At 41.4% G+C, this 123,030-nt stretch overlaps 2 protein-coding genes and 1 long non-coding RNA gene across 4 annotated transcripts; 1 reads left to right on the forward strand and 2 right to left on the reverse strand.

Annotated features, from left to right (window-relative positions):
- Positions 1–38,795: 38,795 nt before the first annotated feature.
- Positions 38,796–44,644, reverse strand: KCNJ8 (potassium inwardly rectifying channel subfamily J member 8). Of its 2 annotated transcripts, none has more exons than XM_057370539.1 (3): positions 44,229–44,644; positions 43,461–43,907; positions 38,796–39,912 (listed from the first exon to the last, which is right to left on the reverse strand). In XM_057370539.1, exons 2-3 carry the CDS (start codon positions 43,823–43,825, stop codon positions 39,012–39,014), a joined length of 1,266 nt encoding a protein of 421 aa, XP_057226522.1. In that variant the 5' UTR covers positions 43,826–43,907; positions 44,229–44,644; the 3' UTR covers positions 38,796–39,011. The 2 variants fall into 2 exon arrangements, with proteins under 2 accessions (XP_057226522.1, XP_057226521.1); XM_057370538.1 differs by having other exon boundaries at positions 44,144–44,644.
- Positions 44,645–50,658: 6,014 nt separating this feature from the next.
- On the reverse strand, positions 50,659–121,340 carry ABCC9 (ATP binding cassette subfamily C member 9). Its single transcript, XM_057370540.1, has 42 exons — positions 121,121–121,340; positions 119,678–119,721; positions 114,389–114,492; positions 112,704–112,869; positions 111,387–111,528; positions 110,898–111,019; positions 109,830–109,996; positions 108,902–109,144; positions 104,589–104,783; positions 101,933–102,097; positions 100,192–100,347; positions 98,239–98,373; positions 96,763–96,925; positions 96,099–96,139; positions 95,022–95,164; positions 91,980–92,088; positions 90,775–90,885; positions 89,307–89,379; positions 87,282–87,387; positions 85,670–85,708; positions 82,421–82,459; positions 80,472–80,573; positions 78,962–79,046; positions 78,412–78,492; positions 77,337–77,474; positions 76,728–76,853; positions 75,196–75,292; positions 74,019–74,266; positions 72,990–73,138; positions 72,147–72,216; positions 71,164–71,321; positions 69,041–69,133; positions 66,264–66,366; positions 63,913–64,014; positions 61,021–61,141; positions 59,949–60,079; positions 59,309–59,387; positions 56,303–56,411; positions 55,972–56,075; positions 55,092–55,225; positions 54,760–54,822; positions 50,659–52,690 (listed from the first exon to the last, which is right to left on the reverse strand). Exons 4-42 carry the CDS (start codon positions 112,846–112,848, stop codon positions 52,553–52,555), a joined length of 4,725 nt encoding a protein of 1,574 aa, XP_057226523.1. The 5' UTR covers positions 112,849–112,869; positions 114,389–114,492; positions 119,678–119,721; positions 121,121–121,340; the 3' UTR covers positions 50,659–52,552.
- LOC130576132 (uncharacterized) lies at positions 63,948–65,847 on the forward strand. Its single transcript, XR_008965640.1, has 3 exons — positions 63,948–64,008; positions 65,342–65,472; positions 65,577–65,847. It is a non-coding gene; the product is annotated as an uncharacterized LOC130576132 (long non-coding RNA).
- Positions 121,341–123,030: the final 1,690 nt, after the last annotated feature.

The raw sequence follows: 123,030 nt of genomic DNA on the forward strand, positions 1-123,030 counted from the left end.
TTTTCCCAGGAGCCTTATCTCAGCACATAAAATCTGAAGAGCCTTTGTGTTTCCCCAAAGTCCRTAGGGAGTTTGCTTAGCTATTCCTCTCTGTGAATATGGGCTACCCAGAAACATCAGCATTCTTTATACTGGAGATAACCTTTATCTCCAGCACTTAAGAGGATGGCTGTAATTGCTGTGCTTGCTGGAGTGAACAGCAAGAAAAACAGAGCTGAAGTTGTTTTCCTCAAGCCTTCTCTCCTCCAGCAAACAGAGCAGGGTACCAGCCTCCTCTTTCAGCGCTCTGGACTAGAGCTGGGGAGACAAGGAGTTCCAGTACTTTCCTCCCCCGTCCAAGGCTGCTTGCTATATTTTCCACCCTGCCTCCTCAAAGGTATCACAACTCCAAATCTGATCATTTTTACAGGCCCTGCCTCTGCATGTGACTGTCACTGTGTTATGTCTTGAGAACTGCCAGTAACTCCTGGGCACTTCAGTAGCACATGAGGTTCTCAAAACCCTGGCTGCTTACAAACTCAGTGAAAAAGTACCAGAAGAGAAGAGAATTTTTCATGTTTTCTTCCTATGTGGAAAGTTATGAGCTTGCTTTCTTCACAGCCATTGAAGGGTTCATATAACAGAGACATTTCATAAAAAAGACCCCATTCCTTCTATGGCCTGTAGCATTTCTGAACTTGCATGGTGGAATGAAAGAATAGGCAGGATTTGTCACTCCTGTCACCATAGGACAGCAATGGAGCCATTGCAGGAATGGAACAGAGAAGGTTTGGACTGGCACACAGACACACAGGCAGAAACATGTGGTGCAAACTGGGTGTCTGGGAAGTACAAAGGAGACCATGGAAAAAAAAATTACTAGTTTGTTGATTAGTAAAACAATATTGCCCACACAGCGTGTCCCTTTGTTCTTTAATGGGGCCAGGGCTCTGGTGACACAGGACAGGCTGTGTGCACTGTCAGGGTGGTCGGGGCAGAGGTGAAACAAACCCTGGAGGATGAGAGCAGGAGGTGTGGCTGATGTGTGAGGATGTATTGCCAATTGCTGCAGCAGTGGTGCGTGGAGACCAAGAGAGTCTGAAAGAGAAGTACAAGTGCTCTGTGAGAAGTGATGCTGAAAGAGATGGGGACAGAGGCTGTGCCTTCACTGCTGGCACACATGCCAGGACAGCCCATGCTCCAAGACCGCCCATTGCTCCCTGGCATTGATCCCTGCTGAATTTAGGGCCCCCTCCAAGGCACATTCCTCTTGGCTGCTCTCTCTGCCAGCAGCTCCACTGGYTGAACCAGCACCTCTCTTTTTCAGACCAAGCCAAATCTTTAATCTCTGTCTGCCAAACCCTTTCCCATTTTTTCCTCATCTACTGGATGTGATGAATCCACWCAAGCACAGCCTGGAAAAGGTAAAAAAAGCTTCTAAGGATAGCAAAATGGTTTTCTGTGAAATCAGCTCTGCATCTGATGGTTTTGTATGCAAGAGCAGAAGCAGCACAGCACAGACAGCTGAAGAGATGAATTACTTCAGCTAAGAAGGAACATGGGAAGATGGTAATTACTCAATTTGCTTGGGACATCTTGGGATCGCTTTGGAGGGGTTTCTCTTTGCATATWTTCTACTCTTATTAAGTCTTGATAGACTTTTTCTTCTCCTGTGTATTTTTTTTTCTCCCGTGTATTTAAAGCCTGCAAGGACAAAAAATGTAAAGAATGTCGTGCGGTGGAAAACATGGAGGATGATTTAACTCACATGGTTTCTCAGGGCCAATCTAGAATAGGTTTGCTACCAGTTACTCTCCTTCTACTTTTACAAAATTATCACCCCAAGGGGGGTTTTGATCTTCCTGAGAAAGAAAATTTCCTCTTTGCATTTCAATGAAAGGCATTCAGCCTCCTTTCACYGCCCCCTGGCTGTTTCCTGTGCAAACCCTCTGAATTTCATTTTCTTTTTGAACCAGTGTCATTTGCATTTCACTGAGCCCTCTGAGGCATCTTCTTTGCCAGGGTGTAGAGGGGGCWGTGCCGGGGACATGCTGGGGTGCACATCTGGAGCTGTCTGAGGGARCCAGGACCAAGTCCCTTGCAGTGCGAGCACAGTGACAGCAGTAATGTCACTTTTCTCCCAGCCTGTGGCTCCTGTGGCATCTGTATTTTTTCCATGCAGGCCATGTATGTGCACCTATGGAAGCAGACAGGTGATCCTATAGTGCAGTGTGGGCTGTGGGAGGGGTGGAGAGCTAGAGTTTGCAGTGTCTTGCAGTTCCTGCATGGACAAGAAAGCACCTGGAGCACTTTTTAATGTTAAACCTCCCAATCCCATTTAGGAAGTGAGTTGCCAGAACAACTGGACTGCCTGATGGACCCAGGCCTGAATGTGATGGCCTCCAGCATGAACATGTATTTAACAAGGTGACTTCTGACCAGCATCCTTGACTCAAGATTTCACKCTGATGTGCCATCTGTCTGCGTGCAGTGGATAAGCAGATTTTCTATCCCTCATTCAGCTCTAAGATGGAYTGTCTTCCAGAAGTAAATTGGAAAAAAATAGCTTCTGCCCTTGGGCATAGGGAGGTTTTGTGAGGTGAAATCATATCCATGATTATCTATGGCTGGAGGAAACACCTAAGTGGCACAGGGGAGGAAGGAACAGAAGCAACCTGAGCTTTTTCGTTAATATGTCTGGCTGGCACACACTGGCATTGAGAAAAGCTTATTAGTAATTTATATTTGTCCTCTAAAGGCTTTATCTTTACTCCATTTGGTTTTGATGGTTACTGTGCCAGCTCCAGGTGGATGGTTAGGCCTGCCAAGTGTACAAAAATAATTGGGAGGATCAGCACCATAGCAACCAGGTTTGCATCACAGCAGCCACAKGAGAGCATTCCATTTAACACCATTAGGAATCATTCTTCCACGAGGGAAGGTGATTTTAGACACTGGYCTGGAGGCAGCAGCTGTGTTGGGGGGAATGAGGGAGAGTCTGTTTCAGAGGCAGASGTGGCAGTGCTGTAGGGAGTGAGGAGTTGGGATTCTGTGTGTAGGATTCTCATGTGGCCAGCCAGAGGCACATTTGGCTTGGTCTGTGCACTGAGGACACGTGTGAGGTCTGGATGATGTTGATGTCCTCCCTTCAGTGATCTGAAKTTGGTTGGCTCTGCAGTGATAACTGGGGTTGTTCTGGGAATTGGTGTTGTGTTAGGCAGGGCTGTGCACCTRGCAGAGTCCAGGGTTAATGGAGATGAACTCAGCAAAGCCTTTGTGCCCTCTTGGCTCTGCAAACCTCCTGAGCTGCCCCGGGGCACAGCCACACCTCTGCTCTGACCCACATGTAGAGCAGCTGATGAGCCAGGGCCAAAAACTTCCTGGCAGGAAAAATCCCGGCATTATCTGTGTGACAGCCACCTTTAACTCAGGAGAAATCTGTTGGGAGCTGCTTTTGTCCAAAGAAGGGGACCCTAAACAAGATGATGCAAGACAAGCCCTGGGGATRCAACTGTACCTGGGGATGGATGAAAAGTTCCCTTATGAGGTGGCCATTATTGATGACCTGCTGCTGCAGCTTGAGTCTGCCTTTGTATTGTGTATCTGGGCTCTCCCTSTCCCCAGCATCTGTTTCCCTGTGGGCTCCATTTGCTCATGCCAAAGTGCAGGAATCTTTCTTCTCTGAGACTGCAGAAGGATATGACCATTTAAATTATGGTGTTCCAGCCAGGTTGTTGTTCAGCATTCCTTAGTAGAAAATGTTTGATATTACGGAGAAAAAAAAACAAACCAAACAACAAAATCGGGAAGGAAACTACCTAGTATCCAATATTATTGAGGCCAGATCTTTTGGAGAGGAATAATTTTTTCTAGTCCCTGGCAGGCAGTGGGCTGGTACTCAGCCTGAAGTCAGAGCTGGGCTGGAAACAGCATGGGATATGAATGCCAGATGGAGCAATGCTGGGTATTGCCCAGACCTTGTTTGCATTTGGCCACTGAGCCTGATTTAGCTCTTTTCAATACATTCGTTATACACTCTGCAAGTAGTGTCCTTTGATTTCACACCAAGCATGAAAGATTTCATATCCTAGCCTTTTGAATGACTTTTGACTTAAAACATACTCCATGAAAATTTTTGTTAGTTTTAATACAGAACAGGAAAGGGGGGAAAAAAGAAAAGTGGAAAGTACACCTAGTACTGTTAGTAGGTAAAATATTTTCTGTGCTCACGGGTGTAGTAATCTTTGCTCATTTTAACTCAAACAAACTTAAATTAAAGACTCCAGCCTCTCCAGCCTTACCAGAAGCATCACTGGTGAGGAACCGCCTGAGCTGAGCAGTGTAAAACTCGGGATGTAAAGCTCCTTATCCCTGGAGAGGCTGCTGGATTCTCTTGCAGATGCTAATAGCAGCTTCTCCTCTTACAGAGATCCTCTCCCAGGGGGGAATTAGGGTTTCCATAGCGTGCAGAACAAAGCCAAACTGCTTAATAGTCTCATTGTCCTGCTCAATTCAGACAAAGGGCAACTCAGGCCAAGCAAAGCTGYGGTAGAAATACCAGAGGAAAGATTAATTTTGGCAGCTTCCCCTTCAGCCTTGTTGCTGTGTGAGGCATGGCTATTTCAAATTACAGAGCTAACTCCAGGCTGAACCTTGGGAAATTAGCCACAAATTTTAATTCTGCCTTGTAAGGGTGTGCAACGGTACAGCAGAAGCTGGAATGACAACAGCTCCACAAGTTATATTCCTGGCTTTGAAAAAATGTTCCACTGAAACAGCYGTGGATACCCATTTTACCACGTGTTTTTGTGCTCTGATGCTTTGCTGAGTAAATKAACAGCAGAGTCTTTGGTAGTATATCTGAGGATTTCTGGTCTCACCTGYTGGTATCAAGAATCTGAGCTAAAAAAAGTGATGCTGTTATTTTGTAGCAGAACAGGCTATTGGAGAGGCAAAAGCAGAGCTTGTGTTTTGCAAACTTCTGCAAAAAAAGATAACATTTCCATACGGAGACACACACCAGGCGAGTAAACTGGATAAAAACCCCAGTCATATTTTTGTGATGGAATTGTATAATTGTAACAGCCAAAATATATGATATTTGGAAATCTGTAATTTTAAGGSAGAAGGTTGGAAAGCACCCATTTGAGTTTCCTGTGCAATTATTATATGGTCTTTCCTGTCAATAACCTGAATTATCATCGTACATGTAATTAACAGAGTGAAAGACCTATTTTGCAAATAATTGGTATACATATATGTTAAATAGGAAAAGAGCCTTGTTTCAGATAGCATGGTTCTTTTTTTTTTCTCTATGCAGAATTAGTTCAGCACTTCAATCTCCTATTCATGCATGATAAAGGATGGAATCACAGAAGTACAAAAAGGAATTGTAGGCRAATGAATGGTTCTTACTCTCTACTCAAAATATTCAATGTACTTCATTATTTCAGGGGGAGAAATGTATATGAGAGCATGGTGTAGAGTGCGAATTTTTTTCTCAATGAGTTTTGAAGCTTTTTGGAAGCTTTCAGKTTCCAAAGGCAGGGATTCTATTTTGTCACATCTGTTTATTTTTTATTTAGTCTTAATGAAGTCTTGCATCCCCATAGCCTTAATTTAAAATTTAACTCTCATCCTTATTCCAGTTCATACCTTATTGTACCTCACAGCCAAGACCTTGAGAAATTACCACTTAAGTCATGGATATTGAGTTCATCAGATTTTGGTCTAAGTTYCTGGAATATTTGCATTCTAGATAGACAGTAGAGAAGTAGTTTCTAATCAAAAGAATGGATTAGCACAGCCGTTCCCATTTTCCAATTGGGAAGATGCAGATGGGGTGGTTTGAGGAGTAAACAGTTAAGGCAGTCCTTGCCTACAGCGCCAATATGTCTGGACTGCYTCTTGCTGAAGTTTCTTATAGATCATTTGTGTTCATGTTGCTGCAGTTTTCTAATTGTGCCATCATAAATAAAGAGGTTTTAGTGCATCTTAGAAAACCTTCCTGAAAATTCTCCTTGTGACTGTAACTACTTGACAGAGRTTGAAGCTTGCTCTGATCACAGACTGCACAGAAACCTTTCTTCTAGTGCAGGCAATGAAATGTGGACAAAGTCATTGCTCTGGTGGTTTTAATACTTGGTATTTGTTGGATGGAAGTAAAAGAAACTCTGAGTTGGGAGAAAATCCATGGGATATCTGTCTATAAGAACTGTGTGGATAAAGAATCCCAGGAGTTCCTTACTCTCTTGGACAATGTTTTTTGTTTTGTTCCTAGTTTAGGAAGGGGTTTGTATGTAACTTATAAACTGGAATTTAAATCCTATCTTATGCRCACATGAAACAATGTGGATTTTAAAGAACATACAGTTCTATCTCATATAAGCTGTCTGATGCCACACAAACAAAGCAGTTCAATGTTGATCATGGCTTGCATTAAAGCCTGTTAACCCCAGATCTTTTGTAAAACACTGATGGTGAAGCTACCTTTCCTGCTTTGGAATTGAAAAGGGGATGAGCAAAGCAATAGGGAGCACATCAGGGAAWGAAGCCTTTGCAAAACCAGCCTGTTTTCCTATTAATGCCCAAACACAGTCCTAGCATCATTCTGCATGTCCTCCTGTGAAGGTTAGAGGAAAGGGSAACGGGCTGTTTGTAAAATGCTCTCCTATCTGCTGTGCTGTATTGCTTTGCTCTTCAGAAACTGATCATTAAAGCGCCACTAACCTGAGGCTGTTCAGTCCCCTGGACCACCCAGGAGGTGGGAGGGATTTTGTTAAGGAAGACACAGGAATGCATCCATCACACAGTGCCAAAGCAGCTTTAGAGATAAGAGAGGCCTTGGAGAGACAGACASCTGCTAATGATTGCCTCAGCAAATAAACCCCTCTACCAGTCGCATGGCTTTGTTGGTGCAGTGGTTGAATATTATCTAAACTACAGATAGGAGAGGCTGACTGGCTAGACCAGCAATCTTTGGTCCAGATTCTTGTCTCCCTTGARCCTTCCCTCTGCCCCAGTCAGCCAAGAAAATCCCAGTTTCTTAACAGAGGACATATCAATCAACTTAACTTTAATTAAGTGAAGGAGTTGTGGAAGGAGAGGACTGAATGCTCCAGAATACAGAGAACATTTTTCCTCCTATTATTTTTTTGCTGGTAATTACAAACCCTTTACATTGAAGGACTTTCCAGCCCTTCAATCACCTGGATGATTTGCATTMATTAAAACAGTGTTTCCTGCTGGCAGTGACCTTTCCATTCTCCACGAGTGGCTGCCTTTCTGCTATTTTCTTCACTCATATGAACAGTCTATGAGGTATCCCAGGTGACCTAAGGAAAAAACAAACAAACAAAAAAAAGAAGACCAAAAAACAAAGAAACCAGGAGAAATCTATTTCTGATTTCCTTATATGTTTTAAATTGCACTGCTGCTGTGTCACTGAGAGCTGAGTTAGAAATAAAGGAGTTAGAGGGGCTCACTAAAAACACACATCTGTTCCCTTTTAACTTCAAAGGGATTTGCACCAGCGTTTGACCTCCTCCTGAGGGCAGGGGAGGAGGGGGTACCCCTTTCCCTGTCTCTGGCTCTGCTTCTTTTATTTACTGCAGATTTACTGCTGYTGCATGATTTATTTCAGTTGTGGGTTTGTGTATGCATAAAAATCACTCTTGATTTTCACTTCACCTGCTCAGGCAGAAACCATAGGTCATGCTGAGCATATAAGGCTCTGTCATGGATGAAGTATAGCAGGAAATCCTTCATTCAGAGCCTCTCAAATCTCTCCAGAGGTCTGGGCTCTCTGCAGTTGTAGCATTCATGGCTGTGGAGCCTGAAAASTGGCTGATTCTCATTGCAGCCTGTCACTTCCCGTGCCTGAAATAGCACCACGTGAGTCACTTTTCTAAAATTTCCCTTCTTTCAGATTTTTCTTTCACATTGATGCTGGTTTCCCAGGTGTGATCAATTCTGCCCAAGCTCTTGTTTCACTCATGGTTAAACTTGAAATTTCATTGTATTTTTCTGAAGACTTTGTTCCATGTTATCTCCACTTTATATCCCAGTAGCTGCTGTCTTTTAATTGTCATAGGTTTTTTGGGTTTTTTTTGGTTTTTTTCCCAGCAGTGTCCTAATGACACTCATAAAATAAAATTAATCATAATAATTATGGTGTTGGGACAGAAGGGAGTGTTCTTTCTATTTCTGCCTTTGACACTGTCAGGTACAGTGACCTTGTCCTTGGAAGCTTCTCTGTGCATTTCCTCCTCTGTGACGTCCCGATCTTGATGGGATAAATTGCAAGGAAGTAATTCCAGTGGCCTGTYAGAGCCAAACCCAGCCCAGGCTTCCTGCCAGGGCGTTGTGTTTTTCCTTACATCATGGTTTAACCTCAGATGGCAGCGCAGCACTGCACACCTGCTCCCTAATTCCTCCCCAATGCTGGGGTGAGGAGGAGAATCAGGGAGAAAAAGAGGTAAAACCTGTGTGTTGATGTAATCACAGTTTAATAATTGGAATAAAGCAAAGTGTAATAATAATAGTAATATTTATGAAAAGGGAGAAAGTAAAGAGAGAGGGAGGAATCAAAGGCAAGAAAAACAAGGAATGCACAGTACATGGTGACTGATGCCCAGCCTGTTCCTGAGCAGGGATTGCCAGCTCCCAGCCAGCCCCCCAGATTTTTGTCCACCTGATTGCTGACAGAGCCTGGGAAGCTGAAAAGTCCTTGATTTAGAGTAAGCACTGCTCAGCAGCAACTAAAAYATCCGTGTGTTATCAGCATCATTCTCATCCTAAATCCAAAACACAGCACTGTACCAGCTCCTAACTAGAAAATCAACTCTATCTCAGCCAAAACCAGGACTCCTTGTCAGTGCTTTCCACACAGATTCAGGAGATGTGTCAGCTGAGGGATGCTCCTGACTGCTGTGAGGATTCCTTCCTCTCTTCCTGGGAGCTGCTGGAACAGGGCAGGTGCAARTTTTGCCTTTCTGGCTCAATAAGAACCATTTGGGTGTGATCATCATCAGTTTTGCAGGATTTTTAACAGTGCTCAGCAGAGCATTTTCCCTTCCATCAAGTGTTTTAGCTGCAGCCACGGCCTATGGAATCAGCTCCAGAAGAGATTTGCTCCAAGAGTCACTATCAAACTATAAGAACAGCGTTATCCACGCCAGCAAAGTTCAAGGGGACAAGTAGCAGGAATTATAAAGGTTGAAAAGAGGAACACTTATTTTAACCAGTTGGTTTATGCTGATTTTATCTCCCTCTGTCATTATCTAATATGTCAAACACTGGCAGACATCAGACATCCTCTGGTGGGATTTCCTTATAGAAACACATAATTCCAGATAGCTCTAAATGGAGAGCAGAGGTTGCTGAGTAGCTAAGTCTGTAAAGTGCATGGAAGGCTGAAGCACCTCTCTACAGGAGTGACTGCAAAGACTTTGAGTGGTATTTCCAAAATACATCAACTGGGGCCTTCTGGGAAGTTCGCATACTGAAAATGCAAATACAAAGAATGTATCCCTRCAAGGATGTTGGTTCATCCCATCTGCATTGTCATTTTTTCCGCAGATGAGCTTCTTTTCCTTTGCCTGGGCCCCTAATTCATATCTTGGTTGTGTGGGCACAGCTCTGTGTCTTTTTGCCCTCAATTGCTACCTGTCTTCTAATCCTTGATGTACCTTGATAATCTGCTGCCAACAAGGAACTTGCTGATTCTCCTAAGGGAACAGTAGCACTTTTAGCTCTTAATCAAGTGATTTTCTGSATAGCTCTCTCTCACAGTCCTTTCTCTTTAGCTGTTTAGTGACTCACGTGGGCTATTGCTATTTAGGTTGTTATCAAAGGYTCTGTTCTGATGCTCCTAATGGCATTTGTGACAGAAAATGCATGCTGCGATCCAAAGGATGATGAGATCTGACAGCTGGTGTCCAGATATAACCAGAGCAGAGGTCTCTAGTCTTTCCCACTATATTCCTCTTGGCACGGACTGCATTTAAGCTTTTGGTGAATTGATTGTAAGAGCCAAGATCTCATTTGTGAATGGACTCTGCCCTGAAAATGAAAATAAAGGATGTGTTGGACTCTATGGAGCTGTGGTTATTCAATTCTGTGACCAACAAGGGAGGAATTGTGTTTGGAGTAAAATCAAAAATGATGTCCATAAAGCTTTGTCCTCACATGAAAGAGTCCAGGTACTCCAAATGACAATGATGCCAACACAAGTTTCAGGATATGTGTAGAGATAGATCTATAGACAGACAGACAGATAAAATTTTTCTAAAAGTCTATGGCATCTCGGATTGTGTGTCTGCATGGGAAAATACAGAGTTTAGCGAAAGCAAATGTTCCTGCTGTGCTCTGAAAAAGCCAAGCTAAAAGGCAAACAGTGGTTTAACATTTAAAATTAAAAAACCAAAGACTTCCTGACTTTTTTTCATGGTAGAATGAGAAACCCACCCAACTTTAATCCTGGGTCACAGTGGTGGAAATAGCTGCTATTCCTGTAATTGAGTGACTGATTTTGYTATTGCTGTTTGCTGTAGCCCCAGGTACATCCCAGGCTGGCAAGAGGCACCCTGCACCTTGCAGTGGTTCTTCCCCACTTTCAAGCTGGGACCTTYATCCTCCTCATAAACAGAGAAGATTTAAGACAGAAGAAACACTTCAGAAGTTTGTTCTTGGTCCTCAAGGAATTCAGTGTACATAGGAGGGGATTTCCAGCATCTTCAGTTTATGAAGTGAATTCAGCTCTGATCCTTTTCCCTCTCTCCTCCCTCTTTTCCTCTGAAACACTGGGGAACACAGTGGGGCTCAAATTTCATTTTAACTCATGTAATGTAACACATGCACACACTACTTTAAATATTTTGGTAAATATGTAGCTGGAATTTGTACCAAACTGAAAGCAGAGCTGCAGTTAGTATAGACATCTTCCTGCCTGAGGCATGGGAAGCTTCAATATAAACTGGAACACTGCTTTTTTTAACATGCTGTCTGTAGCAGAACAGTTCAGACTATCCAAGTTGCAAAGTTTTCGTGGTAATTAATCAATTCATGAGGCAGAATTATGTTTCTTTGTCTTCTTAATTGGCATGTTCTAACCCACCACAGATGAACTGGTCTGTTACGAAACCAGCCTAATAAAAAGTGAGTGGTTTTATATAATTACCCAAAAAGACTGTTTTGTGACATTGCAAGTTTACTTCCCCATCCACCCACAGATATAAATATATGTGCATGTGAAGTGTACACACATACAAGTTTAAAGAGCACAGAAAAGAGTGGATGCACAGACAGGTAGCACCTTGGCTCCTATCGGTCATGTTTTAGTCTGATGCAGAAATTCATCTCAGTACTACTGGGTTTTATCATATGGAGAAAGACTAATTCTGATCTTCCATGTGCAGCAGGCCAGGGGCAGTGAGTTTGCTTTCTTGAAAGGGTCTTGATGTGGATTTGGATTGGTTTTGTGCCTACTTCTAAGTCTCCTATGTGGAGGATTAAAAATAGAAGGAGGAGGCACAAAGCACTGGGGCAAACATGAAAAGCTTTCATGAGCTGTTCTTGTGCAAGATGTGTGGTACTTTTTGAAAGATGCTGCTGCTCTCAGGGGTTGTGCTCAATGGGACACAAAGACATGTTTTCACTCAAAATCCAAGCAAACTTCATTTTGCCTCTACTTCCAAAAATGCCCAGAATCAGACAGAGAAAGCAGAAAAAATAATTTGTGGTGTTTTATTTATATATCTAGTCATCACAGCAAGTGCCAAATATCTAAGGAAAGGTTAATGATATCACCTCTACCTGGCTGGGGTTGAAGAGCATCCCTTGTGCACTCTGCCTCTACCTGAGCATGCTGTGGTTCAAGGAGGCAGCCAGTATTCAGCAACATCAAGCTGAATTACAGAAATACAGAATCTTCCGGGCTGGAAGGGACACACTGTTCCCTTATGAGGGAGAAACAGATGAGAGTCAAATATTTATTTGATACTGTTCCTTTACAGAGACTGTATAGCAAAGGTCTGTTTACCTGGGCACAGCAGCAGCTGGGGAGAAAGGCACATTTTTCCCCTCATTCTTTTGAAACTTGGTTTAAAAGTTTCCCAGGTCCATCCAGCAAGTGTCAGTCTAGTAATTTTCCTATGTCCTGTGGCTTTTCTATTGTTTCCCCTCAGTCTTGTAACTACTTGTAATTTTCTTCAGCCGGAGCAGCACCATGTGCTTTGCCCCACAGTCTCCATGTGAGATGCCACTGAGGAACATCCAGAGAAACTATAATTCCCCTCTTCCCATTCCCATGTCTCATCTGACCTTTCTTGCAGGGATGCCAGCAAAGGCTTGGAATATGTTTCAGGCCACAGGGTGACATGATTTGTATTGTCTGATCCCATCTTCTTGTTTCCTTCTATTTTCCATTCACCCTGCCCCCACCTGTTGCCTCCTGTCGATGGCACTTGGGGACATGGTTTAGTGGTCACATGGCAGTGCTAGATTAATGGTTGGACTCTAAGATCTTAGCGGTTTTTCCTAGCCTTAGCATTTCTATGATTCTAAGCTCCTGCTTTGTTCTGCCTCTGGATGGTTCCTGGTGCACCAGGGTCCTGATTCAAGTAGGGGCTTAATAGGTGCTCTGGGCATACATGGAAATAATGGTGGGGATATTTTAGATCCATTTCAGGCCAGGTGAGACATCAGGGTGGCCACTTCTCACATTTTCAGAGTGGAAGGTTTTTCTCTCATTCTCAGGCATTGGCTGCTCTGTACAGCCCGTGATAACTGATGGAGCCTTAATGAGGATGTCAGGTTGCCACTCCAAAGAGGGCACATGCCTCACAGAGATGGCAGCCCTGACATGTAATATGTGACTCCTGGAATGTCATCATGCAGAAATTGCTGCTTCCAGAGCCAGGCTGCTGTGGAGATCCTGSCCTTACTGGTAGCCAGGGGTGACACTTTTCTGCCTGCTTTCAGTCAAGTGCCTTGGAGTGCTTTACAAACACACATTACTTGTGCCTCACAGCACCTCCTGAGCCACTTCATATCACCTATTGCAAGATAASCAATGACACAAACAGAAAGAAAAAAATCAGCTGGTGCTGCCAGCAAAATTAGCTGTCCAACACAGAGTAGGAGAAGCCTGGTTTTCAGTGCTGTGTTGAATTTTTTTGGGTTGGACACCTGCTGTGTCCCCAAACAGAGGCACCACAAATGAGCAGCTGTTTCTGCAAGAGCTGGGGGTCTTGCCTCGTTTTACCTGAAGTGAAATAGCTGCCAAAAATAGAGCCCCAAACCCKTGCTCAGYTCCCAGCCTCCACCAAGCCTCTGGWCTGTGCRTGGATGTGATCMTCTCATAGCTCTATGTGGGTGCTGAGACATCTGTTACAATTTGCTTTTGTGGCAACAAGCTTGGGCAATTTTCAGCAAACAAGTAAAAGGAAAAAAGAACCCCAAACCATCTCTTTGTAAAGCTTTTAAGATGGCTGTCAAAAGAGAGTAAGATGACTATCATTTACATTCTTTTACAGGATATTTTGTTAAGATTTCAGGTGACAGCAATTGATAATGAAAAATGATAAAGGCTGAAAGCTTGTCTGGAAATGGAATGGGCAATGAAGTGAGTGAAAAAAAGATAATTTCTATAGTTACATAAAGAATTATGGATAAAGAAAAGCTGGACAACTTTCCTCTCATACTTGGAGTAGGATCTGAAGTTTCCTTCGACCTTGACTTGGTGCCATTTTGTGTCTGGGTTGGCATCTGGGACAGCCTTGTTTAGAGCAGATTTTGTGATGGGGAATGGAGCAGGACAACTTTCACAGCCTCACCTGTGGCCATGCCAGAGGCTCCTGTCCTTTCACATCCTCCTGTCCTATCCCAGTGGGACACTGGAGTATGGAGAGMTGTATTGGATAAGTACAGCTCCAACTGCTGGCTGCCCAATCTCCTTTGTAGGGAACACAAGGAAAATCTTATCTAGAGCCAGCCAGCAGTGTCACTGGCTGCTACTCACTCTGACTTCAGAGAAGCAGGTTTGGAAGATGGCATAAGGCTCTGCAAGACAAYATTCAGATGAGAATGTGGCAAAGTGTCATTCTTCTCCCTTTCACAATCTATCCATACCCCAGATGGCAAGACAAACCTACTAAAGAAAGAGAGAACCTGCAGGTTTTTTTTTTTTTTTCCTTGCTGCTTGTTCTTTTTTTCCTGTTTTTTTCCTTTCTTAGTGGGATAAACAAAACAAAACAAAACAAAACAAAAAAGCACCACAGAAGATAACATAACATTTCTAAACTGCTTTGGATTGACCTCTGCTCAATCCATCAGCCCTTCACACAACCCGGTACTAGTTCCTGTGAATCAGAAGTGCTCCACCTTACTGGTCTGTGCTATAGTTAGAAACAAGGTTTTAGGGAGGCCAGTTCTTAAAAATAGGCAGGAGAGTGGGCTGAACAGTGACAGCACAGCTCTGCAGAGAGCCTGCAGCATGAGACTTCCAAATGCACTTCCTTATTCCTCATCCCTGTATATTCCTTTCTCAGTTTAACAGGTTTGTTTTCTCTGTCCTCAAGGAAGCATTTCCAAGGTGCTTCCAAATAAAGTGCACAAACAAAGAAGGAGACAAATGAAWACCCACAGCAAGGCCTCCTGTTAGGCCTGTGCTCAGTCAGCCCATGGGGTGCTGCATTTTGATACTGCAATGTCTAAAAAACAATGCCAGGATGCAAGATTGAAGACTAGACAAATACTTATACTTGACTAATATCTACATTTTCTCTAGCAGATACAGGGATGTGAGAAATAAATGTTCTTATTAGTAAGAATTAGTCATTTTCTAATTGCCTCAAATTAGTAAGAAGCTTCCTTGATAGATATGTGTCATCAAAGTCATGGGGTTTTTTATACTTCTGAAATATTTGGCAATGACTGCCTTCAGAGAAAGCCTTCAGGAAAATCTGTGTTYAAACTGGGATCTCTGGCACTACACCTGGTTGTACACATTTGTGTGTGGTATATCAAGAACTAAGAAAAGCAAGCACAGGGAGGTTGTTTTGTTTGCTAATTTATGGAAAATTCTGAACTTCCACTGACTCTTCATGCTGGTTTGCATATTGAAGAAGTTTGAAAGTTGCAARGGCTCTAAGCCAATCTGAGCTTATTTTAGTGCTCCCAGGTGCGCCAGGATTTTAGAAAAAATAATTGGCAAGGCAATTAATTTGTGGAATGCTTCCTTAGGGATAAAGTCAGGGCAGGAAGAGCTAATTGAGATGTACAAAGATAACTGCCAACAAAGTGGCTTCGTGTTCTGCCTGTCAGATGTACAGTGCTGAGCTCCAGGGGTCTAAAGCACCTTTTGTTCCAAGCCARGCATCCAAGGTGTGCACRGTGCCAAACCAACATCATGTTTTCYCTCTGATGCCAATTTCTCCCATGGTCCCAATCCATAAACACACACACTTCCTCTGAGGGGAACTCAGGCTGTTGAAGAATTTTGGGAAAAGAGTGAAATGTGTGTGAAAGACGAAACAAAAAGCAAAAAAAAACAACAAACCAGGTATGGCATTTATATGGCAAGTTTGAATAAACTCTTTGTTTTGATTTGAGAGCTTGGAAGTATTCAGTGCAAAGGAATCAATAGTGATCCCCTCCATATCATGGAAAKCTTCGTGCTGATACCAGAACCAGGCTTGCAGTAAGTGCTACTCTCTTTTACTAAATTCTTGGGGGAAAAAAAGAAGGAAAGTTTTCAGGTATCAGGACTTCAACAACAGTTGCTGAGATAAATGAATATGAGGAACTCTCTCTCTGGGGTTTGTGTTCCTTATATAATGAAGAGATGGAGTTATCTCAAATACATGCAGCCAAGGTAGTCATGCAGTAAAGATGTGAAACAATTCCTAAAAGCAAATGTATCAATGATCACAATAAAATACTCACTTCTGCCACTTAGTAGTGACTGCCAATGAGGAGTAGCTGGTATTAGGAGCATTTCCCCTCTTCAGCTTAGTCTCTTTGCCTAAGGGGGGCATGAGCAARAAAAGCAAGTGAGAAATAATAATCAAGCAATACTAAATCTCCCTTATTTATTCATCCATACTCATGTGTGAATTTTGGTGGTTATAGGGAAAAGAACAGTCATTCCTCAAATATTTGTGAAAGGAATGCAAACCTGGCCTAGGTCTGGGTCAATTAGGGCAGGTGTGTGAAGTTTTGTAGTCAGGAGAGCATTAACCTGCCTGTGGGTACTTCAAGTTCCCTCATTTGAGGTGTTACAGGTGCTGTACTCAGCTGACTGCCTTCAGACAGCCCTGCTAAACCTGTATGGCCACACCAGGGCATTCACAGGATCTAAACTGCTTTTAATCTGYGCCTCTGCTGTGAATATTGCATGACAAAATTGTGATTCGAGTTGTAGCAYTCATGTACCCAGCTAAACTTGGAGTGGGACCTGCAATAGAGTTCCAGACCAAAGATAGTTTGAATAGTGATTATCTGAAAAACTTCCTTTGCATTGAGCAAATTAGAAAACACCAACACCTTCTAATCATTCCCTCTTTGATTTATGTGCATTAATCTTTTATTCCAAATACGTAAGTTCCCATTTATTGTCTTCATTGCTGGAAAACTTTGACCAGCCTTGAGCCTGGATCTCTCCGAGGCACCAAAGGGAATATCCTAAGACTTTCTGGGCTGGCTTACTGATTCTTGGAAAGTTTTGCAGCTCTTTATAGCAATTCAACAAGCTGTGAAGCTGTGCAGGTTCTGGAGGGTTAAAAAGTTGCATGGAATTTATTCTTGAATGACATGTTCAGTTTTGCCTTGCTCAATTTACTACACTGCAAAATAAACCTTACTATTATAAGCTCTTCTAAACTGGGCTGAAATGTACTTAATCAGTCCTTAATTTGTTTTCTGTAGATAAAGCTTTATTGATTAGCCTATCAATTTAAACATTCAATACTTTTAAACTGTGTAGCTGGGGAGGAGGCACTAGTCTGAAAAGTGAAGGTGAGAATGCATGTTTTCCTCAAAAAACGAATGAAAGCTTTCCAAAATTCAGACTGAAATTATGTATGTTGGTCCCAAATCTGTTACTACCAAATTTTGCTGTTACACATACGTAGGACACAGGAATCTCCACCTTTTCTAGGGAACATTTTCCCTTTGAGGTACATTCACTTCTCACCTTTTCCACCAGCTGCATCTTGATACCAAGGAGAAAAAGGACGTGTTGCCGGTTTGGGTTTTTTAGAGGTGTTCTGGTTTCACACTTTGTCCATGTGTGTTTTTGAGTGTGTGTCACTGACATCTGCTGACCGAGCTGAAAAACACAGCCTTAGCACGTGGGARCTGCTTCAGCTCTGCCTCTATTTTAATGGTAATAGCAAAATTTGGAGCTTCCTCTCATTCAGTGAGCCTGAACCCCACCCAAAGTTTGACATTTGGGGCATTTCCCCCAAGAAAGCCGAGCAGAAATTCCACTGGCAGCACCACCCAGGCATTACTGCCTAGTTCACATCTGTACTTTATTTTCTAGACCTTCGGAGCTGCAGATCACTTTAGATGAGCTGTGCTCACCACAGGGGTAAAAAGGCATGCAAGGGACAACATGGAAAGCCATGTTTTATGAAATTTGCATGAGCAATATTTACATGAGCTGATACAAGCAGGTTAAAGATCTATCCAGTTTTTAGCAAATATTCATCTCATTCTTATGTTTGGAAATAAATARAAGGAAATAAATGAARGAAGTGAAAATGCAGGCAGAAAAAACTCTCTCCYAGGTTCTCTGGTTAAAGATTCAGGWGMAGAGTTAAGAGAATATGCAGAAAACCAGACGATCTGCAATGTACCTGTCTGTTAATGAATCTCACCTCTTCCAAAGCACATCTGCATCAATTTTTGCTTTTAAAGCCTCTCAGGAAGTTGTGAATATCCATACAGATGTCTCATATCTTGTTTAATTATCTACTGAGAATATAATCATTAAACAAGATATGAGACACCTGTAGGAACATTGTTTTAAAAATAAATTTTCTTYTCACTTAATTGCTTTATAAGAAACAAGAAAAATGAGCACCAAAGCCACCTTTTCTATATAATCTATTATTTTGTATAGCTTGAATCCATTGTGAAATGAACAAGCAAAGTACCAAAGCATGGTACTTTGTCTTCGACTCCTCTTAATATTTAGAGAGAAGCTCACCCCATCAAAAATATCTGGAAGGATGAGGAAAAGGTCTGTGCCACTACAAGTGGTCATATTTTTAAAACTATTTCTAYCCTCACTTGGTATAATTTAGTTTGCATTTTACATCTGTTATTACCTAGTGCTTTGAGGTTGGTYTGGGATWTTCTGGGGACAGAGAAYGTTTGGACAATGCTCACRTGGTGGGATTYTTGGGGTGTCCTGCACAGGGCCAGSAGTTSGACTCAATGATCCTGACTGGTACCGAAGTGCTCTCTGAAAGCCTAACAAGGCCACCAGTAGATGGTGGTAACAACGCAGTTTCTCAGTTCGTTGGGATTTTCTTTTTGATGTTGCTGTTTGAGGAAAGAATTGACAATTTTATTTGCTCCCCATCGGGCTTCAGACGTGATAATGAACCACAGTTTCATAGCCCAGCAGTGGGAAAGAACGTGGCTTCCCCTGAAACAGCAACAAAGGACTGGGTTACAGACCCTGGAGATGTAATTCTAATTTCAGAGCAGCTGGCTGCAAAGGGAAGGGGTTGTTTTCCTTGCTAAAGATTTTCTTTGTTTTTCTTCTGTATTTAAAGGCTGGAAGGTTTAGAYTCATGGTTCAGTTCCCACTTTGGCAGTAGCACCCAGGTATTGCAAGGGTGATGCTGCAGCAGCTTTGGTTGGTGTAAGATTTAAAACCTGAAGGCCCAACTAAATTCATTTTTTTTTTCTTTTTAAAAATTAAATTAAAGAAAAAAAAATTAAATTGAGGATAAGGTAAAGTCTTTCTTACTGTTGCTTGAATATTTCTTTGTCTGCAGCTTTGACCTGTAAAATTCCTGCTAGGCATTGGTTTGGTTCCAGTGGAACAAATTTTAAGCTCATAAATATTCAAGTATATCTTGACCAGGTGCCTGTTCCTGCATTCCCGAAACAGTAACTTCAAACTAAAAACTCACCAAATCAACTAACTGAATCTGTGTTCATTAGACCAGKGTCCAAACACTGTGCTGCACAAGTATTTTCTTCACCTTTGCAGCAAAGTTCTTGCACAGGCAGCACACTACTAACCAATGTTTACCCCCACAAAAATCATMCTGGAATGTAAAATTTTAATTCCCTCTGTGTCTAAATCAGCAGATACATCTTTTGGTACAAGCATTTCAGCTGGTGTAGCTACTTAATGTGGTTTTTCCACTTAACAGTGAATTTGATGGTGTAGCTAAAAGCATAAGGATGTGAAGCAAATGACACTGATGAATGATTAGCTGCAGTCTGAGATGAAGACTTACTGGATTATTGCACTCACCTTAAAGAACCATATTCTACAATATTTACTATTCCAGTTGGTAAATTTATGAAGCCTTCTGAGACTCAGTTGGTAAAGTGAGTGCATTTCTGCCACAATTAAAAGGTACTTTATATGAAATACAGAATACTATTTTATGGTATCAGATAAAATATCTGATGAAGAAATAACCTTATGTAACACATACAGTTTTGAAAAATAGAAGGCTTTTACTCCTGGTTTGAGGCAAATTGTTCAGTGCATTTCATATTTTTGGAATTGCAGGATGTGTTACATTAGCATTCAATAGTTTTATTATCAGGAATCTTACACCACTGTGTGTGCAATGATTAGTCCATGCTGGGATTTGTTGGAGCCAGGCCTGCCACCACAGCTAATCACCACCTAGGGAGAAGTTATACACTAGGAAAACAACTCTTTTCTCAGGTGTTCCCTTCATGCCTTTTTTCCACCAGCCTGGTTCCAGTGAAACCGAGTATAAATCAGGGCTGAGTTTGAGACCCAGAGAATCGGAACCACAGGACAGAGACTGAGTTGAAACAGCAATGAGTCAGGTTCTCTTTGTGTGCCTCTCAGCAAATCCTGARCAGCCACACTGCTCAGAGACATGACTGAGAGCAGCTGTGCACACTGGTCACTGAGGCTCCGGGATATTCCCTGTAATCCTCCCCATTAGTAAAATAATCCAGCCAGAGGAGGTCGAGAAGCTGTAAAAGACTCAAAGCCTCTCGTCTGCGATGCATTCTTTGTGGTCTATTTTTACAGAAATCGCTCTTGGTTCAAGCTGTCCCAAGATTAATGGCTCAGGGAGGGTTAGTCAGCCTTCCCAGCCATGGAAAAGTAATCACGGCACTCAGGCAGTGCAAGGAACTRAAAAGGTGCTGTGGGAAGTGCTCGTTCATATTCTGGCAGCCTGGGCCCCCAGCCTGTGTCAAGTGTRCTCAGAGGATGCCACAGCCACTCAGCCCAGTGTAAATATCTGCCACAAAACCTCTCCCAATAACGTCAAAGCAAACTCACTCGAGGGAAACGAGCCCTTCCTGTAAATAGCAGGGAAAGAGCYGCTTTGTTGGCTGATGGGGGTATTAAACATTGTTTTCCTGGAACATTTACACCACGGCTAATAACAAATAAGCCAAAGTACACTGAAGCTTTACCATTTGTCATTGCATTTGGCAGGTAAATGAGGGTTTWGCTCAACAACAGCAGCTCTACAAGCTGAGGGAGACTTTGCAGGTTCAACAACCAGCAAGGACCATCCATATGCTTCAAGACCATGGGAAATAAGAGGCTGTGAGGGCACGAGCCCTGGGTATGGGTGGGCAGTGTGGGACCCCTTAGCAGTGTCTCCACASCCCTCTGGGGATGAAGGCAGGTGGCACACGTGGACTGGTGCCTGCTTGCATGTGCTGATCCTGCTCCGATGTGCTGATCCCTGATGAGCTCAGGCTGTGCTCAGGCTGATAAACTGGGCAGAAAAGTCCCTCTTTTTCCAGCCCTTTTAGAGAAAGTCCTCCTTTCTCATTTACCTCACCGTGCTGTCAGAGGAGCTAATGCAGAAAGCAATTTATTCAGCTCAAACCTCTGTGTGGTACTTTGTCCTGACTCCAAGTAGGATGGGAAGTGGAAATTGTGGTTTTAATTACCTTTTCTCTGGAGATTTTATTCAAAACTATCAGATCCARGATTTAACTCCTTGAGTACCTAAGGATGTTGGTTGGCAAGTAGTGATGATTTGAAAACCCCTAAATCTGTCTCACTGCTCTACAAGGGAACCTGAGGCTGAACTTGTGTTTTCAAACTCTGTCAGGCCTGGTGCTGTGATGTCTTCCCTGGAAAGCCTGTTCTAGTGCCCAACCAGCCTCTGGGTGAAGAACCTTCTCCTGATGTTCAGCCTAAACCTCCCCTGACACAGCTTCATACCATTCCCTCAGGTACTGTCCCTGGTCATCAAGGAGAAGAATGGGACATTTGAAACATACCACAAAAATTCTTTGTATCAGATTGAGTTGCCTTTTTTTTTTTTTTTTTTTTTTTTTTTTTTTTTTTTTTNAGTCTCTCTCCTTCCCTGGACTGCTCCACTGCAAATTGCTCACCAATTTCTGTTCAGGAAGGTTTTCTTAGTCTCTCTCCTTCCCTGGACTGCTCCACTGCAAATTGCTCACCAATTTCTGTTCAGGAAGGTTTTAATCTGCTGGTTTACCCTTTCTAGGGCAACACATGAGAAGTCTGCTCTTTTTATTTCTGTTGGAACCAGATGGAGCCTCTATTACCAGCGGCCTTCGTACCTCCAGTACCAGGACTATGAGTAGCCATAAAAAATAATACAGATTTGGGCTGATCAGTTTTAGGGCAGGTACAAGGAAGCTGCTTAATTCTCACCCATATTTTTCCATTTTCTGCTTATTTTTAAAAAGTTTACTGGTTTCCATCTAAGACAAATAACCAACAGACCTGATTTAGCTCGACAAGTCATCCAAACAACAGATTTTAGACATGACACAATTAATCTGTCCTTATTAAGGCAAGTTCTCATTATTTCTATACAGGGAATGAAAAGAAACAGAGTGTTTATTTGATTGTTATTTTGATGCCATACTGAACAAAGACAAATATTTTGCTTGTTCACTTCAGTCAGTGGYTTTGGGGTGCAGACAATAATTTTCATTCATAGATCAAAAAAACCCTTGAAGCTTTAGCGGTGCAACAGAAACGGAGATGTGGCAAGAAGCTGAGGTTAGAGGGTTCAGCTCTAAATACTCTTAAATATAGGGACGCTCTATTGTTGTGGTATTTCTGTACCTTGATTTAAAAGCCTCAGTCTGACCATGCACTACCATGAGTATGAGCTCTGGGACTCAGGCCCGACATTATAACCAACTCTTTATGATCAGTGGCTCCAGCTCTAATTTGCTAGAAACCAGGACTACTGGGGCCTTTATCTCTTTCTCTTGCCCTTCCTCTTCCCTTTCTCCTCCTGTTTCCCCTTCCCATTTCCCTTTGCTTTTTAACTTTCCTTTGTCATCTCCTTCTCCATCTCATTCTTCTCCTCTGCCTCCTTTGCCTTCTCCTTTTTCTTTTCCTTCTAGATGCAACAACTTTTTTATTAAAAATACAAGATTAGCATTTCATAGAATCACAGAATCCCCACAGGATTGGGAGGGATTTTACAGGTCRTGTTGTTCCAAATCCCCTGCCACAGGTAAGGACACCTTTCACTAGACCAAGTTGCTCAGAGCCCCATCCAGCCTTGCCCAGGAAACTCCCAGGGATGACCAATCCACAGCTTTTTGGAGCAAACACACTTTATATTATCATTATGTGCTTTGTGAAATTTTTGCACATGAATTTACCTCACCRCACTACAAGAAAAACAAGCTTCAGCATCTCTCAGGTTATGATTTTTCTTTCTTCTAGTCCTATTTCCTGCTAATGGTTTAGCCTACTCCTAGATAAGTTTTAAAACTCTCAGGGATCCAGCTGTTAAAATGCATGCTAGCTTAATCAAAAAACAAATAAACAGCCAAGATGTGTGGGAAAGGAACCAACTGTACTCACTGCGAACACAGCAGTGTGCAGGATGGACATCTTTTCCCTCTAGCTCCTCTTGTGATTCAAAGTTGTTTTCTTTTTACCCATGAACCAGAGAGTAACATTTGATCTCAGTTTGACTTYTGAAATAGGTCACTGTCTGGTTGGGGAGCAGAGATACGCACAGATGATGCGTCTGCTTGGAGATCAGTTTCTTGTGGCTAAGGGAGAGCAGATAGGAAAGCATAAATCAAAATAAATATCTTTGTCCCTACTGTGGTTGAAATGGGCTCCTGTGGTATCCAGGGACAGCGGAGGATTTGGAAAGAAAGGTTGTATTGTGACAGTATTTTTCCTTGTGGGTTCCTCAGAATCTTGCATGGGAAGATGGGGAGCAGYTCTGAGCACAGATAATTGGGATGAATCAGTGTTTCTAATTCCACCCAGGATARCCTCTGTCTGTGAGAACTGGAGAGGTTAGCATCAAAACACACAGCRCTGGTTTGGAAACATTGCTGCCTGTTTCAAGGGGAGCCAGAGTAAATAATGCACACAAACACGACTCTTATAACAGAGAACAACATTAAAATTATTTAATCTCCTATTCTTTATGTTTTATAAACTACAATACCTTGAGGGATGAAGCAGAGAGTAAAAACTCCAGTGTGGGAGAAGTCTCTAACTTCTGACTCTGTTAATGGGATGATGAGTGGACTTAAAGWCTTGCTGACTGGAGATGACAAGTTCAGCACCACTGTTTCTAGAAGAGGAGAAATGAGTCAAAAAAATTATTARAACAAATAAGTAAATGCCAAAACAAACAAACTGGACATTTACAAGTCCATAGGTTCTGATGGGTTGCTCTCACAAGGGTTGACCAATGTCAGTGCAAGGCCACTCTCAATTATTTTTGAAAAGTTGTGGCAATCAGCAGATTCCTCAAGACTGAAAGAAGGAAATGTCACCTTTATTTTGGAGAAGGGCAAGAAGAACCTTCTGGGGAACTACAGGCCAGCCAGCCTCACCTTAATCCCTGAGAAGGTGATGAAGCAACTAATCCTGAAAATTATTTCCAAGCACAWAAAGGAGAGGAAGATGAATAGGAATAGTCATGCACCGTTGTACAAATCATGCCTGACCAAGCTTATAACCTCCTGTGATGAGCTGACCAGTTCAGCAGATGAGGGAAAATCAGTGGCTCCCCTGTGGCTTCACTTCAGCAAAGCATTCAAGTCGTCTCCCACAATGTTCTCATAGACAAACTGGTAAAGTGGAGYTTATATAGGTTGGCAGTGAGGTGACCTGAAAACTGTCTGACCTTCAGGATCAAACTTGTCATCTGTGACATGAAGTCCAATCACCAATAGTGTACACCAGAAATTCATACTGGGGCCAATCTGTTTAAAAATTCTTTAAATGGTCTGTGAAAGTCATGAAWTTTTTTTTCTCTTTTTTTTATTGCAAAGACTAAATGACCATGAATCCTGTTTTATTTCCAATTGCAAAAGTCCCCATAAAGTTTCCCTGGATCAAAGACTGAACTAAACATATCCAACTAAATCTCTAYTCAGTAATTATTACACTCCAGATGAAAATCTTCACCTTAGCATTGAAAAGTACAGGGAATTTTTGCATTTTCATAAACCAGAGAAGGTTATATGTGCTTCAAGTGTTTTGTTCCTTCTTAATGAAAAAAAAAAAAAAAAAAAAAAAGCCTAATTTGTGTATTGTTTGCTTATTTTCCAGTACAACAGATTAAATATTAATGCAAGTAAAAAAAAAAAAAACCAACCCAAAAACCACTAGAAAAGTTGAAACAAAATGAATGTAAGGAAAATTACTCTGTAAAACAATGCCGTGAGATTTTTTTTTCTCTCAATGTAAACTATACCAAGCTCACAGGAAAAGAAAAGAAATCTTCAGTAATTGTAAACCCAGCCTGAACTGCAGTGATATTTTATATCTCTCCTACCATGGGAAACAATACCAGATAATGTTGAATTGCAGTGTGGTTTGTTTGGGGTTTTAGCAGTAATTTCAGATCTTTAGTAGGTGCTCCAGTTTTGGGGTATGCATAGTCGCCTGCTCCTCCATGGTCTCACCAGCTGTAGGGTGACTGCCCCTGGCTCAGGCATTCCACCCTCAGGAAGGTCCAAGCTGGTGTGTCCCAGGAGAATGGGAGGAYGTCAGCCTGACACCGTATGTCTGGGATATCCAGAGAATATCCTGCCTTCTCCATACCTGGAGAAAGCTGGGTACATCTGTAATACAGTGAGCTGAAATGTCATCTGTGAGATCAGGCGCTTAGGGAAGAACAGAAAGTGAGGCAAACTGAGACTGGAAGTGCAGCYAGACTTTTGTGCTTGTGTGAGTGCCTGCCTGGCCTTATGAAGTCAGGGACAGGTGGAAATCTCCTGCAGCACCACAAGGGTGTAGAAGAACTTGGACTTCAGCTGCCTGACGGTGGTCAGTCAGTCCCTCACACATCTGTGGTGCTCTGACAGCTGTAGTGTTTTTCATTGGGAAACTGTGAAGGGAAGGTGTCTCACCCCCAGCAAGTGTTCGGTGAGCTCACTCCTCTTCCTGAGCATTAATGGGGCTTCTTTCTGTCCCAGAGGAAACAAGGATTTCTTTTCCTGGTTTCTGCTGTGTCAGTGAGTGTCCTGGCACACCTGAACACAAGAAAGCTGTTTGAATGGTGGGAAAAATCAGTACTTCTTGTTGGATAGCTCTCAGAAGGCTCTCGGGGAAGGCATCCCTCTGGCACATGAGGGGACCCGAGGAGCCAGAGTGTGACAGAAAAGCCCCTGGCTCTGCAGATGGGTGAGGAGATGCTGCTGTGAAGCTCCATCACATCTGCTGGAGGGAGCAGCCACTGAGGTGCAGGCAGTGGCTGTGAACCAGGCTGCAGGTGCTCTGGGAGCCTGCAGCTGTGCAAACAGCATCACCTGTGCTCCCCAGCTCCCACACCATGAGCAGGTACACAAACCCTTGCATTCAAGGCTTCAGGCCAGGCAGGATGTTGAATTGTTTGCACTGGGCTGGGGATGAATTCAGAGCTGCTGTGAGCAGGGAGGATCCGTGGGTTTAGACAGGACAGCTCGCATGAGGTCAGCTCAGTTGGTCAAAGCCTGCTGCTGGTAAYACCAAACTTGTGGGTTTGATCCCCATATATATGAGCCATGCACTGAAGAGTTGGACTTGATGGTCCTTATGGGTCCCTTCCAGCTCAGAGTGTTCCCTCATGCTATGATCTGAAGGACTAGGGATTGGTAAATGAAAACTGAATTTAGTTTTGTGATGCTTCTTAGTAGCTTTTTCTGGCTTTCCATCTTAAAATAGATGTGCTAACAAGCTCCGTGATTTAGGTTGTGCAGCTGAAGCTGAGTCCTCACAAGTTTATCTGACAAGGACAGAGATTTTTCCCATACCTGCAAGAGAAAGTGGCACATACTTCCAAAGCACAGTTCTTCCCTGGGCCTTTCCTGGCACTAACCATGTGAATCCCATTGCCAAGGGGTTGTTTGCCTGTGTGACAGACCAGCCATCTGCCCAGCTCTGCTCTAGTGCAAATCCAGAATAACTCTGGTACCTTCAGCTGAGCTGCTCAGAAGAGACACAGGCAGCTGAGGTCAGGATCTGCTCCCCTTAATTAAATAAGTAATGGTTAAGTATCCTGGAAGATCCATTTTCCATTGTCCTTAACCTTGTCTTTGCTGGTGACCTCCTTATTTATTTATTTATTTGCTTACTTTCCAACTGAGCTTTTCATGGCCATTGACATAAATTTTCCATCTTTTTTAATACAGAACATCTGTGGTCCCTATGCAGTGTCCTCTATAGGTCGTGGGAAAGCTTTMTCTTACTAATAAGCTCCATTCCTCTATATATTCAAACCCAGCTGATGGGGCCAAGTGTGTTTATAAATAAATATTGTCTTGCAATAGCCATTTCCATAGGTCCCAGAGGAATAGAGATTTTGTCTTTTTGAGCTGGCCAGCTGCCTCCTTTGTAACAGTGAGAACAGTTTTCCCCTGTCTGGTTAACGTTTGATTTATGTGGAAATGAACTCCCCAAGGTGACAGGCCAGTGATACTGAAGAATGCAATGCTCCCAACTACAATTTAATAGTCAAGGAACTCTGTTCATCCACCCATCATTTTTCTCTTCATCAAATGAAATTATGGTTCTATTTATTGAATCTCTCCATTTTTCCCTGACCAGCTCTGTCTGCCTCAGCCAAAACAGGGACAAAAGCATGAGGAAGGCAAGCAAGTTTCATTGRAGTTCTGTCACATATCTGCCACTAAGAGAAATGACCACTGACGTAGGACATGGTTAAATTATGGAAAAATATGTTTGCTGGGAAATTCAGAGCATGGATTGCCAAATATGTGGCAAATTATTGGCCCTTCTTTGCTGGTGAGTGCAACAAGAAATATGCTGCAACATGGCTTCTCCCCTGCATGAAGTGTGATCCAATAGTTCCTTATCACTGAAGGGTGATACTGTGCCCMCAGCTTATTTTTTAACTGTTCCACCAGAAAGAATATGTATTTCTTCCACAAGCCTCGATCTTCTCTGCATCCTCTCCAACCAGGSAGCAGGGCACAAGAGGTCAGGATCCATCTTTCTGAAGGCCTTCAGAAGAAATCCATTGGAGACTTTAGAAGATCATCACATAAGACTACTGTAGGATATCTGTTAATCCACTCCTGAAGTAGTTCCTTGAACTACATGTGCACATGTGTTTATGTGGAGATACATACACAGAGTAAAGAATGTTAATTCTAGTTTTCCACTGTCCCAAAACATTGTACTGTGTGGAAGGGGATGGATTCCTGGGGATTTCTTTGCCTTGGTTTCTTATAAAGTCAGTCTGATAAACAGCCTCCAGGCTTGATCAATAGAGAACAGACACCTATGGCTGTAATTTCATTCTACCCTGTAGTCTATCAAAAACAGACTGAGGGAAGAAAGGTAATTTTCCAGAACTTCATTTTATTATGMAGAAAAATAATCARAGTATTATCCTTCATCATGCTGGGATTTAGCACTGAGTAAAGAAAGGTTATATCAAAATAGGACATGTATTTTGGGTATTCAGGTGTTTCTCCATTTTTGTGATAAATCCAGTTTTGACTGGTGCACAAAGGACTAGACAGAGTACTTTCCTGTACTCTGGGACATGTTCCAGYGAGAGAATTCAGCAATAAACCAATCCAGTGAATTAAGTTATTAGATACTTACCATGTCTTCCAACTCCTCTCATATAGCACAGTACTGTATGTCAAAAGAGCACTTTGATACCAGTGAGACTTTGCAGTGCAATCCTGGCTCTTCTGTTMTGAATGGCAAAGGAAAAGCCCTATCACCAGGAAAATGATATAAAATACTGTTTGTGGTTATTTAATTTCAGGTTTATGAACTAGGAAAAAACCCAAACCAAAATAATCACATGCCAAACCAGCACAATTGATCTATTACTGCTGGGATCTGTTCTTTTTTTTGTTGTTGTTATGTAAACTGCATGACAGCCTTGTTTTCTGACGATGGGAAAATCTCCTGAGAAGAAACGTGTCCTTCATTTCCTCTGGGAATGCTCAGTACCCTGGAGATTCTTCTTGCTTGACATTTTGTTTCTCAAGCGACTACTAGACCTTTGCTCAGATGAGATAAGTAATTTTTCTTTCCCTGACTACAAGTAGTACATGTAATCATGTAATTGTAAGGCTTGAGGCTAAATTRGCTTGTGGCAGTGGATATGCAGGGGTTTGTCCTCCCAGAGCTTTTCTGAGTAAGGCTGAGCTGGGCTGGGTTACTCTGGACATGTTTTGGKGGCAGGTAGTACAACAAACTCAGGAAATCCTTGTTCAGTACAGGGCCATTGCCCATCCCTGCTCTCATACATTCCCCCACAGCAAATTTGGGGGCCAACACACTTGAATGCAAACTATGGTATACTTCTTACATTCTTGAACCAGAAACAAACTCTGTTTTACAAAATTAAACAGGTATTTCTTCTATTTTCTGGGGATACGGCAAAGTTAGTGTGAATAAAGGTTGTAAATTATGATGAGGTTGCAGAACAATAGATTCAGATTGTGCTCAGATTATGTCAGAACAAATCACAAATTTTAGCTACTCTGAACCTCTTCATTGCACCTGATAGTGTTTTCAGATAGGAGCTGGTCACATTCACAGCATTTGGAAGGCACTTTGCAGGCTGACCAGAAGGACAGATCTAATAAATGCACACAAGTGATCCAAACAGTCTACATAAATTTATTTTCATTGTACAGTTTTTACATCTGGTGCTTCAAACAGCCAGTTCACCCTGCAGTGTCTGGAATTCTGTCTCTGTCCAAAAGGAGACAATTCTTTCAAAACCAGTATTGAACCATGAGATACTATATCAGGGGAGACAAAATCTTGTTCCCTTACTAGATTGATGTACATTTTCTCATTAATTGTGGTTCTGTGGCTACATAATCTTCCACTTCTTTCTTACCAGAAACATATGGAACAAAAGGTTCCATATGGAAAGGGCAGCTAGAACCTCACTGCTGTTTCCTTTTACATCAGAGGTTGCACTGAAATGTTTAAACAAAGATATTTGTGGTTGTATTAATTTTAGGGTTAAAGAGCTCTCTGGGGCTGGAAGGCACACACCCATACTGCCTGGGAAGGGCTGCTTTAGGATTAGGAAACCTTCCCTGCTAGAGAGATTTATGCTCTGGAGATCTTGCCACTTTTCCATTTGAATGGTCTTCCTGCCTGGACTCTGAATCATATATTTAACTGTAGAATCCTTAAGAATTCTCCAAATTTGGAGTGGCTTAAGGCAAGTAYACAGGGATTGCTGAACTGTTTAGGATTTCAGAGGTGCTCGGGTGTTTTATAGGATCACAGAATGGTTTGGGTTAGAAATCACCTCAAAGCTCATCAAGTTCAAACTCCCTGTCATGGCCAGGGACACCTTCCAATATCCCAGATTGCTGAGATTCCCATCCAGCCTGGCCTTGAACACTTTTTCTCTCAGTGAGTAACAGCATCCCCAATAGTTTCATTTTGTTATATTATAGAGTGTTAGCAGACAATACTCTACAGTTCACACTTTATTAGGTACCTATGTCTTAGCAAGTCATTCCCAGCACAGCAGCTGTAATCCAGCACTTGCAGATCTCCCTTTCAAAAGCCTTTGAACCAAAATAAACCMAAACCACTTTTACTTCAGCATAAAGAATAGTACACCTAGTAAAAAAATGTTTTTAAAACCATGGCCTGCTGACATTCACTTCTGCTTTCCTTAAAAACCAGCTATCCCMTGACATCTTGAGAGCATTCCCCCATTACCCTGGTTCCCTAGAAGAGCTGTCTTCTCTTCCTTTGGATGATGCATTCCTTTGAGTCTGCTGCYTCTGATATCCCTGTTTTCCACCTTGCCTGGTCATTGTCTCATTACAATACCCCACATGATCTGGAGATGGCTTGTCCTACCATTCTTGGGTTTTATTTTTCCTTTTGCCCAGCAGCTCTTTGTTGAGCTGATTWACTGGAGAGGCCCAGCTGAAATGTTTCAGCATTCACTCTGTTCTGTAAATCACAGAGAATCCATGTTGTCAATGCTCAGTGTGTGCAAGACCCTCACATGCCGTAAAAAATTGTTCAGCAGGAGGAAAAGCAAAAGCCACAGAAGGGAAGCAGGAATCTGCTTTGCCTTTTACAGCCCCTTGAACTGTGCTCTGGCAGCTCCCAGCGAGTCTTCCCTGGGGGCACATCAGGCACATGTGCTTTGGAGAGCAAGAGGATCCAAGGTTTATCCTCACTGCTGCTGCTGGGAGTTCGCAGGGCCACGGCGTGTGACCCAGCTGGGAGCGAGTCCCTGCCTGGCTGAAGGGGCTGCACGTAGCTGTGTGCTCACTGCTGATCTCCATGACAAAATTCCATGTCCTGCAGCTCCCATGTGGCACCATTCATGGCTGTAGAGCTCCCCAGGAACACAAATGAGCACTGAGAATAAGTGCTACCCTTTAAAAACTCACATCTCTGAGTGAAAGCATTTGGCAAGCCCTCTGTGTCTTTGCTAATGAACATTTCACCTCTTGGAAGGTATTTTTACCCTCTTATGTGTGCATGGGGCTGATGGATCGATCCATATGTGTGGCAATTTTACCAAGCTGAAATGACAGTCTCTTGATAATTTCAGGCACCAAATTATTACGAGCAGGTTTTTCAAGGGGAGATCTGGAATATGTTTCTACTAAGAAAACCCTTCCCTTTTCAYAACAGGAACAAAACCTTTGGCTGTGTATTTACACACATACACACTTGTACATGCACATATTTTTCCTCTGYAGTTTATTTCCCTTGTGTCTTATTCCAAATTATATTCCCAAAGTACCCATATGAAATGCCTGGAAATCCTAATGGGGAGAAGAGTTCCCAGCCTTTCTCCACCACCACATGCAAGTTGAAAACTTCCCAGAGGAAGGGGACCATGTGAAACTCACTGAGACATTTGACAGAAATCTAAACCAACACATTGTAAAGAGTTGCAAACAAAAATCGGTCTCAAAACCAGCGCTMCTCCTGTGACATCACGTCACATTAATCACTGCTGGGTTGACCTAATAAGGATGAAAATTCCCACTTCACAGCCTGCTCTCCCAAACAAAAAAATGCATCTTCTGCTGTGTTGGAYCTTCCTTAGTGATTGCCAGAACAAGTGAAGCTGGTAGTCAGTGTAGTTGGTGGGGGCAGCTACAGAGAGAAGGGAGAAAAGTGGAAGAGAAGTCGATCTTAGTGAGGGTCTTTTGATCTCTAAAGCACATCATGGAGTCTCTGAGAATGAGGATTCATTACATGTGTGTATATATATATATATATATATATGGATAAAAATATAAAATAAAAATGTAATTTGTGTGTGTGTATGTCACCGGAGACTACACTTTAAGAGGAATTTTTTGGCTGGAAAACCAAAGTAAAAATAACTTGGAGAATCCCTACTGTCAAATCTGGCAGTGCAAGCACTGGTTCTTTATACATATATGTGTGTGTGTATATATATATATATATATATATATATATATGGATACCAAGTAAACAAGCTTTTCTCCTTTGATTTCATAACATGCACAAGGAGAATTTAAGTTGAAGGATTTTACCAATGAATTAATAGCTCTGTGCTTGAAGTAGAATAGGAAAGAATGTATTGATATGCACAGATGCATGGTGTTGGAAAGACATCCAGTCTTCCATTCCATTTTTCATGGGGATGTAGACAGCATAAAGGAGCTGACTATAAGGAGAGCTTGAGTTCAGAAAATTTATTACTCTCCTAATTTAACACAAAATATTTAAAGAATGCAGTGAGATTTTGTATATGGAAAAAATAGCACATCCCAAACAATTTAATCTGATCATCCAAGAATAGTAGCTGTTTATAACATGATTTAAAACACCAGCTAAGGCTGAGCAGACAACATTTATTAGTATTTGAGGTATTTTTGAAAAGCTGTGAGATGAAAAGCTGACCACCCAAGGGGCAAACAATTGCCACTTGCTCTCACTCAAACTCAGCAATTTCTTTCACAACCCTTCAGTTTTGCTTCGTGTTCTGCCCTTTACTGAGTTGGAAAACTTTGGCAGTCAACAGAAGCAGCCCCTTTCTGACAGACCAACCCAGATCACCCAGAATCAAAGACTTAACATCAAAAAATACACCCTGAAGGATAATGAGGCTGGGCCATGGGAGGATGCAATCAATTTTCATGGCTATTATGGTTACAAAAGATAAAAGCACTTGTGGAAAGCAGTGATGTCCCCCGGATGAGGAAGATGCTGAGCCCCAAACCGCAATAGCCCTTTGCAGTTACTCCAGTGCCATTCCTCAGTTTTATGGTCTTTGTAGCAGACTTCAGACCATAAAACCAAGAAATATAATTTCACTTTGGCACTCACAGAAGTTGGCTCTCTCATCCTTGCTACTAAGCCAAAATTTAACAACARTAGGAAGCCAAGCAAATTCCTGTAACAATGAGATACCTTAACTTTTCCAAATTATCCCCAGGGACATTTGCCAATGCCATTTGAAGAATCCATAATTAGCATTGAAATGCATTTGTCAAAATAAATGAACCATTTGGGGATGCCTAACTCTGCTGGGTTTTTTGATCCCCCATGTTTGTTTGTTTCCTCAGTGGGAGATTAATTTAAGACTCAGAGGAAAGCTTTCTCTTGACCAAAACTCATTAACTCTCCCTAGCCATAAATTTGGATTGCAGCAGGGACCATTAGATCATCCTGTCTGACATGTTGAGCAAAACAGGCCATGACATCATGCACAGCTACKCCTGCACTGGGCCCAGAAAAGATTAACACTTACACTCCGGAAAATTATACCTTGTTTATGGTAGGAGTGATTTCTTCAGACAGATCAACTCTTCTTTATAGTACAAAAAAAATGTTTAACCTGTGTTAAAGCTGAAGAAAGAATCTGAAAAAATACTTTTTCTGTTTGCCTCTTTGATTTTTTAATAATTTAAATGTTAAAGTTATTAGTAGCAATAACTAAATTATGGACAATATTTTCCTTAAATGCATGGATTTTGTCTTTCTTACACTGTGGTGTGTCTTGATGATCCTAGAATATTCCCTTCACTGCTAGCCAATAACTCATCAGTGTTCTGAGAGTCCTCATCCAGAAACCCTGAATACTTAGTRTTTTAAAATATTTCTTTTAATCCAAGCCCCTCGGTGATGTATCCTGATGGTGAGTATCTCAATCCCAATGGCTTTTTCTCTCGGACAGCACTGATCTTGTCTCTGTAGGCTAAATCTCTCTTCACTGTCCAATAAGGGAATGTGGGAACATATTTTATATTTACTGTCCGATTATCACTTGAGAATTTTTTTTTCCCAAGTTCAGAAAATTCTTAAGGGAAAGTAGGAAGCATAATTCAGGGAGAAAGGGCTTAGAAGTATTATTAATATTCTAGGGGTATTAGAAATTCCTGCATATCAACTTAGATTAGCCTGGCTGTGATGTAAACACAACTATAGCAAAAAGATATTTTACTATAAGCATTTGAGGGAGAAAAATTAACTCTCACCTGGCCATTCAAGGAACCCCCACCACTTTTGAAAACACCAGGTCTCACAGAGAATATATTTTGTCAAAATAATGAAAACTTTGTTCCTTTCATCACATTATATTTAATGTTCTTTTCTCCAGTAGAAGTTCCTCTCTGGTCTTGGACTAACTACTTCTGCAGCTTGCAGAAAAAAACATTTGCTAATAATAACCACTGGAGTGCTTGGAAATTGTTTTTACAAAATGTCCTCAGTCTCTAGTTTGTGAAGGAAGAAAAGATGTGGAGAATGAACCATCTTTTCTTCTTTTTTTAGTCAGAAAAAATGGTGCATCCATGCAGCTTTCCAGATGGAAGAGCAAAAGCATGATTCCTGGCCTGAACTTTATAAAGTGTAGATAAAGGCTCAGACTTTTATGAAATTCATTCTCGATGGCTCCTAGGCAAGGCCTCTGAAATGACCCTTTGTCCTAGAATGACCCACATCTTTAGGGCAAAGGCCTATGGCATACATGAGGTGTTAAGTACATCTGAATATTCCTYTGGTTCTCACTTTACAATGTCTGGAGCACCCCAGAAAGCTTRGAAAGGAGGGTAATCCTTCTGTGAAAGGAGCCAGGCTGTTGTATGAGCCAGGGCCGATTGCTGCGGTGTAATGTGCTCGTGAGGAAACACTCAAGGGGCAGAACTGTTTTACAAGGCCAGAGTTGTCTGACAAGGCCAGAATTATTTCACAAGGCTAGAATTATTTGACAAGGCCAAAATTGCTTTACAAGGCCAGAATTGCTTTACAAGGCCACAGTGATGCCAGGGGTAATGGAGARGCTCAAAGTGTGGCTTGCAGCAGGTTTTAGAGGGGGTTACAATGCAGGGCAGGATGTGTTTGTGTGCCCAAAGGGGTGCTCTGAGCAGACAGGAGTGTCAGAGTACCACAGGATAGTTTGGGTTGGAAGGAACCTTTAAAGGCCACTCAGTCCAAACCCCCTGCAATGATCAGGGACATCTTCAATGAGATCAGGTTGTTCAGAGCCTCGTCCAGCCTGGCCTGGAATGTTTCCAGGGATGGGGCATCCACCACCTCTCTGGGCAGCCATGCCAGTGTCCCTAACAGGAGAGCAGTGGCTGTCTGAGCAGCTCTGGGGGATATCCTGACAGCATATCCCATGGCACCCAAAACACACCCAGTTATTGCTCATTGAGCYATGATTCCCACTCCATTAACTTGTAATGGTTATGTGCCTATCCTGCTTGTGTGTTCCCCAGCCCTGCTGCGGCCGAGGCTCAAAGGGATGCCCCGCTGCCTTTCCAGTGGCACAGAGCATCCCAGCAGCCCTGCTCAGCCAGCTCACCCCATCCTGTGGCAGCCTCGAGCCCCACATCAAGCCAGGCCTGGTTCGGCAGTGCTCTTCTCCATGTCACAGACACTAAGGGCTCTCTCCTGGAGCCAGAGTTTTCAGGCTCCAGGCAGCACCCAGCAATTGTTTGTTGCATAGCCCGGCAAGGCTTGGCTGTGGGTGGGGGCCTCCAGCGGTCTGCAGGGTTTAGTGGAATTGCTCTGGCTGGGAGGAAAAGAAGAGYCCTTGTGTTTGTGGTCTGCCAGCCCTCCTGCAGAGATCTGATCTTCCTAACCTGCTCCGTGTGGAGCTCCAGCTTCTGTCCCTGRCTCACACCAGATGTYGCAAAAGAGAGTGCAAGAAATMCTAAAGGTGACAGTCACAGAACAAYCCRCCAACAGGGAAAGTYTCCTCCAAATCCTACTACTCAGAGATTGGCTTCAACCCTGGAGCGATAATCTTTAWATCCCCTGAAAGCACTCTCTGTGTTTGCTCTGTGTCCCCACCATGGTAACTCGTTATATTCTGGGAGTCCAAAAAGAGGACAAAGGGTGTCACCACCATTTTTTTCCTTAAAACAGAGACGTTCTTTAAGTGAAAGCTATAAAATAAAGTGCAATGCCAGACATTATGCCYGTCCTGGAAGGACTTCATAATTACTTTTCTAAGCTTAGAAAATAGTTTTGCTCTTCTGGTAGGCTGCACAAAGAGCCAAAGCATATTAAATCAACAGAATWAGTGATGTCAAGTGATGCATTTCCAGTTACACCATGTTGCAGAGGGATGGGAATGGTAGTGACACAAAAACGTGTGAAGCGATGATACTTCATTGCATCTTATTTACTAAATTACTATCCGTGAGATGGATGGTTAATTGCTAATTAATTGCCAATGCACTGTCAGCACTATTTGGTAGAAAACTCACCTGGCATTATTAACTTGGCAGTCTGCGTTAAACACAGAAAGCTTCAAATTCAAAATAAAGCCCCTTTCTGATAARGTGGCCAGGGAGAATAAATAATTAAACAAACTGAGCTGTGGTGCTGCCAGCTGATCCCCTCTCAGCAGGCAGAGGTGGGTTTGAAATGATAGGCGAAGTCTGAAATGATAAAAGCAAAGCTGAAAGCTGTCCTTTTGGGGAGGAACACAGCTCCCAGGCCCAAAACCTCTCCCTTGCTCTCCACTGCTGATTCTGTCTCTGACCTCTTCCAGAACTGCAAAACTTGCTCAAGAAAGGGGCTTTGCAAAGAAGGATTTTCTGTATGGAGAAGGAGCACAGCACATACGAACACAACATTCATGGAACCAGGTTCTGCCATGTGTATCTGTTCAATATCCTGCTATATGGCTGAGGTGTCTTAATGCTATCTCAAAATACCAATATCCCTGCAGTAGTCTTCCAAGAAATAGGGTCTATTAGGTGTGAAGCAGAGAGAGACATGGAGATGAAATAAAAGCTGGAAGGAGAAAACGAGAAAATGGTTGTGGGGAAGAAAAGCTCCTATGAAATACTGAGAGAACAATAAGGTAATATAAAATTATTACTCAAAAGGACTGTGGAAAAGGCTAGGATACAAGAAGGACCAAGAGAATAGAAGAATGAATGAGGAATACAAAGGGGGAAAAGGAAAGGGATAGGGAAAAATCAGAGACAGAAGAAATCATTATTGTAACTTTTTTTATTATTATTTTGTATAAAACCTGCTTTTGCACAGCATCTGATTTAACCATGCATCCAACAAACAGCCTCAGAGAAATTCACAKCCCTGGAAATGGAGGACAGAGACAAACTGCACGTGCTTCACTGTGACACTTCTTGGAAACTGCAGCTGATCATTGCCTGGACACACAACGGACAGATGAATTTCTCCAGATGTTCACTATCCACCCTTCCAGAACATTAATGGGCAGGCCAGGCAATGAATGCTTTTAGCAGAAACTTCCGTTTCTGCTGCTGCTCCAGAAGAAATATTTTGTCAAGTGTTTTTGCTCTGAAGAGTACCTGTTCCAAATGCAGGCAGTCTGCACCTCAGAGCAATGTCCCTCTGTGCCACCACCCAACACCACATGAAGTCTGAAAACCATCCATCCAACAACTACTGAGCTGCTTCTACAAAGAATGACAATCCAGCATTGCTTCTCACTATTTTACCTTACAGGGAAAAGCAAACCTTTATAATTCCAGAAGTACTTAAATGGTTGAGTGGCTTGGAGAGTCAGAATAAGGATAGCACTTTGCTCGAGCCACAGACATAAGACAATTTCTGCAAGAAATCTGAACAGGAATTTGTCCATAGTTATGCTTATTCACACAGTGAAATGTATCAATTTAGGTTACCAAATGTGATAGAATTAATTGTCTTGTATTCTTGTAGCAAAACTAGTGATGACATTTTTGGGAAGGCTCCAGGTAACAAAAGCCCATTTTAATTTGGTGAGGAAAGCTGCTTCCCACCAATTCTCAGTGCCAGATTATATAAAAACACAGGTGAGGCACTGCTAAATAACAGTAATTCAGCAGCAGAACTCAASTGCCCCTGAAAATAATTCAGATAGTTTTGAAAATACTATCATTAATATTATTGGCAGGGYTCCCTCTCATTCCCATTCATGAGTTCCCACTGGCAAAAAAAACCCCTTCTGCTGGAGCAAGCAGACTTAATCCTATGAAAAGTAAGTGAAACAAGTACATGTTTCCTTCCTGTATGARTCTACCAAAGAAAGAAAAACAGGATTTGGTCTTCCATCATGAAGAGAATGTTAAAGAGGCATCTGCTTTTTCCAACTCGAATAATTTAAGTGAAAATAGATGCCCAGGTGGCAACCTGGAGGACTGGGAGTTCTCAGCTTGGGCTACAGCTACTCTAGATGGGTGTTGTCCTGCAGYCAATTGTCTCACCCTGAGAAGAACAGTACTCCATCATTTTGCTGTTTTCCTGCCTGGAGTGACACCAGTTTTCCAGTGGGGTGGACAGGTCACTTCACCTGACCTCAAAATGCTCTCAAAATGCCCTTGCCACAAACCAACAAAAAAGAAAAAGCCTGGAAAACCAGAGGTAAAATGGTGRCTCTTCTCCAGTGAAATCCTTGAGGAAGTTAGCTACTCCTTTCGACAGAACAAGGAATTCACACAGAAGGATCAACATMCAAATGTCACGCACAAAATCTGTGAGAGCTGTTGAATGCAGAAGTTTTATGACAGCACTCACTTCTGCCTGCAAGTGGGTAACCCACTTTTTGTGACAGCCAGCAGAAGATAAGAAAGAGACCTCTGATAAGAAAAATATGATTAAAAAATCAGAGTGCCATTTAAACAAGTATAAATATACTTTATATTACATGAGTGAAGTGTGATTTCTTTAGTGTACATGCCTTTTTTTTATTAATTCATTCACTAAGTGCTAAGGTGTTTTCTAATGCCATTAGGTGATGCTTTCAGTAAGCAATGGAATAAATAGTTCTTGCACGATTCTCTTCTGTTCTCATTTTCTTCAGTAAAAGGAAATTTAATCAAAACACCACAGGTGTTTCCTCCTTCCAAAGCCCAGTGCCCTGGCACAAAGCTGTGCATCACGTTTCTGAGGCACTCTGGCTCCCCTCGGGYGTGATAAACTGCACTTTGGGCACGATGAGCGAAGAGTTGGTTCTGCGCATGGAGTTGCTCCTCCGAATGGAGTTGTTCCTTCTCATGGAGTTGCGTTTCCTCAGGGAGTTTTGGTGGGACAGCTCGCTCTTCTGCAGGGTCTGGATGAGGATGGAGGGCTTCTCATCGAGCTCCCGGGCGCTGCAACGCGGCGCGGCCACTTTGACGGTGTTGCCAAACTTGGAGTAGTCGACAGCATATACGCCTTCCTCCTCGGTGACAATGGGCACGAAGCGGTGACCCCACAGGATCTCCTCTGCCACGTAAGAGGTTCTCGCCTGTGTCGTGATGCCCGTGGTTTCTACGACCCCTTCCAGGATCACGATGAGCTCCAGGTCCTGGAGCGCCAGGTCGGAGGCGGAGATGTCATAAAGAGGACTCCGCTTGTCTATGACGTGACAAATAATTAAGGGAGCCACAAGGAAAATGTTGTTGCTTTCAATGGGGTTATCCACGGGGATATCCACTTGGTGAATGGGTATGACTTCYCCTTCAGGGGTCGTGGTCTTCCTCACAACCTGGATTCTCACCGAGGCGCTGATGATCATGCTTTTCCTCAGGTCCCCCACTCGGAACATGAAGCAGAGCTTGCCGTTGCGGACGGCRATGACCGCCTGCCGGCTGAAGATCAGTGTCTCGGCCCGCCGGTGGGCCTGCGCCGTCTTCATGAAAATGCAGCCCAGCATGACGGCGTTGATGATCAGCCCCACAATGTTCTGCAGGATCAGAACCGTGATGGCCAGGGGACACTCCTCGGTCATCATCCTGCCTCCAAAGCCAATGGTCACCTGAACTTCGATTGAGAAGAGGAAAGCGGAGGTGAAAGACCTGTAGGGGAAGATTGCAGGGAGTTAATTCTCTGGACATGGAACACAGCCTGAGAGGCTGTTAGCATGTACTTCCCACAAACAAACTTAAGGACCTATTTGTGTSGTTCTAGTACATACAAGCCTTCTTTTGATACCAACCAAAGAATTGCAYACTTGGTGGCTTAGATTTGTGTGATCGGTGCAATATCTGATGGTGGAGGGGAAGATCTCAGAGCCTGAGCTCTTCAAACACCATCTGGGTGACCCTGAGCAGTTCAGAGAATCTCTATCCAGGAGGACAGGCTGCCCACTGGGTTGTGAAAAGCTCTGTAATAGCTGGGTTTTCCATCTTCTCCATCCCATSAAACTCTTGGTGGAGAGGTGGTTTTAGCAATAACAGATAATCAGCTGGCACACTGAGATCCTTCCACCAGCCTGTGCCRGGAAAGAAAACAGAAAATTGCAGCATTTCACTCATGCTACCTGAATCATGACCCAGAATTTCCTGAGGGGTAAAGGGGCTTTCCCAGATTTGTGACACTTCCCAAACCCTTGCTCATCTTGGGACTGAGCCTGCAGGATGAGGCTGCAGAGAGAGGCCAGTGGCCCCAAGGTACTCCCTGCACACCCTGGCAGCAGCACAGCCCTGTGACCCAGGGCTTGGGTTTAGCTCACTGCCAGGGCAAGACCAGCTGGAAAATTTCCACACAGAAGTGGGCTGTAGAAGTGTGGGTTAAGTTAAATGCCCTAAAACACTACGGTGCTGAACATCAGAAAATGCTGYACACAAACTTCCCAAAATACATTATTTATAGTAGACAGGAAGTCATATCGCCTGTATGTATCAGGGTCTTTGACTTCCTTTTATAACCGGATACATCCTTCCTGTGCAATCCAATCAATCTGAAGCATCCCAATGTTTTACCAGTGGAAAATATGTCCAGCCCATGAAGACGGGTCTAAACCACTCATTGGGTTTGCTTTGCTTTTCATTTACTCTGCTTTTAAATATTTTTTTTTCTTTTTTTTTTTTTTTTTTTTTTTCCACAGCTATATTTTCACTGGGGTTACAAAAGCACATTAAAATAGCATAGGCAATAACAGGGATAATTTTCTGTGGAATGAGAAGTCCATTTTTCAGAAAAACAGCCAGTCTCTTTACAGATACCTTTGGAAGAACTCTTTTTTTCCTTTTCTCTTTTTCTTAATCATTAACAAATYCCTTTGAATGAGGGGATTTATTTTTGTATTTCACTCTGAAGAAATTAGGGATGAAGGAGTTAATTATTAGAATCCATCGAATGATTTSTTTTGTTCATAAATATTCCGTTATATGCAAAATGAAGCTTCTGGATTAAACTTCATTCAGTTTAATTGATCTTAAAACTCTGTCCAGTAAATAGTCTAATTTCCCTCAGCAATTATCTTTATTTTTAAAAAAAAAAGAAGAAGAAGAACAATGGATGTAACTGAAAGACCAAGTCTGGAAAGCATTTTGACTACGTGAAAAGAGAGAGAGAAAGTGCAAATCACATTGTTCCCAGTCCTTCCCCTTAGAGCTGTGTAGCAACTTTCCTTTTTGGATGATGTTTGCTTTCTGTGGCAAAGAGCTGTGAGGCTTATAAACTTCTGCAGTAATTTGAAAAATTAAAGTGCTGTGCAAGCTCTAGGCACTGGTTAAAATTTCCAAAGACAATTTTTCCCATAAATATAGAATGGCACCTACCCAAGAAAGCTCTCCTGAAATATCCATGGGCCTAAATCTCAGGGAAGTAGGTTAAAAATTATTTGCCATGATTTTGACATACATATCATTGCAATATGAAAGATAATTTACACCCAACAACTTGCCATTCTTAAAGATGTCAGCACTCACATCGTTACTTCATGACTTGGACCAAAGTGGTAGCTAGATTTCCCTAGGAAAGGAAAAGATTTTCCATGGCTTGGACATGGGCACTTGAGCAGCTGTTGCCTAAACACCCCACAGGGGAAGGGTGTGTGTTYTTTGGCATGGGCTAAACCAGAATTCATACTGATTCATTCCCTGAGCTTCCTAGCAGATATCCTGAAAGAGCCACAAGTAGCATGGGGAGGGAATGGGGGCAGTCCTGGCTGTGGATGTGCCTGGTCCCAGGGGCATGAAGCCCTTGGCCCCCAGCTCAGGATTTGCGGGGTGACCCAGCAGCTACGCCAAGGGAGCCTCCAGCCATGCAGAGGGATGTCCCCTCAGCTGACCCTGAAGAGCTGGAGGGTTGTAGCTATTCGCTAATTCTGGCTGGACAGATCCCACAAATCCCAGAAATGCTGGGGGTAACGCTCCTCCGGGCACAAGCTGGGTCATGACATCTCATTTCAGAAGAAAATGATCACAGCCAGGCACTGGAAAAGAAATAAGACAGCAAYCCCTGCTCCAATTGCCCCCACCCTATTGAAGGTTAGCTTGGAAAAAATCCTCATCTTTCACCTAGGAAATTCYCCATTTAGCAAAGAAAAGTGTCGAAACAAAGAGAGAATTAAATCTCTGCTACTTCATGAGCCAGATACTATGTCCCTTCAGACTTAGTGAGGTGCCTCAAAACTTCGTGGGGGAAAGGAGAAAAAGGAAGTGAATTTTCTGATGTCTCAGATAACCCTGCAGTTCCCAGACCCTCAAAGAATGGCAGTGTGTAAGGGCACATTGTAGAGGCACATCTGGGSCAGCCTGGTCATACAGAACCAGTATGTTTCTACCAAAAAACCTAGTGCTGTAAAAGCAGATTTAATTGATGACATCCTGAAGTGATCTTATGGCTCACCCCACCTGCAATTCAGTCATCTCTTCCTACACAAAAAAAGTGCATGTTTKCGTCAGCTTATCAGCGCCTTGACAATTGTCGTGGTTTTGAGGAYAGAGAGTAAAATACTTCAACAGGCAACATTTCATCCAATCATCCCTTAAGCTTTCACTGTCTGACACATCATGCATAGTGTGCAAAGTGTTCCTCTGTCACACTGCTGGCCTATGGCTTCACCAAGATACTTTGAAGAACTGCATATTTAACAACCTCATGAGAGTCATCTTGAAACACTTCAAGCTACTTTTGCCCTAAGCAACATATTTTCTGCTACCCCTGGCCAGCACCAATGGCTAGTGCCCTGCCTGACATGCAAGGCTGGTTCCCTGCCTCTTGGGCACTGCTTTGGAGGGAGCACCTTTCGCTGGCGTGATGCTGGGATGCTCCCGCTGCCGTAGACAACGTTACAATACATATAACACATACCCACTCTTGCAGCAGGCTCTTATCTCGACAGGCAATCGAGTTACCCACAGAGTGTGGAGACACATGAAAAGCAGCAGGTCTCCCTCTCTTTCAGATCCTGTAAGGAATCAAAGACATCTACAGTACAGTATTTTCCAAGCCCGGGAGGCTTGCTGAGTTTACGCAATCTAGAGGAAAACACTGCACTTTTCAACTGTCTCAACCAAACACATTTCATGTTAACCAAAATCTGCACTTCAGACAATGCCAGGCCAGCAGGCATCTCTGTTCCCCCCCTTCCTTCATCCCACCAACTCCACTTTACCTGACACACGTCACGCACGGCGTCCACTTCGTGCTGTTCGAAGTGTTTTCTGTGCTCGGGTCCATGTCGCCGTGGGCAAAAGCCACGAGCCACCACATCATGGCAAAGAGCAGCCAGCTGCAYAGGAAGGACATGGTAAAGATGACCAGCGTGTGACGCCACTTCAGGTCCACCAAGGTGGTGAAGATGTCTTGCAGGAATCGCCCCTGCTCGCGGATGTTCTTGTGGGCCAGGTTGCAGGCGCCATTCTTGGCGATGAAGCGGGCTTTGCGCGGCCGGTCGCGGATGCGCGGCTTACGCAGGTTCTCGGCAGCGATCCGAGCCAGCACATACTCTTCAGGGATGATACTCTTGCGAGCCAGCATCTTCCTGCCACCATAGTCTGCTCAGAGAGATGTGAAACGGGGGGTGGCCCCTCTAGCGTGTTTCCGCAGGGCTCGCTTCACCCTGCAAAAGAGAGAGAGCCTGGTCAGAGTTGTCACCTGTGCAAGAAACCCTGATTAGATACCCCCGCCACACCGCACTRCATTAAAAGCTGGTTTCACAGTGCCCTCCCTCTTCCAGACCATCATTTTTATACGAGCACTTGGTATCAGCTCGCAGCAGAAATGAAGGATGCCATTTGGAGACTCCTTCCAGGAAGGGAGGCTGCACAACCGTCTCACAAAGTCGCTGTAAAGTACCGTGACAGACACCAGGTCGGTTCCTCGGGCTATTTCTCCGGGAGACAGCAGTGCTCAGATGGGTAGCAGAACACAAAGCACTAACTTATTCGCATTCTTCGGGACCTGAAGAATCAGACGTCTGTGGTTTGAGCCAAGTTTATTCTGCGGAGACAGCGCGGAGACTCCTTCCTTTTGGAACAGCCCCGCAGCGCATCCAGCAGCCCGTCGGGAGCCCCTGCCCCRTCCCCCGAGAGCATCACAGGAAGGAGCTGAGCTGGAGGTGCGGGAGGCAGGGAACGGGACTCCACGGAGCAGGCGATCGCATTTCGCCTCGCAGCTCTCGTTCCCTTCCGGATTAGGCGGGGAAACCCTCCCTTTATTCCCAGCTTTGTGCCCAAACGAGTGACAGAACAAACCCACGRAAAGCCCGGCTCCCCGACGGCTGGCCCGTCCCACCGGGGGAGGGCAGGGCTGCCTGACCCCCGGCGCCTCGCAGAGACCCCCCAGGCTCCGGCCCCGCCGCCACTCACCGCAGAACGGGGCGGAACGCGGCCGGGCCGGGCGGAGCGGGGCGGGCGGAGCGGGGGCCCGGGTGGAGCGGGGCGGGGGCTCGGGCTGAGATGCGGGGCTTGGGCTCGGGATGCAGAGCCGGTAGGGGCTCGGGGAGGCATGCGGAGCCTGTGCGGGGCTCGGGCTCGAGATGTGGAGCATTGCGAGACTCGCGGTGGGATGCGGAGCCGGTGCGGGGAGCGGGGCGCGGGCGCGGAGCGGGACACGGGCGCACACGCTCCTTGTGCTGGTCGGTGCCTATGGCCGATGGGTTGAGGGGGTTTTAGGCAGGGTCCAGCCCATTTAACAGCGGAGCTGGGTGCTGACACTCTTGGTTTGTGCCAATTCATTGGGTACGCTAAGCTGCGCGCCTGTTTGCCCCCCCCTGGCAAGCCAAGAGTTGTTTCTTCCCAGCTTTATCTTCCCTCGAATCTGGCTGAGGCAGAGAAAGTGAGGCATGTGCATAAGTGTTTGGGGGACCAAAGCCAGAATCTCATRACCTTTGCAGCTTTTGACAAACTCAATTACCTGTCTCAGCAGGAAAAGAAGGACTGACGTTTCTTTTCAAGGGTCACAGCTCTTGTTGAACATCGTCAGGCACTGGGCTGTTCAGCTGGACAGTGTGCACTGGCAGATGGGGATTTGTATTTGGAATGGGTATTGGAGGAATTATGCACAATCACACACACACACACACACACCCCACCTCCCCAGAGAAATTACTGAAGTTCTTGCTCTTTCCCACTTGTTGAGATTTACAGTTTTGGCACTTGTGTTTAAAGGAAACTTGCCTTCTTGAAAATTGYAGCTTTTTTATTGTCCTGTGGTCTTAAGATTTGTAATAGGGAGAATAAAAAGTATATCAACTTAGTGAGAATATCTAAATTTAGATTTTAATGAAGCAAAGGGCAGAGATTGTGTCAGATTAACTCCATCCATATCAGAGGAATGTGARTGTGTGTTTACAGTCGTGAGGTTCCAAACTTTYCTGTGTATCACTCAAGTGAGTGGCYTGTAGGGTATAAAATTTATACAGAACAAAATGCCTTATTCCTGTCTGTAAACCAGGGAAATGCTTGACAGGCCTGCTACAATCCGGAATATTTWAAGCATATTCAGGCTTGGAAAAACTGAGAAGGCACATTTGACAGGCAGTGTAATCCTCAGCTTGAAGATATCCACCCTGCTGAACATATGCACGTGCTCAACTTTAAATAGATGAGGAGTTCCTGGAAACTTCTCCAGCACTGGCCTTTGCTAATGCCACATGCCCAGCAGCCAGAGGGGAGACAGACACAAAGCCCCAGGCATATTAGGCAATTAGCTAAATATTTGCATTTATGCAAATGAACTTTAGGCAGATGGGAAGCTGAAAAATTAGGGTCTAAGCTGAATAGCTTCAGATTTTTACCAGACTGAGTACAAATACATAAAGTCACTTGGATGGGTCAGTGTTGATGGTGCRTGGCACTTCAGTGGCCCAGGCTTGGAGAGGTTGGAAATTATCCTGCTACAAATGGGATGGCAGAGAGAGCTTTAGAGGGGCTGACTCATTTGTTTCATTCAGCCTCCAAAAATGCATCTCACTTGGATGTAGCTATTAGAAATAACTGGTTAAATACACATGAAAAAAAAAAAAACCAAACAAAACAACCTGTTCCCTTTTCCTTATTCTTTTTCTCTGCCTTTCTCCCTTTTAGCTTCTTTGGAGTATTTGTTCTGTGCTAGGGCTGTCAGGAGTCCCCTGTGAGATTTCAGCCCCACATGATCCCCACTAATGTGCTGGAGGTTTCCTCCCCCTTAAGCAGGCACCATGCAGAGGCTGGAATTTTTGTAGCTAAGATAGCAAGSGATCCATCAAACACACACAAATAATCTTGACACAGCCCCAGTGTGACTGAACAGAAGCTACTGATCCTTTCACCCATCCTCCCACATTAGTGGAAAAGTGCTCATAAATTCCCATCTTTTCCTCTCTGCCTGTTCAATACTGAAAGAGRTGCCTTCCTCCTCACTTCTGCTGGAGATTAGTTTTGAGGAAGTTTGCTGGGCCATGACCACAGGGATGTGAAGTTCAGGAGCTTCAGACATGATTCTGAGCACAAAATCCATTTCCCCAAGTTCCAGTGTAGGAATATGCTCTGGAGATGACAGCTACTAAAACCCTTTCCCTTTGACCTTTTAAATACTTGCTTGGTTGCCACATGCACACTCAAGTCTGAGATTTAAGTAATAGCTGGGAAAATCTYCTAAAACATCTCCTAACTTGTTTGGTAAGGAACACAGTGTCTGAGTGTTGTGAACACAGCCTTTTCAGGAAAAAAAATGATCAGAATTGATGGCAGTTTTCAGTCCAGTTTTGTTATAGCCCTTCATGTGTCTCCTTCCTGTTTCATTCCCCTCCACCCACAAGCATTACTGATATTAYGGTAAACATCACTTTACAATTATGSCTATCTAAAAGAATGGATTAAATAATGAYCTTAGACATGAATCTGAAATTTCCACATTATAGCTGTGTCCAGCCCTTTAAGAAAATCCTGCTTTGTAATAAGTTTTGTTTGAAATTCTAATCTTARCTTAGAGATAGGATGACTTTGCAGGCGTCCAGAGATGTCATGCACTTAGAGCAAGGCTTTCACAGAGACACAAAGCTGATAAGCCATATTCAGATAGCGTGGGTGAACTCTTCCCTACATGAGCTGGCAGGACATCCATCAAACATGAAAAAGCAGAAACTGCAAACTAAGGCCATCTGTTACCCTGAACCAGCTCTTTTCTCCCCTCTCCCCCACCATTTCCCCTGCAAGAGGAGCAAGACAAAAGTAGTTTTTATCATCAAAATACATGTAACTAGTGTCCTTGATCCAAGGTGAGTTGCATAGTGAAATTTGTTCATTACATGCCCTTTCCTGAAGCAGGAGTTTATTCTAAAGCTCTGAGAAGAGCAACCCCAGTTTGGGATTGTTTCCTTGCTGCCCCATTCCATAATTTCCAGGAAGGCTGTAAACCACTTTCTAGATAAGTTGGCCATTGAGGGTCTAGCTGTGCCCATAGAGTGTGGTGGCCATTAGGTGCTTCCCCTCTCTGGCTCACTGGCTTTTCCCTAATGACATTTTTTTTCATTAATGATAACTCAAAGTGTCTAATCCCTGAATGTTTTAAAACATCTTCCACGGCAACTTTGTTTGCCCAAGTCTTTCAGGAAGAATTTCRTCATAGAAAAGGCTGTCTAGCAYTGGAAGGGGCTGTCCAGGGTGGGGATGSARTCCACATYCYTGGAGATGTCCAAGAAAGACTGGATGTGGCACTCAGTGCTCTGGGCTGGTTGTCAAAGTTGTCACCAGTCAAAGGTTGACTTGATTTTGGAGATCTTTTCCAAYCTAAATGATTCTGTGAATCTTCCATGGCAGGGTTTGGATCTGTGTTGGGCAGCACTCTCCCACCCAGTACCCAGACATGGCTTGGGTGTGGAGCGCCCCAAATATAGATTGTTCTAAATGTGCAGGAAGGACAAGGCGACCTTATTTTGGAGTGCTCCCACAGGTGGGCTGTTTCACTTATCCCACTATATTKGGCTCTGCAGGTAGAGCCTAAAAGAAACACACAAAGCTGCTTCTGGTGCTGCTGGAGGCAGCACAAACCCAGAAACAGGAGAGGGTACGTACTCCTACAGCTGAGACAAATKATCRCAGCCATTTCTCTTCTCCTTTTCCTCTGGTGGTGTCTGGAGGAGCAAAGCCAGGTGTTGAAGGCTGGACTTTTCATTCCATCTCCTTGTCCAAACTGTGCTTATTCCTTATTCCTCTGGTGAAGCAGTAGCCAGAAAGCTTCTGCCTGGCTTCAGCCTAAGATTAGAATATTAGAATTTTGCCCTCTCTTCTGGGAAGCTGGGAACTGTCTCAGAGAGATGGCATGTCTCTCCTTAAGATCACATCACAGTATAACTGGCAGCTCCTCAAATCTTGGATGCTGKGGCGAGACCTGAAGAAGTAGATGGCCCCAAATCTGAATGATTCAGCCATGAAAATCTGCAGTACTTAGAGGTTCTTAGACTCTCACCTTCCTGCCTCTGATGGAGAAGTCTAATGGTCATAGAGCTGRAAGAGTAAGGGCCTAATGGGCCTGGTAAAATAAAAACACTTATAACCATTAAATATGAAAGAATATGCTGCCTTGGGGCATCTGTAGCTGTGATCCTGAAGGTGGTTCTGGACCATGTCATTTACACGAAGCTGCATTAGTTCCTTAGTTACATGGTTAAATATTTTACTGTGCATTGGAGTGATATTTATGGGTATAGCCCAAAAATACTGAAGTAAATTAAAGGGAGAGTTAAGAAATGTCATGGSAATGGCTGTGAGGAACTCTTTGGGGCAGTCATAGCTGAGGCTATTCATTACTTACTTATACCTTTAATCCAAAGGTTGTATAACCATGTAATGTATTTCTGCATAAAGCAGACCAGTAGACCATGGCAATGAAGGGACTGGACACTGAAATGTGCAGCGTGGTGTCGTGAGCTGGATGCTGCATTATTATATCCCATTCATAGGGATGAAAATCTCTGCGTTCCATCATGTGCATCTTGCATGTGATGAATGACAATTACACCGTATAGAAACCAATTAAAAAKATATTTAAAATAACTGCTTGTTTACAGTATTCAGAATGTGATTATTGTCCTAGAAAAATGAGCAGCCCCTGCCAGGAATGTCTGTTATGTTTGTATGGGTAGTATCTAGCAGCAGACAAATGCTATCAATAGTGAATATTTAAGAGCAACTGTAGTAAATAAATTTTCTAAAAATCTGTCTTCTCTTTCTAGATTACACTTGGAAGCTTCTTGGCTTCATTCAAGCCAATACTTTAAGCTGTCCTGCCAAAACAGCATCAACAAGTTGATAATTTGTACAAGTCAAAGAACTTTAGCCTCACAACAATTTTTTGGTAATTTGAAAACCTGATAGTMTTTCCCCACAGTTCTGCACAGAGCTCAATTCTAGTGGAAAAAAAACTAGAGTAATAAAAAAACAATGTGGAAATGATTGAGATGTTTGCATGGCAATGAACAATTTGATTTACAGTTTTGTTTTCAGACTTTTCTTAGTACTCTCTTAGTTCTGCCTCTCAAAGGGTTTGTTTCCAAAGAAATGAAAGAAATCTTCACATGCCATCATGCAATTGGTATCAGAGAATTTGCATAAYATATTTTGATTTTAAAGGAGGCTTTCAAAATAAGCTATTTGAGGATGCAAATATGCTGAGTTAATTTTTGCTTTTAATTACATTTAACAGGAGAATCATTGCTACAGAGAGGTTTTYACAAGTAGCACTGTGGTTTCACTGGATATTTTAAAGCTGATTTCAACTGGCAGTGTCACACTGGGGACATGGGTTATAGTTCTTCCAAGGGGAACATACTCCAACTTCTGACACTTAATAATGGAAACATGATAATGAAAACATGGCCCCTGTCCACAGCTTTTTTTTTATAAAGGTAGCTGTTGACTCAAGTGCATTATATCTCCATTTATTTATTTGATAAAATACCTAAAGCTTGTATAAAATGCTCATGTGAGCTTTCCTTCAGCATCTCATAACACATTAACAAAATTGTCTGCGAGTGTATCGATATCTTTTCACAATAAAGCACCATAGCCCATTGCTTTAGGAAGCAAAAAACCCACAATGGATAAAATAAAATTATTTGTTATAGGAGGAGTTTTTTACTACTTGACCACATTCAAAATTTCTATTTTAAGAAATATTTGTATTTATTGTATTTATATTTTAAGAAAACATAATTAATAGGATAATAATTCAGCACGAATGAAGCAAGTTGGTAAGTTCTCCTCACCCCATCATTTMTTTTCTTTTCTAGGTATTCAAACAGCAGAGCCAACTTGTGCAGCTCTAAGTGGGCAAAGAATTTGCTTCTCACACCTGTAATGGCTCTGGGACAAACCTAAGAGAAAAAAGGGGCTAATTATTATTGGCCCCTCTGAAGTATTACATGACATTATCCCAGGCCAATGGCAACTCTTTAATGTAGTGGGAACAGTTGAACTGAGTTGGCACCACTTAAAGTAAATCAGCATTGCATCATCATCAAAGATACACAGACCAACAAAGGTTTTTGTACTTCATCTTTATACCAAGTCTGACAGCAGTGAATCCAATTAGCTTCTTMTTGAAGACAATGAAATGAAWTCAAGAATGATTTTGGCCTTATGACTGTGAAATTTGGGTAACAATATGAGCTTCTACTGGAGACATCTGCTTTTTTAAAATATATTTTATTTGTATGACAAAGATCAGCAAAGGGAATTGATCAGAAAAGAACAAAAAGTTTTCACAGCAGTAGACAGGGAAATCACAGAAGTACCTCCCCTCACAAAATGTTCCAGACTGAGCTCTTTTGTTTAGTTGTGTCACACAGCTTTTATTTCCAATAATTCTGAGAAAATAAAGATCTCCAAAAATCAGTAAGAAAGATAAACCACTGTGCCATTTTTACACTGTGACACTGAGTGTAATCCCAATTTTGAGTCCTACATCTTCTCCAGAATTAATTGCATTTGGTGGGGGGCTGGAGGAGGGCAAATAATGCCCTTATGTTATTTTAATGGCACTGAAAATAGGCTTAAGTGCACTTTGTGGTCTTTCTAAATCTTGTAGCCGTATGTGAATAAGAATCACTTTGAATATTGCCAGTGAAGCTGAYCTCTCAAGCTCTGCCTTTGAAAACAGGCCTGTGAAACTTCTTCTGGGTGTTTACTGTCCATGGGTCAGGATCTAAGCATGGGGGAAAGTCAGGTGCAGGCAACCTTTGCAAAGCTGCCTGATGTAAATATGTGTCTAACTTCATCTGCTTTTTTGAAGATACAGCAATAATTTCAATAATCACACCTCCTTGCACTAGATCTGATTTGGAGGTAGGCTACAAATGTGTAAAGGAAAATAAAGATTGTCCCCAAATATAACTTGAAGGACTAAAGACATACAAAACTGTTAGTGGTTGGCTAATTCCATGCCATTTTAAGTAGAATATTTCAGTGGACATGGTTAAAAGACTGGCTAATATCAAGTTTATAAATTCAGATCAATTTTAATACAAAGTCTTGAGATACTGTACAAAATTCCTCTATAAGCCTATCAAAGCATGCATTATCATAGGATGATTTGAATCTTTAATGAAGGTTGAAAGTATGAATATGAATTTAGGAATTGACTGTAGGAATAAACCACCATTGCACTGAAAATAGTTCTGTCACAGCTAAAGTGCACTTACTGAAGCAAAGGACAGGAAGAACTTCCTTATTCCTGATGAAATTCCTTTCCCTCATTCACTGCSCCTCCACTACAACTTGGAGAGCAAAGTTTATTTATACCTTTGGAATGCAGCAGATTGCCCCAAGCATTATAGGCCCGGATTTTTTTTCCTGATTTTTTTCCCCTGGGGACAGAATGCATCTGGGGAACCTTTTGCTTCCTTGACAAACTGCACGATTTGTTTGCTGGTTCCAGCAGAACATATGCAGTTTATAAGGTCAGTGCATTCTTTTGCTCTCTTTAAATGAAAATAAAGTCAATAAAAAGTCTAAGGAAAATGCCAAATTCCTAGGAAGTAAAAACTTCTCCCTCTGTGTGTGCATGTGGGTTGTGAAGTTTAATAGCTTTGAATAAAGTGACGTTTTTATTGCTTCAAGGCATACATATATTGCAATAGGCTTTATTATTTTGGAAGACAGAAGTGTGAAGAAAGAAGCTCTAAAAAACAACAACAAAAAAGGTAAAAGTGATGTTACACTGAGTAGAAAATATTTGCATTTCATTTGTTTAAAAATAAAKTGTTAAAATGCATCGTGTGGTTCTTCACATGTCAGCCCGGACAAAGGAAGCGAAGATGCCATCTTCATGGGAAAGCAGGTTCTCAGGAGTATCGTATTCCAGAATGTTCCCTCGCTTCATGACGATGACCAGGTCTGCAGTGAGGATGGTGTGAACACGGTGCTGCCAAGAAGGAAAGCAAARAGAGGTTTTCATTTGGGTTATTCCTGCTGCAGGTCACTAAAGGGCTTCATGCAAGGCACACCCAGGCAGGGAAAGGCTGTCCTTGCTTACAGCAATGTTTGGAATAGGTTCCTGTAGTTTATCTTTAGCCTGAGGAGATCTTCAATTACCTTACAGCCTGAAAATACTTAAGCATGAGCTTCACTTTTTGCCATTATAGACAGCACAGMTGTTGGAATAAATGCTACAGCCCCACTGAAACACATCTTCCCCTGCAGGAAATGCGGATGAGAAACACCCTGCATTGTCAGGTGGCTTAGCATCCTGCTCTGCTCCTTGCTCTCTGCACCCCAACAGTYTGCTCTCCAACTATCTCAGGGCACTCCTGGGCTGCTCCCTTTTGTAAATCCCTCAGAGATCTAATTTGAGTGTGCTCCAGGCAAACATATAATCCCATAGGCAAGTGGATTGAAACCAGTTTGAGTTTAATTTCAAGGCCATATGAATACAGCCAGACAGATATAGATGGGATGAACTCTGGTGTTTCACTGCACAGGCTGAAAGTCAGAGATCACTTCATSGGTTGGATTCCTTTGACGTGGTCGTTTCAATGTCAGCTGCATGTCTGAACTTTAGGTATGATCAGCATAAATAGGCATGCAATCAAACAACCCCAGGAGCCACACAATAAACATTTTCTTGCAYTGCCCTGTCAGAAGCTGTGCAGTAGAAAGCAAGCAGAGTGAAAGAAAACTAAAGAGGTCAAAATAACTACCAAAGAGCCAGAAGTCTCGTGAGCAGGGTGGACTGAGAGAGTCTACTTGTGAGTCTTCACCAAAGTGGTGAACAGGCCGTCCTCTTTGAGGAGTAAGTTTGAGGCAGTGTCACACTCAACTAGAAAGCCCTCAGAAAGGACTAGGACAAGATTGGCATCCAAGATGTGAGATACRCGATGCTGGAAAAAAGAACAGAAAAACAGGTGGGTGAAGGAAGGATCAGCTGTGAATAAGGAGAGGAAGGATTGAAGCCAGCTCTGTGAGRAAAGCTACAGATTAACGTGTGCTCTTTCACTTGGGACACTGCCTTTGGAAAGGCAAAGCCAAAGGAAAGTGAGATTCCAGCCAGAAGGACAATACAGCATGTAACTGAAGAACAGCAATCTCACCACCAGGATCTTCAGCATTTACACAGCCAAGGACCTTGGAGCACATTGTAAATGAGCTGGGTTAAGTGGTTTGCCTGGCTCARACTACTCACTGACAGTCTTGAAACCAGAGTCCAGGAGGCCTGACTSTAATCTCTAACCGCAGGACTGGATTGCAGACAATTCAAATGAAACAGCTGTTGAAATATGTATTTATCTCCTGGAGAAAACCTGTTTTTTGACCAATGCTGCTGTCACAAGGTGGAAAAATTTTAAATGGYACCCATTACATATGTGTGCATGTGTATATGTAGACATGCATGGATACATGGAAATTTTGGGCACTAGAAATGGCAGGAACACAGGAAAGAACGTCATAAACCCAGCTTTTTTATTCCAAAAGACAGAAAAGATAACCCAACTTGAGAAACCACTCCAAAAATATTTTGAAATCTCAACTCACAAATTTGTGCTGTGATCATAGGCACTATACATACATAGCCTTCAGAGGCAAAATTCAAACCTAGATTCTGATGCAACTTTCATGGTTCAACCCATGTATTTGTTTTTAATTTTTTACTTTTTTGAGAAAAAATTAAAAAATTTTAAAACATTTTATTTTTTTTTTATTTTTTTGAGAATGACTTCAAATTTTGTTGGAGACAGTGAAGATGATGAAGTTCCCTGTAAAGCCTTTAATCAGATCCAAGTGTTTAGTCTGGCCCTCTTGATAGCAAGCCAGCATTTGCTGCAAAATTTTACATGTGTCTGACTTGTTCTGGTATCTGGGAATATTCTGACCTCATGGTTTAGTTCTATTTTCTGATGTTTTTAGTTTTCTATAGTGGTGTTTAACTGGTGAAGGGCAACATTATCTGCCTGAGGAATTAATCAAAAAATAGTCTTTTCTGGCATCAATACTTACCGCTATTGTTACAACAGTGCGGTCGGCGAAGGCAGTCATCACAACCTTCTGCAAGATGTTTTCCTGTCAAAGGAAAAAGCTTACTCCAGTTACTTCATGCTGTTAYATTCCAATTCACATGTTTTCAAGCCTATTCCACACTATCTCTTTCCCAGCAGTGAAATGTCACACCTGTAAAAGCAGGGCTTCTCTAAAGCATCTCATTTYACCTTGAGAGAAACAAAAACACTGCCAGCTTTTTCTGCTACAGAGATCTCATGGCTTCAAGGYTTACACTTAGGGAAGATGCCTTTCTCCTGGCAGATCCATAATTAGCTAATTGCTGTACTCACTGTGGCCATGTCAATAGATGCTGTGGCTTCATCCATGATGAGGATGCTGCTCTTACGGACAAAGGCACGGGCCAGACAGAAGAGCTGCCTTTGGCCTACACTGAAGTTCTCCCCTCCTTCCGTGACCATGGCATCTGTAACAAAACCAGTTYCTGTGAATATTGCTCCCCTGAAATGCTGCCCCAGAGAGCTCTGCTTGTGAACTACTCCASGGCCAAGCAAAATAAATCCCCATAAAAAGCCATTAACCATCATCTTGACTGACCAGTGGAATGGAGTGATACCAAGAAAAGTGAGCACAGCTTCTTGGGAAAGGAGAAGCATTTCACTAAGCAAACAGTTGGCACAAATGTTTAGTAATATCTTAGTAATATGAAATATGCTTTAGATGGAAATAAATATGTGAGTTTCCTTCATGAATTGGATCTGAAATGGTAAGAAAAATGCTCCRTTGGTGTTCTAGACAAGAGCTACAGCACTGTTGGCAGACCTATGTTCAGCTAAAGGAGGTTAAATGGTTCTTTTTTACCTTACTAATTATCCCACTAATCATAGAATCATAGGATATTCTGAATTGGAAGGGGCCCACAAGGATCATCAAAATCCAGCTCCTGGCCATGCACAGGACAGCCCCAAGAATCACACCATGATGCTGAGGTGTTGGAGGATTTTTCCACAGTGCATGGGAAACCAGACTATTCTTCAGCTTTCCAATAAGAACATTCTCTCTAGCATGAAGAGAGAATCTTCATTATGTGCCGTCAACTCCTACATGATGGTCCAGAGTGTCAGATGGGATGGATCAGTTTATCTGTGTGCATTTCCTTGCATGCATGATCCCATTGTTGGCCCATGATCCCACAGATTGGTTCCAACATACCAAGACCTCCTGGCAATGACTTGACCATGTTCTTCAATTGAGCAATCTCCAGAGCTTCCCAGAGTCTGTCATCAGTGCACTTGCATTCAGGATCCAGATTAAAGCTGCAAAGAAAACCACAATAGGATTCTTGTTACCACTGTTGCCTTCAGGGYTTCTCAAATTAACACTTTGGCATTGCGTGCGTCAGCAGACTTCCCTTGGGCAGGCTGTGCAGAGGGATTGGACTGAGCTAGGAGGGTCCCTTGCCTTTYCCATCCTCTCCTTTGCCACAGCTCCCATCACAGGCAGGCTGTGCAATGCTGCCTGCCACCCCATGGCATGCACCTACCGGATGGAGCCGCTGAACAGGATCGGGTCCTGGAGAATGATGGAGAGGCGGGAGCGGAGCGTGTGCAGAGGCAGTTTGCTGATGTCTATCCCRTCGATCACTATCCTCCCTGCACCAAACAACATGCAGGACAAGTGAGGGAATTGCACAAAGCACATGATCCACAGGTAGCAGGCTCTCTGGGCTGGTCTCCAGGTAATGGGACAGTGTGTCTCTGTGAGCTCTCAGTGCTGTCACACAAGGGGAAGGTGAATGTATCCAATGACACAAGCCAGGGATGTCCCAGCTTATCAGTGACACTCCCACCTTGCTCTTTTCCTTTTGCTCCCCTCATCCTTCCTTAAGGGAAATACATGGCTTCCCTGCTATGTGAATAATGATAGCGGAAGGATGATTTATTATGGGTCAGTTACAGCCAAACAGAACAAGAACAAGAGCAACTTATGCTGCTGTGACTTTCTTTGTTCCCCTTGAATTTAGCAGTTGCAGAAGATATTTCCTTTGAGACTGCACAATTTCTTTTGCATTATAGATGTATGTATCTGCAATCCCTTCATCAGAAGCCAAAACTGCTCCAGGAGGAGTGGGGTAGCATTAACTTTGTAACRAGAAGCAGATCAGGAAAACAAAAAGGAAGTCCTGCTCCAACRCATTTTAATTCCATTCACCTACAGTTCAGTTTCATTTGAGTGTGAGGTGCAAATTCCCCACTTAATGTACAGCTATTGTGAGATTACAGGGAGGAGTCGCAATAATCTTCACCTTGTAGTTCATTCCCCAACAAGCAGTTGCTGCAGCAGCTGGGATATTTGGTAAAGAAGGAGGTTTTTTTTTCCATTGCTAGTCACTACTTCAGGTCAATGAATACAYGGATGTCATCTGAAAATCTGATTTATGATGTGCTGTGTGTGGCAGCTGCTGATATCCAGGCAAATAAGATGGGAAAAATGTACAAGAGAAAGTGGATGGCTGTTCCATAAGTAGAAGATGGTGAGAAGAGCAGAAGGAATCTTTTCCCTTGAATCCTCAAATAAAATGGGGGAATGACTGACCCCACTGACTCCCTCTGTCTATGGAAACATCCTCCAGTTCATGGGGAAGGGATGGGCCAGGGCCAACTGGATGAGKATATGGTAAAGGTATTTCCCTTGGACATGTCTGCAGTTTTCATGTGGATTGCTTCACCAGGCAGCTGCACTCCTCCCTGGGATGTACCTAACATGAAGTTCATCAGTTCTGTCTTGCAACAGTGAGAGCTTAACCAGGAACTGGCAAGCACGTGGATATTCAGAGTGGTGCACCCGTGTCCCTTCTGTCATTCCCAATTGTCATGATACTGCTTTTTGGAAGTTGTTCTTTGTGACCCCAATCCAATGGAAGATTTCACCCCACCCAGCTGGACTTCTTCTATTATTGTAGTTTTACACTTTTATTATATGGTCAGAAGAATCACGGTTTTATCTGTAAGGTTCAAAGTCCAATTCTTTTCAGACTTCAAGGAAGTCCAAATCATGTTACAGGAATTCTGTATGAGACATTGGTAATGGCATAAACTTAAGCAATTCCTTTCCTTCACAAATGAGAACATCAGAGTGTGTTAGCAGAAGATGAGGTGTAATAAGGACAGAAAAATTAATATGGCATGTCTGGAAATTAGGAAAATGTGTATTTGAGAGAAGCCAGGATGCTCAAGGAAAAGAAAAGAGGAGAGGAGAAGACCTAAGAGAAAAAGTAAATTTGAGAGGAGCTAGGAAACTGGGAAAGGAGTGAAGGGTGGTCAAGCAAGATGCAAGAGAAATGAGAGCCTGTTTGAACAGAGGGCAAGAGGAGGGAAACACTAAAGAACAAAGCAGCAAAAGTASGGAAATAAAATGGGACAGATACAAATTTAAGGCGATAACAAAGACCTAAGGAACAACATGAATGAAATCKTTGCTCTAGTAAAGTTACTCAAAATCTTGTTATGTAACTTTTATTAGAGTCAGGACCCCACCCAGAAGTGGGCAAACACAGAGGCCAAGTATGGGTCTAGCTGGGAGAGAGATGTGCACAAAGGATAAACAGAGCTTGATTAGAAAAGGCTTAGACATTCCCATTGGGAAAAATCAGGGATACAGAAGAGGCAAACAAAGAAAATACCCAGCAAGAAGACTTAAGTAGAAGGAAACTTCAAGGCTGGCCATAAGGTTAGCAATTATTTCTTTGCAATATTTATATATCGAGGAATTCTGGTTGTTTATCGGAAGCCTGTGACCATAGACATATAAAGGCACAGAACCACAAGAAAAGCAAGTATTAGCTGCATCAGATTCACTGATCCTCCTACATCCTACTGGGCTTTCCCAGGCAAACATTCCATGCACAATGGCTAAATCAGAAACGTGGAAATCTTTGAAACAAAAAGTTGACTTTCCAGTAGCTTTCTGTATTCCTGCAAAAGCACACATATACCTGAATTATGAATACTGAAATAAATGGTATAAATATAGTTCATGCCAATCAGCTGGGGCAGTGAAATGCTGCAGGAGTGAAAACATAGCAACATTTTTCCAACCCTTGACTCAGATTCTGCTGCAGTTGTGGGAAAGTGCAATATTTTTTTTTTTAAATCAAGAGAATGGACTTGTTGAGTTCTAGTTTCTACTCTGCTAATATTTTGACAGCTATAATAAGTTAATYCAGTTATTCTTCAGGGAGACATTGAGACACTCCAGAGAGTTATGTATTTTTTGTCCTATCTATCTCAAAAATTGCATATTGTTTTGTCAGAGCATATGCAAATGCTTAAAAAAATAGAAATATAATCTGTGCACAGCATTCCCTTGAAAAACCAAGTGTGACTCACAATAGGATACTGKACTTTGAAGGATTGGGCATAACAATTCTAATCAAGTGTCTTCTGAGGCAGAAAACCAGGTTATAAACTATCAAAAAGTCTCCTTCTTTTTCTGAGGAAATAAGAGGAAAGCAGAGGAGGAGTGACAATAAATTYCAGTGAAAACTGACCATCAAAAATGTCCACCATTCTGAAGAATGCCAAGGACAGGGAGGACTTCCCACTGCCAGTGCGACCACAAATCCCAACCTGCAAAAAAAAAAGAGGATGTCGCTGACCCACAGAGAAAAGCTGTGCATCACACCTGCAGTTCTTTTGGGAAAGCTGGACTGGATTGTGCTGCTGATGAGTACAAATGTCCTTTCCAATGGTCGGTGGCACACCAGGAGAARCAGAAAACAGCAGAGCGAGCACATTCCCCTTTTCTGCCCCTACACCTCACAAAGACTTGTCCCAGGAACATTTCAGCATTTTGACCTAGATGCCAATGGTACTATGTGCTGAAATATGAGATATTYTTATGTTTTTACGYAGTTCCAGTCTGGTGTCCATATAAGCTCACTCTTCCACAAGGAAGATGGACTTGTAAAGAAATGGTTCATGCAGAAGGAAAATTGGTCCCTGCCAAGAGAAATCTCTTATCAGTGWAAGTTCTTGATCTGTGCTTAGGGACCTCAGGGCGGATTGTAAATGTATGCATCTGCTGCTGCAAGTTGTTATTCTTGCTCTCCTGCCACTTTATAAAGGAAAGCAGAGTAAAGAGGGATCTGCACCAGAGTGAGGATGATGGATACTTGCTTGGCACAGTACCTTTTGTCCTGGTTTGATATAGGCCTTCACATGCTTCAGAACAGGCTTCAGGTTGTTTTCATACCGAACACACAAATTTTCAATCTTGATTTCCCCCTCCTGGGGCCAGTCTTTGGGGACTTGAGAGGGATCTGAAACAGTTACATAAAAACAAACTGAAATGAATGCTGCTGGAGCGTCACCTTTTGTGACAGTCCCCTTTCCCCTCTCTTCTGCCTGGGCACCTTCCTGAAAAAAAGCAGCCCCAGTTCCCTGCCAAGGGAAGGCTGATCTGGGAAGTGCCAGGCAGGCTTCCAGATCTCCACACGTGGGAGAGAGGGCAGACACTAAAGTGTGTCTTGGCACTGGAACAGGGAGACACCAAACGAGCAGAGAACATGGTGTCAGGGCAGTGCTGGTGTGGCCTTGGGTCGGTGACCGGCACAGGAAGGGCAGCGTGAGGAAGGAAGTTGTTACTGCCAGTGCGAGCTGTTGACATTATCACAGCTCTTATTTCATCCTGATGTGCAAATACGTAGAAGGTTTTGTCCCTGGACTAAGGAGCCTGGCTTTCCAGAGAAGCTTGTTGGCCTGTGAGCCTTTTCTTGCACTTYCTCCACTTCTAAAATACCAATCAAAGCAAATTTGAAGTGTGTGGAGCACAAATTCCAATGTGCAGTTCAGAGAAGAGTTGCTGAGGTCTGATTGCCAACATGGCCCTATGCTGTAGTCCCCATTTGCTACAAAGATCAGAGATTTTGAAGCATGTGACTGAAGGTSCATTTCAAAGTTTTATCCTTATTTTTTTTTTCTGAATGGCTCACCTGGATGTTTGGCTCATCTCATCTGTAACTGGCATTTTCTGACTGTACTACAGGGTCATGCTCTGTCTCCCTGGCATTTGATAGGAATATTTTTTTCAGGTTAAGAAACGTGAGCTGCTTTTAGCTGTCCTTGTCATTCACGCCAGTGGCAGTTCCTGCACCTCAATGAGAACAGATTTGGGCCAGAGAGGTGTGTACATTTTGCGTGAACAASTCTACCATCCTTTCACTGTACCATATGAAGCCCCAAAAAGATTTGAGTGCAATACCCAGGTATCCTTCGTAGTTCTCCGACTCCATGTTCAGGAAGCTGTGTACTTTTTTYACTGCCCCCATCTGCACCTCCAGATCAGCCAGATTCCTCACTACCCAGTTCAGATAGTTGGTTATCTGCATCACAAAATGAAAACAAGGACAGGGTTCAGCATTCTTTCTGTTCTTCTACCCATTTGCAAACAAAGATTGGATACATTTATGAAAATCCTTGGCCTGACTCAGAACCATGTATCTCTTTTTAACATTACAGAGTTCAAGACTCAGTGCAACAACATCAAATCCAAAAGAGGCCAGTCATACTCCAAAACAATTAGCCCTAAGAACGTAATTTAGTGCTTGGCATTCTCAACCTCGTTTTTTGAAGGAGAAGTATGGAAAAGTTGTAGCTAAATTCTGTCTGATTGAGGGAATCTCATGTTCTCAGCATCTAATAATCAGCACTGAAAGTTGCCTTCTTCAAGCACACAAACACAGAAAAGAACCAAAATTGGAAGTGCTGTTCAGAAAAAAATTCAATTTTATATATACTAATCTTTTAAAAATTGGAAGATTAAGAAATTTCACTATTTCCAAATATATTGAAAAGATTTGATGATCTTTTMATTTCTGTCTCTGCCTGTGTATTTTTAGATAATCTGTTTCTCTCTGTGGAAAATATAAGAAGTTTTTAGCATAGAGATACATGAGGGGGAAAAAAGTGCTATCAGTTCAGCAGTATTTCTTTTCTGTTTTCTATTCTCATTTGTAATGAAAAGGATTTGATCAATAGTAAAATCAATACTAAAGGTATTACTTTTAGTGGTTAATAGTTGATAATTAGTTCTCCAACAATATTCAGTAGCTTAGACAAACTGTTTTCTAGGCAGGACTTATTTAAGGCTGAAAAGTGGAAATCTATTTCTTAAGTCTTTAGGTGCTTATATAAAAAGGAAAAACTGATCTTATTAGAAACAGTTGAATGCCAAGAACCTTTAAAAATTGAGATATTTTATGTACCTGAATAAAGGTTTAGAAACCTAACACAATAAAAACACCTTGTACACAAACATATTCAGAGAAAGTCTTTGCCATTTTTTTCGGTGGGTGCCAAATAAGAACTTTATTAAGAATAAATCACTCAGTTTCACTTCTTTCCCACTAACTTAATAACGATGAAATCGGCAAACAATAAATAATTTTTGTTGAAATTCAGCAAAAATTGTTGGTGATTTAGAAGACTTGGCTGCTTGCTCTGTCCTTAAGAGAGAGTTCTTGATGGGATAGTCTCTCTTTGGCTGCTTAGAAACCTGCTCATTTGGTGTCCAGCTTTTGAGTTAGGAAATTACAGAAACAGGGTAAGTTTGCAGATAAGCAAAACACTCTGCAGAGCTGCTGCTGTTATAGAGCTGGCAGRTTTGATAACACAGCCTGGCACCCAGAAATCTCTGCCCACTACCTCAGTCTTCATCACAGTTGCGCAAGGAGTTGGCAGTGTTTATGGAAGAGAGGAGAACAAGCTCAGCATGTCTACTGCAAACACAACCTTGGTACAAACAGTTTCCTCTCATCCAAGTCCAAATATCCTCCCTCTCTTAGCTCCAAAGAGAAATGATACAAAAATCGGTGTCAGGGGACACAGGTAATGATCCAACTGCCTTCAAAAGCTCATCAGAGTTATTGTGGGGCAGGAGAGACACAGGTGATCACTTGGTGGCTRCAGCTCTTCTGCCCCTGCTGTGCCACGCTTCAGCACATGCCTGTTTTACACTAATGAACTGCTTGCACACACAGGCTAAAAACAAAGGTGCCAAAGATGATGCAGACATCCTGGCACTTCCAGATCTCYGCTAATGAAGAGGGATTACCAGGAATGTTTTCGGAGCAAAGCTGAAGCYCTGGGACTGATTTTCAGTTGTTGACAGATTCTCACAGTGCTGCAATAGCAGCACAGAGGGGATCTAAGGCCACCCTAAGGCAGCTGCTGAGGACTTTCTGCTGTAGCCACGGGCTCACCAGCATTTATGTGCAAAGCYTGATCTCAGAGTTAGACCTTTATCCCTCCCTCACGGCAGTGCTTCAAAGTAGCCAGATTTTTGCCATGCCAGCCATGGTTTCAGAAGCTCTTCCTGCCACTACCATCATCCTGTTTTTTGCCCACTCTTGCATTAAGTCAGTGATATTTTGTCCCCATTCTCGTGGTTAATTCAGTAGTATTTGTACTCTCTGTGGTGATTATCATTCACTGTGTGCTCTTGGTGAACTCTCAGCCTCTCTTGCAGCCAGATGCACTAAAATCCTGTTCCTTCTCCTCACTGCTAGTSAAAGTGGCAAAATGAATCAACTACTGGGCCACCAAACCTTGTCACTCCTAACTCCATCTCCTCTGCTTTCCTACTGCTACCTGGCACAATGAACTATGCCCAGAAAGGTCCCAATCCCCAAATCCATTCAGAATCACGTGGACAATGTTGAGCATCTGAGTAGTTTCCCTCCAGAGGCAAAACTGATATTTCTGTTTCTTCAGCAATTRTTTTGTTTGGTCTTTGGTTAAAGATTACCCAGATGATGACAATCTGTATTTCCTGGCAGGTTTTGCCATGTAGAGGCAGAAYCAGGGCTGTGTTATACAAAGCAGAGTGCACAGCAGGTCCTCTTACGCATTTTTAATTTTCCTGCTCCGCTTGGGAGCACACAGGGCCTGGGAATGGTTGTGTTTTTTTAATTGGCTCATAAAACCTGAAGCAAATCCAAGCTGCCCTGAACTCTCTCAACTTTGGCTCAAATCCATTATTTGCAGGATTTTTTTTTCAAGATTAAGAGAGCTGGGAGATGACCGTGTATCCATAAAAATAATACAAAATTCATTTGTTGGTGTGGAAGTTCTTACACTTGGCCTTGGCACGTACCGTCAGAGCATAAAGGAGACCCAGCCCCACGAACCCCGAGGTTGGCCCTTCAGTGATGGAAGTGACAGCAGCTGTCAGGACAATACAAGCACCCAGGTAATCCTGGAATGAGAGTCAGGGGGACAAAAAAAGGAAAAAATGTAGCAACAAGAATAATGTTTAGTTGCAGAGCAGTTTTGCATTACCARGAATTATTTATATAATGACACCTAGCCCATAATTTTGTTTTGGGTTTTTTCCTGGCAAAGGTCACGGGATTGTGGTGCCCAACCTGAAACACTGAAAGCAATCTACTGAACACAAGTGAAACAGGCCAGTAATTACTCCAAATCCATTTGGGTTAGGGTATCCCTTTGTGGCCACCCCAAAATTAGCAGAGATCAAAAATCTAACAAGCGTATTAAAAAAAAAAAATCATGAGAATGATGTAACAATGATACTCCTAATTGCTACCACTAAAGCAAATTAATTCYACTCTCTTCAGTTCAGTCCCCTTCAAGTCTTCTCAAACATGGGTTTGCCTTCTCAAGAAAAGGAAGTATCACAGAAAAAATCTATGAAGGCTTTTGGTGGAATTTTTGCATGTCCTGCACATGTTTTATTGGCAGAAACTTTGCAGGAGCTGGAACCCATTTTCTTGATGTCTRTCTCAGTTTTAAAGTGTTTGCCACATGTCATCTTATGGAGTCAAGGTGCTGATTAATGGGATGTAGTTGGTAATCCCCCTCTCCCACTGCTGCCTGCATCATATTTACTTTGGATCACATTTTCATTGATTTTTCTCTTTCTGTCTGATAATATCCTGCCTGGAATCTTTCCTTCTGAGGTTTGAGATGAGAACTGACTAGTTCATCTGTCTGTAAAATGTGTTGATGAGCAGAAAACAGACACAAAATTAAGTGGGGTGGGGRGGATGTGGATTTAAATTGACAGAGAGCAGGCCCTGGCACAGGTTGCCCAGAGAAGCTGTGGCTGCCCCATCCATGGCAGTGTCCCAGGCCAGGCTGGATGGGGCTCTGARCAMCCTGGGATAGTGGAAGGTGTCCCTGCCCATGGCAGGGGATGGGAGTAGATGGCCTTCAAGGTCTGTCCCACCCCAAACCATTCTGGGATTCTGGGATTCTGTGACTGACACTGATGGAGGACTAGAAGCAAAATACCCKGGAGTTTCCATCAGCAGCTAGGACCAGACTTAACAGCTGCCATTAAATCCTACATACTTTTTTGGTCATCTTAGTACCACTGTGCCATTAGGCAGAGCTAAATGAACAATTCCTTGGCAAGATCACAGTATTTCTAATGCTACAGATGATGCACGAAGGCATATTCCTGAACCAAATTCATTCCTCATGTAAGCAAGCCTAAGACTGTGAGACATTAACAGGCTTATTCCACGATTGGCTATTGCTCTGTTATTTATCTGTCTTAGGTTTGGAAACAATTTCAGTTTGATGTTGGATGCTGTGAGAAGCCAAAAGCTTCATGCACAAGGGAAAGCTTTGCCATCATTAGGAAATGGAGAATAACTTTGTTGCTCCAGCAGCATACCAGGAGAAGAAGGTGAGTATACAGCCTTTGATGCGAGGATTAATCATGCCTGTTGCTATTTATGTCCAGCAGAATCAGGCCACTGCTCTGTTTATTCACTGCTCTTTCTGTTTCAGATGAATATGGGAATCACAGTTACTCTGCTTGCCTCTTCCTGTCCTGCAGATCAGCTAAATCCYGCATGTGCTGCCCCAGGAGAGCCCCCACAAAAACCAGAAGCCTGTGTCACTGTCAGTGGCTGCATTRTGCCCTGCTGTCATTTTCTTTCTGGAGTCTAGTTTTTCAATATTTCATAGTATCAAACAATAAAACCACAAACAATGTGGCCTTGCAAGGGTTTAGCTTACAGCTGTGGGATTAAACCTGCTGCTGGAGAGATACTTCTAGACCTGGAAGATCAGTGTGCCTAAAACAGCCCTGGCAGAAGGATGGCACAGTTCACAAAAYGACTAAAAAGCCACGTTCTGCACACTGAAAGCAGCTCCTGCTGCATCAGGTCTGCGGTTGCTGCACAGTAGTAGAGAAAGCCTTGTTTGAAGTTACRTAAATGTTTGTTCTTGCACTCTCTGCAGACACTAGACAGCACAGCAGCAGAAGATGAGGCAGACTTGTATTTTCTTACTCCTGGCCAAGAAAGCTGAAAAACCCTCTGGGTTTAACATAACAATCCCGATCTATTTTAAGGAAYTGTGTGTATAATCTCCTCGCAAGATTAATACTCGTTATTATCTTCCCTGCATCAGGCAAAGTCTMTGTTTGCTTCCAAGGTTTCAAAACTATGGCTGGGACAAAACTGAACGTACCGTCCTGACCTCCAGCCATCTGTTGGCAGCTGACAGAAATAAGTAGGCAATGTTGTTCGTGTCCGTCAGCTCCAGCATGCGTTGTTTAAATCTGGCTTCGTGCCTGCCGAGACCAAAGTTGTTACATTACAACACATTGCACACTCACACACAAAAGGGTGAAGCATTAACTCTGCTYTGCCTCCCCTCTCCCCAGCCCAAAACTTTTTGCTCTTCTGTTTTTGCCAAAGTTTGGGTTAAAAGCTCTTCCCTGAGAGCCCCTATCCGCTGCTGCAGCTCCCCATAGCCAGAGCAACACATGGAATGGGGAGGGATTTGTTTGACAAACAATTGTAGTGCACCAGGGTTTGGATCAGAGCCTTCCCCCTCAAAGGGACTGCAGTGCCAGGCTGCTGGGACASATTTTGTTTCCCAGAGCTGATCCAYTTTTTGTAGCTGTGGGTTGTGGCYGCTCTCCACTCCTCCCACAGGTGAGTGCTGCTGTGGCCCCTCAGCTCTTCCTCACAATCCACCAACAAGGGCAGAGGGCTCACCTGTCAGCTTAAATCTGATTTCAGAAGTTTCCTGGCCAGCTGCAAGGCTCTTCAACASGGGTGACATCCCTAAAATTTCAGCTAATGGACATTTGAGAGATCTGTAGATCAAACCTCTCAGCTACTCATCTCAGCTGTTTTCTCAGCCAGTCACACTTTGCCTGAACAACTCAGAGACCGAAAAAAGGAAGAGATATAGATCCTCTCTAAATCACCCTTGAATGACCCCTAAAATGAGTGGTGTTACCACTGTCACTTGTTCATCTGTCCCCCATACAATGCCCATCACATTTAGAAACCACTGCAAGGGTGCCAGAGCACTGAAGAGCCAAGGTACATTTTGGGAGGGGAGGGAAAAATCTCTATTGGTGCTAGTGTATTAAATTCATGGTGCCTTGCAAACTCAGGTTTGAGTTTGGAAGAAGCTAGGAAACTAYCTTCTTCCATATTCTATTGTCTGCTGAACACTCTCACTTGCATAAACCAGCTGAACTTCAGTCAGCAGCTCATKGTCTATTTCAAATTCCATTTTAAAGTCTTAGGGCCCTGCTGCGAAGCACCTGTACCCCTTGTTCTTCCAGAAACTTCCTTTCCCCCCCCCCCCCCTTCTATTTCCTGGTGATATTTAATTTCCCCCTGCACAGCTGGTAAACATGGCAAGCAACCTCCCCAGAGTTACTGGTAACATTAATGATGCAGGGAGGAGCAGGGATGCACTGGCTATTTTGCTCATCTGCCTTCCTGGCAGCAAAACTCCTGTCCTCCTAATGGAAAATCTGACATGCTCAGTCTGTGTTTTCATCCATGTTCAGCTCATCTTCTGGGTGCTTTTAGATTTCTATCCTGTCAGATGACGAACAGCAAAGGTCACTGAGATTGTTCTCCGATCCAACTGTACTACTTTGTGGTAAGTTATGTGAGGAGATGCTCTATTTTATCCTGGAACATTCTGAACCTACACTGCAGAGAATGACTAACAGGACTATCAGTAAATGTGAACTTGCAGACAAAAAGTGCTGGAGATTTCAGCTCTGGTGGGCAGTGGAGCCCAGGCAGAGAAATGAAATAGCTTCAATTAGTACYAGAGATCCTGAAAGACTGAAGTGGTGGTTGTGGTGCTCTCAGGTTGCCTTTTGCTTTCTGCCRTCCAAGCCCACATTGCCTTTCCGGGAGGCAAAAAAGAGTTGAACCACTCAAGAAGTGCTAAGCTCCCTCATCTTTCTCAGGAGATAATGTGATGMAAGGCCACTCTAACCTCTCAAGAAGTACTCAGCATACATCAACATCAGTCCTTAATGACGACTTCATGTTTCAATACATCATTCTGTTGATAAAGCTTGTTAAGGCATTTCCTGTTGACCACTGGCTTGCATCTCTTCAACACAAAGTTTTTGTTTGTCCTTCCACAGGCCTTACTGCAACAGTCTGTGCTAATAGCTGAGGTCCTAAAGCTTAGCTTGATGTGACAAAACATTCTCAAGCTGATCAAATAGGTGTGGAAATGGCAGTGCAGTGGGATCTGCTCGGGTTTGAAATTCTAGAGCAGAATGGATGCAAGCTGCATTCTTGGGAAAACACCTCAAGCTGGCACTTTGACAGTCATGACAACCATAATGGAGTGAACATAGGAGTGAGTTTGTCCTATTTTGTATGTAAGTAGAGGGAAAATATATGCATGGAAAGTGGGCAATACTCTGAGCCTTACAGAATTTATTTTAAAGTTTTGATTAACAGATAGATTTTACAACATTAAGATCAAGTTCGGTTCTGCTGCAGTTTTCTTGGAAAGTSCCTCAAGCTGCACACTGACTTTCAGTTGGAGAGTGCCATATTGGTGTTTCTGTGCTTGGGAAGTGGGTAAGGCACAGAACTGGTTCAGAGGGACCTCARTATAGCAGGGGGTTTGAAGGGGCTGTGCCTGTGCCTGCTCAGCAAAAGAGAGATCCCTGCTGTCCAGGTTAAAGGCATGGTTAAAATGGACTCGTTAAAAGTTTAAATATCATACCCTGAAAATGYAGTCATCTTTAACTCGGTGGAGCACCAATACATGTGTTACTGAAACTATCCAAAATGTTTTAGAGACATGGCAAAACAACAGGAAAACAAAACCTCTTCTCTTTTTTTGAGAGAGCTTAAGAAAGCTCATCAAATTCAACAGTTTGCCCTCAGACATGCTCCAAGGCAGCTGCACAGGCCAGCCCAACCCCCAAGCCTCCCTCCAATAATTTATTTTACAGATTTTACCCGAATGCTCTGATGGTGGTAAGGCCTTCAGCTGTCTCAGAGAAGTGACAGAGCAAAGGGAGCTGGGTGCTGTCATCAAGTTCCTGGAGGTCCCTGGCAGCACAAAACACAACAGACACCCATTACAATGTAAATATTTTGTCTGTAGAAATTTTGCTGCATAGCAGACAAGAATAAACATTTTATGTATTGCACATATTCTTTTCAGGAATGCACAAAGTAATATTTCTATTGTATAGAGAGACACAGGAGTGGGAATGTCACGTTCCTTTTTTCTTGCCACAGGAGTCTTTGAATCATCCCCCTGCTGTCTTATCCATCTACTTTTGGTCACTTTAGAATAAAAATCTGCTGTCCATTTTAGACAGATCCTAGTTACCTTTTATTCTCATACATTCAGATTTATTAATAAAATTAACTTAAATTTAGAACCCTTTGTGACTCTTAAGKCAGGTATATAACAGGGTCGAAGTATCAGTAAGTTTGTACATTTTATGGCATCTGTAACAGCCGGCCTAACAAAAAAACCCTGTCTTTCCACGAAAATCTTGCCTCATTTTCCATATCTGGAAGTACCACAACATGCTGAAAGTAAAATATAACAGACGATAGCAGATCTTCTCTTTGTACTGTTAACATTGGTTGTAACAGAGACAGCATTGACAGAGAAATAATATGAAAGATAAATTTCCTTAATTACTCAGCAATGGCACTGCCAAGACCTGTATGGAACAACAACATTTAAATCCAAAAAGTTCCAGTCTTCTGAAACAGGAATGCTTTCCAAACCACAGAAAAAAAAAATACATCTTTCTGTAACAGTCTTCCATTGGCATAGCAGCCAGTTGTACAAACAGAAGAGAGTCCAGATCATTAGAGATTAAAACTCGTTATCAAATTCCTATTAAGTTTGCACACTGTATAATATAGGCCAGGAGAAACAACTGCTCAATGATGCTGAATGTTGTAGTGCATAGAACTGAATATGCTGATGATGTTTTGATGATAAACATCTTTCAAATTTATGGTGGAAAATACTCAGAAGTTTTTGAAAGATGTAATGGAAAATACAACAAAGAATCATAGTGCTGCAAGAAATACTGTAAATATTTGCATTTCTAAAAATTAGTGAGGTTTATATGCCTGCAAAGGACTGCAATCAAATAAGTTATAAATACTGGTTGAAGCTATTCCTTCATCCTAAATTTYCAAAGACTAATTTTTAGGAAAATAAACTGGATGTTTTAATCTCTATTGTGCCTCGAAAGAACACAAGTCGACCCTGAATGCCTCACAAGTGATTTTAAAGAGTTTAATTAAACAGAATAATTTAAGAGTGAAAACCAGCTCTCCTGATCCTTCAGCCACCTTGAGACCTGGTGTACTGCCACATACAGCTTCAGTATGGACCTTTGCAGTTTAGAGGCTTGGCAAGAACAAGGTGTTTGAAAAATCTCAGGGAAGTTAAGCAAATTATTTCAGATTTAAACWTTTCTGGTTTGTGAATTCTGATTACAAAGTTTGCTTATAAATAAATCTTCTTGGAAAATTCTGGCTGATAACAAAAGAGCAATGAATTTAAGAAAAAAGCTTCAAATGGCTTGCTGAAGTTGTTTTACTAAATTGTAGAATGAATTTAACACTAGAAGTGTGACACTCCTGTTGCTGAAAAATTGTACTCTTTACACCCAGCCAGATCACCCTGAATATGAAACACTGTGCAGTGGAAATTACTTTCTKTGGAGCTTCTTTCCCCAATATGAAGGACAAGCCATGAATGATGTTAATCCAGGAAGTAATTTTCCTATTCTCCTATTCTCTACCAACCCTCAAAAGGGCAAAGAGGAGCTTTGACCAGATGCTCAATTGATTAACAAACTTCATGCTCATCTGATTCTAGAGCCAAAAAAATTGATGCAATTGGTGTTACTTCCCCAAATACTCCATTTGTAGACAGTTAGAAATATCCTCCAATGCATGTCTCAAACTCATGGCTCAGGGTCAAAGCAGGATGCCACAGCCATTTCCCCCATGTACTGGCTCCTGCAACCTCACATTCCATCACACTCATTACCTGCAATATTTTACGGAGGAAACTTTAAGGACAGCTCTTGAATACGTACTTGGAAGCGACCCTGAAGTATTTCTGGATGAAATAAAATGCTATGCCCAGAGGCACAAGGGCCACAAGGAACCATGGAGTGGCRTAGGAGATCATCCCAATGGCTGACAGGCAGAGCAAGGTGGAGCGGGTCAGAGACTCCAGMGTGGGAGGGATGTGCTGGAGAGAAATGAAAAACATCCATGAGGGAAAAATCCCTGGTAGTACCACTAAAAGCCCTTTCCTAGAGAGGGCTGCAGGAAMAGTGGAATGATACCACTGTGCACTTGTTTATATTCTCCTAATATCAGGAGCTTTTATGTTTCTGTGTGTCTCATAACTAAATGTACAGAGATTTACGGTGTTTTTTTTTAATAAAGGCCAGAGTTTCAAAGATCATGGGGAAATAGGAGTCATTTCCACCTCATTTATGTAACAGGCAAGGAAGAGAAAATTGTTCTTGATGTCCTACAGATCAGAGAAATAGAATGCTCTATCTCAAAGCCTCATAATTTTCCTTCCACATTTGCATCAATTACATTCAGGATTATTGTTCATCCAAGAATTTTAATGCACAGCCCCAGGGAAAGCAGCCCTTCCCCTCCCTGAATGCTCTAAATCCACATATGCAGCAGCCAGGGTAGAACATTTGTTTGTCACATCTACTCCCAGATATTCAAAGTTGTTATATGCTACTCTTTTTCCTACTCTGTTTTGAGCCCAAAATCTGATGTTTTCTTAATCCAGATCTTCCAACARAAGCAACCAGTCTGCATATGAAGAAATTCAGAGCCATCATGTCCCACTATGTTTACTTTAATGATTTCCTGCCCTCATTACTACAAAYGAGTGTACTTTTTACTTTGAGTGTCCTTATTATCATTCCCAGAGCCTGGTTTTCCTATGCCTTCCTCKACTGATTATTTTAATACATCGTTTTATTCAGTAACTAAGTGAAAATTTGCAGAGCCAAGGTAATGAAACAGAAGATATTGATACATCTACCTGATCAATGATATTTGTATCAGCAGAGAAGCGATTTAGAATCAGACCCAGTGGAGTCATATCGAAGAACCTGTTAGACAAATTAAAACTCAAAAGTTACCCATAAAGGATTTCCAGTTTTGGTTTAAAAGTCCAGTCAGACAGAACACAGAGCTGTGTACAGCCATTTTCTAAAGCCAAGCAGTAAATATGAATAACATACCAGCTCATCTTATCTTCATCCTGACTGTCTAAATGCTTCTTTTGGCATTTTCCCCTGAAAAAAATTTGTCTYCTCTTCCAAAAACCTGCGGTCTCGTGTCCTGTTCTTTCTTTCTTGCTCCATCAGAATTTAAGATCCCTTGCAAAGATCACAGCCTGTCCCTGGCTGCTACTCAGCTTCCTTCTAATGGGCACCAACCCCAGATGTTTCATGGAAGCACTGTGATAGCTTTATTCGTCATTCAGGCATCCTTTTGGCCATCCTACTGCCTGTGAGACCCTGGGTATTGTGAACACCAGAAGCCCTGGTGTCCACATGGTTTGACTCCATGACCATTGCTCAGCGCTGGAACTTGGTGTCCTGGAGCCTGAACTGCCCTCAGAGCTCTCCTTGACCCCCCAGCCTTGAAGGGCTTCCAGCTTTCTGACACATTTCAACCAGATGAAAAACAAGGGCAAAATTTCACCTGTTCCCTCATGGAATGTTTCCCCACCATGATTACCTCACTAATTATTTTCACTTTTTGAGGCCTTGAAGAAAAACAGGTCTGATACAAGAGCTTTTCATAGGAGCACYCTTGCAGTTACAAAGAGGACAGGTTTTGACCATGTAGCTTTTGAGGGACATAATTTTTACTGCACCTGATTGGTCCAAGGATGATCTTGTTGAGGAGATTGTGGTGTAGGTTCTTGGCTGCTGTGAGGCCCATCCACTCCACAGTCAAGGACGTGATGAGGCAAAGGACAATCCCAGCTCCAGAGAGGATGCTGAAGACAGCTACATGGTAAGTCTAATAGAATGACAAAKACATCAATCCTAGAAAAAAACACTTTTTTCTCTTTCCTGTTAGGAAGTTCCCAAGGTAGTGGTACCAATCAGCTAGTACATCACATCTCTTATATTATATAACTATATACCATCTTTGGGAAAAAAAAAAAAAGAACTAGGATGGAACTGCAATTCATTAAATTAACGTAATTAGAAGTTGTGGCAGTTCTCAGACACCTCAAGACTTTGAAATGACAGTTCTTAAAACTGTGAAGATTGACTTTGTGGACACATGCAAAGGATTGTTAGCCAAGAAATTGAGAACCCAAGTAGAGCCCCTCAAGCATTAAAGCATTTGAGAGATGTTGGAAAGTTCCACTTWATTAAGTTCAAGCATCATAAAATTCCCAGAGCAAATCCTGACTGATCTGCCAGGGTCATAACACATTTCAGCCTTTTGAAACTTTAGTAAGTGGGTTTCAGTGAGATATTGTATGTGAGTCAGATTTACAGCAGCTGTAAGCAGATTGCACTAAAGCAAGACAATTGAAAACTTCAATTATTTTTTTTTCTGGCAGGACACTACTCGATGGCCAGTACTAAGGAAAGTGGGGTCATTGACTTAGCAGACCAGTTATAAAATCCAGATGGAAAAGTTTAGTATGACGTTCCTTCCTTTGAAAGTTCASTTAATTTTCTACCCTCAAATGTGCTTCTGTTYCAGTTTTGCATGTTCAAAAAKATTGATAAAATTTGAATTGRTCTTCTTTTAACATTAAGAATTCRTCCATCCTATATAATAATCTACCTGTTCTTTAAATCTAGCTGGCTTCCAGCAAATAATTGCTTTAAAACATGTTTTCTTTCATTTTTTCTCTGTCAAGCTCCAAGAACTCACTCACCTTCCCGTTGCTCTTAWCCTCAGTAGCATTCCTGGCTTCATTTACATTGTCCATGGATGTCCACATAGCAAGCCAGTAATCTATGGCCACGATAACTGAGTGTTTCAACAGCTTGGAGAAAATCATCAGAAAGAGCAAGAAAAATCCCCCAGAGGTCAGATATCTCCAACAGGTTTTCCATGGCATCTTTGTCCTGAGCCTCAAGACAGTTGACATGTTGTCATCTTCATCTTCTTCCTCTTCCTCCTCTGTGACTCAGACATTTGATCAAGTTAGCTCAGATTCAATACTAAGAATTAAACCTAGTTTTACTGGATTTGTTGGGGGTTTTTTTCCTTCTGCTTTGAATTTAAATTTTAAAGTCAGAATTCAATTTGTCATTTAAGAACAGCAAACATTTCAGACATATTTGCATAAGACTTGCCCTATGCTGTTTAAACAATTCTATAGATTGCCAGTCTTTGACTTGTCCCAGTTTTGGTATTAAAAATTTTTTTAAGTCAAGTTTTCCTTACTATTTGTAGCAGACACCAAGCCTTTCCCAACCTGTTCAGCATCTTTTAATATACAGCTAGCAGAGCAATTTAGAAGATTGCAGAAAACCCTCCAAACCTTTCCATCAAAATGCTTCAAAATCTGTTGGCATGAAGAAGTTCAATTCTCCCTTCAATCAAGAGTACTAAAATGATAATTGATCACATTCTACTGAAACACAACTGGTGGAAGACTTCTGCTATGGAAAATAAATATTCCAGAGGTGTATAAACATGATTTTTTTTTTCTAGATCATAAAAATATATATCTCACAGCCCTGCAGGCAGCACGTGACGAAGGGAAATGTTGACATGCTCTTGACAGATACCGCAATTTGTTTTGTTTACAATTCTTTCTTTCTGTTGCTTTACTTCTATCTCATCCCTTAATAACTCCAGACAGTGTGAGTTAGCAAAGAAMTTAACTTGGTTTTGTACACCCTTATCCCTGCACAAGATTTAGGGAAATATGTGGAGAAGCCCTCAAACAAGATGTGTTGTAAACAGGTCAAAATGTTGGACTTTCCACTATTATTACCAAGATGTCCTCAACATCTTCAYATTTTGCTGCTAAGAACTGCCAGCTATAAAAGTGGAAAGGCAATGAAACATGGTAGTAAATAGAGTAAAATAGTAAAACAAACCTTCATCTTCATCTTCCAGTTGTGACTTGGATTCTCTGGGGTACATGGCCCTTCTAAGGGTTTTTCTTTCAAGAGTAGTCTGGTCAGCTTCCATATCCTGAAACAGTTACATTATTATTATTATTATTATTATTTATTAATAAATAATAAGTTTTATTAATTTGAGAGATCATTTATTAATTTGAGAGCTTAGCTGTACACCAATTGTAGTAGCACCTGCAGTAGCCTCAAAGACATTTTATGAGGATCATTTAACTTAGGAAATGGAAAAACACAGTATCTTTCAATTTAAATTTCAGAAAATACAGCCGTCTTGGGTTGATTTTGTGCCAATCCTGTATTCCTATATTGCATTGGCTTGTATGCCCAAAAGGTGCCTGCGCCTTTAAATCTGACCCGGAAGAAGGGGCAGGGGCAGTGTGGGCAGTTTAAAAGCCGAAGCTGCCATGCAGCAGTTTGCTTTTGGAGCTCAGCTCATGGGGTTTTGAGCGCAGCTCAGCACTGCAGGAGGTCCTTGCTCACTGCATGTAGCAGAGTTGCATGGTTACCGTTTAGCTAGTTCCAGTTTGTTGATTGGGCAGACAGCTCTCCTTGGACCGCCACCCTTTTCTACGACTCGTGTGATTTTGCTTCTGGAGCAATTCAGCGAGCAGCAGGGAGAAGCCGCGCTGCTCCATCTCGTCCCGGACTCCAGAAGAAGCCAAGCCGGTGATAGAAAAACACATGAGCCCTCTGTTTCATCCACAGTGAGGAAAAGGACTAAAATCAAGGTTTTTTCCACTGTTGCCAGAGCAGCCACATGGGGTTTTTTTCCTTTTGTTTCCTTTTTCCCGGGGATGGGAGCTGCCATCTTTTTTTCCATACCACGTGGTCAAGCGGTTATGGTGGGAAGGGGCCATGTGTGTTCCTGAGTTTTAAATATCTAACAGTTACTTTTTATCTGTGTCCTGTGGGCATTGTGTTTTGTTAATAAACTACTTTTTTTCTCTTAACTTTTGCCCAAACATCTATTTCATATTGGTGGGAAAAGGTTATCAAATTTTTCACTTCAGAGGAAATATTTACTCTGTAACATTTCTCACTGAAAACATTGTCTCAAACCGAGACAATAGCTTTGTCGACTTTCTTCCCTCTCTCTTTCTGCCATTCTTCCATTCCCTCTCTTTGGGAATGATACAAATTTTTAAAATATTCTTTAGAGACTCCTAAATGGTCATGGCAATAACAGAATAAAAGGCTAAGAGATACCGCAGGAAGTTTCTTGGTCCAACCCTTACCCCACCAAAGAATCAGTTGTGCACCACATTTCAAAGGGTTGTTTGGCTAAGATATCCTCAGAAACCACCCGTGACAGATATACCTCACACTTCCTGGACAATCTGTTCCAGCCCCTAAAACTCCTTATCGGTCATGTGGTTTTGCTCTAAAGTCAAGTTTAAGACTTTCTTCAGACATGGTTTGGGTTTTTATAAAATTATATGACAGATGTTCCTTTGCAGAAAAGTCATCCTGGCCCGATTGCTCCTATTTACCTTTTCCAATTCTTGATCTTGGCGATTCATCAGAGTTTTCCAGTGTTCATATAGCTCAACATCCTTGTTTTGGATATCCTTCAGCGTCCCTTCTCTAAGCACCATTCCATCCTTCATTGCTATGATCTAGGGGAGAAAGCACACAGCACTCAATGACACAGATACCATAGTCACTGGCCTGGATCCTACAAGACATGTCTCACCATCAGTGAAACTAAAAATTAYGCAAATGTCTGTCTTCACTTTATTCAATATTTTATTCATAACTTCTTAAGTTTGCTGGCACAGCTCCTAAACTGAAACTCCTGTAAGTCACACTATCCTGCTCTGGTAAAAAGCATAGAAAAGATATACTAATGAGTAGACATATTTGCAATTAAATCAAAATTTTCCAGGCCTTTCAATTAAAAAAAAATTACTTGACTAATGTAATAATAAAATAGCTCTTCCACTATTAAATCTGTGTTAAAGTGGCAGTAGCCACATGGCATATGGAATTRAGGAGGGACTCCATTGCAAAGAAAAGTAATCATCCTATTAAATGTTATAGTGTTAACTTCAAGTGTACATTCATCCTTAGCAAATTTTCCCTGGTACCTCTTCTCTTACCCAGTCAGCATGTGGCAGATATTGTAATTTATGTGTCACCAGAACAAGAGTCCTCTTGTCTTCCTGCAAAAACTTCAAAATCCCTTCCTGCATTAAGTGATCACTTAAGTGAATGTCCAGTGCAGAGAATGGGTCATCCTGCAATCAAATCAAATCAAATTAAAAATTATTAGAATATCTAACAAAAGTGAGGTTTATTGCTAAAATAGTATTTTTTAAATAGAAAGCATCTGCCTTTACTAATGTTTTATCCCTGTGTACTGACTCAGACCAGYCAGAGGGTTACACTACAAAACAGTGAAATGGAATCCATGGCTCTTCAGTTCATAGCAATGTTTTTTGTGTCTAACTGTGCACTGTGCTGGTGCCACACTGAAACAATGCAGGAACACCAGAACTGAAATTTCCCTTCCAAATTTGAAAATATCAGGATCCAAAGCCAAGCTTGGGCCCAATTTTGATGTGCAACTGGCAAAGAAAAATTAAAGCACAGTTAGCAATTCTTCTAATTTCCTCCAGACTAAACTACAAAAGTRCTTGGTCTTCACTTTTAGTGAGTGTGGTTGAAATACTGCAACAATCAGATAAGGACATTCATATGCAAACACTTTCTCTTCAAGAAATCTCTTCTTAATTTTGAAGTGGATCAAACAGCCCCTTCGTGAGCAGTAGTCTCCTGAAATTTCTGTCAAGCCTTGAAATTAAAAACAGAGAAGGGAAAGTCTGCTGAACTCCACAGCACTCTGCAGGAGGGTGCTGAGCCCTCGGTTCTGTTCATTCTGGTGCTGCTGATTTCTTTGGGACTATGCTGATAGCTGGTCACCACTGAGAGCAAGSAGAAGTTAAGATGATCTGTTTCACTCTTCCAGTGTTATTCTGTGCAGGAAATCCCACGTTCATCAGTCTCCTAGTATGTTCTGATGCTGCCTCTGATGGATGTTTATTTCCTACTTCTGTAACTTGGATTTGGAGTTGAATACAATTCCMTATAACTCTTCTGAATCTAAATTAAATACATGGAATTACAGTTTTAGCACTAACTTTCCATGCTCCATGTAAAAAAGAAAAATCTTACCAAGAAGACAATGTTGGTGTTCTGATAGAGAGCTCGAGCTACACAGATTCTCTGTCGTTGGCCTCCACTTAAATTAATYCCCTAATGGAGTAAAAAGGATCAGAAATAGGCATCTATGAATAAACATTATGGTACACCTTCAGAAATCTGATTTTTTTACAATTACAGAGTTAAAAAATTTAAAAACTTCATTAAAATGCAAATTACAGTGATAAACAAGCATAATTCTCACATAAYATCAGAAGAAAAAGTATTATTCACGGGTAAGTGTAAATTATGAAGAGCYGCTCTGACCACAGTAGGCTTTTTAGATTGAAAAATGTCACCAATACTAGCATCAAATTCTGCAAGCAAAATACAGGAGACTTTGGTCAAGAAATCCAATTTGAAAAACAGGAGAAGACACAGTTTTTAACTTTTTTTCGTGATAACGCTTGGTGAATTACAGTTATTTACCAGTCTGGCAGCCCAATGCAGACTAGAACTGACATCAGGGAGTGTCTTCTTAATACAAAGGCCAARCAGAGATTAAAATATTCAGATTATTTACCCTTTCTCCAATTTCTGTCTGGTCACCAAATGGCAGTAAGTCAATGTCAGGCTGCAGGGAACAGGCATCTGTAACAGCCTTGTACCTGYAAAAACAACATGGTCATTGCAATTATTTACCCAGCCAYTCACTCTGCTAACACAAAAATCTCCAGTGAGATGTCACTACGAAGTTTCTATGGATCTGGGATGGCTGGATAATTGCAAAAATAAGTAGGACAAAATGATTACCCAGAAATAATCATGGAGCACTGTAAAAAAAATTACATATTTATTAGAGGTCTTTATTGGTAAAACTGCTTTTTAAAGATTTAATTATGTGAATTATTATGTTCCTCCCAGTCATGGAGTTATTTTCTTGGACTTTGGACTGTTTGAAGCTATTTCCACTGAGATTTCATTCTTCCCACGTTAGGTGCCTTTCATTTACTTGGGGGTTTTAGTACTGGACAAAGGATCCTTATGGTTTTTCTGATCTTGCCAGAACCAGCAAAGCACYTGCAAAATTTTGAAATTTTCTTGAGGTGTTTCTGGGTCTGTGGCAGGTAATCTGCTGATGAGCARCTGGGATCAGACTATTTGAGTGATAAAACTCAGCCTTGCCCTTTCGAATCACGTGATGGATGCAGTGGCTGAAGAATCAGAAATTTTAGTGCTTTTCTGGATTTCAAGGCATTTGGTCATGGCTAAGTTTTATCAAGTCAGAATGGAGTCAAACTTCTTAATACAGGACAGACTGAGAGGAATCGGATATATTTTTTGATAATGGAAGACAGAATGCTGTCTTTGAAAATATCAGCCGTTTGTTTTTCTCAAGTCCAGTCACTTTTTCCACATTTGTTAATTGGCCTTTTGGAAGGAAGCAAGAAGCAAGTGCTGTATAGGCACAACAGAAGCTGTGCACCTCAACTTTCACACTCCCTTCTCCTGTATTTCTAAAGGAAGAACTAAGGCCGTTCCCTCAAGGCATCCCATCTTCATACTTGCACCATTTTTTGGGAAGTGGCTGCTCCAGTAGCTCAATCCCAGCAGGATTAGCAHATAAACTCAGTGGAAACGCCTAGAATTCCTATTTCCAGAGTCCTCTGGCAACCTCAGGGTCCATTAAACAAAAGAAAAATACATCAATAGTCTCCAAAGATGGAGACTATTCATCTCACTTTGGAAATGACACATATGGCTTCAGCTGTATCCCATGGAGAGCCACTGAGGGATTTCTCACAAACATCTTGGACACATGCTTTGGTTAGAGGAGCAGCCTTGAAACACTAACTTGAACCAAAAACTTTCCTCTGAGGTGAATAAAGTCAGGTCAGATAAATCTACCTCMGGGTTAACTTGAACCAGAAACCTTCCTCTGAGATGAACAAAGGCAGGTCAGCAAAATCCACCCCAGGGTTAACGTGCACAGATTGATATCCTCCAGAATCTACAAACTTCCCCCAGTAGATACCAAAAAGCCCTCTTTAAAAGGAGTTGCCAGGTGTTTTTGCAAGGACGTGGATATTTACCTCTGCTTGTTAAAGGGGCTGCCAAAGATGATGTTCTCCTCCACGGTGGCATTGAGCAGCCACGGCTTCTGAGCTGCATAAGCCACAGAGTACCTGTTCCTACTGCAGACARACACAGACCTTTAGTAAGAATCAAAGCCCCCACATGATGAAATGTCTGAGAATTAGGGTTTTTAAAGTTAATTTCATGAATGTGCATTCAGAAAAATACAAGGAAACACATGAGCAAAACAACTGTTACCAAAGTGAAGGGAAGAGTTTTAAATTAGATGGTTTTGTTAGAACAGCACCCACTCTCTCCCCTGCTGGCAAAATCTACACCAGATCTACAAAATCTGGGTTGTATTCTATTCTACTATAAATGGCTGGTACCTTCCTCAAGCTAGTAAATGCAATTTAAATCCAAAGGTAAATTATAAATAATAACAAGAAATATTAACTTCTCACAGGAATACTTATTTCATTATTTTTTCTAACATCAGAACAGGGAAGTGAAAAAGCCCTGTTCAAATGTCATCAGTACACTTGATTTGYTGCTTTCTGAAGTTTTAGGTTATTTTATGTGGCCATATATATAAAATACTTTTTTTCTCACTGAACTCTTTTTTTTTTTTCCTTTCAGTCTATTAGATCCACAATGATATTGGAAAATGGAGCAGTTTAATACAGATTGGGAAGGAATCAGTGCAGCCTCCTGAGGATTTATTAGACATACATTAGACCTGTCATACATAATGACATGTGTCAATAGGGATATGACTGTTCTTTACTTTTGGCTGTTTTGCCAAGGTACAGCAGAAAAAACAATCATGCAATTTCAGATATTTTCTGAGTTGCCCAAGATCATGTGAGGAAGAAGGAGTGAACTAATACCAGCTCAYGGATCTGAACACTCATTATAGAATTATGGAAAGGTTTKGGTTGAAAGGRACCTTAARGATCATCTTGTTCCATCCCYTGCCATGCACAGGGACACCTTCCACYAGACCAGGTTACTCAGAGCCACATCCTTGAAGGCTTCCAGGGATGGGCATCCACAAATTCTCTGAGTGACCAGTGCCAGGGCCTCACCATACTTACAATAAAGAATTTTTTGCTAACACCCCATCTAAACCTCCCTTCTGTCAGTGTGAAGCCATTCCTCTTTGTCCTGGCACTCCAGSCCCTTGTAAAGAGYCCCTCTCCATCTTTCTTRTAGGCTCTCTGCAGGTTCTGGAAGGCCACAGTTAGATTCCTTCTCAGTCTCTATGATGGTATWGCTTCCAGCAAAACATTTGGTTGGCTTCAGCTGTAAGGATGTAGGATTTACTATGGAGAGAGAGGGTGCTAGGGCAGGAGAAACAGCCAGTTAGAAGCTGCCAGCAGTATCCTAAAACTCCCAGGAGTTTTAGCTGTTCATACACACTTGGATGAAATATGTCCTCAAGATTATGGGGCGGCAAATCATGGTGTGGCTCCCAACCCCAGCTCTGTGTGTCACTACCCCTCTGTCATTTACGACAAGCTTTTAGTTGAGCTTGTCCTTCTTTTAAACCTGGAGCCAGGGGTGGAGTCCCTGCTTGGCTTCAGCTGGAGCTGAGCTGGCTCCCTCTGTGCCCTGCTCCACCAGGGAACCAGCACAAGGCAGAAAACTCAAAAACAGTGGGAGGAGACACCTCATGACGCCTCCTACCCAGAGACCCTGGCTTGCCTGACAATGAGCACACTGAACTCCCACTGAGGTCAGGTGGGAGCTGAGCATCTTTCAGACAAGACAGAGATAGTGGAACACTGTCTGGAGAAATTTGGGATCCACAGGATTTGCACAATCTATCAATTAATCCCACRGTAAACAATTATCAGCATGGTGAGGAAATACAGAGATGGCTTAAGAGCACAAAGATGAGGATTTGGGGWAATCCTGAAGAAATTAATGAGTGTTTTATGATACATTAGAAAAGAAATAATACCTTCTAGATGCTTCAAAAGAAGGTTCATTTTCATTTACACTGTAAGTTATGGTAAATGACATTTAGTAAGCAGGAAATAAAAAGAATAACATTTTGTGCTAGTTTTACATACAGTGACTCTGAAGTTAAGTACATGTTTTAAGAACTGAACATTAGTTTGGGTTGTTTTTGTTTTTGAAGGGAAAACAAACTAGGTCTAAGCAAAAGCACAACACTTTTCTAAATGTGACAGTTTCTTATCTATAAGGCATAGTGGCTAAACAGGCAAATTATGTTGTTAGAAAATGTATCAAAGATGAAAATTGTATCATAAAAACTATGAACAATTAAATTATTAATATTGCCTGGAAAGCAGTAAGTTAGCTTCTCCACACAGTTCTGGCAATGACCTGCAGAAGCTGTTAATTAATGTCAGATCTCCCCCGTAGTAAAGATAAGCTTTGCAGATACACTGTAGGATCAGAACAGATTTTAAATCTCTTTGTAGCACYAAGGCTGCAAAAAGCTGTGCACAGCACTACCCCATGTAGGTGTTTCTTATCATCCTCCACTTCTTAAGGATCATACCCTTAAGAAATACATTCTGARGAGCATTCAATGGCAGTAAGGACATGAATGATTGCTCCCTCTGTTAAGTGACTTATTAACAGTGCCAAGGGCCTGGAATGGCATGGAAAGCAGTTTTGGACCAGCGATGATGCTCATTCCAGGCATGGTGATGCATCACTGCAAAGTGTAAAATCTAAAAAAGATTATACCAGGTAAATAGAAATAGGCATTGGAAGGGGGGTAGAAAATTTATGCTAAAATATTATTTTCCTGATTAAAAAAAAAAAAAAAAAAAAAAAAAAAAAAAAAAAGCCATGAACAAACAAATCCTCTCAGACCTATGAATACTCCAGATTAAATACTTTAAAGCTGAAACAGAAATGACTGCTTGATTGCTGGGATACCAGTAAATGCACCTGCATTCATTAGCAGGACACCCAAGTATAGAAAGGACATAAAAATTCTAATAGCAGAGTATTTGTAATGCTAGATTCATGTATGAAGCATCTTCCCAAAATGCCACAACAGAGACATGTCGTTTCCCGTGCTGGACACCAGCTCCCTGAGGMCTTTGATAATTCAGGCCTCCTAAAATGCACAGTCTGGGTTTTCTTTGTGCACCGATTGCCACAGAAGGTACTGCATCAGAGGTGAGTCCTGCTGGTTATCTCAGAAGTGTCAGAGAGCCCTACATCGAGGCTCAAACCAGACAGCCCCTCCCTAARTGGTCTCTCATTCAGCAGAAGCTTCCAGTCTTCTCTAAAATGGAAAAGAGTGTAAGTTTGGGAACACCCTCTGAACTACTGTTTAAAAAATACTGGACACAAGCCTGCAAGACTCCTTGCAATTCCATACTAGATTTAATATGCTTGCCATTATAARCAAATAGATTATCTGAATGGGTGAGGATTAATTTTAGGATCTCGGTTTCTTAAACCCTTTTTCCTTGGTTAGAAATTTCATTCCCTGCTTAGCTTGACAAATACACTTTGATTCTCCCAAATTATGAAGGAGATTTCTATGAGAACCCACAGTCACCAATAATCCCATCCATAAACACACATAAGACCTTTAGTGAGCTGGAGCCTTCACAAACAAAGGGATTAAGTATTTGATTTTTTACTTTATTACTCTGCTGAATCTCAGAGTGATGTGATTGCAGGGCATGGAGTGGGCTGGCTGAAATTAAAGTTCCTGAGATTTCTAAAAAGAGTATTTTATTTGCCTGAGGGGATTAGCATTTTTTTTTCTCTAGTTCATTAATTGTAGCTATTTATACTGATTTTTAGCTGTACTATAAAATTTACATATTGCCCAAAATGGGTTGTGGTAAAATCMGGKCTGAAATAGTAGGAAAGACCAAACYAGATTATTAGTCRTTTCAATAGGATTTTGAATATTAAGATTCAATTTTTAAAAATCAAGGTTTTAAGGAAAAGAGAAACCTTGTTAAGTTTAGACACTTTTATGGTAACTGTGAATGTCTTAAAGTAGAGTAATAGATCTACAACCAGACCCTATCCTACAGAGTAAAAAGGGAAGAGAATAAAGGTGTACAAAGTCTCTGAGTTACCACTGTAACAACAGAATTAACCATTTCCTCTGTGAATACGGACAAGAAATCTGAGGCAAGATGAAGACTGAGCATCTGCACAAATTCCATCCAGGAGTTTGGAGGAATTTAATGGTATCCCTGCCATAGCTGCACAGATAGTTATGCTGATTCTGGCCACTGACATTTATCTGGATGATCATTTATCCTTCCAGTGCCCATTATGCCCTTCATGGCTTCTATGAGCTCCTGTGGTTGTAATCTTTTGATGAGCATTGTACTCCTTCTGAGGGGAGCACTGACTTTTCCTAATTTTTGTCACTTCCTTTTTGATACTTGAGGACAGAAGAGGCCATTTGTGAAAATCAATTTAACAGTTCTTGTGCTTCTTGGGATTTTTGGTTACTATACAAGAACCTTCTTGCACAGAAACCATTTCATTGTACAAAAAAAAAAAAACCTCATAGCAAGTGAAGGGTTTCCAATTAGCCCTTCTCGTCTTGGCAGTCTGAGAAGATGTTTCTGATTGTTTGGCTTGATGTGCATGARAGGAATACATGTCTCTGCATAATCCCCACAGATTAATGATAAATAACTGAATAATAAATAACTCAGATCTGAAACAGGCTTGGCTGAATCACTGCACCCATGCATCAGTCTCTAACAAGCCTTTCAAGCTGATTGCCCACTGGGAAAACAAAAACCCAGCTCCACATCTAAGGTTGTCACATTCTGGGGAATGTCTCACGTAAGTGGGAAAAATTGAGATCCRGCCCATAAGATTTGCCATGGCCAAGATCTTTTACAGAAAGATACACTGCTCTGTTTTATTTCCCTGAGAGGCCAAAGCAGTGACAGCCCTGGCAGCAGGACCCACARTCCTCACTGCAGTCAACCTCCATAGCAATAGGGTATTTGAATCCCAGTGATGCCTTGCAGGATTGTCCCAATACAACTGGGGCTGCAACCTTTTCCATCCTTACAACTGCTGTGCTGTTACACCTGAGTTTGTGGGAGAATCACCTAGCCTGCATTTCATCAGTAGCTGCGTTAGTCATGCATGGAGAATCACATGGAAAGGGACTTGAAAGARTAAATAGGACCTTTATTATGGTTTTGCAAAATACAGGATCCACTTAGTTAAATACCTGAAGTATCCTTCTGTATTCATCTGTCTGCCAGGCAGTCTGAAATTACCAGCAAAACATAACCATGTTTGCATCAGCTACATCAGTTACAGTGTGCAATGAAATAAAAGGCTGAAGCATTTGCTAAAACCTGAGATGTCTGGTGATGCAGTGATGTATGGACCTGCTAATTAATTGACAGAATTATCCTATCTCTTGAACAATACTAAACTTTTTTTTCACAATTCATAATTAAGAAAAATGTAATAAGCTGCCTCTATTATGTTTCTAAGATTTCTCAKTTTTCTAACCTCTCCAAGGTTTCATATCTTTAACTAGGAAAAATCTGAGTCTTTTGCAAATACGTCTTTAAAATYAATTGTGAAAATCATTTTAAGGTAGACTCTACTTACTCCTGGTAATTTTTTTAAACTACTCAGAGAAACAATGCCTGATTGTGGCATAAAAACTTTCAYTACATGTCTCAAAGAAATTAACTGTGTTAATACAGTCTTCTTCCTTCAAAGATTAAATTTATATATAATTAAACTAAATTTAGTCTAGCCTTGGCTTCAACTGTACCTGCTCCTCCAGTGAGATCATGTTTAGAACAGCAGAAAGTGAAATATAGCTAAAGAGCAAAAATACMATGGATACTATCACAGGAAAAGCAAAAAACACCCAGTTTACAACATTGCTGGAAGAAAAATATGACAAAGGAGGTTCCTAGTCAAGGCATGGGGCAACAAAATATTGCTCTCTGTGACAAATTTCTGTCTTTCTCAGCAAAAAGCTAATTGAAAGGACTTTGGCTTGGTAGCTTTAAGGAAACAGAACCGTTCTTTGAAATGAAAGAACAAGTCTTGGTGTCACAGCACATCACTTCCACTGTCTCTGCCCTGCTTAGGCTTGAAGAGTGTTTGCTTCCCCACTCTAGTTTTTCTGAGAAGTTCTCATTCACTGGTTCTGAATCCAAGGCCTGACCTCACAGGCATTTCTCCTTTCAGAAACAGCTTTTCCCCAGCCTTTRCTTTTAAGGTGTTTGATGTGCTCAGGCTGCTTTTTGAATGCATGACAGTGAAGAGTGACACTGCTCCACAAGTGAGGCTTGTGCAGACACCAGGAAAGGAAGAAAGCACTGCCCACATGTAAATACATTATTTTCTGCCAGCAGCAGCAGCTCTGAGTGGGAATTACAACCTTTCCCTTATGCTGGAACCCCGCAGATCCCACTTTCCTGGAGAAGCTCCAGCCTGTCACATTTTCACTGCTGGGTACAGGAGCAGCACAATAACACTGACTTCAACTAYAGAGAGTACTGAAGCCTGTTTGGTAAAAGGAATAGCCTGTGCTTGTTTTCCAGRTCATTTGCTAGGCCAATATATTAGATATTAATCATCAGACTCTTTCCCTAGCATCTTTCCCTTCCTGGGGCACCCTGCACTGCCTGCTTTGAACCATGACCTAACAGTGAAAAATCCTCCCTGAGTTTGCAGGTGATGCATTCCAGAGAGGATCTGGGTGATGGTAATCATTCAACATGCAGTTCTGAGGCATGAAGTTTACATTTCTCACAGCAAATCTCAACCTCCTCCTTAAATGAATACAGCAATTAATAGCTGTGTAAACATACTTGCTCCAGTGAACTTTTCCCTCCAGGGTCTGCATCTCTCCCAATATAGCAAGGAGAAGTGATGACTTGCCACAGCCAACTTGGCCCACAATCATTGTCATCTGACCTATGATAATAGTAAAAACAACAAAGCACATTTTAAAAAGAGAAAAAAAGAAAGCAGTTATAGTTCATAAGGCCCAGTTAGATTCAGCTCTAGAGTACTTGAACTGCTTCATTAATTTTTTTAGCACCCACTACATAAATTACCAATATTGCATTAATTTATCTACGGAAATATGAATGGATTGCAATAACRCACTAATCTCCAAAGGAATGATACCACTGCTCTTACCTCTATTAACATTTGTTTTTTGGGCCTGTGTTACTCTATGGAAGTTATTTAGAGTCAAATGATATTTGGTGGGGAGTGATTATTCAGTCTTGAGTTCCATGAAAATTTGGRCCAATCTAATAAATGAACTGAAAGAAGACCATTATTCTGCTTTGCTGTACTTCTTCCCCCCTGCTCCCGTTTCCAACCCCCAGCCCCATTCTGCAGTGGCAGCAGTGCTTCTCAGGTCTTCCCATAAACTGATTGAATTCACTAATTGTGCTGACCAGTGCATTTCATAGACTCACAGAAAGTTTGAGTTGGAAGGAACCGTAAAGATCATCTCATTGCACCCCCTGTCATGGGCAGGGACACCTTTCAATATCCCAGGTTGCTCAGTGCCCCATCCAGCCTGGCCTTGGACACTGCCAGGGATGTGGCAGCCACAGCTTCTCTGGGCAACCTGTGCCAGGGCCTCATTCGCCCTCACAGGGAAAAATTTCTTCCTTATATCCAATGTAAATCTCCTCTCTGTCAGTGTGAAGCCATTCCCTCTTGTCCTGTTACTCCAGGCCCTTGTCACGAGTCTCTCTCCATCTTTGTCATAGCCCCACTTCAGGCACTGGAAATTTTCCAGTTAAGCTTCTCTCCAGCTGGGAAGTCAAGGGTTTATTCCTTCCAAAGGAGGCAAACCCTGGCTCACCCAGCCTGTGAACCCATGGCCTTAGACTGTAAACTCCTTGGAGCAAGGACATTCTGCTGGTGTCATACGTGGCACTGGSACAGCACAAAGAAGTGCTCATCCATGTACAGGACACTTAATGACATGGAGACAAATCATACAGGCATGGGGATTACTAAATTACCACATGGCATCAACCTAAAGTAATACTCTCTTTTAAAACAAAGCCTTTGATAGGARATAAAAATAAAGCGTAAGACTATTTAATAACATGAAATGCCAGCAGATGGTGTTGTGAATTTTACAGTATTAACAACAACAAAAATAATAAATAAAAATAATTGTTGTTATTATTATTAACAACTGTTATTATTATTAACAACTGAAAATAATAGTTGCTACTTTTCACACTTGGTGTGTAAATTTTCCAAAACCAACCAATGTTTTGTAAAGCTGTGGAATCTCTAGCCAAAGACATTGAGGATGCAAGGAATTACRGAAGCTCAGCTTGCCAAAGAGAAATCCATTGAGAGACAAAATAACTGAGRACTTTTTGACAGAAAAACTACATTTTCTGGGTAAAAATAATTGTGAACTGGGAGACTATAATGTTGATAAGTGGCGGAAAAAGTATAATGCATAAATGTTGCTGAAAATAATATACTGAGTTAGGTGGACCCTTGGTTTGAATGAGTCTGGAGTTCTCCCTCTTCCTTTTTTTTCAATTCCTTTATTAAAAATTAAAATGAAATTTTTGCAACCATTATTTCATGCTTATTCTTACTCTTGAATTTAGTTTGTGCTATTATAGAAGTACATAAACCATACAGATATGTAAAAGCCACATAATTTATCTAATGATATTACTATGTGAACAATATAGGTCATGACCTTGTATACACTTTTAACCTCAAYTTTTTACTTACAAAATTTTAAATTTCTAGCTTTGTGCATCTCACCACATCAAGAAGCAGAATTAATAACAATTTGACATTATATATTTCATGTYGAAGGTGTGCTTTTATCCTACCTGTTGGGATTCTAATGTTGATGTTGGACAATGTAGCTAAACCACTTCCCCATGAAAARTATCCATTGGTCACCTGCAAAACAATTACCACAAATCAGATATTTAAACTCATGAGGGATAAAAATAGAATGTTTAATTTAGATATCAAATATGTTCATAAAATAAATCTGTGATTAGTAGACATGGTGTGGTATGGCTGTACACACACAGAAAAAAAGCAAGCTAAGTTTGTAAAGACTGCCAAACCCCAAAAAGTTTGTGAATAAGAACAGGTAAGTGSACAATATATAAAACATATGTAATGTAATGAAGAGATGATCTTGAGCTGAACTCTATTTACCTAATASTTTCATTCTGTCAAATATGAGACTAAAGACTTAGGAAAAATGATCACATTAYCTCATAGGTGACAATCTAAATAGCAGAACCTATTGAGGAATCAATCATTTTGCCAATTGTGATATTTGGCCACTTGGGAACATATTCCCAAAGTACAAACATTTATGATGGACGTGAGAAAAATGCTCCTCAGGCTTTTTGTTCATCTTCTCTTCGAGGCTGTGAAATATTCTTTGCACAGAGCACATATGGGCCAACACATGGCAAATGTAATATCACAGACAACAGATCATAATATAGATCAAATAATCATAGAAACATAGTATGACTTAGAAGGGACATTGAAAGTCATCCAGTTCCACACCCCTGCCATGGGCAGGGACACCTTCCACTATCCCAGGTTGCTCAGAGCCCCATCCAGCCTGGCCTTGGACACTGCCAGGGATGGGGCAGCCACAGCTTCTGTGGGCAACCTGTGCCAGGGCCTCACCACCCTCACAGGGAAGAATTTTTTCCATGTATCCACTCTAAACCTCCACTCAAACAGTGTAAATCCATTCCCCTTTGTCCCTTTTTCCCTTGTTACTCCAGGCCCTTGTCAAGAGTCTCTCTCCATCTTTCCTGTGGGCTCCCTTCAGGCACTGCAAGGCCACAGTGAGGTCACCCCAAAGCCTTCTCTTCTCCAGGTGAACAATCCCAACTCTCTCAGCCTTTCCTCCCAGCAGAGCTGCTCCATCCCTCTGATCMCCTTGGTGGCTCCAACAGATCAATGTCAACTGTCACAGCAACAAAAACTGTGATCTTGTTTCTGAAAGTGATTGAGAAGGGCACGAAGGAAAAGTCTAATCTGTATTAATTTCTACACATCAGATTTTCTAGGTTTTCTTCCTTTAGATTCACAATGCCTCTTTGCTTCCTGAGAAAACACAAAATAACTATAAAGACCTGGTCTGAAGCTCCCTCTTCTCTCTGCAAATCTGGCTAAAGTGCTGACTTTAAGGGTTTGCTCTTTCCTAGGAAAATCTGAAAAAACAGCAGCAACTGGGCTGTTGCTGGAGGATCTACTCCCTATTTTCATGAGGGAGAACATTTTTGGCCCRTTTTCAATGAGATGAAGTTTTCAAACCACCTTAATAGCCACATCATCGATCTCCACAGGCCGTGTCTGTTTCCTTGCTGGCTGCTCGTAGCTTTCSAGCTGATACCTCAGGGGCTGCCTCCTGTTGATGGCTTTGGTGTGCTGCACAGAGAGAATGAAGAAAGGAGAAACACTGGAATCCYCAAGAGAAGACAGCATTTGGTTCCCTGTAAAGCAAACAATCCCTTCCTACCACTGTTCCAGCTCAGAAGGAGCAGCCAGTGCTTTTCAATATGTGATAATAAACACACGGTCATGCATGGATGTTTTAAATGTTTTAAACACCCTTAGCTGAAGCACAGAAAACACCTGAATTTTTTGCTTTCTATGTATAACCCTCCCAAATTTCTGCTCTGCCATCCACAAACCTGCTCCCCATCTAGACTTTGTCTGTAGGACTAAGCAAAAGGTTGACAGGACAAATAAAATAAAGGCTGAAATCTCATTTTAGTTTCTTATGTTATCATTGTTAGCCCAGAAAAACAAGAAAGATGTTGTTCCAGGTTGGCAAACTAAAATAAAATTTATTTTGTGCTAAACCTTTCTTTCTGTCACCATCTTCAAATTTCAGTCACATTTCAAATTGTATAGTCAGTTATAACTTTAAAAAATGTCAAAAGGAAAAAAAAAAAACCCCTCCTTTTCCCAAATCATCTTCATTTTGGTTTTTTGTCCTCAAATTTTACTCAAATTCACTATATGTTTAGTACTCCAGAAACAGCATTTTGGAATTAATTCCTATTTCACAAAGTTTGGCATTGTTTTCCACCTTCAATTCTGAATTTCCCAGATAGGGAATTGTTCCTCCCCAAGGATGCCCAACATAAGATGGGTCGTACAGACAATATACAGTACAAACCCCATAACCACAGGAAATCCACCTGGGCCTCCTATAAAAACTAAGAATGGTGAATTTTAGTCATATTTACATATGTTGGTGTTATGGTTGTTTKAGATTTCGGGGTTTTTTTACTATTCACAATTCAGCAATGTTGAGGTATCTATGGGGACCCTTCAAAAAAAAAGAAAAAGGGATAAAAAACACAGAGATTAAGACACAGAAGAGGTGAAATTAGTCATTATTAGAGCCAGGCTAAGAGTCAAAGCTCCCAGGCTCTGTCAGCTTGGCCACCAGCCTTGCATGGGGCTACGTGGCCTCTCTGCTCTGAAAATCAGTGTCATAAAGCAGAACTTACAAGTCCTGTGTGCTTCTTACAGGATTCGTAAGGTACAGAGCTGTCCCCTCCTCTCCAGCTGTCATCTCCGATCTCATCACTCAGGAGAAACTCATTCAGCTTCTGTACACTGGAAAGATAACAGGACAGTGAGTTACATAAACCCAGGTTTCCACAAATACATTTCCTTTTTTGTCCAGTCACGCCMGCAAGATTTATCAGAAATGTTCCAAAAGAAGTTCATGGGATACTTTCATCTGCCACCCTGACGGCAAATGAAGATTTATGCGTGTGGAAGAAGGACAGATGAAAATAATTAAGCATTGTGCTGGTAGCTGGGAATGAAGAGCAGAGTTAGTCATGAGGGTGCCAAGGGAGCTCCGTGGGAATGGTTTCCATCTTGGCAGGCTTTTCTCTTCTGTCCTTTCTCATGCCTGTGCAGTCAGGGTGCATAAATGAATCATTTGCCCACCTCCATCCTCTGGAAATGCCAGGGCACTGGGTGCATCCTGACACAGCTTTTGAATCATATAAATAAGACTGTAAAGATACTAGAGAGTTTCCAAAGGAAGTCATGAGGGTGATGAAGGGTCTGGAGGGAAAACTGTGTGAGAAACAGCTGAGGTCACTTGGTCTGTTCAGCCTGGAGGAGACTGAGAGGAGACCTCACAGCAGTTCTGCAGCTTCCTCATGAGGAGAAATGAAAGGGAAAGTTCTGCAGCTTCTTCAGGAGGGGAAATGAAAGGGAAAATTCTGCAGCTTCTTCAGGAGGGGAAATGAAGGAGCAACTGCTGATCTCTGCTCTCTGTGACCAGTGACAGGAGTGGAGGAAGCAGCATGAAGTTGTGCCAGGGCAGATATAGGATGTATATCAGGAACAATTTCTTTACCCAGAAGGTGGTTGGGTGCAGGAACAGGATCCCCAGGAAAGGATCCCTGAGGCTGACAGAGTGCAAGGAGCATTTAGACAATGCTCTGAGGCACAGGGTGGGATTCCTGGGGTTTTCTGTGTAGAGCCAGGAGCTGGACCCAATGATCCTCATGGATCCCTTCCAACCCAGCTCATTCTGGGATTCTGTGGTACTCTGCACTGCAGGCACACAGGGTTGGGTACTGAACACCTCAGCACAGCTATGGCCAGCCCCTGGGGACACACAGCAGCTCTTTGCTTAGCTCTTGAAATTGTCCACTGGCAATACAGCACAGAGGTTCCATTCATTCTTCATACACAAATATTTGATCCTCTTTCTGTCCCACTTCCTTTCAGAGTGCCATGAGCATTTGACTCTTTATCATTCTGGGGAAGGCATAAACAAAATCACACACCAGTCAGAGTGAAGCTGTTACTTCACAAAAACTAAAATCAATGTGCATTGGGCTAGAGACTGAGAAAGCAGAAGGAGATATGCCTTCAGTTCAGTGATTTGAACATTAAYCTGCAAATGGGAAAGTAGTCCCAGCTCAAGGCCGGTCTGCATATTTTATATTAAATTATCAACACCTCTTCAAGCCATAGAAGTACAGGCAGGCAAGAAAGCACTGCTGTTGTCATTATTTYCTCCTGCCAGCATGCCTGTTCCTATCTCCTCTCTTGAAAAGAACATTTATGCACAGCATAAATTCTGATATGTTCCCATATCAGAATTTCTATCTTACAAAAGTGCAACAAGAAAGAAATTATTTTCTTGTAGAAGATATAGGACCTTGTTTTGATCATGCACCTAAGATGACATCAACCTTTACTTTGTGTTTGAATGAGGTACCCTCAGAAATTTTAGCAGCACAAGAACTACTCTTGAACAGAAGAGTGAGATTCTGACCAAAGTATAAGCCCTTAATCATAAAACTAATGAACACATACTCATGTATGTATTGGATYGAGGATAGAGCCATGGAATGGCCAAACAGACATTATTCATCCTTCACTTAGGGAAATGGCATTCATGGGAGAAAGAGGTTAGGAAACAAGTTTGACAAAGGATGCAGCTTTTTTTGGCAAATCTGATCTTTAAATATTGCCCTGGGGTGTGGCCAGCAGTGTTAAGGAAAATGTACACACACCATTTTGATATTAGAGCTATGCTAAACATAGTACAGARATGGAGAGGCTTGGATGATTTATARAGGAGCCTGGAGATTTTCCACGACATAGAAATCATTTTCRACCTAGGGAAAATGTTTCATGTGGCCCTGCTCCTGCTGCTGCTTTGATAAAAATAAACTCTGTTTAATTATTTTTGTTTTTTAAAGTGGAGCGCTGGCAAACGACAGCTGTGGAGCCTGAAGTACCCTTGAGTGCTATTTGTTATTATCGTTACCCACCAAAAAGAGGCAGTGACAGCAGCAATGCAATACCTTGCCAACGTGCCTCAGCCTTGGCATGAAGGAATTGTGTTTCTGGGTGGAGAGGTCAGTTCTGTCTTCACACGCTGCTAATGCTTGGCATCTGACACATTGCTGCCAGCCAGGTGTCAGTTTTGCACGTCTTGGGACATCTTGGCAGTGTGTAGGTCTGCACAACTGCCTTATGACAATGACTGTCCATACAAGGCACTGACATGACACCCAAAAGCCTGAAATTTGACTGAATACCAACCCGCTCCTTCAAGATGAGGCTCTTTATAGCTCAGMATGAAGGACCTGCTCTTTGGGCTGGTTTACACAAATAAATACCTGGAACATCACTAAATTCTCTCATATGTACCCTTTGTGGATGAAGAGTTAAGGCAGCCACTGAAGCAATCAGCAGGGCTGGTCYTGCTAGAGAGCTTCACACCAGCCTCCCTCACCCTTTCTGTGCTGACAGAGAGTGCTAGGGAAGAAGGATGGTGTGTGGCCACGTGGCAAGAAGAGGAGCTGGCTCCAGCAGCTCCATGCCCTTCCTGTGCTGTGTTTCTATGTCTCTGGGTCTTTCACTAAAAAGGAATGGTCACTCTGATTTCTGTCACATCTTTAGCCTCAGAGTCCCACCTCATAACGCTGTCCCATGTGAGCAGGTAGAAACAACTTTTCTGTTACTGAGTGCAGTGTTTTGGAGTTGGAGGAACGAGAAGGGCCACTTACCTTACGATGGCCTTGACTGCAAAACGAACCACGGTGGAGAGCAGGAACAGAGGAGTGACCAGGATGTGGAACAGGGACAGGGATGCAAAGGCCTGGGCAGGCTGCAGTGGCTTGTCGTTGGTGTATGCGTAAGTCACAAAGGTCTGTTACAGCAGGGGAAGAGCACATCAGGACAAGGATTCTTGAACAAGATGGACAAGGATAGCAAACAAAGTATTTTGCTCAACTAAGGCTAGTAACTACCTCAGTTTACTGGGAATCACAATAAACTGAAGAGAAAGGTGTCTTCTGTTAGAGAAAAATAGATTTTAAAATCTTGCCAGTGATTTACACATTTAAAAATTTAAAAAATTTCACTGTAAAATCTAGCATTTAATTACAGCTTTGTAATTGACTTTARGGTTTACAGGAAACACACAACCCAGAAAAAAAACAATAAGAATCTAACAAATCTTAGGGGTTTTTTCACAGATGCAGAATCCTCATCATAATGCTCCAGTTCTTGTACATACTGTCAGCATACTCTGCCCTCAAAATCTGGTCTATGAAAGCTCCTTAATGACCAGTGTGGCATAGTTCATAGTTCATAGTGCATGAGGCTGAGACTTAATCCCAGACAGAGGACAAGMAAAATTCATTCCTCTTTAAACTGTCTTGAAAACTGAAATGATGCCTCATAATGCATTTTGAAATAGGAATGAGTTTTGCTGCTAAAGAGAGAAGACAAGCAACTCAAAACTCCTTTCAAAAAGAGCTTTTCAAAATGGGTCTCCTTTCAAGTTGCAATTATTCTTTTTTTTTTCTTTATCACTTTCTTCTAGCAAAAAAATCAAGTTGTAATGATTCTTCTTTCTTGGAGCAAATTTTCTTTTTTCATTGATTTTCCCAATCCACACTCTGGCAATGGGCACTTCCAGTGTCATGCTGTCTGTCCTACAGTTAGCAGGAGCATATTAACTCATCTGCTGGTTTTATAAAAAATAGGTCCTACAATAACAATTATGATCTTTCTTCCTTTTTGCACTGCCTCCCCCCACTTTTCTTTCCCCTTCTTATAAGGAAAAAAACCCATCTTACTGCAAGRACAGCTGCTATTGGTATGGCTGCATTCATAAAAACTGGAAAAGAGAAACAAAATAAACATCAGATTATAGGAAATARGGAAACAAATTTTACAGTAAGAGTATGATACTAGAAGAAATCAGTTATTTCCAAGTCAAGTAATTAAAATTCCCACAGGAAAACTACTCAGCAGGAAATTTCCTTCCCTGATAGCCAGAGATCTTAACCACACCAACAAATAAGCCATGGAATTCTCYCATTTGTATACTCCAGTAAACTGGGATAAAAATTATTTTGTACACAGTTAATATGAAACACAACTAAAACATTACTCAACTCTTCKACAGTGCAGAAAACATAATTTATATGCAGAAAACATAATCTATCTTTGCTGCAATCAGAGCTGCCAATATTATCTGGAGCCTCCTTACCATAAACTCCTAACAGTAATGYCACAATGAAGGTAACAGAAAACTTACTGGAAAAAAAAATCAACAACATATATTTTATCTTTTCCAGTTTCTGTGTTATGTATTTATCATGCCTTTTTATTTTAATGACATGACACACAGACGAAAGTGTCACAGGCACTGCTGTATCTCTCTGTAGCTGAAGCTGGGAGGAATGTTGACATGAAAAGCAGAATTCTTTTCCAAGCACTAAAAACACAGTTACTTACTGGAAAGAGATGTATGAAGTGCAAAGGTTTTGAGACTGGTGAGCTCTTTCATTCTCGTTTCTTCCACACTTGTACAGAATATGTGCTCCCAGGCATACAGCTTTAATAGCTTAATGCCTTTGAGTATCTCATTGGTTTTCTTTAATCTCTCCGTAGAATAGTCCTTCATTTCAAAAGAAAACCAGGAAAAAAATTGCTAGTGGTTTGTAGTCTTAAGGAGAACTTTCYTTTCTCCTCACTTCTATTGCAAAATTAATTTTAAAAAATTGTGCTCATTTTTGATTTTTACAGGTGCCATACTGAGAAAAATAACATATAATTTAATTTTCTTTGGAGATTATATAAAAATAAATATTAAAATATTTGCAACTATGAGGAGAAACCAAGTGACCCTTTTCTGCAAAGAAAAACAACCCTCAACATCCCAACCCTTCAAAGAGCAGTGAAACTGAGGGAGGTGTGTTAGCAGATCAGCAGTGTCCATAACAACAAACAGAAGCTTATATGTGGGTATTTGCTGATGCAAGAATCATTYTGGGATCCAGTCATGAAGACAAGTAAGATATTTATTGATCTATTTAGCTAATTTCTCCTCACCAGAAAACAGTAAACATAAGTTTTGGTTAAATCGTAATCCAAAAGATGTTATGAGTCAGAGGAAGTCAMAAAAGAGCAGCAAGAAAGATTGAGACTGTTTCTGAAATTATGTAAAGATAAATCATCTTTGCAATCTGTGCAGGCTACACAAATTGGCACAATCAACAGGATTGAATTGTGCTGGTGATTAGATCTATCCACATATGCATAATTAATTTACTGAATATTAAGATAAAAAGGCTCTCTAAGTATTTGGCAACTTAAACATCAAAGGCTTATTTAAAAAGTTCAAGGGTCACAGCAATAAAGTTAAAAATTAGACAAAAGAGCAGAGAACATYTCTAATTGGTGAACTAAATTAGGCAGCAAAATAAACTTACAGCCCTGAAGAATTTAGATATGAATAGAAAATAATCCAGCAGTGCCGACTGATTTTCAGAAAATACCAAAGCTTGGGCTGAGAGCAAAAAATCTCTAGACTTTTCAGAAGAGGYTGTGCACATTCTTTAATGCTTTCCTGCTATAATTTATCAGTCACTTGCACTGTTTGCTAACATCCCATGAAATACAACATCTGCATGTGGGAATAACACCCTTTCATGGAGTGGAATTCAGAYGAAATTGTGCTGGTTGGATTAAAAATACTCTTTGCAGAGCAGGCAGGTCAAGGCCTGCATATTTTTTTGAGATTCTCTTCTGACAAATGTGGGGAAGGAAGAGACACTGAGCCACAGAAAAACAGACAGGGAGGGACAGTGGAATTGATAGCTTGCTCAAATGCACACAATGGTTTTTGCTAACTACAAGAACAAAACCTTTAAACCCTGATGCCCTGTTCCCATTTCTGCATCACAAATGCCACTGAAATAATTCACTTACAAGAGTGCTCTTCTGAGCCTCGGCCAGCTTGGTAGCTATGAAGTACTGGATGGGAGCTAAGAGCACAATGACAGCAGCCCCAACCAAGGCGCTCACTCCCAGTAAGTTATAGAGGAGGATCACACCCATTATTATCTGTGAAGAAAAAAGCAAGATTGGGGGTGGGGGGGAAAAGTAGATTTCAATATGCCAGAACCACACCAAGAGAAAAATGTTTGTTCTTCTAATAAACACTTAAATGGTTCATAGGAATTAGCTGAGCCCCTACTTCAGGAGGTCACATTTGGAAAGTGTGGGAAATAAACCCAGAAGCCTTTATTTTTAACATTAACTAAATAGTTTGTGTTAGTGCCTGGTAGCTCTAATTCCAGACTGGGTTTCCACAAAACTAAAGGAGCACTAAAATGATGGTGCTTGCCCCTAGGCATTTTGCAGAGTTCCTGGCCTCAAGTCCTGTTTACACTAGAGYTCCTTACCTCACTCTGGAAGCATTCAGAGGTCTTAGGGCTGTCATGGATCACAGTTGCATTCTGTTGTGGTGTCCCTGTGCAACTGCAGCAGAGGGACATCTCAGACAGGCACTGAAGCACGAAGCAGATGTGCTGGGACTGACACAAACTGAGCTTGGGCATAAATACCACATAGCTCTGGAGGAAAATGCTGCTTTAGCCCTACAAAGCATTTGGGARCACTTTCCACAGAAGTTTACTTAGGAATGGCTGTGATGCAACTGCTGAGATTCTGGTTCCCGAGTTAATACAAGCTCTACTCTATAAATATTTCTGTTAAAAGCTCTACTTTGTGGTAGAGAGATGTCCTTAGTGATAAGAAGGCATACAGCGCTAGCTGCATACCTCATATTTTTATCTCTCAAACAAGTCTGKTTTTAAATCTTCCTTCAAATTATACAACATCAGTAAGAATCAGTGGAGTTTAACATTTTTAAAGCCATATTTAGCTTTAGGCTCTTGGAGGGTAAATTGCCATACCTCCCCACAGCAATCAGATCACCTGTTCATTTAATAACTTTCCAAGTATTGACAGCAACACTTTGCTTCACTGGATGTGAAACAGTGGCTTAAAATGAAACCCTCCATATTATTTCTAATTTCTGTTGCCATGTAACCTTTTTTGTCTTTTATCCATAAACTATTTCATGACACTCTAACCTCTACCCAACCCATTAGTAATATTGCTGGCTAATAAAATAGATTACTGATACAGTTTCAGAAAATTYAGCTAACAGATTTACTATAAGAGTTGGTTCCATCCCTTAAAARAATTCTTTAATGTCAGTGGGATCACTGACAGGTAAGAAACATGTCAAAGTTACACCCCAAGTTAAAATTTTAAAGATGCTACAGGAGTCCAATCTTCAYGGAAAATCAGCATAGCTTAGGTCATTAAGTTATTAGMACTTTTGAATTCTTTCAAGCTAATGATCTCAACCTTTCCTTCCTACAGATCTGCCTCCAGYTCTTTCCCAGATGTGTCCAGTGGCTAAGTTTGTTTAGATGGAGCTCCTCTGAGCATTGCCAGTGTTCATGTCAGTCATGGAGCAGGATTCAGTTGCTGCTGCTCCWGCCACAAAACCCAGTTACAAACGGACACTGCGGAAGCAATGATCAGTGCTTCTCAGGTGTCTGTGGTGCTGTCAGGTGGCAAAATAAAAGCAATGGATTTGTGTCAGCAGTGAAAGAAATACAAGCAGGGAAAGAATAGCAGGTCCTCATTTTTTAAGTCACAGACATGGAAATCCTGCTAAAAAAAAAGCCCTCTCTCTTCACTGGCCCTTGGGGAGACACTTTTCCAGCCCTTGGGCCACTTTTCTGCTTGTTAATCTTAGTGGGAAGCACAGGGCTCCCCTTTGGATCTTGCAATAGTGTCCCAGACATCACTSTTCTCACCCAGGTTGGAGGATCTCTGAAATCAGCCCTTACTTTGATGCTCTACCTGAACAGGCATTGCCCACAGRTTGGGGCACAGGAACAAGAACCACATTAGTTGGTTTGTTTCTATGGCAACCAAGTTATTGATTTGTCCCAGTGTCATCTCTCCCATGGACAAGTTGGACGTAGAAAGCCTCAGGATCTTATTATATATCATGGCCTGTAGGAAAGGGGAGAAAAAGAGGAATTAAAATGATGTAGTTAAAAAAGAACAGTAGCTGTGGGATGGTTCAACTGCATCATCAGCCTTTACCTAGGACAGCCCTTCTCCCAGTCTCTCACCTGAGACAGAGAGACAYGGAGACAGAGTGAGAGAAAGCACAAAAGAGAGAACTGACTTWAAAAAACTCCAATTCCTCTTAAAAGGTTTGTTGCTTAACGCAGGCCTAAAATAGAACAAAAATGACAACAAAACATCAAAATTTRGGAAACTTCTTTTAACAAAGGTTTGGTTTTGCTTTTCTGTAACACTGTCTGAGATCCTTCTTTCTGATAAGACAGTTAAATTCATGCTGTGAAGTTTGATCAGAGTGAGTATGTACTCCTTTGGGTTTCTCTCCCTTACCTGGCCATTCCTATCCATAAAACCTGTAGGAGCTTAACASGGTTTAAAATTAATCGGGACTTACATCTACTGGATTGTAAAGRCAAATACTGTGAGCCCAGTTTGTAGTTATGACCAAGTATCAAACACTGCAGCTCCAAGRAAGTTTTAAAAATAATTTGTCCTTTTTGACCTGTTTTCTCCAGGAACAAAGTATATCCTGTAGAATTTAATCAGAAATGCCTACAGGCCCTGGTGAATTAAATCAGCTGCATATGCTCCTAAGAGTCCCAATTTTGCAAAGTGGGAGTAAAAAAAAAGGAGTCACAAAAGGGAAAAAACCACATTATTACTTTACAGTTATTAAAGTTATAACTCTTTCATCCCCAGGTCTGTATCATCTACTCTGGGAGAAGGCAGAAAATGTTTGAAGCAGTTCCATCAATCATCAGTGAGCATAAAAAAAACAAAGAAAAACAAAAGAAAAAAAAGGGAAAAAAAAAGCTTCCATGCTGAGATGATATTCCCATGGTTAGTTACATCTGGCAAAACATCAGTTCTGGCTTCTGGAGTGCTACTGCTGCCTGTGGAGTTTGGTCTGTGCAGAGCCCTGCTACAYCCCCTACACCACTCCCACGTGCTGGGCTGGAACTGCTGGCTCCAGTTCATAAACAAGGCTTTCACAGAGAGTTAAGGGATGCTGGGGTCACAGACACAGTCCTGCAGATGAATCACTGCCGTCCCATCCCACAGGGCTCTGTGCAAAAGGGCATCAATATCCAGAGTCACCATTCCCGACGCATGCACAGTGTTCCCATAAAACAAGGACACTCTGCAGATCACTCTGCCCACAGTCAGCAGAAGCAAACTCACAAACAAATTAACAAAGCAGAGCCAAAACAACACTTCTTATCTCTCTCTTCATCTATGTCCCATGGTCTGCAAAGATGTGTTTTTATATGCATGTGTTTTTATGGATGTTAAACTTCCACAGGTTAGGACAATGGGATTAGTTTTTAGCAAAAGGAATTGCTGCCAACCGTTTGACAGTGGCACTACTTTGTCCACTTTTCGGTTTAAAAATACAGCACACATCTGCTCTGAAACCATMATTTCAAGCTCAGTCTTCAGATAAAGGAGACAAATGAAAGTACAAAGCTGGAGCTGTTATTAACAAATGTCCTGGCAGGTCTTTGCTCACCAGTAAGGCACCCCGGAGGTTGATGCCAGTCTCTGTRGTCACATAGTAGGAGGCCTGCAGGAATGTTCTCTGCAGGATAAGGGCCAGGAAGAGAAGAACTGCCAAGACATAAACATTCCTGAGGAATTCCTCTGAGGAAAGGTATGAGTTTGATGGATCCTTCACCTGAAGAGAAAAGAAAAAATTATTCAAGTGCCATAGCGGGGATTGTATATCCCTGAGAAGCTGGAAACAAGCAAATTCAGTCACCACATTAGAGTAAAACATACTGATCCTATTACAGGAAAGTTACAGGAATCACATTTCTCCCTGACCTACATATCAAAATCATTTAGATACAAATGAAAAACTCTGCTCCTGTCCCAAAGACTGAGGATTGAGATCTTTTAATAGCTCTAAAATTATTTGGGTTTAGCAGAAAAGGGACAACAAGATCACCATGTCTGTCTTGTCTGCAGTTTCCCCATCAGATTCTGGTGATATGTAGGATAATAATGCTACTCAGTAGAATATTAAGTTTGCTCCACCTGCACCACAGAAAAACTGCAAGAAAATATTTTTTATTACACAAGATTAGTCACTTAAGTTGCATTTGCACATTATGGAAGCAATTCTTTCCAGAAATATAGTCTCTGATACCCATAAATTCTGAATAACAGAAGACAATACATGCCAGTACTCCCCACAAAARGAGGTCTAAATGTCTCAAACAAGGAAGAAAAAAAAATTTTGTTTAAATCCCTCTGTTTCCATTTTCTAGTTTTTGTGTTCACTGTTCTGCTCTGTTTCAGGATGAAAAGGAAACAAATGTACCAAAATACTCCAAGGAGAACTGTTCCTTTGGTATTTCCGATCCAGCTGGAAGCAGGATGTACTGGAATACTTACGGGGGAAAAAAAAAAAAAAAAGAAAAAAAGGAAGGAAAAAGCCTGTTCTACTGAAATATCCAGACTGATTCTGAGATGAAAGTTTTGGGCAATATAGGAAAGAAGGCCATCTACCCAAGACTGCTTGAGAAAAGGTTGCTTAAATGCATGATTGGTCAGATAAATATATTTGAAAACTCTTCTCTTAYTGTTCTGATGCATCTAACTTCCCCATGTTTTCATAGTGGGGATATMAATAAGAAAATAACATTTGTAGATACCTTTTTCAATGTATGCAGAGTTCTCATAATTAAGGTAGAATAAGCATAAAATTAAATTCATTCACATTAATTGGAACTAGAGAGAATTTAAAGGAGAAATGTTTAATAGCGAGAACAACAAAGAGAAAGTTTATCAAAATCCATAAATGAAAGGCAAATGCATTCTGAAATTTATCCAAGAGAAATAGGGACTGTCACCAAGCCAAGTCGTTCCAAGATCTCCAATGATTCCAATYTTCCCTTTAGCCAATGCTGATAAAATATTTTTTAAAAGCCACTACTGAAACCACTCTACTGAAGAGTAAAAAAGATAAAGGAAGAAGACAAGGTAAAGATTSCTAAATCTAAGATCCAGAAATTATTTTCAAGCTTAAATACCTTGTTTGCAAAAAAAACCCTAAACATATTTGAAGGCAAAACATGCACTTTGCCTTGTAACTCTGTGGATCAAATCCAGCATGAACAGGTTCAAAGATGATAAAAAGCTTTATTTGATAAGCTGTATAATTAAAGTTTCCTTCAGTGCAGTGAAAGCCTAAAGAAAAATTGAGACCATCAATCACGAAAATGAAATGTCTGGAGTCAACAGCCAAAAAAAAGATATTTGGATATTGATGATAGTCAAATACTTTATCTGGAGAGGAAAATGCTATTCCATTACCTACCTATGTGCTCATTCAGAGATAAAAAACTCCAAAAACTTTATGGAGATGTTTCTGTATTGAAAGACAAATCCAGGAACATGCCTTTGTCATTTCTTCTCTGCTGTCAGTAAAATAATTTTAGCTGTATTTTTTCACTAATGACTAATAAATTCTTTTTCTTATGATAGAAAATGTTCTGTAGCAGAGACTTGCTCAGTATTTAGAGGTGATGTCTGAAAGTTTAGCCTCAGTGAATGTTGAAATGAGCTATTATCTGGCAGCCCTTGTACATCTCTAGTATCAAGAACACCATTGAATGAAGTGGATATATTTCAATTTTGCACATACCAACACATTTCATCATAGCAGCAATCAATACAAGCAGCCACAAACAGGGACTGATTACTCTCAGCTTGCCAATGAAAAAAAAAAGATTTCAGAGAGCTCAAACCTGTCAGTGAACTACAAAATGGCAAATGGACAGGAATTAAGCAAAATTCCCAGGCTGGATGCACCACAGAGGCATCACCAGTGCATGTGCTGCCTGAAACAGAGGCACAGCTGAAGRGGAGCAAGGAAATAATTTGGTCTTCCCAAAAATGCTGGGATGGCTCCATCAAGACAGACAGCTGGGGAACTGGGGGGAGACTCCACAACCTGTCTTCCATTCATACCCGAGGTTTCCACTGCTTCAGTTTATAACTTGACTGTCTCTCACAACAGAAATAACTCAATTTKCTTGAAAGAAACCATGAAATAACAATGATGACCACAGACCTATCAAAGCATGCAGCCAGGTATCTTAAATATGTGATATGAGTCTAAAACTGCTACCAGAGCCTTCCAATCTGAGTKGTCAGGTTACCTTTTCTGTGGAATTTGTATTATTGGTTGTATTCTGGAAGCCCTGGACAATGCCAGAAATGCACAGTGGCCCAGCAAAGCCCAGCAGGTCGGCCAGGTAGCGGAAGGTGCTGCTGAGCAGAATTGGCCGTCCAAAAGCGCTGTACATAGCCAACCAAATGGAGGGACTCCGGTTGGGATGGTCTTCCACCTTTTTCTGGAAAACAGAAACAGGTACCCATGCATTAGGAGAAGCCTCCTGGGCTTTATATGGCAACACTCCTGTCTGGATGCCCAAATGGTTCCTGAAAGGTGTTTTGGAGCAGGTGAGGTAGCAAACACCTTGTGACTATCAACAGACTGCAGAGACATTCTTCACAGCAAATTCCAATTCTGCCTCCCTTTGCTAACTGTGGTTTCTCACCTCTACGTCCCACCATTTTCCTGAACCTGTGAACACAGGAATGCAAGCCCTGATTATTCATCCTGGCCAGCAGCCATTGTCACTTGTCACATGTGTGCTTGTGGACAGGTCTGACCTTTCAGCCCTTTGCTCATGTGGGTAATCCCRATTTCACAGGAGTTGTGAAACCACTTGATCCAGTAAAGATTTCTGATTGAAGAAAAAATACATGACAATTACAAGAATATACTTAAATTTAATTTGTCTGGAATTTCCTCCATTTCTTGGATGCCTTCCAGGATAACACACTTCAACCAATCAATGATGCTCAAAAAATGAAAGCAGCAGACCAGGATGGGAGGTAACATTAAATCGACCCAGGGTCCTTTCTAGTCACCAGATCCATGAATTTACACAGTATCACAAGCCTTGGCAAAACCACCAACCAGCAGATATGTCTTTGTGTAATCAGAGGAGTTCTGATATCTCTGAGGTCCTTTCAATTTAACAAAGAAAGAGTTTTACTGACCAGAGCTGTGCTCTGCAGAGTGCTTCCTTGCACTTCAGGCAGCAGCTTTTGACACTTTAAACAAGCATCTGTCATTTCTCAAGTAGCACAGATGCCTGCAAGCTGCAACCCAAGCCAAGCCCTCTTGAGTGTTCACAGAGACATTTTAAGCACAGCTCAGTAACAACCACCCCCTGCCCCAGCAAATTCACCAAAGAAAAGCAAGTGTCTGTTAACCTTCATGCCTGATGTCTTCTTTCCTCTTTTCTCAGTTTTTCCCTCTGATGTCATTTCAACAGTGAGACTGTTGATTATGTGTGCAGTGCCAAAAAGGTACAGGTGGGCCAGGTGGCTGCCAGAGATTGGGCCGGGCTGGTCCCAACGCCAAGGAGCTCAGGAAGGAGAAATAAGCACCATGGGGACAAACCAGAGCTAACATTTCAGGAAGGGATGAGAATGAAAGTGCTTCTTCTGGGGAGGGAAAGAGCACAAGGGCCTTGTGTGAGTTGCCCCAACAAAAGGTTCTGAATTTGTGGCCTAAGGGGTTTTGAGTGCCCTAAAAGGGTTAATCACCTGCCCTCAAATAAATGATTCATAACTATAATACCTTGAGAGGAACTAAGCTAAATTGTTGGGGAAACACAGTTACCATGCTTTGGAAAAAAAACAAAAAAACTGTTATATTATTCAGGACATTCAACTAATGGTAAATTTGGTAAATGGCAATGGCTAATCCTTATTTCTCTAACTATTTAATAGCCATTTTCACTATTACTACAATTCACACATGGGTCATCACTACATGAAATCTATTTACTTTCCATTGGGAAAAATATTAGTAATACTAGTAATTATCTCTGTTGCTAAACACTGTTTTTATTTCTTTCTTTTTAACCAGGACTTCATATTAGATCATGTATTTAAAGAAAACAGGGGAGAAAGACTTCTTTTCTCATCCTAAGCTCTTTTCCAGAACAGACCTTGAGTGTTACAGGCTGACATAGAATGTTGTTGTGTTAATTAACCAGTCTGGGCTGCTGCTCCCAGCAGCTCCCACTTGATTAGGTTTTCCTTGACTTTGTCAACCTCCTTTCAAATTCCTGTAATTTTCTCCACCTCGGGCACTCCACTGTTGGAATAAGGGTAGTGAGACAGTTCTTGATGATAAATCAAGTCACCTGTAAGTCTTGCCTCGGTAAAGACGGAAATCTGACAGTTTCCATGGTTCTAGAACTGGCAGTGTAAGCCTGGTGCTGAAGGGCAATGTTCTGTCCCTGTGATTTATAGTTAACAGACTTTTTATAGTTAACACACTTCTTTTTTTTTGCCCYAGCAGGTAAGATCCATAGTGACATGCAAATAGCAAGCATAGGAAACTAATGGTCCTTGAGTCTAAAAATTGATTTTTCTACTATGTGCCCAAAAGAAAAGCTTTCTATTGACTGCCAGGACAAATKATACAGGATTTAGGTTGGTGGGGTAAATCAAATGTAGTATCAATGTGCGAAATCTATTTTTGATAATGTGATACATGATGCATTGCTATGTGGTTTGAAACATATGGACTGCTTCTATAGAAACTGAAACAAGAGCCAAACAACAACAGAAACAGGATCACATATTTTTTTCAAGTGTGGGTTGGTTGGAATAAGGTGAGAATTGATATTATTGATTAATGGAAATAATTATTTCCATTTTCATAGAGAGCAGAAGAGATAACAAGACAACGTCATGTGAGCAGTCTCAAGGCATTTTACAATATAGAATATTCATGGTCATGTTCAACGCCTTTCATCAAGCTGTGATTAGGGTTTGGGAAGGAACAGGAATTTTCTCTCTGCAGGGCCATGGAGCACAGCTGAGCTCAGTTATCTCCAGGCACAGGCAGGGGTAACCCCACTTAATCCAGAGGAGGCTGTGGAGCTCCCCTCACCAGTTGCAGGAGATTAGTGTAAAATACACACTGGCAGCAGAGACAGTGGTGCAATACCTCCTCCAGATTGCAGACCACACTCCAATCTGAAGAATTTTCCTAATTACGTGGCTGTTTTCTGGCCCAGCCATGCACAAGCCAACACATTTCTCCACAGGAATGAACTGCATTGAGTTCCACTGCCTGGCTCCTTGGATTTGTTTTGCCCATTTGGTTTACTTTAACTTTATCTCCAAAATGCCAGTTTACTTTAGGGTTACAGCCTGATTTTGAATACTAGCACAAATGTGCAAGAGCCTGTYGTAATCTCAAGACTTTAGACAGCTACAGAACCCAAAATACCTGATGTAAGGCAGCGTTAGAAATGTAGGTGAGTGTGACTGCATGAGGTACATTCATGCAAATATTTATACATGCATGACGCGCATTGAGGGAAACTAGACACTGAAAGTTTGAGCTCAGGAACATGAGAAATGCACATTTAACTTGCCTTTTGGCAYCTGAGCTGCATATTTGTGCAGGCACAGACAGTATCTGCAGATGTGCACGAGCTACAGACAAATGCTGGCACCCAGATGTCATGCCTGTCATCAAGAATGACAGACTCAGGTCCTTAGGTCATGTAGGTGCATATCCCTCCTTGGACTCTTAAAGTAGGGTTTAGGCTCTTTAAGGAGCTGCTCCAAGGGATGCACCTCTCCCAAGTTGCTGTGAAAAGCTCAGTTCCAATAACTCAGTAGTTTGGTGCTTAAAGCAGAAGGATCTTGGTCTCTGGTCTTTGCAACCATCARCTACAGGAGGAAAGAGAAGCAGTCTTTATCCATTAAAATATAAACAATTGTACTGGTTATTGTTTCATCTCAGAAGGCACAGAAAGGAGCCTGCAGCTCCATTAGCTGATGGGAGCAGAGAGCTGCCTAAATGCATTCAGAAGTTTCTCTAGGAAATCCTGCCCTACCCACGGAGTTTTCCCAACCCAGTATACCTTTCTGTACTGGGTTGGGCTGGGATGGAGTTAATTTTCTTCATAGCAGCCTGTATGGTGCTATGTTTGGGATAAGTGACTAAATCACAGCTAAGACACCAGTGTTTTGGCTATTATTGATGTGTGGTTTTGGCTATTTCTCTTTCTGGAGAAAAAAAAGAAGTGAAGATGAGTGTTTCCAGCTGAAACTGTGGACAGAATGTCTTCCAGTTTCATAAGTAGCTAAGATTTAAACAAATCTTTCACTATTAAAATCTAGCAAGTGRTCAGTCTGTTGTGGTTGTAGTTTCCAGTTGCACTCAGTTTGGCAACTCTCTCCTGCTATAAATTCACTTAAAACCGAACAGTAACTATTGGATTGCAACTTCCTACGCCAATGTTTCACCTTGRAACAAACAGTCCTAAGTTACAAATTCCTAAAATGAGGATTTCATGAAAGCTGAAAAAGTTCAAAGTGACACTTTGGGTCTGTAATGCCAAACAGTGACATGGACACGTGTGATTACCTTTTGTTCCTCATAGGCTTCTTTGAGACAGACGTAATTTGTCAGTGCTCTCATTGCAATTGGGAGCTTCCCAATGGCCTTGAGGTCCACAGGCTTCTTGTGAGCAGAAATAATGAGAGTGTTCATCCACCAGTAGGTCGCCTTTGAGAGCAAATTGACAAAGGGCTGCAGGAACCTCACCCCGAGATCCTGTAGATCCTCTGGAGGCTTTACTTTCTGAGGGTTCATGAAAAACACATACCTCTGGAGAGGAGAAAATAGAAAATATGGGCTGAGGAATTGCCTTATTCATGGTAATTCTTTAGTAAAAAATATGTGCAATGCAACCACAGTGTCAAATTTGCATTTAAAGGTAATTATATGTTGAATTTAAATATAAATTTGCATGCAAAGAGGAGCATTTCTATTTTGACAGATAACTGGTGAACAATTGAACAGCACSGGATGTGGATACATCTCTGTACCCTACCAGTACCAACTATCTCTCGCTGAACACCAACAGAATTCTAGGGAAATAGTTACATTTTAAATTATCAGGGGTAAGAACATATGCTAACTGACACATTCACCACATAAATAGTTCATCAGCACTAACACAGCATATATTTTCTAGATTGCATCCACACATACATACCCTCCTTATGTGCACAAAAATGCATCTATCTATCTATCTATCTATCTATCCAAACACATGTGGACTTTGTGTGGATAAATACACACAGGCACGCATACACACCAAGACCAGGGCACAAATCAAGAACACACATTTTAAAGAGATTTAAATTACCAGTGATTTCCATAGAATTAACTAAGCATTTCTGGCCTAAACTCAGGCCTAAACTTGACATAAGCCAGAGCTCCTGGGACTAAGGACCTGAATTCATCTCAGTGATAGCACTGCCCAAATCCTGATGAGGAAACCACATACCCTAACTCGGATGACGTTGATCTCCACAGCCATCAGCAGCCCATAGAGGATGACCATGATTCCAGTGATGCAGAAACGCAGCTGAGAAAAAGGCACCCCGTCCTGGCAGTATCTGACAAGCTTGATGGTTTTGGTGACAAAGGCCATTATCCAGTAAAGGAACAGAGCTGGAAAGCATGTGCACATGCATAATTCTAAAATAAACTAATGCATAAATGTAACTAAAGCAATTTATCTTCCTCAGATTGGTGCAATGCAGGCACAGTGATCCTTTATCTCACCAGCCACTGTTTTCTTTCCTGAGCAACAACCCTTCAAACAGATCCACAAAGGCAGATCTCCACACAGTTATGGAAGTCCACTGAAGAGGACTTAATCTCAAAGGGAACTTTCTTCTTAAAGTGAAAGTAAAACTCACATAATTTAACAAATGTCATATTGCCTCTTTGAAAAAGCAGGGTGCATCCTGAGTGACAATATAGAAATATGCTCATTTTGAAAAAGAGTTCATGGAGTTTAGTGGTATCCGATATCCTGGCTGGTATCTGTCCAGGAGCTTGTTCAGGTGATTGAATTATGGGCAATTTAGACAATATACTTGTACGAAACATTATTCTGCAATGTCTCGTCTGACCATCTCCTGATTGAGACAGCAGAYGGGATAATCTCAGAATCAACTGCAAAAGATGTTGAGAAAGAGCRGCATCTGCACAGAATAGTTTGTGGTCAGATCACTATTAAAAACAGCCTTTTGAAATAGCCCTTTAGAAGSAAGACAAGTTTTTCCTCAAAATAATGAGCAGTGTTAAAAATTACCTAAAAGCTCATTATAGAAATGCAACAGGCATGCAAGGCTTTCTTTTATAATAATTTTAAAAGCTGTTTTCAGTGTGTACTTTTTAAAAGGTGCAGTTGCTCCTATGATACTAYCAGCTGGAAGAACAAAGAATTATGCCTCTCTCTTTCAATATTCCCACACATTCCACTACCCTCTCCAACCTACACAAGCTGACTTTGCCTAAACTACTGGGATTTGAGGGAGTACATAAACATCAAACTTAGACTTACCCAGCAGCAACTTTGGAAAGTTAGATGTTTCAATATTATGGTAATAAACTATAGATACAGTGGCAGCCACAAATCCCATTATAGCTGGTAGAAAGAGATGCAGGTGGCGAGACTTCATTTGTCTGAAAACAAATAAAGCATAAATTAGTGGATTTGGTGCCTTTTTTCACCATTGTATGAAACTATAGGTGCCCTGCTAATCTGTTTAAGAGGGCAAACATGACTTTGCTAGAGACAAAAAGATTTTTGTCCTCATGGGTGCTTTAACTTTTGTCAATATTTGCTTGCCATTATATCTTGAGAGAAGAATTAATGCTAAGAACAACGGCTTCACCTTCATCCCCTTAAAATCTGGGTGGTTTACAAAAGGGTTCTATGAACTTTTCAGGGGAAAACCTCCTTATGCCTTACTAGCCAGCCCATCAGACATAAGCACTGTTCATTGACAAATGCAATTAGCATGGTTATCCACCAAACTGTGCCACTCACGTGTCAGAAACGATTCCCTCTGCTATTTCACACACGTGCACGAACAGCAGGGTGAATGTCAGGATCCAGCGCAGGTTGTGCCCGGGGAAGTGCAGCCAGGTGTTGTGGTGAATCTGCACTTTGGAGCTCTGGCTTCCCCAGCCTGGGAAGTGACAGCAAGGAAAGAGGAAGGTTATCACACAGCCAGGCAGTGACTGATCTGATTATCAGTTTTCTGGGGCACAATTATRTGCAATCAACATAAATACCCCACAAGAGCACAGGGGAGGTTTTTTCTAAAAAGATGATCCAAGAGTGTCATTGTTGCCACTTAGTCCCCCACAATTTCAGTCTAATTCTAAAGACAATGAGAGAACACAGGTTCCTGCAGCCTTTCATTCAATCACTTTAAAGTCTTTTTGCACAATGAAAGCCTTTAATTCTCAAGTACAAACATAGCCCAAATTTCAAATCTTCCTCGCAAAAGCAATTTGTTACTATGTACATGTGCAACACCAGGAAGGTAACACAGAAGAATTGAAATGGCCATTTCTCATGAAGATGTCAGGAGAATATTCATTTTCACTAATATTTTGATGGTTATTCAAGCCTATTAATCTCCTATGATCAGTTCTAACTCTTTGGTGTTAGGGAAAAGTATTAAACTGTATTTATTCCACCACTTCAACTAACTGGGATAAAAAGACCACTATGGAAAAAAGTATCATTAGAGTACTAGTTTARAAGGGTTTTTTTACAAGACTGTGTGAGTGAGAGCCCCCCGCTGTCCTAAATTCCTCAAGAGGGATTTATTGTTTCTTATTTTTATTTCTGTGAGGGAAAAAATATCTCTATTACTCTACTTTTGTTCACTAATGTTCTCAAAAGAAGTAATTACTCTCTTTTAARTATTTCCTACACTCGTCCTAGCCTTAGATCCAAGTTGAACATTTTGGATATTCTCTGTAATTCATGTAACTTCAAGGGAATTCAGACCCACTGTCCTAWGTCTTCTAATATCTAATAATAGCAAAGTTGCACGTTGCAAGTTTAAAATTTGAAGAAAACTTCTGCACAGAGAAGTTTCATAGCATTTGGATCTGATCTCTCTGGTTCTCATCCATCTCTTCACACTGATTAGTTCAGATTTACATCTAAAATTCCCACATTTCAGCGGGTTGGCCTCATGTCCTCTGGGTAAAGCCATTCTGCCTCTTCTTTTTTGGAATTCACAAGTACCAAGCATTCAGAGGCTTCACCAAGCCCATACATACATGGCTGAGTATAAATACATGCTCAAGGGTTTGTGGGATTGCACAGCCCCATGGAATAACTCACCAATGAACAAAATTGGGAAGGTGATAAAGAGCAGGAAGACATGAGGGACCAAGTTGAGGGCATCCACAAAGCAGACATTCCTGAGCACTCCAGCACTGATGTTGTAGGCTGAAGCATTGTCATTACCACAAAAGGCGAGTGTCATCTCTTCCAGAGGGTCTGGCTACTACAGAAAAGAGAGAAATGTSGACTACCAAAAGTGCCAGCATTCCTTTTGGCTAAAGAAAAATAAATATAATAAAGACAGTGGGAAGGACAACWTGGAATAACACATAGAGAATAACAGCTGTATTTTGAAAATTRTTTTGGGCTGTGTCAAGTACAAGCCCATTAGAGTGAAGGCTGTGTTTATATGACATTAGCATTATTTATATTTTGATAATATTGTTTCTMTTTAGCTGGATTTATTATTTAAGTRCTATTTTAAAATACATKATGCTATAACTTCTAGTGYTCATTATAGGCACAAGCATTATGCTGCAAAAGCTTTGTGAGAATATAAAGAAAGAATGTAGAAGTTTTGAATAAAAAGTATTTCTATTTCTCACAAGAAAACCCAAATAGACATAAGCTGAGTACTGTGTGTTGCTGCTTCTTTAGTTAGTCAACACCATGTGTGCAATATCTCTAACAATTTGTTTCACTGCATTCCCAGTGCAAGCTCTGAACCACTGATTTTTGTGATCTGGCAGCTTTGCACTCACTAATATTTTGTATTTCTTCATTGTCACATAGATCAATGGCCACACACATGAGTCATTACAGAGAAATTATGAACTTTTAACCAAAGTAGGTAGTACTGAAGACTGCACAGGCAATAAGTCAGCATTTATGCTTGATTCTGAACACCCTTACACACGTGCTCACACTCATCCAAGCAGTCTCTGACTTCCACTTTCCTATAAGTTTATCTTTGYACAGCAAGATAAAATCCTGTGTTCATGTTTACAGAGCGTGAGCCATAGAGTGATTCAGAGTTATGGCCAGGTTCTGCCTTTCATCAACATGTGCATCATTTGTTTTTTCATTTTCTTTATAAGAAGACCAAACAGAATTGCAAACAAGGTGTTTCCTGTCTCATTTCTTTGCCTGAGACTTACACAGAACAACATAGTGCTGTAGAATAAACTGTAAACTCATTTACCCACCCCTTTATTTTTTTTCAAATTTTACATACTAAAATGGAAGGAATATATTTAATTCAGCAAAGCATCTTTCTGCAGCAACATTGGCATTAATGAGTTTTGCAGAATCAGAACAAGACAGGGATGCAAAAATGCATTAATGCAGTTTAAAAACAAAAAAAAACCCTCAGTTGAATGTGGAGAAAAAGGTTTTCTTCTTTCCTCAAATAGTTCAGATTGGTTCGGTAAGTTGTTTAAACAAAGTAATCATAACAAGGTAAGCATAACTACACAAGTAGTCCCTTAGAGGGAGAATAAACGTGCAGGTCTGCACAACAGAATACAGAATTCAAAGAGGCACTCTGATCCTTGCTAAAGCCCCTTTTAGCTTTAAACTGAGTCCTTTTTGAATCTGAAAAGCATAATCCATATCAAAACACATCAGAGATGAGGAGTTTCTTTGAAAAGAGTTTGATAAACGTGCTCCCTTTCCCAAATATATCAGCAGTTTATGGCTGAGATTTGCCAGAAGTTAAGCATAACTCACATTCATGTACTCACTGTGAGGCAAAAGCTGAGGGTCAACAGACTCAAACTTCAGTAACCACCATCTGCTAATAGTCCATGTGCTGTAACACAATTTGATGGAGAGTTTGGCCCATTCTCTATAATGAATAGAGTGATATGACCGCTATCATTCTACCATTTTATTTTCATATCACCATACAATCATAAATGCACAAGACTAGTAACAAAAAAGAAACATTCTGTYAATACAGGCTCTATCTGAATAGATTGAAGGGTCTTAGCAAAACAAATATGGAACTTAAAAACACACAGAGGTTGTTTGGGTTTAGTTTGTAAAAGCTTGAACATGTTTTATTTAAGAGAAACATAATGGTAATGAGAATCTCTTGAAAATCAGAATGCTGTTTCCTCATTTTTATCAAAGGTCAGAAGTCCAAGGGAGTTCTGCTGGGAATTTTCCTCCCTTTCCCACAAAGATGACTCTTTTCTGAGGCAGCATGAGATGCTGTTGTGGTCTAGTGGTTGGAGTGGTACTGAAAGGCAGGAGAATCCTGGGTTCAGATGAGCACTGAATCATTGACTCCCAGTGTAGCTTTTGGCTTCTAGTCAAAARTCAATCTGGGAGAAAGGATGAAAACCACATCCAAGAGAAGCTAAGGGAACTGTTGGGTTTTTTCCAATTTTTCTGGAAGGGAAATGGAATAGAGGCAGTAAATGTTCAAGTGAAGGACTATTAACTGCAGGGAGAGTGTTATCTCCTAACTAGAGCTCACCATCAGTTTGAAGAGGTTTCCTATCACACCTCAAACAATCTTCCCTAAAAGCTCTCAAGAAAGAATTGAAGAATTTTGAAGAATTTCAGAAGAATTACAGCTGAATCTCCATAAGAATCTGTGCTGTGCCTARTTTTGTGATGGAGTGTGTCCAGTAACACTTTTAAAACAAATAGTCCTTTGCATGTTGTCAGGGCTGAGAAAAGAATCTGGTCCTGTTAGTTAATACTCATGTCTAGAGACAGTGCCCATCATACTAGCAAWAATCTTCAAGAGAAGGTATAGGCAGTCTATTCACAATACTTTTGTTACAGATTCATTTCAAAAAAAGACAAGCAGAATTTAATTGTCTTCTCTGAAAATGAGAGAGAAAATCAGGCCTAGGTTGGTTAGTTTTAAAAAATCCCCAGAAAATAAGTAAGACTGTATGGCAAATTAAATGAGATGAGATAATTGACACTAAATTCACAAGATTTTTAATTASAAAACTTCATCATTAATCAGTGTATCCAGTCACCATGTTCATCAAACTTCCACAGGCTTAAAATCTATCAAAATGTTCTCATCASTGTTGTGATGCTGTGCTGACCCAAATGCAGCTTTGGCCTCACAAAATGCCAAATCATTAAATGTTCAACTTCCCTGTTTAGCAGCACCCAGCTCAGGACACACATTCAGTAGAGTATGGCATTGACAGTGAAGAGAGGAGATAGGAATTTTGGAAGCATTAATAGTCCAGTGATCCTTCCTTCCACCCATTTGTCCATCTCTGTGCTGGGAATGAGCTGTGGCTGGAAGTGGAGGACTCATGTTCTGCATCTGTTGCAGATGCCAACTTTCAGAACRCCTTCTGCTGTTAACACAGACAGGCTGCTGGCAGTTCTCTGGATCCTCAGGAGTGGTGTATGAAAAAATCCAGCACTACCTCAGAGCTCTGAGAAATAATGTCATCCCCAGTGTGCCTTGTGGGGAGCAAGGAACCTCTCCATCATTCCCTTCCYACCCTTTTCTGGTACAGAAGGCAGATACAACACACCCTTCACAGTTTGGTGACTCAAACCGCTGGACCTTGCTCTGTTTTTGTAAAACTTAGATACAGAGGAGATTCTGGAGGTGGAGAGATGAACAGACCCATCAAACCCTGGAATAAAGCATGTAATGTGGTTCCTACTACTTGGCTCAAGTTTCACAGATAAGGGAAATATACTGGGTGAAGTTTTGCTGATATCTGAGGGAGGATACTTTGCATTTACAGTCAATGCCCTTTGGTTTGAAGCTGAAATTAGCCATTATTTTCTGCTGCAGCGGGGCATTCCTCCAGAAGCTCATTTTAATTTGCCTCAAAGTTTAACAAGTTGTATTCATCTCCAATGAAGGATGGAAAGAAAAGCCCCTAAGGCAGAAGAACAAAACCTTGATTTCTCTAGACAGTACAGGGCATTTTTCAACAATGCTTTTGCAGYTCCACTAAAAATAACAGTAGCTGGACCATGACAAGTTTGCAGATGTAATTGCTCATCCAAGAAAACAGTGCAATCTTCAATCTTTTTCAAATAAAAATTTGATAATATAATGGCAACATTTCTTGTGCCCACATTCAAATCCCATGCTTGGAAAGTTCAGTGTAGCTATAGAAGGACACATTCTTAGGAGTGCAAACAGTGTAAGTAGCAYGTTCAAAACCTTCAAACTAAGAGAATCCAAGTAGCATTTTCAAGTAGTGGGAGTTAAGGCTAAAGAGATCTTTAACTCTATTTTAAAAAGTTTTAAAAGGCCTTAGCAACAACAACTTTTAATGAGTTCTAGTTTTGAAAGTTTCCACTCAAAAAACTGAGCCTGGAAATTAAGACAGTTTGGAAGATCTTGWTTGCAATCACCTGGTGAAACAGTGAAAAGGCGCTATTCCCTCCTTTCTATACAACCATATGGTTTCATTTCATGAAATGAAAATGTGAAAAATAAGAACAATAAATTTTAAAAAAAACAAAAAAAACCAAACACATGAAGATCTGAAGAATTGCAGTTGTGCTTACTATTGTAACTCAACAAAAACTGCAGTTGGAAAGGAAAATAGAATACTTCTATAACTGACTACTGATAAAATATGGCCCCCTTGATAAAAATTAAATTATTCTTCCTTTGGCTTTAACTCGTCTAGAAAGTGAATGCTGGGTGTCAGTCAGAACTAGATCTGTGGAGAAGGAAATAAAGGTATCTTGCCCAAATGAGGAAGTGCTGTTTGTTTCTCTCCACACTGAGCATTATTCAAGTACATAACTAAATTCACTGAATATTTTTCTGGTTTTCCCCACAAAAAAAAAAGACAGAATGCTGATCACACAGAACAGCAAAACCTGTAATGCTGAAGGTCTTGGAATTAGCCCTAAGTCAGAACACAGAGCTGACTCAAGCTTTCCCACCCTGCAGCCAAAGGTGATTTTCTCTTTCCCAAAGATGAGGAGAAAGACTTTTCAGGCCACAGTAAGAACATGGAAGAGATCGAAGGGGTAAAACTGGGCTGCAGAGCCRCAGGAGGAGAAGTTTGAAGAGATTTCTGTTGTATCAGGGATGGAAGAGATTAAAGCCTTTAATGCTCTAACTCAGAGAGGTTACTGCCCTCCATAGCAGCAGCTGCCCTCTGACACCTGCAAGGACTCTTTCTTAGAAACACTGGAAGCAGCACAGAGCAAGCTTTCCTGGAAGGCTACAGAGGTGAATTAAGCAGCAAAGTCAGGTGATTTTACGACCCTCAGCAGTCTGCTGTAGGCAGCTGTCTGCTTTGTAATCAGCTCAAATTTGTTAGAGAGCTACAACAAACATCAGTTCAGTCTCACAATTAACAGTCCTAAGCACCGTGGTGCCACTGCAAGRTAAGAAGCCCTGTTCACAGCAAGCTTGACTTCAGAGCTGAACTGTTGCAGTTGCGCTGCTTCAATTCCCAGTTGGCTCATGCAACCTGGACCAAGGACCATAGGCACGGGGCAAAAGAGTGGAGAAATATCSACCAGCCTCCCAGCAAAACCTTATCTGCAGGTCCCAAAAGAACGGAGAGGCATTGGAAAGCAAAGGCCTCTTCTCTTCACATGGATTGACCTTTTTTCTAAGCTCATGTTCAGGTTGGAATCACTGGAGCTGAAAGCTTCTCCACAGGCAGATGGCTTTGACTGGCAAACAGCAATATCTGCACAAAATGGGAGCTGTCTAACTGTCACATTGAAAAAAGAAATTGTATAACCTAAACACAAATATTGTGGAGTAAACAGATGAAGAAGTAGCACATTATTTTGAAATTTGTGGACCATCTGCAGTTATGAACCACTGTTCCTCATCAGGTAGTAGCAGCCTTTCAGAATAACTGTTGAGGTCCTCATAAACCCATTTTAAAAGACCATGTTATTCACAGTCATTTAAAAKAGGCTTTCCCAGAGAAAATTTCACTTGCTGTTGAATTCAACAGGCCATAAAGTTTTGCTGAGGTGGTTGCACCAATGTGGGTACCTCACAATACATTTGCTTCACTGCTAATTATAGCAGGAATGTTATACTTTATAATAATATTGCCAAGCATGCTAGGTTTAATCTATAATTTCAGTCATGTAAATATAGTAATGGGACAAAGATCATCTGATAACAATCATATGTCATCTGAGGACACCAGCTACATTCAGCAACTCCATAGGAGTGCCAAGCACCAGGTAATTTTTTAACACTTGTAGTTTGGAAGGCCTTTGTCCTTCAAAGTTACTGGCAAATTGCTCACTTTTAATTCTGTCTTTATGAACTCAGCAACTCATCTGAGATTCTCAGAGGTGGTTTTACTTTCTCCCTTTGAGAATGGCCTGTGCTGAATAGTCAGTATGAGCTAAAGCCACCAGCCAAACGTCACAGAGGAAGGGAATGGAAAGAACAATCAGGARGATGGGCCCATGCTGGTACCAGTGGAAGGCAAGCTTCAGCTCTCCTTGACATCATTGGGGAATCTGATTCCCTGCTGGTTTATTTTAATGAGGATGTGAACTATCTGAACAGCAGTTCACCATTCAGTGAATTAGCCAAAACAAATCTYACGTCCTTAAAGCATTTAATTTTTTACACTATCATCCCCATTACTGGCAAGTTGAGACTTCGTGGTTTTAGGCTAAGGTGGACAAACATAGTCACAAGAGAAGAAAAAGAAAACAGGACAAAAGTGATTAATGAAAAAATATTCACTGTGAAGAAGAGAAAGATTTTGGAAAGAAAGAAAAGACATCAAAGTCGTAAACATGGAAATGACAAAACATTGAACCTAAACTCACAAATCTCATTTTAACAAGCATAAATGGGGAGATTCTCAGGGCACTAAGCCAGTTAATGAGATATATTTTCCATAAGCAGTTCTGAAGAAGACAATGGAAAAATGGTAGATAATCTAAATTTCCATTAAAATTATGAGAACAACCTCACCAAATACAAAACTATAAAAATTCTAATTAAAGACATTTTAACTACCTTAAGGGTCTCTTAAAAGTAGACTTAAAAATCTTCACATTCAAGAGTTTCATCTTACCTGGATTATCACTCTGATCGTCATGCTCTGCAAGGTACTTATGACTATAAAGAAAAGAGTATAAGTACACTCCTCAGGTGGAGCTTGTTTGGGGGAATAAGAATATTTTGAAAAACATTTATTGCAGTAGTTCTATTGTCCATATTTTWAAAAAATACATAAATTGATAGTTGCACTTCCTAATTAAAATATATCCATTTACAGAGCATCTTTGTGTCTCAGTTCAGATTAAATTTCCTTTTGGTCTTACTTATCATGTGCATTATATGCCCGTATATACATATAAACATGTATGTGTATACATATGTGTATGCATATAGGTGCAGGATGGAGAAAGTACTCTGAGTTTTACAAAAATACTTAGTTCTTATCTTCTGAATAAATCAGCCATAACAAAAGACASAGTTTATCTTTTCTTCTGGAATTTGTCTTTCCTTCTGGAATTTCCCATAGTAAATTTTAACTAAGGACAAATTATTAATTTATAGCTTTGAATGCACACAAAGGAAGGCCTAACTCAGGTTTTTCACAGATCTTAGGTTAGTGCTCTTAATCTTTTCTCTTTCTAGGTTTAACCCTTCTAGTTTACTCTTCTTGCCTTCCTGAAAGCACTCTAACACAACCTGTGTGATCTATAGTCTTGCAAAGAGTTCTGCTGAGGAAATGGCAAAAAGCTCTGCCCCTTTAAAATCTATTTTATCAAAAATGACACGATAAAAATATAATTTTCTTTTTATTCCTTATTTAAGCTATGACCACCTATCCTCCACAGACCCCTCTTCCTTGCTAAGCACTGCCCCAGCTCCCCTGGGCCTCAGGGTGATGAATTACCTCTGTGCTTGTCAGCATTCGCAGCGCTGACTGCCGTGTGCCACAGCCTGATCCAAACGGTGCTGAAGTCAATGCAAAGAATCTCATTGACTTCAGGAGCCTTCTGGATCAGGCTCCAAACTCAGGCAAAATCACAACGGCAGTGGTGTTAAACAGGCTGTTGGCACTGCAAAGCATTTCACACAAACATCTGCAGTGGTCTCACACATCTAAATACATCGCTTTTTTTTTTTTTTTTTTTTTTTTTTTTTTTTTTTTTGGAAAGCTTTTCCCCACAGTGCAATCCCCAACACCAGCGTGCTATGCTGCCTGCTGTAAAACCTTCGACTTCACATTGCCAAGACAGGACAGTTTAAAAAAAGAAACATAACCCTGTGAACAGCAGCAAAGAAAACATCAGCAGGAGGGGACGGTAAAGGCTGAGAATGCCTGCGAATGGAAAAGGAAAAAGAGATTGGAGTTGTAATCCCAGGAAAGAACGAGGAGCAGCCCTGTCCCACAGATATAAAGGGAAGGAGGAGGAGGAGGAGGTGGTTAGTGGGAGATAAAGGGGGGAGGGTCATCGCATGCCCCGTTTGGTTGCTGAATGTTAGAACAAACTCTGCAGCTTACCTTTGTAAACACAACCCCAAAATACCAACCCAAAGTGTCACTCGGTTGTGCTATGTGATCAATATCATCCCGATGGCAGGATTTTCCTCCACTTAGTGAAGCCGCTCCAAGCCCTGGAGTGGATTATTTTTAGGCTGGTGATGGGAAGATCAGCTGCTGCCTCCTATCGAGTTTCCAAAGTGCACAAACTCTTCTTGTCTTTCTCATACACTGAAGGGGGCAGGAAACTGGGAAGAGACAAGCAAGCGAAAAGCACCGATTTTTCGCCTCCTGAAGCTACAGTCCCCTGGGATTTCTTCAGCTTGCCTTTATTTTCATTTTTTTCCTCTCTGGAGCAGTAAGATTCCAAGAGGCTGCATTGCAGCACATGGACTRTTAACAGATGACTATTCTGAAGTAATTGACTTAGACTTAGGTAGCCTAACTTTTGGCAGGCTTGAAGAGATCCAGCTTTTTATTTCTTTGGAATTAATCTTGGATAATTTTGAATTTKATAATTTTGCATGTCTTCCACCATATAAAGCAAGACTCTACTCAGATATTTTACTTCACTCACTTACCTAAATGCATCCAGCTCTTCTGCTTAAAATACACATGAAATCTCACTTTTTCATCACGCAGATCTGCTTCTTTTGAAATAGCTTTTTTAAAACTTGAAATTAAATTCCAAACTCATTTGATGCAGATACCAGRAATATAGTTTTTAATATAATAGCCCCTATTTACATGGGATAATATTTTCTAGTTGCAAAATCCGTTGTGTATGTTTACTTAGAGGTAAAGAGGTCCCAAGAGAGCCCATATGTGGTCGGTTGGTTTGTTTGCTCATTTTCTTGCAGAGCCATCAAACAAGGATGAACCAAGAATCAGATTTTTCCATCATGACAGTTTCACTTGAGCCCTGCAACTTGAGGCCATAAATTGCAATGGTCTGGGACTTGTGTTGCAGCACAGAACATATGATAGTGCAGGGMCGTTTTGAGTACAGCAACTGGAATCACAGAATACCCYGAGCTAGAACAGACACACAAGGATCAACAAGACCAATTCCTCTTCAGTCATTAGGTACTAGAACTAGAGACCCTTGGGACAGAATTTTGCTTAGACTTTGCAGAATCCAGGGAYTGTGTCTAGATCATTAGAGAGTTAATGATTTCCAAGGGATTGAGGTCAAAGATGTTTCCATGAATGGGGATACAGTGAACTCTGAGCTGAGAATGGAGTTGAATGGCTGAGGCCCAACACCACAGGATATATCAAAACCTCCGCAAATCCAGACTGCTCCTTTTTCTCTGATGTTTCAAACCTGAATTTTGTAGGGATAAGAAATCATAAACCTCAGATGTAATTAGTACCTCTTGTTATGTCCCATTGATTTTAGACACCAACACAGCTTTATACTGAGTAACTGAGGCAGACCTCCACTGTCCTCCAAGGCATTTGAAATCTTTGACTTGCTTTTCTTTTTCTTTCTTTTCTTTCCTTTTCCTGTGTTAAATGCTTTAGTAAAGAGATTGTGGATTGAAGTTTTCCAAGTTCTGTTATTTATCTATGTTTGTTAAAGAAGATTAAAAAAATAAATCTTTAACCCATCTAATCATCTTCTGAAATAGCATTGTCATGTGATATTTTTGAAAATACATATAATTTCTGACAGAAGTGAGTAACATTTATGGYCACAATTTTCTTCACCAAAACATGAACATTTGGGTTGCTGTTATTCAGTTCTGTCTTTTCTACAAAATTGTTTAAACAGGAAGGAAAAAAAAAAGGCAAAATGAACATGAAATCAACCAGTATGTTTCATTTTGCTGTTTCTAAATGGGGCACTTTCATTCTTCTACATGACAAGCTAAAATGTTTTGAAATGCATTTTAAAAGGATTAAGAAAAATTAAAAGGTCTGAAATG

The sequence above is a fragment of the Malurus melanocephalus genome, unplaced genomic scaffold (genome assembly GCF_030028575.1).
Source record: "Malurus melanocephalus ecotype Western Australia unplaced genomic scaffold, MMel_1.1 scaffold_128, whole genome shotgun sequence".
NCBI lineage: Eukaryota > Metazoa > Chordata > Aves > Passeriformes > Maluridae > Malurus > Malurus melanocephalus.